This window comes from Epinephelus lanceolatus, chromosome 7, assembly GCF_041903045.1.
Source record: "Epinephelus lanceolatus isolate andai-2023 chromosome 7, ASM4190304v1, whole genome shotgun sequence".
NCBI lineage: Eukaryota > Metazoa > Chordata > Actinopteri > Perciformes > Serranidae > Epinephelus > Epinephelus lanceolatus.
The window spans coordinates 24,242,978-24,387,156 of record NC_135740.1 but is presented as its reverse complement, the minus strand read 5'-3'; the positions used below and the strand labels follow the sequence as shown (position 1 = coordinate 24,387,156).

Below are 144,179 nucleotides of genomic sequence, written 5' to 3'. Positions count from 1 at the left end.
TGAAATAACCCAGAACCAAGCAGTATCAAAACTTTTCCAGTCAAACAATACCTGCATTCAATCTTTTTTTAAATCCCTGATCTAGAAACAGACGACAACTTGTATGGTTTTGCTCGCAGCCAATCACCACAAGCGCTCTTTGATTTAATGTGACGTATGACTGGCCCACTGCTGCAGCAGCTACAACCCATACAGTCGGTGGTGTGGTGAAGTCGAGCGCAGTGTATTTTACGGAGATGGTAGCTCTGCGTCCTGAAATGACACCAAAACATTCGACATGACTGTGACGTCTGGTGGCATTTTATGCAACTGACTGCTTCCATTGACACGATGGTTATTAAATTAAGAAGGGAAGAAAAGGTATCAAATGAAGTACTCTATCGGTATTGGTATTACCTAAGGGATATTGACCCAGCCCAAGTTGAAATTAGACTTTAAGCAGTAATTTCATAGGCCATTCATTCTCAACCGCAAAAGCTGCTGTCTTTCAAAGGAGTGTTCACTTAATTTGTGAGTTTTTGCCAACATTAACAGGATAAATGTAGGAATGTTAACCACAAACTGGTTTTAACATCCATATGCAGATTCTTACATTTGTTTTCTTCCCTTTCACCTCTGGGCACAGTTGTTTGTAGCCTGCTTCACGTCGTCCTTCTTCACTCAACATCTCTCCACACAAAGAGGAACTTCTGTCAGCAGACAAACATGAACCTTTTGATCTTATGTCCACTGTGAAGGGAGGAAATGTCTTGATGAGAAAGAGAGGAGGAGGTTTTTAAAAGCAGGGGGGCGGGGGGCGACTTTTAACACATGATTTACACAGTAAATGGAAACTATCATAAAGAGGTCTCCTTAATCCTGAATAAGAGAGCTTGAGTGACTACTATAGTAGGGAGGGAGAGGGTGAGGGTTGCAATTAAACCCAGTGGGAAGGTTTGAGAATGAATGGAATGATCATTTACTGTAGTGGAGCAGATGAAAGAGGCTGAGGGACTGAAACAAGAGAGAGTAGATGGGAGAGAAGGCTGGCTGTGATGACGTGATTAACTGACAAACAAAAGTGGAGGTGTCTGGATTAAAAACTTGAGGACTTTGTTCACGCCATCAGCGCCTGAGAACAAACTATGTTTCTATATGTGTCTGTGTTTTTGTTGTCTCTGTTGAGTTTGTTTGCACATTTGCATCCCTGAGTAGATGTCTAGATGCCTGCAGGTGTGTAATGTGGGTGTGTCTGAACGTGTTTGTTAAACTCTGTTACACTTGCTGTTGTGGCCGGGAGCTGTAAGAAGGCAGAAAGCAGTCTGACGTTAGTTTAACGTATTTTGGGTAGAAGAGTGTACCAGAGTTCATGTTTGTGTCTGTAAGCAAGACAGAGGCATGTCTTCTTGGTCACTGACTGTTCCTCTATATCTGTCTATTGAAGGTCCTTCACTCCCACACACTTATTATGGCTGATTAGACCCCCTTAGTTTACTTATTCATGTTGCTTGGTAAACTTTGTTGTGTCATCCTGCTAGCAGTGTTTCAACAGGGTGAAATTGTTAAAAAAGTCAAAGATGGTAAAGGTCAGGCACATGGACTACAGACGTCATCTTGCACACTATAACGAACCAAGCCCATTTCAACCACAACAGGTTTTGTGACTTTTGTCCAAAACACTATATTTGTTTCCAACATTTTCTGTTATCTTTCCTTCCAAATACTTTTTTTTTTGGACGTACTTATCAGTACGCTCTGCAGATAACCTTATAAAGTATGCCAGAAGTGGATTGCCCCCTCCAGGTTGGGAGAGAGTTACTGCCCAAAGCAAAGGAGTTCAAGTATCTCAGGGTCTTGTTCACGAGCGATGGTAGAATGGAGCTTGAGATGGATTGGCAGTTTGGTGCGGCATCTGCAGTGATGCGGGCGTTGTGGTGAAGAGAGCTGAGCCAGAAGGCAAAGCTTTCAATGTACTGGTCCATCTACGTCCCAACCCTCACCTATGGTCATGAGCTCTGGGTAGTGACCGAAAGAATGAGGTCCCGGATGCAAGCTGCTAAAATGCGTTTCCTCTGTGGGGTGGCTAGGCTCAGTCTTAGAGATAGGGTGAGGAGCACAGGCATCCAGAGGGAGCTCAGAGTCGAGCTGCTGCTCCCTCGTGTCGAAAGGAGTCAGTTGAAGTGGTCTGGGCATCTGATCAGGATGCCTCCTGGGCGCCTCCCATTAGATGTGTTCTGGGCACGTCCAACTGGTAGAAGGCCCTGGGGTAGTTCCAGAACATGCTGGAGGGATTACATATCTGGTCTGGCCTGGGAATGCTTTAGGACCCCCCAGGAGGAGCTGGAAAGCTTTGCTGGGGAGAGGGGCGCCTGGAATACTTGTTCAGCCTGTTGCCACCGCAAACCGGCTTTGAATAAGCAGTTGAAAGTGGATGGATAAAACCTCTTGATTAAAGTCAAAAACAGATTTGGATTAAATAATAAAAACGTCTGACAACTAATATGAAGCAGGACGCAAGCAACAGGTGCTGAAGGAAAACTGTGTCAGACTCTATACCTTACATTTCACTTCTTGCTAAATGTTGCAGCGCCACAGAAGTATGCTATGATCATAATTTGTAGGCTGTAGGTTGCATAATTGCCACCTGGGATTAAGGTTTGTAAGTTAATTTATTGAACAGTTTAAAATGCTTCTATCTATTTTTCAGGGTGGTTGAGGTTAAGGTCAGGTCAAAGATAGGGTGGATTTATTTATAATGATGTCTCATTACTATGAGTTTCAGGTCTTCCTGATTCCCAGACTCCCTCAGTCTCTTGTTGTGACATTCTGGGGAGCCAGAGGAGATTTGTATGCATGTGTGTCTGCATGTGTGTGTGTGTGTGTGTGTGTGTGTGTGTGTGTCTGTGCCCTTATATGCGTGAAGGGGGTCTGCTGGAGAAAAGAGGTCTGAACAAAGAAAGGGGGCAGTATAATTGGCTTCAGCACTGCCAGACGACACAATGACACAGCCATTGATAGTGGAATGAGTTCCCGGGAGCAGCGGACCAATGGCGGAGCAGGAGTCTGTTTTTCACAGCCTCTGATTGGCTGGCAGAGGGAGGCTGTCGGTCTCCAGGTAGCAAAGTGAACCTCGGAGCGTATCTGCCACCCCTCTGCCTCCTGGAGGAGGGAGGGAGTGGTAGATACTGAAGAGGAGATGTGACCTCTGTGGAGAGAGGGAAAACAGTTGATTTACATGCACGACATATTATCTTTTATATTTTTGTATATGTTTCCTTTCCCCTGCTCTCTTCTACATCGAGCTCTCTCTTTTCTCTTTTCCTCAGACCCAGAAGTCTTTTTGTGTGAGTGTGCATTTTTTCTGGCTGCTATTAGCATCCACATTGCCAGGGCTCTGAAATAAATGTGTTTCATTTGTCTTTAACTTGGCTGTACACTCCACAGCTTCTCTCAGTCTCCATTTCTGAGAACTGTGGATTAAAGCCTCACTTCATTTGTTTAGATTGGCCATTTCTCAACTTCCCCGCTGCTTCAGGGGAGAAATACACACTACTGTGGCATTTAAACTCCAGAGAAACAGGGTTTGAGTGACTCCTGAAGAATCCAAAAGAACAGCTTTAACTGTTTGTGAATGTTAGTGTGTGTGTGTGACTGCATCTTTATTTGAATATGTGCCGAATGTGTGTCTGCGCTTATTTGCATCTTTTTGAATTTGCCTGCAAGTGAGTGCATGAATTCACACGCCTGCTTCTTGGTGTGTAAATGTGTCTCTGCCTGCATTGGTCATGATATCTTTAATAATATCCCCTTGATCAAATTACTCGGCTGCTTGTATAACACTCTTCATGTGACACACAATTAGTGGACAATTAACATGGGCCACTGAGTGTCAACCGATTGGCTGTGCCATCACACCGCTGAGTGACATCTCCATCATCACAGAGCTGACCGAATCACCCTGAAGCAGCAGGGTGCAGAGATAAAAACACTGTCAGCCTGTCTCGGCCAGAAATCTGTGTCAGTCTGTCTGGCTCTCTGTCTCCATATAGGCACATCCCTGTCTGTTGAGTTGCTTCAGTATATAAGATTCTGTTTCTCCTTATACACCCATAAATACTTGTTTTTATGTCTTGCTTCCTCTTCTTTCTGGCTTCCTCCATCCCTTTTGTTTCTGATTATCTCTCCATCCCACATCTGCCTGTCATCTGATTTTTCTGCCTATTTGTCCTCAGTTTGCGTCTCATTTGTGTGTCTGTTCATCTGGAAGTGAAGCATATTCTGCACTAAAACAATGTGATGTGTCTGCTGGGAACGCAGTCAGCACGTCCCGCATGTCAGCATGAACTTATGTGACTTGCTTTTCCAAAGTGCTTTGGTTTGTGTGTGTCGCTGTGTGTGTCAGATCTGAAGACATCCAACATAGAGAGACAACCTAAGCATTAAATCCCATTAAAGAGCAGATGGGGCTTTTGTTAAGAGAATTGTGCATCAGACGACTCAGACTTCTGTGTGACTTTTTGAGGCAATGTACAAAAGTTTGACAGCACTTCACGAGACTGAAAAATTTAGGCCTGTTCTCATTTCTTTGCCTTGACCTGCTCACCTTTTCTTGCTTCCCTTTCATTCACTTGTCTCTCCTCGTCATCATCCATCGCCTTGCAAACTAGCTTTTGTTTCTGCAGTCGAGTTGCATGATGAAACAGTGAGAAACGTCATATCCAACGTGTATTTACGCACCAACAGACTTGTCTATGTCACCATTTCTTTTATTTATCTATTTACTTTGCAAATGCCTTTACATTTTTAAGGCATGCTGATCTCCCTCTGCCCAAATTCCCCATGAACCCGACAATCCCTAAACCACTTCAACACACACAAATACACACGAATTCTGCCACCACCCGCAATTTTCATTTTTGAGCATTTTCTACCCCTAATCCACGATGTCATGGCTCATCCCGGCGGATCATCGTCTCTCTGGGGATGAATTTCTCCCCTAAATATGAGCGAGGTTTAGAGAGAGGAGGGTCTGTGTGCTCTGCAGGCTGTGCTGAAGGCTGATGCACACAGAATATCAATAAGCACCGAGGGGTTGCACAGCCACATGCATGACCATTTTTCTCTCTCTCCATACCACACTCCCTTTTTCCTTCTTTCATATGCACACAGAAACACCTCTACAGAGTCCTCACATGTATAGTAAACAAATACTAATGATGGAGCAACAAACTTGACACTCCAGTTTATGGTGACAAGTTGACAAGCCGTAGCCATGTTTAGTGTCATAATCTCACACTCGAGTGTCGACCTGTGTGAGCTGTGGTTCTGAAGCTGTTGATGGTTGTGACAGATTGTTTCTGTGACCACAGTGTGTGCATGTAAGTGCGCAGGGTTAAAACCTAAGACATGCAGCCATACTCTTTCAGCTGTTTGTCAGTACTGTCCAATTCTAAATCTTTTATTAGCCTCTTCTGCTCCTCGAGGACGCCAGCATCCTCAGCTGACATTATTAAAGAGGCTGTTGTGGGCTGAGTTTTATAGCTAGGGTGAAGGAATCCACTAGTACCAACAGTGCCAAGCCAGCATGTCAGGAAGGGTGTTAAATAACGCTTCGAAGTTAGACTTAATTTGGCAAGGGAAAAACCTTTTTTGCCTTTTTACCTTAATTTTTTTAGTCCCTTTACCTCTCAACTTTTATAGTCTTATGCAGTTTCAGGCAAAAACCATGCAGTTTTTCTCATGCAGTACAAATTTGTTAATATTTCTGCGCACTGGAGTCCCTAAACAGTCTTGGAGTTGCATAAATCTGGTATGACCGTAAAGCTGAGACTCTAGTGGATTCAATGAGCCCAGTTTTGTTCATGTGTGATGATGTCAGCCCCCATAGTTGTCATTTCATTGCAGTGAGACCATTGTTTTGAAACAGACATCCCTGTACAAAGTCACCTTTTGTGACCTCTAGAATAATCACAGCTTCATGAACAGCTTCACAACCACAAATTAGAGACCTGGGGCATTCCGAGGATGAATGGCTTTCATAGATAGACAGATATTAAAAACAGGGGATATTTTTGCAGTTTCCAAAACAGAAGTGTTAACAATCTAACTGCCAAAAAATCAGAAAAGCTTTTAATAACAAATCACAGCATACATTTTTTGTGGTGTTCCTTAAGGTCATTTTTGGATTGGACTTTTGACCATTTAATTCCTGAGTGGTCAAATATAGTTACATTTAGCACCAAATCTGTGTAACAAATGGTATCAACCCAAAATTTGCTGTAATGACATATGACATTAAACATGGTAATGGCCATCATGTACTTCCATCATAATGTTTTAAGCCCTGATGCACTCTAAACTTTTGGAAGTTTGTTTAGGCACCTAATCAAAACACAATGTTTGTGCAGTCACATACAGTTCTCATGAATTCTCTCTATGTAGCATATACTGTTGACCTGCTATTGCCTCCTAAAGATCCCCTGTCCGCCCTATAAAAGGCAACATGGGTCCAGGTAGGGAGGGGCAGAATAAAGGAGGTTACAGTATCATAGCTAAACTTTTATCAGGCTGTATTTAGCAACCAGTTACTGAAATGGAAGAGAAAAATACACTTACTGATCTAACAGAAGATAGATGATCCTGGTGTGGTTTGTGGTTCATAGAAAAGACAGTAGTGATTCTGTCCCTGTGTACACTCAGAGAAAAGAAGCAGATTTGTTCTTCAACATCCATGAAATCATAATGCTGCCCTGTTTGTGGACTTCATCACTGCTCCTGAAGGTGCTTCGTTGTGTTGTGATAAACCACATGTTCTCACAGGGCCTTTTTAGATGGACGGATATAACAGTCCATTGATGAGACAAAAACTGGTACAAACTGTGATGGTGCAGTAGACAGTGAATGATATCACCGATGTGAAGGCGTCTAAGTGATGCTGGTTTCCATGTGGAACCCCTGAGGCTGGTGGGTCTGTTTTGACTTATGTCAGGCTCTAATCACATGGGGTCTGAGCCCCTGACCCATTTGTGCATGTGTCTGTCACTGTTTGTGTGTGTGTCCATGTGCACACACATTCACACAAATGCGTTCTGGTTCATTTTGTTGTTATTGGTGACATTCTGATGTCATTGTGGACAGAGGGATAGAGATCAAGAGTTTCTTTTTCTGTCTTTAGGTGTGTGTGTATCTGTAAGTGTGTGTGTGTGTGCTCTTCCCTCCTGCCCCCTATCTGTCCATACAGATTGTTGAAGGTAGAGCAGTTGTCAGTCAGTTGACCTACATTAGCTGAGCCTGCAGCAGTCTGATTTCCTTTGGGAGCATTAAATATCTGGGTGTGGTCTTTACTGTATGTGTAAGTGTGTGTGTGCGTGTGATGTGCGTGCACGCATGTCTTGCAAGCATGGCTTCATTTGTGTCTGCGTGCATGTGTGTGTCCTATATAAGCTATAACCCTGTTTTATGAGGGTGAATGTGAGGTGAAGACACCAAGCCTACATCCACAGTGACATTTAGAGGTTAAACAGAGCAGATTCTAACAGAAACAGACATTTAAAGCTCACAAAAAGCTCTTTGTTGCAAGTTTTATTGCAGATGAATCTGAGTCGTGATTCTTTTCATGTGCCTTTTTTATTAACAATCTCTGTTTCTTGCCGAATATTATGTAGAAATTAGTGTAGGTGTCCACATTTTTCATGCTGACCTTTGTGATCTACATGAAAACCAACATGGACACACAAATACCCCTTCAATAAATCATCAGAACAGCCATTTAAATAACAGATTAATTATTAAAGGTATATTATGGATTGTCAGTAACTGTAAACACACTCGCCAGCTCAAGTGGAAGTAGACAACAACCTCAGATTCACTCTCATTTGTCCATAGACAATAATGGACATAGCTAGCATGATATCAACCACTGGTTTGTGGACTCACACTTTGAAGCCTTGATTTTAGCATTATGGCTGTTGCTATTTTGTTTTTTTGGAGCGGATGTGATGATATTTGGCCGAGAGGCTGGAGCTGTGGAGGTGAACTGCAGTTTTTGGCGCTTTTGTATTGGCTTAATTTTTCAGCCCCGGAGGTTGTTGCTTGGTTTTCTCTCGCTGTATTTGCGTTATTTTCTGTGCTGCTTCTTGTGGATGCCTGCTGTTCATGGTCTGGCACCTGGTCGCTACTGATATATAAAGCCCTGACCTCACCTGAGCACTGTAGAGATACATGTCAATGGATGTCCCAAAAACAGAAAATAAGAAGAAAGTAAGAAAATCCAGACACAGGGCAGAGTCTCTGCAGGAGGTGTCACTGCCAAACACGTCTAATAGATCATAAGTGATGATTGAGAGGTATTACTTTTGTATGAGTCTATACATCCCAATCTGTCTTTTGGGCTTCCACCTCTTGAATGTGAGGATTTGCTACAACACAACCCATTTAAATATCTTTCTCAGTACAACAACAGAAATTAAAAATGTGCCACTAATATCAGGGCAAATCTTCCAGCTTCTTCTATATGTGAGGGATAAGAAACAAACTTGAGAAAGGATTGAGAAAAGGAGTTTAGGGGAGAAAGTGCAAGGTAATGATGAAGCTGGCACACGCTGGGAGTGTCTGGTACCCAGCCAGAGCACATCTTTTATTATCTGTGAAAGCTAAATGAAACTCTAAATTTCCAAAAACACAAACTCAGTCACAGGATTATCACCTTTTTTTCTCCTGATGTGTGATAATAAACTGCTGAGGGTGGGGAACAGTCTCGCACTGCCAGCCCCCCACCCCCCAAAAAAAATAACCCCACCATGCCAAGCACCTATTAGAGGCAATGACATCATTCTTTTGCCTGGTAACCATGGTTACACTTACCTCCTGCTGGTAAAAATCAGCACCCATACCCGACTTCCCCTGATTTTTCTTTTATTCTCCTCCTCCCTGCCTGTCTGCTGCTTTCCTCACCTCTCTGTCTGCTCCAGCTCACTTTGTTTCCTCTTTCATGTCTCTTTCTCTCCTCTCATCTTTTCCCCTTCATATTTCTTTTCCTTTTCAACCCCCTCTTCTCTTTCATGTCCTTCCCGTCTGTTCCATACTGCTTGCTCTTCTCACAGCATGCTGGGCTTAATGTATCATGTCTTCAAGCTCCTATGGTTTCCTCCTCCTCTGTTTTACGGTAAAATGGAGGCTGAGGTGGCATTACCGCAGGAAAGATATAGGGAATTAAAACAGAGACGAATGCAGAGGTAGAGATGACCTACATAGACAAAGGGAACGCAGATGCGAACATGCTATAGCTGCAGCTGTAAAGGCAGTGCATCTTACACAGAGGGCAATAACACAATGAATGTTACTTAGTCAGGCATAAAATAGGAATTGCAGCCGAGGCGATGAGAAGAAAAGATCAGGCCTGTAAACAATGACTGAACTGAGATTGGTGGACAGTTACAGCTGGACCGTGCAGGCTGTGTGAGTCCGCTCTATACTGATAAGGTAAAGGACAGACGGGTCAAGTGCTGCATCAGAATCTACTCCAGAGATATAGCTATGCAGAAAGAAAGGGTAAAGTGCTGCGACTTCCCGTTCAGAAAAGCTACATCCCACTGTAAAGGAGTACATGAGGAAGGATAGGGGACAGTGCACTGCATTACAATCCATTTTGCAGACAGGCTGTGTGGGTGGGGGGTAAAAGAGGAGTATTAAGAGGCATTGTGAAGCTGTATTATAGTAAGCAGCTTACAGTCCCTGTGTCGGGCTGCTTCTTCATGTGGGGGGCAGGACCTGGCAGAGAGGGCAAGAGGACAGGGAGTCTTGTCTTGGTGTCCCCCTCTGTTGAGAGATGCTTGTTTTTTGTCTTTCGTGCAATGTATAGCCAGACCTTTCTCGTCTGCTTCTCTCCAATCAACATACATTACTGCAGTCTTTCCCTTTTCCTCCCCCTCCTCACCTCCGAGTGATGCCAACATGTCTCCCTCTCTTTGTTACATGTGACCAGGGAGGCAATCACCGCTGCCACCATCCCTCTCTACCACCCAACTGAGTCAGAGAGAGGAGAGGAGAGGAGAGGAGAGGAGAGGAGAGGAGGGGGGAATGGATGGTGGAGGTTGCCATGGAAACTGGGAGTCTGTTGCCAGCCGACATCATCTGTTGTTGCTTGGTGCGGAGCGGGCACATGAATATTTGAGCTTTATGGACACGGACAGACGAATGACACAAACTGCTCTCTGGACCTTCACCGCCACCTCTGATGGAGAGTACAGAGAGGTCACTGAAGGGGGGAGACGTGGGGAGTCAGGGAAGGGATGGTTGGAGGAAAGGCGGGGTCATAAAGGGAGACTGACAGACCTCCATTTTATCTAGGGCAGGGAGTGTTTGGCTATCTGGGTTAGCAAAAGAGAGATGAGGAAATGGATGTGGAGACGAGAATAGAAAAAAAATGTAAGAAATGAGAGGATTTTGACCGTGAGTTGTGTGTGCTGACAGAGATGCGGAGTAGGTGATGGGAGGGGGGAGAACAAAGAGAAGGATGGAGGGAGGGTGGGTGACGTGCCATGAGAGCAGTAAATTGGGGCACTGGAGCTTGTTTTTCCTCTCTCTTCCCTCCTCCTTTTTTCTCCTCGTTTCTCAGAACGTCCTGCAGTATTTTCTAATTAATCCTCTCAGAGGGTTGTTTCCTCTGCCTGCTGTTGATACACACACACACACACACACACACACACACACACACACACACACACAGACACACACACATATTCATGCAAACAAGTTAGTCATGATTCATGCAGATTTCCAAATGAGACTGTGAAGTGACTTGGGAAGTTTAATTGTGCACAGTCTGACTGCACTGCGTCAAAAAGCACAGAAACTAGAACAAATATGGCTCATGTGTTTGTATCCTCAGCAGCTCACAGCTCTGTGTCATGAGACTTCATATGGATTTTCATGCACTCTTAGAATACATGTAGTTTATATAATGGATGCAGGAGTGGGCCAAGAAATGTGTGTATCCTTCCCTCCACATCTTTGTGTTATAATGATCAGCTTAAACCTGTGGTATGTCTTGTATCTGAGTATTTCCCATGGTCCAAGAGTAACTTCCCAGCCTTGTGAGGGTCCTCCACTGCTGATGGGTTTAACACCTGTCCCAGAGGTCCTGGTGTGCAGCAGAGTCCCTTGTATCCCTCCAACCAACACTGCTGACCACTGTCAGAATGTAAGATATGGCTCTGAAAATATTCCCATGGTCCCCCTTGTTGAATTCAGATGTGTTTATGCCCAGTTTGTTATTCCCTGGAGTTCCACAAATATGCAGCTTTCTCATATAATCTCCAGTTGTTGTGCCTGGACCCATTACTGCATGATTCTGCTTTGTGGTCACTGTGGATTTTGATGTCAGTCTCAGTTCACCCCCCAAATGACCATTTATGTATCAGTTACTCATCTCGTGTCTTAAATTCATGAAGAAAACTGTTGCATGCCTCTGGTGAATCAAGAATCCAGACAATTTTTGATTAACTGAAGTCATAGAGGACTGCGTTCAACAACACCAAAACTATATTAAAACATCTTTTTCCAAACTCACACAACTCGTGCAGCATAATCAAAGTCTCATTTATCAAGTTGTGTGCTCAGTACTTCCCAAACAGACAACTCATTCAGACGGGGACCTGAACTAAAAGTGAAATTAATCTATGCAATTTTCAAGGCCAGACTCCATTGACAAAAACACTAATTTTACCTCACTTAACACAGGAGATGCTAGTGTACTGCTGCCTCGATCAGTTTGTTATTTTGTAACTATGTGTGACTTTGTGTTTTAAAGGGTTACGTCAGATTCACCAAAGTCACACAATAACACATACAAACCAACTGATCAAGGTGGTGGTAGACCAGCGGCTCCAGTATTTAGTGAGGTAAAATTACTGTTTTTTTTCAATGGAGTCTGGCTTTGAAGAGAGCATAGGTCAGTTTCACTTTGATTTTAGTTCCCTTTTGGTAAAGACTGTCTGTTTGGGATGTACTGAACATACACCTGGATAAATGACACTTAAATTATACTGCGTGTGTTATGTGAGAGTTGGTTAACAGATATTTGACATATTTTGCTGCTGATAAATGTGACTTCAATCTTTCAAGAATATTTTCCTTTTTGGGATTTTTGATTCACCATAGAGACATCATATTTCTGATCAGGTTATTGTTACTTAGCATCTGAGTTTCTGGGTGTGTACATGCTTTAACATTAAAAGGCCCTGAAAACACGTTTTCTCTCATTAATTTCTCACCAGGATCAGTGTGGTCTTACATGAACATATGTTCTGCCAAAAGTAGAACAATAGTGATTATTCCACATGAGATATTTATGTATTTGTCTTTTGTCTTGTGCTCTCCTCACTTGATTCAGGTGGGTGTGGATCTGCTGGAAAATACTCAAATGATTAGATCAACATTTTGGGAAATACAGTTATTTGCTTCTTTCCAAGCTTGATACCACTTTGATGTTTGTGCATGAGGTACGGAGTTGGATCTAGGCAAGGCTATTAAATGATGCTGTAACACTCTCTTTGATCCTGTGAGAGGTATGGGGTATGACACAGCCCCAATCTCACTGGAGCTGCAATGTTGGAGGGTTACACCAAACAATGCTAGAAATAAAGGGATGGTGTCCGTTCAGGTGCTCTTGGGGTACACTCTTTTTAGCCTCTTAGGGTGTGTTTGAATGGATGGTGGCTGATACATTATTCAAACTTTTTAAAAAGCATTTGTTTATTGTCTTTCATTAAGGACCTTTTCACTGACTGCAGAATTGTAATTCTCAGTCATATCTTTGTTTTTTTCATATAAATATTGTCACTATGAGGTTGCCAAGCAACTGTCCTCCAAGAAACTGTTATACCACAACTCCCTAAATCACAACTTGTAGTTTGTACATTTCTGTTTATGTACAGACTTAACAGATAGTATAAGAGGGCTTTAGAGGTGTTAGTAGGGGGATTTTTTTTTTTTTTTAACTTTGAACAGAACCTGGAGAGCTGTTTCCTCCTGCTTTTAGTCTTTAAGCTAAGCTAGGCTAATCTCCTCTTGGTTCCTGCTCCATGCTTGAGGGGAAACTTAGGTGTTTTTCAACCTCGACCCTTCCCCCCCATGTTTTTATATCTAAGTGACTAATGGGAACAACATTTTTTTAAACTGGTCCGGCACTGAGTGAGTGTTCTGCAGCTGGAAGCCATGAAACTCGCTGCAACATAATCCTTCAAGATCAATGTACATCCACTAAACGTGTGTGTTTTTGCCACTGACAGGCTCAGATTGTTGTAAGTATTTGACAAAGAAACAAAACGTTTTTCTTTACCTTTTGCCTTATCTGGTCAGTTTGTTATCATGTCTAACCAAGTTTCACTCAAGGAGAGGTCTCAGTCTGAAGTCTCATGAGATGAGTTGTTGCAGGAAGACAATAGTAAATGGACTGGATCAAACATAAGGCAAACTGTGTACAAAAATCCTGCGACAATGCTTTGAAACGGCTGAAAGGCACCAATGAGTGCAACTTTAAGTCCTTCTGCAGAAGATTCCACATATAAGGAGCTGCATACATAAATGCACACTTGCTAAACTCTGTGTGTTTCCTGGGTACAGACAATAAAAACGGTCTGAGAACGGACTTATGTCACAGGAAACACAATGCTGAGCACTTGATTCTATTACTTCGGGATAAAACTTGTTAGGGCTTTCAGGGCTTGGCTGCTCATACATATATTTCCGGAGAGTGAGCGTCTGGCTGCCAAGCAAAAGGTAAGGGATGTGGGCCTACTCTGAGTGACAGCCGTCAGATCAGGAAGGCAACAGTCAGCTCGTTCTTCCCGGTTCGACTCTGCATAGTGTCAGCACTACATTGACAGTTGACAGTCCATGTGTAAACATTGAACACACAGACAAAACATGCACTTTCAGTGGATGTACACTGACGGTGAGCTAATACTTGTAAGGATTACATTGCAGCTCATCTTCCTCTTTAGTGGACCAGTTTCAAAACTTGTTGTCTCCACTGGGCACATAGACACAAAAACATGAGAAAAGAGGGACAAGGATGAAAACTACAGAAGTTTCCCTTTAATCACATTATGGGGGTATAACTCATAATGTGATTAAAGGATTGAACTCATAAGTGTATTTGGAAATTAGTGTATTTCCAAAAATGTCATAGTTTCTTTATGATATTAAATCAAGTTTAAGGTGATTAAAAGTGCATTGATCTGATGGCTGCACAGTCTAAAATGTGTTTCTGGAATTACAAGTCTTACTTTGTGTTTGTCATTACCTTTTATTTAAAAAAAAATCTTCATTATCCCAATCTCTGCACCTGGTTCATAATATCAAACATCCAGCTGAATATGTAATACCACAGTGTAAACACACAGTTGTATGTTCAAGATGGACTCCCCTCAGAGTTTGCATTCCTGCCGTCAGTATCAGGCAGGGGTGTGTTGGTTCAGGGAACAGAGAGGGGAAGAGTGGTGGGGAGGGGAAGGGGAGACGAGAGGAGCTTGATGGTGCACGCTTATTAGCCTGAAATATCCATGCAGCAGCTGCACCATTTCCGCGGCAACACCTGTCGCCATGGCGCTGAGTTGTCGACATGCCTCTGTGTCAGAGTCTGCATGTCTGAGGCGCTGCACATTCACAGCGTGTCCGACCTCTGAGAGCGCACACACACACACACACACAAATAGAGCACACACTTACTTCCCCAACTAATGTCTTGGCATGTGCAAAATCTCATACATGCAGGAAAGCACCCTCATATACAGTGGTGCCAACATGTAGACACACACACACCTTTGTAATGGCAGCGCTGGAGGAACAGTTGTAAAGTAAGAAATCAGAAAAGGAATTTTTAGCTTAGTGGCTTCTTTGTTGCATCCTTAGATATCCAATTCTCTGCTTCCCACCACGCTCCCTCCTCGCTCCATTCCCTCTCTCGTCACTCAGATGGGGAATTTTGCGTTTCCATGACAACTACAGCGGTGGAGGAAACGGATTAGATACTCTGCACTGTCTATGCTGGGGGTGTGGTAGCTGCATGTGTGAGTGCTGGATTGGGGGGAGGGGGGTGCTTATGGGGTGTATGGCTTGTAAAGAGGGATTGGGTTATGGTTGAGTGTAGTTTGTGTATATGTGTACACACACATATACACAGTGTGTGTGTGTGTGTTACAGACAGTGTAGAGGCGATCGGGGTGGGGGCAGGAGATGCCCTCAAACCACATTGCACCAGATGGAAGCTTTTGATCTCCTCAAAACACACACATTGTTCTATCTTGGCAAGCGAATGGAAACCAAATCAAAGTCCATTAGATTTGCTCTTCATTTCGTGTTTTCTGCCCATCACCTGTGAGCACATCACATGCTCTGTTTTGCACACTTGACCCTTGACTTGTAACCTAGTGAAGTGACACCTGACGCAAGCATGAGGACACTTCTCCCTCTCATCTTTTCTCCCCCCAACCTTGCTGCAGCAAGATTATAAAGAGCCAATTAACCCTGCTTGTGTCACCCTAAATTCAGCTCTCACTATCCCTCAGTCTGTCTCTCCTCCCTTCATTCCTGTCTCCCAGTCTCCCCCCCTGTCTGATTTCCATCCTCCCAGCTGAGAAAACAGGCGCGAGAGCTCTTGGCAGAGACGAGGGGAGAGACGGAGAGAGAAAGAGGGGGCTTTTCAGATGAAGAGAAAAAGGGTTTGCTGCTTTGAAAGGGAGCATTGTGTTTTTCTTCCACATTGCTACAGCTCCATCTCTGTGATTCAGTCGAGCCAGCAGCCAGCACATTACTGTGTCTCTTTAAATCAGGGTACTGTTAGCCTTAGCAACGTTCAGGCTCCAGTGCTCCAATGCTCCTGCTCAATGGCCTCCCCCTCTTCTTTCAGCCAAAGACCACTGAACTCCCTGTTAAGTCTGCCTGATGGGCACATTCCTCTCAGCTGAAATAATAAATTAGGCTTTTTGGAAATCGTCTAAGAAATGTGTTAAATATAGTGTGTTTGGCAGAGCGTGGAGTAGATAATTAAAAGTGTAAGACAGTGCATTTTATACTCCACCAATCAGTGGATATTACTCGATAGTTGTTGTCGTGCAGGACAGTCGGGGTGTATTTTTGGAGCTGGCAAAGTGTGCCGACAGAAAAAAAAGATCCCATTCCTTTCTCTCCCTGTTAATTTTTTATAAGGAACATCAATCCAGTCTCTCTGCCTCTGCCTCTGCACTGCATGAAAAGAAATCACATTAACCCACTGCTGCCTTTTTCTAGGTCTATGAAACTTTCAGATGTAATATCCACTAAGTGTGTCATTGGGATTTAGACCGTACTTGACTGTGGCACTGTGAATAATATTCCGAGTTATTCCGCGGCAAAGTCCAGATTAATCTGGTCTTTATCCCTGCTGTGCTTCCAGTGTGCGTATCCACAGAGCAGCGCTCTGTCCTCCAACCCAACACGCTGCAGAGACAGCTGCAGGAAGGGAGGAAGGAGGGGGGCAGGGGAGGAAGAAGAGAGGAAGTCAGAAGCGGGAGGATGAGGGGGAGGGTTCTTTCCTTTAGCTGGACTACTCAGAGAGGGAAAAATTAATAAAAGAGGCGCGGAAACTCACGTCCTGCCCCGCCACAAGCAGCCGCCACGTCACATCCTGGTCTGGCCTTACATGGATCAGATGTGATCCTCCACAGCCTGGAATGAGATCCTTGCTTCCTCTTGCTGGTCCTGCCTGGCAGCGAACACACTGTGGGAGAGGAAATGCTCTACTTTCTGCTCCAATATTAGAATTAGAAACAAGACTAAATAGAATAAATTCAATTACGAGACGATTCAAGAAATTTGCTTTACAAGAACTTTTGTTTGTGTGTTTGAAAGTCTGTCTTTTTCATCGACTCACTGACTGACCACAGTGTATAAGTGTGCCTGATCGCATGTACATGTGTCACATTCAGGATGTGACGATGCCTGTTATTCTCTCTAATACCCAGGCCGTCTGACTAATGTTATTATCGCTCACAGGCAGTCCATTGTCAAGTTCCAGTCTGCTACTGCTTCCCCTCTTTTGACAACTCTGCTATACATCACTGGTTTGAAGTTTTTTGCCTGTGTGTCTGTGTGTGTGTCACTCTATTGTGTATATCTCTGTGTGTGTATAATCAGCAGGAATGTGCTTAATTAAGCGAGATAGGGTGGGGGGCATAAAGGGGGCAGTAAAAGAACAATCTCGCCATTCTGCTGGGTCTCCCCTCCAGGAAATGGATGACACATGGGGACAGTGAGGACAGCAGGAGTCTCTGTGAGTCACAGGATCACAAACATCAGCTGACAAAGTAACTCTAAAGCTATTGTAAAGCCTAATAATATATGCATATTGTCCTCGTGTGTACAATTTCCTTTGATTGTTGCCCTGTCAAATGGAGGCTCATACTGTGCAGATCTCCAGTGATTCAAACCGGCACCAACCCACAGTACCTTATTACCTCTGACTCATCCGCTTGTGTCTGTGTGTGGGATATTCTCCGCCCGGCTCTGCCATGTTTCCCGCATATGTCTGTCTTGGAGTTGCCAGGTTTGACTAATGGCTGCATATGTTTGTCTTCCTGCAGGTCATTCAGCTCAGCCAGGCCCCGAGCGGAGCCAATAATGGTCACTACATAGATCTGTAATGAAGATGTGGGGAACAGAGAAAAGCATCCAGCGGCTGGGGTTGACAGTTGCCGTGGCAACCATATAACACAATGAGAGAAGGGTGAGAGGAGTCGGCCATTTTGGGGATGTGAGTTTGCAAGGTTTGATGGTGGAATGCTGCTGTGTGAATGAAATGGATTGTTGAGTTAAAATGATTTTATGTAATGTAAAAGAAAGAATGTTTATTCAGAAAAATTTATTTGTATTTGAAAACTATCAGATGTGGAACCTTTAATGAATGAAAATAATTTTTTTTCATAGCTATTGGTCTTGGTGTAATCTTCAGGCAGTGACCATAACTCAGACAATTGGCATTAGCTGCAGTAGAATAGATGTCACTGCTGATTCATGAACAACAGTCACATCATCTGCATCCCTCCAGCTCCTCAGTCCCTCCTTCCAACCCCCAACATCTGCAGCAGTGAGTTAAGCCTGCTCCTTTTGTTTTGCTTAGTGACGTCCCATGGGCTATTTATAGGGACTATGTTATTGTGTAAGACCTTGTGAAAGGCGCAAAGAGCTGGAGCAGGCTGCCATGTTCCCTGAAGTGGCCCCAGGAACTGTGAGAGGAAAGCTAAAGAACATGTGGCTATTATATTATCAGCTAAGTGCTGTGAGCTGTATGGGTATAGACATACATGTACTCTTACAGTCTTGTCACCATTCATTTATTTTCTGCATTTGTCCAATCTCTAAACTGCCTTTCATCTCTAAGATTCTAGAAAAAATTGTAACAACAGCATATTTGAAAAGTTTCAATCTGGTTTCTGTCAGTATCACAGCACTGAGACAGCACTCACAAAAGTCACTAATGACCTCTTATTGAATGCTGATGCTGACATGTGCTAAATCCTTGTGCTGTTGGACGTAGTGCGGCCGTTGACACAATTGATCATGGTGTTCTTTTAGAAAGACTGAGGCACTGGATGGGGGTATTTATGGGGGTATTTATAAAATATCATAAAGATGTCATAGTATAGTATGACGTCCAAAATGTCATAAAAAAGTCATAGTATAGTATGTCGTCCAAAATATCATAAAAAGTCATAGTATAGTATGACGTCCAAAATATATTAAAAAAGTCATAGTACAGTATAACGTCCAAAATATCATGAAAAAGTCATAGTATAGTATGACCTCCAAAATATCATAAAAAAGTCATAGTATAGTATGACGTCCAAAATATATTAAAAAAGTCATAGTACAGTATAACGTCCAAAATATCATAAAAAAGTCATAGTATAGTATGACCTCCAAAATATCATAAAAAAGTCATAGTATAGTATGTCGTCCAAAATATATTAAAAAAGTCATAGTATAGTTTGACGTCCAAAATATCATGAAAAAGTCATAGTATAGCATGTCGTCCAAAATATCATAAAAAAGTCATGGTATAGTTTGATGTCCAAAATATCATAAAAAAACCATAGTATAGTATGACCTCCAAAATATCATGAAAAAGTCATAGTATAGTATGACGTCCAAAATGTATTAAAAAAGTCATAGTATAGTATGATGTCCAAAATATCATGAAAAAGTCATAGTATAGTATGACGTCCAAAATATCATGAAAAAGTCATAGTATAGCATGTCGTCCAAAATATCATGAAAAAGTCATAGTATAGCATGTCGTCCAAAATATCATAAAAAAGTCATAGTATAGTTTGATGTCCAAAATATCATAAAAAAACCATAGTATAGTATGACGTCCAAAATATCATGAAAAAGTTATAGTATAGTATGTCGTCCAAAATATCATAAAAAAGTCATAGTAGAGTATGACGTCCAAAATATCATAGAAAGCCATAGTATAGTATGATGTCCAAAATATCATGAAAAAGTTATAGTATAGTATGTCGTCCAAAATATCATAAAAAAGTCATAGTAGAGTATGACGTCCAAAATATCATAGAAAGCCATAGTATAGTATGATGTCCAAAATATCATGAAAAAGTCATAGTATAGTATGTCGTCCAAAATATTAAAAAAAGTCATAGTATAGTATGACGTCCAAAATATCATGAAAAGTCATAGTATAGTATGATGTCCAAAATATCATGAAAAAGTCATTGTATAGTATGTTGTCCAAAATATTAAAAAAAGTCATAGTATAGTATGCCCTCCAAAATATCATAAAATAGTCATAGTATAGTATGACGTCCAAAATATCATGAAAAGTCATAGTATAGTATGATGTCCAAAATATCATGAAAAAGTCATAGTATAGTATGACGTCCAAAATATCATGAAAAAGTCATAGTATAGTATGTCGTCCAAAATATCATGAAAAAGTCATAGTATAGCATGTCGTCCAAAATATCATAAAAAAGTCATGGTATAGTTTGATGTCCAAAATATCATAAAAAAACCATAGTATAGTATGACGTCCAAAATATCATGAAAAAGTTATAGTATAGTATGTCGTCCAAAATATCATAAAAAAGTCATAGTAGAGTATGACGTCCAAAATATCATAGAAAGCCATAGTATAGTATGATGTCCAAAATATCATGAAAAAGTCATAGTATAGTATGTCGTCCAAAATATTAAAAAAAGTCATAGTATAGTATGACGTCCAAAATATCATGAAAAGTCATAGTATAGTATGATGTCCAAAATATCATGAAAAAGTCATTGTATAGTATGTTGTCCAAAATATTAAAAAAGTCATAGTATAGTATGCCCTCCAAAATATCATAAAATAGTCATAGTATAGTATGACGTCCAAAATATCATGAAAAGTCATAGTATAGTATGATGTCCAAAATATCATGAAAAAGTCATAGTATAGTATGCCCTCCAAAATATCATAAAATAGTCATAGTAGAGTATGTCGCCCAAAATATCATAAAAACGTCATAGTATAGTATGACGTCCAAAATATCATGAAAAAGTCATAGTACAGTATGATGTCCAAAATATCATGAAAACGTCATAGTATAGTATGTCGTCCAAAATATTATGAAAAAGTCATAGTAAAGTATGACCTCCAAAATATCATAAAAAAGTCATAGTATAGTATGACGTCCAAAATATCAAAATAGTCATAGTATAGTATGTCGTCCAAAATATTAAAAGAGGTCATAGTACAGTATGTCGTCCAAAATATTAAAAGAAGTCATACTATAGTATGACGTCCAAAATATCATAAAATAGGCATAGCATAGTATGTCGTCCAAAATATCATGAAAACGTCATAGTATAGTATGACGTCCAAAATATCATGAAAATGTCATAGTACAGTATGACCTCCAAAATGTCATAAAAAAGTCATAGTGTAGTATGATGTCCAAAATATCATAAAAAAGTCATGGTATAGTATGACGTCCAGAATATCATAAAATAGTCATATTATAGTATAATGTCCAAAATATCATAAAAATGTCATAGTACAGGATGACGTCCAAAATATCATAAAAACGTCATAGTATAGTATGCCGTCAAAAATATTGAAAAAATTCATAGTATAGTATGACGTCCAAAATATTAAACAAAAGTCATAGTATAGTATGTTGTCCAAAATATCATGAAAAGTCATAGTATAGTATGACGTCCATAATATTAAACAAAAGTCATAGTATAGTATGTCGTCCAAAATATCATGAAAAGTCATAGTATAGTATGACGTCCAAAATATTAAACAAAAGTCATAGTATAGTATGACGTCCAAAATATCATAAAAATGTCATAGTATAGTATGTCGCCCAAAATATTAAAAAAAGTCATGGTATTGTATGACGTCCAAAATATCATAAAAAGTCATAGTATAGTAAGACGTCCCAAATATCATAAAAAAGTCAGAATATAGTATGTCGTCGAAAATATCATGAAAACGTCATAGTATAGTATGACGTCCAAAATATCATAAAAACGTCATAGTATAGTATGGCGTCTAAAACATTAAAAAAAAGTCATAGTATAGTATGTTGTCCGAAATATCATAAAAAAGTCATAGTATAGTATGTTGTGCAAAATATCATAAAAAAGTCATTGAATAGTATGTCGTCCGAAATATCACAAAAAAGTCATAGTATAGTATAACATCCAAAATATCATAAAAAAGTCATAGTATAGTATGACGTCCAAAGTATTTTATGTCATCAAAATGTGATTCGAAAATGTCATGGTGTAGGATGTCATAAAGATGTGATAAAACAAAGTCACAGTGTAGTATGGCGTCCAAAATATCATAAAATAGTCATAGTACAGTATGACGTCCAAAATATCATCAAAACGTCATAGTACAGTATGGCATCCAAAATATTAAAAAAAAGTCATAGTATAGTATGTCGTCCAAAATATCATAAAAAAGTCATAGTATAGTATGACGTCCGAAATATCATAAAAAAAGTCATAGAATAGCATGTTGTCCAAAATATCCTGAAAACGTCATAGTATAGTATGTTGTCCAAAATATCATGAAAAAGTCATAGTATAGTAAGACGTCCAAAATATCATAAAAAAGTCACAGTATAGTATGTCGTCCAAAATATCATGAAAAAGTCATAGTATAGTATGATGTCCAAAATATCATAAAAAAAGTCATAGAATAGCATGTCATCCAAAATATCATAAAAACGTCATAGAATAGCATGTCATCCAAAATATCATAAAAAAGTCATAGTAGAGTATGTCGTCCAAATATCATAAAAAGTCATAGTATAGTATGTCGTCCAAAATATCATAGAAAAGTCATAGTATAGTAAGACGTCCGAAATATCATAAAAAAGTCATAGTATAGTATGTCATCAAAATGTGATTTGAAAATGTCATGGTTTAGTATGCCACAGAAATGTGACAAAATGTATTCATGTCACACTGAAGTGATAAAAAAGTAGTGTTTCAAAAAAATGTGATTAAAAAAGTCATAGTATAGTAAGACGTCCAAAATATCAAAAAAGTCATAGTATAGTAAGACGTCCGAAATATCATAAGTGTCATACAACAAAATCAAAAGACATAGGATGTGATGAATTGTAAATGGTTTCTAAAAGTCAAAATATAGTACGTCACATAAAAAGAAATCCTAGTATCTCATTAACAAAAAAAGTGTAGTATAAGAGTAAGAGTGCTGCAGTCCGGCTGAATGTGGGTCACACAGACAAAAAGCCCAAGGAAGAGTTTTAATGCACAGCACACTGCATCATACAGCACTGGTGAGTATTCCTGTGGTGAATTTCATGAATTAATAGTATTAGCAATGTAAATCATGCTTTAAGTTAACTCACACTATAGCCTGTGGGGAGAATTAGACATATTAGCATAAAACAAGCCACACAGACAAATATATTTTTTTAATGATTTCAGAATCTTTTTATTTGAAATGTCAGTGTTCAAGAGAAAATAAAACAGCAATATAAATATTAGCATAAAAATAAGAGTAACACAGGGGTATAGCGTGGGGGCTAAGCATTTGATAAGAAAGATAATACAGCAGGATAGAGTAGTATTAATTCAGCAGCGGACGGACTTACACATATATAATATTTATAATCATTTGTTCATATGGACAGAAAGAGAATGAGAGGCATTCTTTCACAAATGCACAAGATAAAATCACCGCAAAAGAACATTAAGAGGTTACAGAGGGATAGAAACATTTCCATATTTTTTTTTTCGTTTTGTTTCTTTACAGGGTGATAAAAGATAGTAGAGAGAAAATGAACACAAAAATATGCGCAACACATATCACAAGTTAACTAGTCTACGTGTGTCACTTTGTTTACTTATCTAAAGTTGTCTTTAATTCGTTTATTTACACTGAAGAGTTAGTTGGCTTCCATGGTGCTTAGTTACTACATTGCAACACAAACTGTTGAAGAACATCTCAGATTTTTATTCATTATTGATTCTTTTTTTTTTTTTCAAACTGTGGTTTTCTTATTTTTCTTGAAAAACAAAATGCAACACATTCCAGTAGTAAGCCACGCCTTGTGGAGAGGGACTTTTATTTTGAAAATGTTGGACGTGGTCTCTACTATACAAACAACTGGCTCATACCATCGACAGGACTTGTGTGTATTTACAGTGGGGAAGAGCCTCACAGGACCAGGGAGTGGAGGGGAGAGGTGAGCGGTAGAGAGGCTAAGGTTTCCCATTGATGTCAATGGAGGAGGGATATTTGACAGGGCTGTCGAGTGGTATCTCCTCACCAACAGGGACAGCTGTGCTTGGCTCTGTTGACCTCAACCTGGGTCAGTGCATTAGATTAAGTTTAAGGGGTGAGCAGGTCAACAGTGGTTCCTCTGTACATTCAGTGGGTAGAGCCAAGGCTGTTCACCACCCCCTGGTCAATGTAAAGGTGCCACCTCAGTCTTTGCACCCCTCACCACATTCCCTCCGCTCCCCCTGACCCAGCCTGCAAGCTGCCTTTTCTCATGCAGTTGTATCTGGCCAGAGGCCGGACAGACAGATGGATGGCAAAGTAAAGACTTCCTATCTTATACAAACAATTCCTCTATGCTATCGAATCATTATCTCCCAAAAGAAAAAAACATGTTATGTGTCACATCAAGTTTCTCCAACACTTCAGGATAGTGAGGGGTAATACTCTACCGAGACCCTAGAGGCCTGCAGAGTGTCTCCTAAGCACTTAAGTTTACCACATGTATGCGTTTCCCTAAAGACCGAAGTGATTACTACCCCTACATCATCTCATCTTCAGAATACGAACAGTGCATTTCTCTTAGTTTGGCTCTCAACGTGGGGTAGTGAGTGAGGGGAGGACACGAGCAGGGTGTGAGGAGGGGAGGGTAGAGGGTGCAGGGCAGCAGGATGTGTCTGAGCCCATCTGGAGGTGTTATACAAGAAGCCAGTCCCTGCTGCTATACCACCTGCATGGACAGCATGGCTCGTGACTCCATGACACACGACGCCGTGCCACCCCCACCCTCTGCCAGCCCTTTCTCTGGGTGCATGCTCAGGTCATAAAAAATATCAGGAGATTAAAATCTTTATTTCTTTTTTTTTTAAACTATGATTACAAAAGTAATTTTCATTTTTGTGTCAAGTAAATGCTACATGTGCATTATATTGACCTGCGATTGGAGGGAGGATAACAGATTCAGGATGTCCTCCTCTTTGCTTTTGCAATGCATAGTTTGCAACTCTAAACTAGTATATGTGGTTTGAACCTTAAAGAGCATGCAGAAGAGTTTGTAATACCTGTCAAACAGCAGCCTTATATCCACAGGACTTTTGCTTTAAGACCCTGCAAGGCTGGCCCTATAGGAATCTAATGGATGGCAGCTAGCTTACTTTACAACAGCTGACTTTCCATCTCAGGGAAAGAGCACAATAAATCCAACATGAAAGACATTAACATTTCATCTCTGAATATATCACTGCGTATAGCCTTGTCGTCCCAGCAAGGTTCCTTACACTGAATCTCTTTGTCCAAGTTCTTTGATTTTGCCAAAATAAAAAAAAAATCAAAAAAAATCACAATAACCCCCCATACCCTGCCAAAATTATCTACCGACAAAGATTATGTGAGCAATACTAGACCTTGAGCACAGCACGGGTTATCAACACCAACAACGGCCTTCAGCACATTCAAGACACTTCCAAAGAACCATCAACATCCATCCAACGTCCATGTGGTCAAAAGTGATTGGCTGTCATTGTTTAGACCGTGGCTAACATGAGTGACAGCAGAGCAGTAAGATACCTAATGGAGGGGGTGTGGGGGGTTGAATTTCTCATCAGATCAGGCCGGGTTCATCATGCCTCCACCTCTCTCCGTCCAGCTCTACTTCTTCTCCTTCTTGGTGGACTTCTTCTTGGAGGCAGGGGTCTGAGCGGCCTTGGGAGGCTCAGGCTGGGCTGAGGCCTGAGGTGGGGGCAGTGCCTGCTGGGAGGCCTGCTGGGCCGTGGCCTGCTGCTGCTGGGGGTTGGAAGTGAGGGTGGCCGTGCTGCCAGGGATGTAGACATTCTGGCGATAGTCGGGCACGTGCTGCAGGGTGAACTGAGGGCTGTAGCGGGTGCTCAGGCCCATGGTGCCTGGTCCCAGGGTGGCCGTAGCCTCGCTCACTTCTGGGGGGAAGAGAGACAGAGTGGGGGAATAAGGGGTGAGGAGGGAGAGGGGGAGAGAGGACAGAGGGATGAAACTTGTTAGAAAACAAGAATTTGGAAGTTTTAGTGTGACAGTGTTACATTAAAGGAGTGAATTTAATGAGATTCCCTGCCCAGGGAAAACACAAGGCTGAAGTGAGCTTGACTAAAAAGTGTCGTGGGGAGAAAAAATATGAACAAAAGAGGCAGCAGAGGTGTTATTATTACACAGTGGTTGATTGTGTGCAGATGTCTTTTTTTTCCTTAACAGAGATGATGAAACCATCTCCCCTGCACACTCCTCTGTGTTTCTGGTTTTCTATCACGCATGCCCTGAGTGTGCACGCGTGCATGACGTAGCTGCTCAGCTCATAATTCTCCCACAGCCCCTGCATTGCAGAGCCAGAGACACGCTCCCTCCCCCATCCTGTAGTTCCTCTCAGCCTATGTAAACACATATATGCACACACAAACCGTCATGATAACTAGCCTCCAAACAGTCAAAGCAGTAACTAAAAAACATAATCTAATAATCTTTCTGTTCTTCCACAGTGCTTTGTTAATTGACTGCAGAACTGCTGCTGTGTTGTGCTTCACCAACACGTTGACAGTAAGTAGAGGAGAGATGACCTTCAGTATTTATCACATGCACTGATGGTCCTTCCTTCCTGATGGCACTAACTGTTCATTCTGTCTAACTTTGTGCTGACATGCAGGTTGCCGCTATGCCCAAGACAGAGCTTTTTCTCTCTCCTCTCTGTTCACGTCAATGGAAAAATTCCACACCACGTCCAGTGCAGTGTCCAAGAAGGGGGAGGGTGTGATTGTGTGTGTAGAGGGAGGAAGATGTGATGGTTTAAATAACAGTGGAAACAATGACTTGAGTCTATCTGGCAATAAATCATGTCAAGTTTGTCCCTTCATCATTTCTAGGTATTTTATATTTGACTGTCACTATATTCGGTGTTGCTCAGCCTGTTTTCAAGGCCAATTTTCTGTGTGTTTTTCCATCTTATTAGCGAGGCTTCCACGGTAAAAGCCCAAAGATGAATCACTGTGTGTGTGTGTCCTCAGTTATGCAGGCACTGCAGGAGCAGAGAAATAGGGCAGTGGAAGGAGGACATGTTGTGCAATATTGGAATCTTTAATTCTGTATGAGCCTAAAGGTTGTATATTTCATAACTTTTCACGTAGCTCCATAGCCTTCTGCTTATGATAAAACACTGCGCATGATTAGTGTGTACAGTGGAAACATTTATCTCCGTCATGTTGTTGAATTCAACACGTCAGCCACACTGTTCATCTGAGGGACTGCAGGTAGTTATGTCCACTGTCTAAATGTCATCTGGGTAACTATTGGGACACAACTACAACTTGGAAACATCAGTGTGGACACAGAGAGTTATCAATGAGCAAATCTGGCTACTTGCCCTCCAATTAAACAGGAAGCTAAATAAACCACCTCCACCCACACACCCTCGCTGAGCTTATGAATAGAAAAAAATGGTTTGGAAAAGAGAAGATGAACTGATAGAAAAGAGGAACAAGACAGTGAGGAGGTATAGGACTCACCGTTAGCTGCAGCCATCAGGGCTTGGAGCTGCTCAGCCTCAGTTGGGGGCTGTGGCCAGGGGCCAGTTCCCATGGCAACCTCAGGTCCTCCAGTTGCCCTGTGGTGAAAACGAATAAAGAACAACTGTAAATAACTGTTGGTTCGTCCTCTCCAATGTGTGTGTGTGTATGTGTAGCTCGCTGGTTTGACAGTTGGTGGTTTATGATGTAGAGGCAAAGCAGCTGATGGCGAAGTAGACAGCCTGAGGGGAACTCAGTGAGGATAACAAGGAGGATGTATACTTTACAAAACAGGGTGTGTCTCAAACAAACACGCACTCTTAAACACACTCCTGCCTGTCTGCACACAGTAGCAAGCGTGTTCGCGCAGTCACACACAGTAAACATTTTGCAACGTTCACTCTCACTCCGGTATGACCATGAACACTGCGCCGTCTAGTAAATCTGATTAAATATTTAATGATACCCCCTTTAAAGGAAATAGCTGTCTGCAGAGTCACACATGCGGCTCTCGGTGAGCACTGAACATTTCCATCTGGGCAAACTTCACCTTCAAAGGCTTGTTTATTTAAAGGCTGCAATTTGCATGAGGGGGCAACAAAGGAGAAAGCAGACCTGCGATCTTTTATGCTCACCTACTTATTTCCATTCCCACACTTGTGACACACCAACACAAGCTCTACAGCTGACAACTGGGTCACAAAGCTTTAATCCTGGCTCTGCTGCTGTTCCCGAAGTGCTAATAAACCTCCATCTTTGGATTTTTAGTTGGCGGTTTTGATTGGCCACGTCACTGCAGTATGTTATCTTCATAATACTGGTACACTGTGTCAGAAAAAAGAGCTGATAATGTCACTTCACTTAATTAGAAGACCAGCAGAAATTACACAAAATCCTATATAACCACCATGGATGCTGCTTTTAAAGCTGTTACAGAGCAAAAACAATACATATGGCTTTAACTAATCTCTCAACCTCCTCAATTCTGTGTCTCTGTGTTGACTACACTGGTTATTGACTGTTTTGGGTAATAACGAACCACCTGAGGGCATTTACTGAAGGATCATTACCCCACAGGGACATGGGTAAAAGCTTCTGGTGGAGCATACAGCCCCAAAGAGGACAGTAAACGACACTTTGATTCCCGGGTCCTACTTTCTGACAAATATAGGCTGCAGTAATGAGGAAAACAGGACTGCATGTAAATAGATAGTGTGTTAAATACATGGGGTATATGGAGGAACACTCTTTTCTATTTAAAACCAATGACAAAAAACTCTGAGACAAATTGGTCTGCTCCAGGGAATTAGGAGGAAGTATAGGACACAGGGGAAAAAGTGAAAGAGGAATTCTAACATAAAAACAGGGATTTGTTTAAGAGCAGGTTGCCAGATCTCACTGCCAAAACTGTGAAGTGGTTTTCAGTTCGGCGCCAGAGAGAGACCGAGGGAGAGAAACACGAATGGTCTGTGCCAGGCATCCAATGAGAAACAGGCTGGGTAAGAGCACGGTCAGTAAAGCCAGGGCAGCCATTTTGTGCCTCTTCACATCACTTAAGATAAAAGGGAATGCTTCATTTGTGCTAAATTAGCATCTCCCCGTACTTATCACATCCTGTGGTTGTGTTAAGCGCTTCCTGTGGTCAGGATTATCACTTCCTGTGGGCAAGATTGTGAACTGTGGTCCAGAGGGATGTCCTTGGTTGGCCAGACAGGGCTATCGTTTTTCCTCTGCAACCTCACACGACACGTTTTATCTCTGAACATGGCTCTCCTTGTGGTTTTGCAGTGAACTTTCAAGACTTCAGCACCAAATTTAATTTAAGCCAATTCAGCCAGTCACATGGTGTACATGATGACATCTGACCTCAAGAGTTTTATGTGCTGTTTACTTCACTGAGGAACTTTTTAACCTCTAACCGGTATTTTGCAGGAATCAATCATGAGACAGCTGTCTGCATTGTCTCTTTGTTGTTGTCGTCGTCAAGTTGGTAAATCACATGAAAAAGCCACATGTGGTGATGTTGAGCTACAACCATCACAGACATACATCAAAGGCAACATTGTATGGTAAGCCAGTCTTCGAGAAGGAGAGAGAACAAGAGCTCTCAGAGTATAATGACTATATGTATGGCACACATACAAGGCATAAACAAATCTACAAAACACTGCACGCAAACTCAAAAGTGTCACAGTCCTTTCTACGCCACAGCAGGCATTGTGGCCTATGCACATCGATCAACAAACCCCATCAAACTTTTAGGGAGACTAACAGAAGCTATGGGTTAGGTACATCTACACACAGCACAGCACTCAACTGCAGTGCACTACCTAAAATATTTTAGCCATTCTCTGCCCTTACCAACTGATCAGGTCCCTCTTTTTCACCGACCAGTGACGCGACAAAACTGAGCACTGATCAGCTCCTAAGGACAGAGAGTCACCATGTAGTTTCTACGTCTAAATTAGTACCTTGTCCCACTCTTCGGCGTCCATCGTATGTGTGTACCGTATGGCATGTGGGGACTAGAAACACAACAAATTATACAGTCTTAGAGAATCATCGTGTATTTGACTGAAGGCTGGATTTTGTGTAAGGAACAAGGAAAATGCTGAGATATTGTGCTCTAGATTTCAGTGGAAAATATGTTGAGTCTGTCATATCCATTTAAAATACCAGAGATTGGAAGTTAGTTTTCTTTTTCTCTACCACTAACATGAACTACGTCCAATGTACCCATAACCCCAGTGGTATTCTATAACGACAGTGGTCTGTGTGTGCATGTGTGTGTCTCACATTTTCCTGACTTGGCTCAACAGAGCGTTTTGCCCCAGCTGGTATGTTTCAGGGAAAAAGCCTTGACTCACTGAATGTGTTGTGCAATCATTGTTGTGAAAACTGTTGCTGCACACACTCCATTTTAGCACTCACAATATGTGCGAATAGCAATCAAGCATCGACACACACACTCACAAAAACACACAACTGATATAGAGAGTCACAAGTCATCTACTGTGATTTAACAGTGATGGTGTCAAAAATGTAATGTCAAGTCAGTACGACCTCTAAGACAGCAGATTCTGAAGAGAGCGCAAGAAGGATACATACACTATCCCATCCCCCCACTAGCTCTGGTCACCGTCCCTCATCAGTAGTACTGAGTGATGGTGCACAGGCTCAGAGAGCGCAGAGAGGAGAGGAATGGGAAGGGGGGGGGGAGGGGGAGTGAAAGCTGCGGCAGCCATTTTATAAAGCAGCCTGAAACCAGGCAGAGATGCTCAGTCAGGAGTTTAAATTAACAATCTGAATTCACTGAGCAGGATCATGCAATAAAATCATCACTGCAGTGTAATTCAAAGCCAGATTCAGATGGTTACATCGTGACTTTGATGTCATCAGTGCTTTATAATCAGCATCTCAGCATTCACTACCATCCCCCTATTCTTTTATTCCTCATCCTTCACCACTCCCTCTGTCTTTAAGATAAGCCTGCCTTGTGCAGCACAACAACATGTCCTTGACATTACTGGGTATTTTAGCACTGTGTGTGTGTATGAGTGTGTGCATGTCAGTGTACTCACCCGCTAGGTCCAGGTCTCTGTCCCTGTGTGAAGCGCCAGTCATTGTTGGGGGGCTTTTGCTGTGAAGAGAACAGAAGACGCAACATGAACTGCATGTTTCATGTCAACAACAGCAAGGTGTATCTTTTGTTTAAAGAGATGTTTCCTTGTGGCGTACAGATCTGTGTGTGACAGTGTGTGTCTATCTGTGATTTAGAAAACCTTTTCAGTTTTTCAGTGAGGTTCAACAAAGGGTTACAGATGGAAACAAATATCTGTATGCTCAGGCATCCATGTTGTTCCAAAAGCCGTGGAGCATAAAATGCTGCAGGGGAACACACGCACACACAAGCAAACAAACACACAAACTGGGGCGCTGCTTATAAAACGGGACTCACAAAACAAAAGGCAGATTATATCAAAAAGAGAACAACAGGATTGCTAACTGAGAAATCAGCTATATAATAGTGTTATGAGCCAAAATATGTCCAGAGGACCTTTAAAAGGGACTGTGACACTCCCACAACACTTTCTGAGGGATAGATGGATGAGCTTCCCTGCCAACTAAGTAACTACAGGGCTCTTATGAGAATCTTTTAATAGATGCAGAGAGCAGAGAGAGTCCTTGGAAGACAAAGCTGTTTGTTATTTTGATACCAAGACATCATGGAGATAAAGTTACGATGGCATCTCAGCAGCCATAAAAGCCTCTCTCATGTCTATGTGTCCTTGCTACTCTCTATTAATGTCTTCAAGACCACCGCACTCTTGTCCATCTCTACCTCCCTGATCATGCCACCGTGCCTTTTCCATCTCTCTAGCTCTTTCCCTCTCTCTCAGGCTCTCTTGTTGTGCAGTGATGCAGTGAATAGACCCTTGGCTCGGCTCCAGATTCTGCCGCCTAATCGACACAAGAGCTCCCCGGAGAGAGAGGCCAGCAGGATGATGTGCTGCATTATTAAAGGAGCTGTTCTACCCGAGGGAATGATGGAGAGAAGTGAGAGAGCAGGAGAGAAAACAGAAAGAGAAAATACCTGCACAAAAGGAACAGTCATGACTGGAGCATCTATTAGAATGCAGGTAAATGAGGAGCAAATGCGCCAGTGAATGGTGACTTACTGAATGAACAGCCAGGGAAATAAGTGAAATGAGGAACAGTGTTCAGTATCAATGCAGACAAACAGTGACAGCCACCTCACGAAAGAGAATAACAGAACTCAACAGCAACTTAAATAGGGGAGTGAAAGAGGGACTGTGGAACATTGTCTCATCTACTAAGGACCTATCAAGGACACTACAAAGGGTGAGAGGGAGTGTGAATGATACAAAATGGAGTACTGTGTAACAAACAGCGTTCGTTCAATAATACAATCATTAATCAACCCTATAATCCATGTAATGTTGAGTGAAAATAGCTGATAGTGGATTGAACTTCAGTACCTCTTGGTCAGATGCAGAGAAGTCTGATTTGTTATGTCCTCATAAGAAACTGCAACACCAGAACCCACTTATCATTATTACAAAATAAAACCATAGTGGACGAGGATGAGAAGAAGAGTGCATATCTGAACTCTCATCCTTCCATCAGAGCACAGCCTGGTCGATGTTGCGAGTCTAAAAATGGACTCAGACATGTGTATATGTGCGTGGGCACGAAAGTCTGTCTGAGCTTTGGTCGAGAGCGAAAAAGATCAGCGCTGAGTGGAGGCAAACATCCACAGAGAGGCCCAGCATTCCAGCTGTGTGAGTCGCTCTCACCACACAAACACTCACAGACACACGCTTGTCATTTCCAAGGTCTAATCCCACTGCAGGCAAGTGGAATGAAGGGTAACAGTCACTGTGCTGGAATACAGCCCCCACTGCTATCTCAAGGTAAACACTGTAATCCTGCATGCTTCATTATGGACAACTTGGCTGAACTTAAACCATCACAAGCAGACAGGTAATAGCCACACAAATGCAAATCTCTTCTGCTCAAGACAAAAGTTAAACCGAGGGACTTCATCCTTTCACTCAACCAAACCGCAAACTGTTAAGAGTTGTTGTGTTCAGACAACAGTTGCCAGGGAAAACAAATCTCAAGCCAGGTTTAATGGCATGCAGGGCTCAAAATCTAATTGACTTAAGCTCCAATTATATGAGCATATTTAGATGTGCTTGTTATTTGTTGTTACATAGTCTCTGAAGTGAGTGAATCATTTAAAATGAAGAGATGAGGATATCTAAAACGCTCAAGACATTTTTTTTCCACAGTGCAAGTTAAATTTAAAAGGCAGGGAGTAGAGAGAGAAGGTCAGATAGACTGCTCAGGGAGACGAGGCCAATGGAGAGAGATGAAGGGATTACAGTTCTGCGGGCCTGAAGTCTCAGCCAACACAAAGACTTTCCTACAAGCTTGGAAGCTTTATATACTGTCAGTCTGCTTCCCTTACATTTTTGAGTTGAACCAAAGAGTTTTCAGGGCTCCTAAGCTACAGCAACACAAAGTCTGTCTGTCAGAGTACTATCATACTAAGAATTGAGATGAACAATCATCACGCAAGATCATGTGAGCATCAGGGGGTATAAACTGGACTGATGAGCACATGGGCACACCTGAACCATGCTTAAAATCTGTGTTACTGCTTAACTACTTCTCTGCCATGATGATACACAAAGGTTTATCAAGGTGTACAAAACAAAAAAATCACTGTAACCTCATCCCTTTCTCTCCCTCTGACAAGGATGAAAAAATACTGTGCATGCAAACATTTCCTTCACACACACAGGTCCATCTGGTACTCTTTTTGGAGGATTCAGTTTCCTAACACGCACACAAATTGTATTGGTGTTAAAAAAAACTGTGGCTGGACTGCACCTGCTGCTCTGTCTGAATAGAGGAAGTTGTGTTTGTTCTGTTGCTCTAATAACCTTCAGTGTACACACACATACACGCCACACCATATAACCTCCAGCACAAAGGCAATGATTACATCAGTAGGAATCTACAAATCTGTAGAAAACAGCATGTGTGACCACTAAAATGCTGGATCCATTACACTGTTGATTATTGATTTCAAGGGAAAAGCAGAGCACTGGGACAAGAGAAAAGCACCTGTGTTGCTCGATTTTAATATTCCTCTCCCTTAAACAAACACTATGACTCCACTTACAAACCCCTTGAGGACAGTTTTTTGAGCTGGTTGGTCACATGTGCAGCTTCATCATCCATAAAAATAAGTTTATTTACAAAACACTCGGCCTAACTCAGTGCACGTGCCAACCCTTATAAACTCCCACAGACTCAACGACTGAAAAATAACACATGGTCATGGAAACACTGAGATTCTACTTTAAATCTAGGATTTTGCTAGTACAGAGAGGGGAATAACTGCAGCAATGGAAGAGACGAGGCAACTTAGTGGGTGAGTCAAACTCATGACATCAGGATTACATGGCATGCTCCTGTGTCCACTGAGCTGGAAAGCTCAATCAATCACGGGAATTTTTCTCTTTCAATGCAATAATTTGTATGTTGTAGGCCACATGGAAGCAAATAAACACCAATATTTTCTTGTAGGAATCTTCAATATAAGTTTCCCCCAAACCTTCTGTGTTAGCACATGGTTAAAAATAGTACCAAAACAGCATACTGCAAATGAATAGAGGATACAAAGAGGGGTAGTGGGAACTGACTGACAATTGGTCACTAAGGCCCCAGGGTCCTGCTAAAATTACACATGACTGGAGGCTCCTCGTGCCTGACGCTGTGTACACACAGCCTCACACGCAAGCATATAAACACCCAGTGATGACTGCAGCTCTAAAGCCATTATAGCCTGCGCCGTCTGTCGCTATGGCACACGTGCATAAAAAGCCATCCTTCCTTTCTCTTTGTCTACCCCTCTGTCTCTTTTCCTCTGTTGTCCTAGTTGCACACGTGTCACTAGAGCAGGGAGACAGATGGTACCCTGCTGACCTCAGGACAACCTAATTCAGCACAGAGAGTGTCTCTGTAAGACTCATGAGAAACAGGAGAATCTTTCGAATATTAAACAGATACAAGGACAGACATCATGTTGTGCGGAGAAGAAATAGTCATCACCAAAAATACCACATCAAGAATACTGACCTTCAGTCAAACTCTACATTACACATGACATGGCTGAGGATGAACCCTGAGCATGAATGGGTTAACTTTTTCTCATTACATCCCCAAAAGTGACTCACTCTGCTGAGAACACTGTCGGCCATCTTCTATCTCTGACAGTGCTTCCTTTGCATCCAAACACTAAATGGGTTGTCTGTGCTTTATACATGTGGTTATTATCTGGTTAACTTTGCTTCACACCCCACTCTGAACACATGGAAAAAAGTGGCATTTCTGACCAAGGATCTAAGAATGGAAAATAGAAACGTCTGTGCTGAACCCATGCAGTAAAAACAGCCTCCCTCATGTGATGCTGTGTCCTGGAACCAATCACCAAAAGTTCAGAGGACAACAGGAAGTCAGGGGTCAGGCCACTGACCCCATGAATTCCTGTTTTTCAGCTACTGCTTTATTCTTTGACTCCCTCCCACCCCACCCCTCTTAACATTTTCTTTCCTTGGCCCTTTTCCTCTCCTTCACCCCCCATCTCTCCCTCTGTCATCCTGTTCCCCTCTATCTCCCAGCCATTGCACTGAGCCAACACTGCAGGATATTTTCATCTGTCTGTCTCCTCCTCTCCATCTGTTGGTAGTGCTTATGTTTCCCTCTTTTCCTTCCTTTGACATTTCTCCTTCAACTACCTTCTCTCTGCCTGACTTTCTCCTTATCTGTACCTTTCTTATCCATAAAGAACCGATCCTCTGACTGAAGGTCAGAGATACTGTATAGCCTCAGGTCAGATTAAATATTTAGATGTTTTTCACTCTACCCAAACCTGTCTAGTAGGACAACAAAGCTGTAAGAGTGGTTTCACCATGTAGAGAGAGGGATCCTCCTGCTAAAACAAGTCAGGTTTCAGATAAAAATACTGCAGAGCTACGTGACAGAGGAAATCTAAGTTAGCACTCTGCTGTTAAGAGTTTAAGAGAGTTAAAGCATCACAACTATGGTTTTAACCCATTACTTGTATGGACAGACCTTTACAAAATCAAAACTGCATGTGAAATCATTTCTTGAGATACTTAATGCATTTCTCAGACCCAACTATAGACAATGAAACACCTGTGCTGGTTTTATCCACAATGGCATATCCCACCAATGCCTTGCTTGCACTCCCACATAATCCCTCACCTCACTGGCTGAGTTCATAAGGTGCTTCCTGCTGAGTGTCGTGCTGAGCGTGTTGTTGCTACTCAGCATGGGTGTCTTCATAAATACAAAGTCACTCCTGCTGGATATGGTGGAGTAGCAGGGCCTGTAGGTGCGTGTGTGCAGTTCCTGGGGGCCTCCAACAACCTCCATATAGCGTATGGGTCCATCAGTATTGAGCTGCAGGTGCAGGTCCTTGCTTGGCCTCTGATGGTAACGGCTGGACCTGTGGCGACCGTAGCAGCAGCAGTCGGAGTCTCCCACCCCTAGGCCACGGCGCCTTAGGCAGCACACCATAAGGACGACAAAGGTGATAAAGGAGACAGCTGACACACTGGCTAAAGAGATGATGAGGTAAAGAGTGATGTTCGGCATCCCAGTACGGTGGTTGATGGGTGTGTGGCGAGGGCTTGCTGGAGCACCTACGTCAGCTCCCTTCTCATCCACAGTTACTGAAATGTTAACGGTACTGGACTTAGGAGGGTCACCATTGTCCTGAATGATAACCACAATGTCATAATTTGAGCCACTTTCCTCCTCTGCCCACTTGCGGGCTGTGCGGAGTTCACCAGTGTGTGCCCCGATACGGAACATGCCAGCATTTGGTCCAGGGGCGATGGAGTAAAACAACCATGCATTGTGCCCACTATCTGCATCCACCCCTACAAGTTTGTTTATGAGGTACCCTGGGCCAGCAGATGGGGGCACAGTGAACTGTAATCCTTTGTCTTTTGAGTAGGCGGGGTGTACAACTGCTGGCACATTGTCATTCACATCCATCACAAACACATGAACCGTGACATTGGCCGTCCGTGAGGGCACCCCAGCATCCCGGGCCTGCACCTCAATACGGAAGGCTTTAAGCTGTTCATGATCCAGAGAGCGCATGCTGTAGATTTGGCCACTCTCTGGGTTAATGTAGACATAAGATGAAATGGGTGAGTCCTGGACCATGCTGGGAAGGATGGAGTAGGAGATGCGAGCATTGTCACCAAGGTCTGGGTCAGTGGCTGAAACAGAAGCGATGGGTGCACTGGGAGCGTTGTTCTCTGGGATGTCCACAGAGTATGAAGGCTGAGAGAAGGTGGGGGGATTGTCATTTACATCAGAGAGCTTCACCACAAAGGTGGTTTGTGATGAAAGGGGTGGGGAACCAGCATCAGTGGCCTTGATGACCACTGTGTACTCTGGGACAGTCTCACGGTCCAGGTTTCCAGCAGTGGTGAGGCTGTAATGCATGCCAAAAGCTGAATGAAGTTTGAATGGCAAACCTGGTTGCACAGTTAATGTAACCTCCCCATTCACACCAGAGTCCAGGTCCCGAGCACTTATTAGTGCTATCACAGTCTCTGGTGCCGAGTCCTCTCTGATAGGACTGGTCAGTGATGTCAGTGTCACCTCTGGTGCGTTGTCATTCACGTCAATGATGTCCACTATGACGTTACAGGAGCCCTCCATGGCGGGGGAGCCACCATCTCTGGCCTGCACTGTGATGTGGTATGCAGTGGCTTTCTCATAGTCAACATCACCTTTCACACGGATCTCCCCGCTTTTAGAATCCACACTGAAAAGGCTGAGAACGCGTTCCGGTGTGTATTTACTAAACAGGAAAGATATTTCTCCGTTGTTACCCGAATCCGCGTCGGTCGCGTTCAATTTCGTAACTAAAGTGCCCCGTGCCACATTTTCTAATAGCCTAACCTTATTTACCGGCTCGTCAAAGACGGGCGCATTGTCATTTACATCCAGAATTTTAATGAGCATAAGTGTCGAGCCAGATTTCTCAGGCTGACCCCCATCTACAGCAGTGAGCAACAGGCGGAATGAGGCCTGCTTCTCCCTGTCCAGAGCTTTATCCACCACTAGCTCTGGAAACTTGCTGCCATCACTTTTAGTTTCCACATTCAAAGTAAAAAAGTCATTTGCTGCGAGATGGTAAGTGCGTAAAGAGTTTGTACCCACGTCTGGGTCGTGTGCGCTCTCCAAGCGGAACCTTGTGCCAGGAGCAGCCGCCTCTGATATCTCCAGGGAAATGTTGCGGGTTGAAAACTGCGGTGCGTTGTCATTCACATCCAGAATGTCCACCACGGCTCGTTGCATGTCTAAAGGAGCCTCCAGAAGTACTTGAAGGTGTAGGGAACATGTTGAACTTAATTCGCACAGTTGCTCCCTGTCAATTTTTTGTTTGATAACCAATTCGCCGGTCGCCTGCTTTACCTCAAAATACTGCGTTGATGATTCCGTGACCACCCGCAATCTTCTCTGAACAATCCCCTGAGCAGAAAGACTCAAATCTCTAGCGATATTCCCAACGACAGAGCCCGGGCTTAGTTCCTCCGATACGGAATAGCTGAGCTGAGCGGACGCACAGGAGAGGCCAGCTAGATAAAGGCAAAGCCTCCACAGCCTCCCTCCTCCGGAGCGCTTCCTCTGTCTGGAGTCCATTGTGCTGCGCTCCGAGGAGCGGAGAATGGGAAAGTTTTCAACTTCTTCTTTCACCGTAATGTATCCATAGTAGTTTTAAAACGAGGCTGCCAGTTGTGATGGTAAAGGTTTCCGTTTCAAAAGTAGAGCGACGGGAAGTTTTGATGTGATCATGACGGCAGGCTTTTAAGAAAAAAAAACGAGAGCGAAAATCAAAGTATTTTCTGCCTCCACTGAAACTCTCTGCTCTGTCTCCTCCGCCTCGCTCTCGGCATGGGCGGGGAGAGGGAACAGAGGCCTTCCCCCTCACTGGGAGATAGGGCTGGACCAGCTCTGTCACACAGCTCTCTCACACACACAGTGAAAACTTTCCAGTGACTCCACTTCCACTGACAGGCAAGTATCAGCTCAGCTCTCATTGTAAAAGTTTGAGAGGACAATAAAAAGCGGTATAACTCAGGGAAAAACATATTTTGACTGTTGAAAATATATAGAGAAAAAACATATACATATATAGAGAGAGTAGATGTTATTTTGTTGAATCACGTGCTATCACTGAGAGCTCCTCATTATCAAAACACAGCAGCCTATCAAGCAGCTGTTATTTATAGCAATGCTATTTGTATCCGCAGGGGGGCATGGTTTCCAAACTGGTCTTTCCCTTCCCGAATTTCAAAGTAAAGTTGAAATGGGGCTTCCTCATAAAGTTAAGTCGGTCTACTAAATATGTTCACATGTATGGAAGACATAAAATGCCACGCAGCAATTTGAAGATACAGGACATTTAGCTTAAAGAAAAGGGCAAATTTTCGTTTTAGAAGAAAAGGCAACAATTAAGGATTAATTGTTGCAATCAATAAAAAAAAGTTTACTAAAATTGGTCAATGAAAGAAAGTTTCGCAGAAAAGGAGTGAAGCCATATTCTCATTTTACCATAACATTTAAACCTAAGATTGTTAAGATGAATTTTAAGATAAAGAAATTGAACATAAAATACGTAATCTTTCATCTTAGGTAAATAGTATTTTACTGAGAAAAACAACAATATTATCTTATCATGGCAAATTGCAAACAAAAACTATTATATTACTGAAGTTTCAATATATAACAAATCATGTGTTTAAATCACATCAAAATTCATTTGCTGAATTTGTTTAAGGGATTAAAATATCCCATGGATTATGAGCAGGGAGCATAACTCTGTTGCTGACCATAGTCAAGCCACAAAACTCACTGCAATTTAGATTCCACTACAGGAAACAGAATACACTTTTTCTTAGTGTACTCTAGCAAATAAATCGCGCTTTACTGCTGAACGTTAAAAATACCTGAAAAATAGAATAAGGGGAGGTCTGTTCAGCCCATATGTATAGATACAATATCACACAGTGACTTCTGGTTCTCAGCTCACCTGCTGGCTCTCAAAGGTCCAGGTGCTGTCGGGCAAAGACGCATCCAGGACACTGATGACCTCCTTAAAGTCAGTGGTGCTGCTGGGCTTTATCAAAGTGAAATCACTGTACTCTGACATTGGAGACATACAGGACCTGAAGGACTGACTCTGAGACAACATGTCTCCTCCCAGGACCTCCACGTACTTTATAGGTCCATCAGTGTTGAGCTGAATCTGCAGGTTTCTGTTGGGGTTCTTGTAATCATCACAGTCGCTCCGTCTCATGCAGCAAGTACCGCTGCTTCTGCTGTTCCTCATGCATTTGACCGCTAAGATGAGAAAAGTCACCAGAGACAGCACGGACACCGAGGCCAGAGAGAGAATCAAATAAAGGGTGATTCTGCCCGTTTTCTTGCTGGGCTCGGCCGCTTTCTGTCGGAGGTCTAAGATGGGCTCATGGAGGCCGTCCTCCAGCTGGATGGAGACCGTGACGGTGGCGGACTGGACCGGTTCTCCGTCGTCCTTGATCTCTATGAGCAGCCTCTGAGAGGAGTCGTCCTGCTCGGACACAGCGCGTTTAGTCCTCACCTCCCCTGTGTACAGATTGACAGTGAAGAGAGAGGCGTCTGTGGCCTCCGCCACTTTGTAGGAGATCCAGGCGTTATGGCCCGAGTCAGCGTCCACGGCCGTCACCTTGGTAACCAGGTGACCCGCTTTGGCGGAGCGGGGCATCCTCTGATGAGAGAGGGAGCCCATGGCGGAGGAGGGGTAAATAACAGCGGGGGCATTGTCGTTCTGGTCCAGGATAAAAACATGGACAGTGGCGTTGCTGCTGAGAGACGGAGAGCCCTGATCCTTTGCCTGAACCTGAATCTGAAACACCTTGAGTTTCTCATAGTCAAACGAGTGCATGCTGTAGATGCTGCCGTTATCTGAGTTAATGTAAACATAAGATGAGACAGACACGTCCTGCACTTTAGAGTCCAGTATAGAGTAAGAGATCTTGGCGTTTTCACCAAAATCCAGGTCAGATGCTGATACTGAGTACAGTATAGAGCCTGGCACCCCGTTCTCTTTTAAATACACATTATAGGAGGGCTGAGTGAATATAGGAGGGTTATCATTCACATCAGTGATGCTGACAGGTATAATTTTCTTACTGGACAGAGGAGGAGAGCCTGAATCAGTGGCTGTTATCTCAATACTGTAGTCCGAGCGGCTCTCTCTGTCTAAAGCACCACTGGTCACCAGTGCATAATTATTAGAAAAAGAAGGTTTCAGATTAAAAGGAGAGTCTTTTGTGAGCTGCAACGTCACTTTACCGTTATCACCGGAGTCATAGTCTCGCGCACTGATTAAAGCAACTACGGTGCCACTTGGCGCATCTTCGCGTACTGGCTTTGGCTGAGAGGTAAGAACAATTTCTGGCGCATTATCATTGAAGTCAATAATGTCTACCTGCACGCGACAGTGGCCCTCCATTTCAGGACTACCTTTATCTTTTGCAATTACGTCAATGTCATATGATTTGGTAGTTTCATAGTCCAATTCACCTTTCAGAGTGATTTCACCTGTTAAGGGGTTAATATTAAACATGGACAATACCACATCTGGTGTCCGAGAGCCAAATGAGAATTCAATTTCACCATTTAAACCTTCATCAGCATCTGTTGCTTTGGGCTGTATAACAATAATCCCCTTTAAACTTTTTTCACCCAAGGTTACTTTGTATAAATTCTTCTCAAACACAGGAAAGTTATCATTTGTATCAAGCACAGTTATGGTTATTTGTGAGGTTCCGGATCTGACTGGATTCCCACCGTCTAATGCTGTAAGTAATATTTTGTGAACAGCTTTTTTCTCTCGATCTAGAGGCTTTTCTAAAACAAGTTCCGGGACGGTTTTACCCCCCTCCATTTCCTTTATTTTAAGGGAACAACACTCATTTTTACTCAGAGTATATGATTTAAGTGAATTGCTTCCGACGTCGGGGTCCGTTGCGCTCTCCAAAAGAAAGCGAGTGCCCACTAATGCTACTTCGGCTATTTTTAAAGATAATTCATTTGAAATGAAACTGGGAGAATTATCATTAATATCTCGTATTTCAACCTCAATTCGGTGTAACTGTAACGGGTCCTCTACAACCACTTGCAGAGGTAGAACACAGCTGGCGCTTTGTCCACATAAAGCCTCTCTGTCTATTCTGTCATTCACCACCAGCTCGCCCTTCCCCGCATCCACACTGAAATACTGCTCACCAGCCTCAGAGGCGACACGCAGTTTACGGTCAAAAATCTCAGATAATCCCAAACTTAGATCTTTGGCTAGATTTCCTACCACAGAGCCCTGTTTCAGTTCCTCCGGGATGCTGTAACGAGTCTGTCCATTTATTGTACTCCACAAGAGAAAGAAATGATGCCACCAAAGCGCCTGCCATCTCCAGTCTCGGTATCCTATTGTCTTTGTCATCCTTGATTCAGTAAAATACATCATTTACAATCCCAAAGAAGAGAAAACATGAAGTTAAAATCCATAATCCACGAGCGTGACATATTCCGTTAAAAAGACGCCTGTTCATGACCAAAAATAAAATTAAGATATAACCGTATACTCCAGATATACGAAGCATTTACCTACTCTCCTCACACCCCGAGCATTGTGGTTTTGGTGCTGAAGCTGCATGGGGGAGGGAGTAGATCTCTTTGTACAGTTCTGAATGCTATTGGTGCACAGCATCCATCCCTCACATCCAATGAGAGGGAAACTGTGCAGCATCGTTAAAGACACACTCACCCTTTTGCACTGTCATGAAAGAGTATGTGGAATACAATCACGAGATGCCATTAAATTTCCATTACTTATATAAATGGATATATAATGGAATAAATGGACATATAAATAAAAGCAGGCCTTTTAAAATGTACGTCTGTTAATCCACAATGCATTTACTGGTTGCAACAATCGATTTTACTGAGATAAATTTATTTCCATTGCTTTCATTTCTTCCGGGTAAAGACCATCATCAGAGTCTATTTACGTTATTAACTCTGGTACTGAGAGGAAATAGTTAAGTGTGCTCGTAAAAAGTTCACGTATTTTCATTGTTACCTCTTGAGTAAAAGCCATCAATATCAATATTATGGTGCCCTCTGAGTGCGTCATGGGTCAGAGAGTCGCTGTCCATCCCTGTGGTGCTGAAACGTTCAGCTTTACACGCCATCCAACATCCACCACACTCTTAATGTCACATGATATCAGCTGCTGCGCCACATAAGTTGTAAAAGTCAACAAGAAGGTTACAAGTTTAATATGGAAATTAATGAGATGTTTTTATTTCAAATGAATTGACTAACAGGGTAACACATTTCCGATTTTTTTTAACCGTGAAAGCAAAAGTCGTTGTTTATTCTACACACTGCTCACCTGCTGGCTCTCAAAGGTCCAGGTGCTGTCGGGCAAAGACGCATCCAGGACACTGATGACCTCCTTAAAGTCAGTGGTGCTGCTGGGCTTTATCAAAGTGAAATCACTGTACTCTGACATTGGAGACATACAGGACCTGAAGGACTGACTCTGAGACAACATGTCTCCTCCCAGGACCTCCACGTACTTTATAGGTCCATCAGTGTTGAGCTGAATCTGCAGGTTTCTGTTGGGGTTCTTGTAATCATCACAGTCGCTCCGTCTCATGCAGCAAGTACCGCTGCTTCTGCTGTTCCTCATGCATTTGACCGCTAAGATGAGAAAAGTCACCAGAGACAGCACGGACACCGAGGCCAGAGAGAGAATCAAATAAAGGGTGATTCTGCCCGTTTTCTTGCTGGGCTCGGCCGCTTTCTGTCGGAGGTCTAAGATGGGCTCATGGAGGCCGTCCTCCAGCTGGATGGACACCGTGACGGTGGCGGACTGGACCGGTTCTCCGTCGTCCTTGATCTCTATGAGCAGCCTCTGAGAGGAGTCGTCCTGCTCGGACACAGCGCGTTTAGTCCTCACCTCCCCTGTGTACAGATTGACAGTGAAGAGAGAGGCGTCTGTGGCCTCCGCCATTTTGTAGGAGATCCAGGCGTTATGGCCCGAGTCAGCGTCCACGGCCGTCACCTTGGTAACCAGGTGACCCGCTTTGGCGGAGCGGGGCATCCTCTGATGAGAGAGGGAGCCCATGGCGGAGGAGGGGTAAATAACAGCGGGGGCATTGTCGTTCTGGTCCAGGATAAAAACATGGACAGTGGCGTTGCTGCTGAGAGACGGAGAGCCCTGATCCTTTGCCTGAACCTGAATCTGAAACACCTTGAGTTTCTCATAGTCAAACGAGTGCATGCTGTAGATGCTGCCGTTATCTGAGTTAATGTAAACATAAGATGAGACAGACACGTCCTGCACTTTAGAGTCCAGTATAGAGTAAGAGATTTTGGCGTTTTCACCAAAATCCAGGTCAGATGCTGATACTGAGTACAGTATAGAGCCTGGCACCCCGTTCTCTTTTAAATACACATTATAGGAGGGCTGAGTGAATATAGGAGGGTTATCATTCACATCAGTGATGCTGACAGGTATAATTTTCTTACTGGACAGAGGAGGAGAGCCTGAATCAGTGGCTGTTATCTCAACATTATACTCCGAGAAGCGTTCTCGGTCTAATAAACCAATAGTAACCAGTGCGTAATTATTAGAAAATGATGGTTTCAAATTGAAAGGAGAACCCTTTTGGAGTTTTAACGTCACATTACCGTTATTACCAGAGTCATGGTCTTGTGCACTGATTAAAGCTACAACTGTGCCTCTGGGTGCATCTTCGCGTACTGGGTTTGGATTTGAAGTGAGCACTATTTCTGGAGCATTGTCATTGATGTCTATCACCACTACTTGCACACGACAGTGGCCCTCCATCTCAGGAACTCCTTTATCTTTTGCAGTAATATCTATTTCATGTATTGCACTGCTTTCATAATCCAGCTGCCCTACCAAGGAAATCTCACCTGTGATCGAATTTAAATTAAAAATTGACAACAATGCCTGCGATGTGTGCTCAGCAAATGCGTATTCAATCTCTCCATTAACACCCTCGTCTGCGTCTGTTGCTTCAACTTTGACAAGTACAGAACCAGCGGCAGTATTTTCATGCACAGTTACATTATACAGCGATCTTTTGAAAACAGGGACATTGTCGTTGTTGTCAAGAACAGTAACTATGATTTTTGTAGTTCCAGTTTTGACAGGATTTCCTCCGTCCAAAGCTGTCAGTAATAACTGATGGACACTTTGTTTCTCTCTATCGAGTGATTTCTCTAATATTAGTTCTGGTACTTTTCGATTACCAGTTAACTCTTTAATCCTTAAACTAAAACACTCATCTTTACTGAGGATATAAGATTTTACTGAATTACTACCGACGTCTAGATCCTGTGCGGTTTCTAAAGGAAAGCGTATTCCTGTGGCAGTAGATTCTGCTATCTTTAAAGATCGCTCCTCTGTTGAAAATATCGGAGAATTATCATTTATGTCTCTTATTTCCACTTCTATCCGGTGTAGTTGTAGCGGATTCTCTGTTACAACCTTTAAAGGCAACACACAGCTGGCGCTTTGTCCGCATAAAGCCTCTCTGTCTATTCTGTCATTCACCACCAGCTCGCCCTTTCCTGCATCCACAGTAAAATACTGCTTACCAGCCTCAGAGGAGACACGCAGCTTACGATCAAAAATGTCTGATAATCCCAAACCCAGATCTTTGGCCAGATTTCCTACCACAGAGCCCTGTTTCAGTTCCTCCGGGATGCTGTAACGAGTCTGTCCGTTTATTGTACTCCACAAGAGAAAGAAATGATGCCACCAAAGCGCCTGCCATCTCCAGTCTCGGTATCCCATTGTCTTTGTCATCCCCGGTCCGTTAGAATATGTTATTTCCCATCGAGGTGTTGGTCAACACAGCCCAACATTCAAAGCCATCGCCAGAGTGGACTCCCCAAAATAAATAAATCCTTAAATAACTGGTGATAAAATATATATTCCGGACGCCTTTGAATAAGCACATCTCCTCTGCAGCTCTGAGCACAGTGAGGGTTACCGTGGTGAGACTGAATGGGGGATGGAGTAGATCTCTTTGTACAGTCCTGCATGCTATTGGTTCACAGCATCCATCTGTGCTATCCAATCACAGAGACCTTACTCTGCTCATACAGCGACTGAACCCCCTCAAGGTAGCACTGCACTTTGACAAATGTAACATCAGGGGATGGCATATTTGTGTGATAACGGTCTAAAGAAAATAAAAAAAATCAACTGATGAAATAATAATAATAATAATAATAATAATAATGATTTTCATTCCAAAACCCCAGATGCACTGTACAGTTTATTTTCAGAAGACTGCTGCCAACTAATCATGAATATCATGCATGTATCAAGCAGTGCATGCTTGAAAAATGATGGTAATAAAAAAACTCAGAGTTTCTACTTAAATTAAACATATAATTTCCTGAGAAATGTATAAATGAAAAAAATAATCGTTTTGCTTATTTACGGGAATGTTACTTGGTCAAGATAAAAAACAGTCAGCCTTCACAACATCTAAAACTAGTATGAAACTGATTCTTATAGCGCCCAAAACAGACCTCGTCATACACACTACGATGATATGAAGCCAGTTTGGGCATAGGGAACGTTGTTTATATGCAGAAACATATTTGAAAATTAAAACTATTTTGTAATCACAGTGAAATTGAAATGCAAAAATCGCAAATATTTGGGCTGCTTCTAAAATAATGAACTATCATTTAAGTTCTTTCAAATATGTTTTAATGCATGTTACTTCTATTTTTAATGTATATATACATATATTTCAGGGTATACACCAAATTTACAGGCCAATAATCACTGAACAGGTCGATATGTTCTCAGCTCACCTGCTGGCTCTCAAAGGTCCAGGTGCTGTCGGGTAAAGACGCATCCAGGACACTGATGACCTCCTTAAAGTCAGTGGTGCTGCTGGGCTTTATCAAAGTGAAATCACTGTACTCTGACATTGGAGACATACAGGACCTGAAGGACTGACTCTGAGACAACATGTCTCCTCCCAGGACCTCCACGTACTTTATAGGTCCATCAGTGTTGAGCTGAATCTGCAGGTTTCTGTTGGGGTTCTTGTAATCATCACAGTCGCTCCGTCTCATGCAGCAAGTGCCGCTGCTTCTGCTGTTCCTCATGCATTTGACCGCTAAGATGAGAAAAGTCACCAGAGACAGCACGGACACCGAGGCCAGAGAGAGAATCAAATAAAGGGTGATTCTGCCAGTTTTCTTGCTGGGCTCGGCCGCTTTCTGTCGGAGGTCTAAGATGGGCTCATGGAGGCCGTCCTCCAGCTGGATGGACACCGTGACGGTGGCGGACTGGACCGGTTCCCCGTCATCCTTGATCTCTATGAGCAGCCTCTGAGAGGAGTCGTCCTGCTCGGACACAGCGCGTTTAGTCCTCACCTCCCCTGTGTACAGATTGACAGTGAAGAGAGAGGCGTCTGTGGCCTCCACCACTTTGTAGGAGATCCAGGCGTTATGGCCCGAGTCAGCGTCCACGGCCGTCACCTTGGTAACCAGGTGACCCGCTTTGGCGGAGCGGGGCATCCTCTGATGAGAGAGGGAGCCCATGGCGGAGGAGGGGTAAATAACAGCGGGGGCATTGTCGTTCTGGTCCAGGATAAAAACATGGACAGTGGCGTTGCTGCTGAGAGACGGAGAGCCCTGATCCTTTGCCTGAACCTGAATCTGAAACACCTTGAGTTTCTCATAGTCAAACGAGTGCATGCTGTAGATGCTGCCGTTATCTGAGTTAATGTAAACATAAGATGAGACAGACACGTCCTGCACTTTAGAGTCCAGTATAGAGTAAGAGATTTTGGCGTTTTCACCAAAATCCAGGTCAGATGCTGATACTGAGTACAGTATAGAGCCTGGCACCCCGTTCTCTTTTAAATATACATTATAGGAGGGCTGAGTGAATATAGGAGGGTTATCATTCACATCAGTGATGCTGACAGGTATAATTTTCTTACTGGACAGAGGAGGAGAGCCTGAATCAGTGGCTGTTATCTCAATATCATATTCCGAGAAGCGTTCTCGGTCTAATAAACCACTAGTAACCAGTGCGTAATTATTAGAAAATGATGGTTTCAAACTGAAAGGAGAACCCTTTGGGAGTTTTAACGCCACTTTGGCGTTATCACCGGCGTCAAGGTCTCTTGCTCTAATTAAAGCTACAACTGTGCCTCTGGGTGCATCTTCACGTACTGGGTTTGGATTTGAAGTGAGCACTATTTCTGGAGCATTGTCATTAATGTCTATTACCACCACTTGCACACGACAGTGGCCCTCCATCTCAGGAACTCCTTTATCTTTCGCAGTAATACGTATTTCGTGTATTACATTTCTTTCATAATCCAACTGCCCTATCAAAGAAATTTCACCTGTACCTGAATCCAACTGAAAAACAGATAATAGCGACTGGGGTGTGTGCTCAGCAAATGCGTATTCAATCTCTCCATTAACACCCTCGTCTGCGTCTGTTGCTTCAACTTTAACAAGTACAGAACCAGCGGCAGTATTTTCATGCACAGTTACATTATACAACGGCCTTTTGAAAACAGGGACATTGTCGTTGATGTCGAGTACAGTGACTATGATTTTTGTAGTTCCAGTTTTGACAGGATTTCCTCCGTCCAAAGCTGTCAGTAATAACTGATGGACACTTTGTTTCTCTCTATCGAGTGATTTCTCTAATATTAGTTCTGGTACTTGTCGGTCATCAGACAAATCTTTCATTTTCAAACTAAAACACTCGTTTTTACTTAGGGTATAGGATTTTACTGAATTACTACCGACGTCAAGATCCTGTGCGGTATCTAAAGGAAAGCGTATTCCTGTGGCAGTAGATTCTGCTATCTTTAAAGATCGCTCATCTGTTATAAAAATCGGAGAGTTGTCATTTATGTCTCTTATTTCTACTTCTATCCGGTGTAGTTGTAGCGGATTCTCTGTAACAACCTGTAAAGGCAACACACAGCTGGCGCTTTGTCCGCATAAAGCCTCTCTGTCTATTCTGTCATTCACCACCAGCTCGCCCTTTCTTGCATCCACAGTAAAATACTGCTCACCAGCCTCCGAGGTGACACGCAGCTTACGATCAAAAATGTCTGATAATCCCAAACCCAGATCTTTGGCCAGATTTCCTACCACAGAGCCCTGTTTCAGTTCCTCCGGGATGCTGTAACGAGTCTGTCCATGTATTGTACTCCACAAGAGAAAGAAATGATGCCACCAAAGCGCCTGCCATCTCCAGTCTCGGTATCCCATTGTCTTTGTCATCCCCGGTCCGTTAGAATACGTTATTTCCCATCGAGGTGTTGGTCAACACAGCCCAACATTCAAAGCCATCGCCAGAGTGGACTCCCCAAAATAAATAAATCCTTAAATAACTGGTGATAAAATATATATTCCGGACGCCTTTGAATAAGCACATCTCCTCTGCAGCTCTGAGCACAGTGAGGGTTACCGTGGTGAGACTGAATGGGGGATGGAGTAGATCTCTTTGTACAGTCCTGCATGCTATTGGTTCACAGCATCCATCTGTGCTATCCAATCACAGAGACCTTACTCTGCTCATACAGCTACTGCACCCCCTCAAGATAGCACTGCATTTTGACAAATGTAACATCAGGGGATGGCATATTTGTGTGATAACGATCTAAAGGAAATAAATTAAAATTCATCCGATCAAATAATAATAATAATAACAATAATAATAATTTTCATTCTTAAACCCCAGATGCACTGTACAGTTTATTTTCAGAAGACTGCTGCCAATTAATCATGAATATGATGCATATATCAAGCAGTGCATGCTTGACAAATAATGGTAGGCCTAATGAAAAACTCAATCAAACATATAATTTCCAGAGAAATGTATTAACTAAAAAAAATAATCTTTTTGCTTATTTACGGGAATGTTACTTGGTCAAGATAAAAAACAGTCAGCCTTCACAACACCTAAAACTAGTATGAAACTGATTCTTATACCACTCAAAACAAATCTCGTCATACACACTGCGATGCTATGAAGCAGTGTGTATGACGAGATTTGTTTACACACACACACTGCGATGCTATGAAGCCAGTTTGGGCATAGGGAACGTTGTTTATATGCAGAAACATATTTGAAAATTAAAACTATTTTGTAATCACAGTGAAATTGAAATGCAAAATTCGCAAATATTTGGGCTGCTTCTAAAATAATGAACTATCATTTAAGTTCTTTCAAATATGTTTTAATGTATGTTACTTCTATTTTTAATGTATATATACATATATTTCAGGGTATACACCAAATTTACAGGCCAATAATCACTGAACAGGTCGATATGTTCTCAGCTCACCTGCTGGCTCTCAAAGGTCCAGGTGCTGTCGGGTAAAGACGCATCCAGGACACTGATGACCTCCTTAAAGTCAGTGGTGCTGCTGGGCTTTATCAAAGTGAAATCACTGTACTCTGACATTGGAGACATACAGGACCTGAAGGACTGACTCTGAGACAACATGTCTCCTCCCAGGACCTCCACGTACTTTATAGGTCCATCAGTGTTGAGCTGAATCTGCAGGTTTCTGTTGGGGTTCTTGTAATCATCACAGTCGCTCCGTCTCATGCAGCAAGTACCGCTGCTTCTGCTGTTCCTCATGCATTTGACCGCTAAGATGAGAAAAGTCACCAGAGACAGCACGGACACCGAGGCCAGAGAGAGAATCAAATAAAGGGTGATTCTGCCAGTTTTCTTGCTGGGCTCGGCCGCTTTCTGTCGGAGGTCTAAGATGGGCTCATGGAGGCCGTCCTCCAACTGGATGGACACCGTGACGGTGGCGGACTGGACCGGTTCCCCGTCGTCCCTGATCTCTATGAGCAGCCTCTGAGAGGAGTCGTCCTGCTCGGACACAGCGCGTTTAGTCCTCACCTCCCCTGTGTACAGATTGACAGTGAAGAGAGAGGCGTCTGTGGCCTCCGCCACTTTGTAGGAGATCCAGGCGTTATGGCCCGAGTCAGCGTCCACGGCCGTCACCTTGGTAACCAGGTGACCCGCTTTGGCGGAGCGGGGCATCCTCTGATGAGAGAGGGAGCCCATGGCGGAGGAGGGGTAAATAACAGCGGGGGCATTGTCGTTCTGGTCCAGGATAAAAACATGGACAGTGGCGTTGCTGCTGAGAGACGGAGAGCCCTGATCCTTTGCCTGAACCTGAATCTGAAACACCTTGAGTTTCTCATAGTCAAACGAGTGCATGCTGTAGATGCTGCCGTTATCTGAGTTAATGTAAACATAAGATGAGACAGACACGTCCTGCACTTTAGAGTCCAGTATAGAGTAAGAGATTTTGGCGTTTTCTCCAAAATCCAGGTCCGATGCTGATACTGAGTACAGTATAGAGCCTGGCACCCCGTTCTCTTTTAAATATACAACATAGCTGGGCTGAGTGAACACAGGGGGGTTGTCATTCACATCAGTAACATTGACATGTATTGTCTTCTTAGTCGACAGAGGAGTAGAGCCTAAATCAGTGGCTGTTATCTCAATATTATACTCTGAGAAACTCTCTCGGTCTAACTTAGCACCAGTAACCAGTGCGTAATTATCAGAAAATGAGGGTTTCAGGTTAAAGGGAGAGCCCTTCGGGAGCTGTAACGTCACTTTACCGTTATCACCGGAGTCAAGGTCTCGGGCACTAATTAAAGCTATTACAGTACCACTTGGTGCGTCCTCTGGCACAGAGTTTGGTTGCGAGGTCAGATATATATTTGGAGCATTGTCGTTAACATCTAACACTTCGACATGGACAGTGCAATGGCCCTCCATTCTCGGAGTTCCTTTGTCTCTTGCGCTGATGTCTATTTCATAATTTGCATTTGTTTCATAATCTAATTTCCCTATAAGACGTATTTCTCCTGTTAATGAATCAATATCAAACGCAGATAGGACGATATCTGGTATGTGCGTTCCAAATGAATACTCTACTTCTCCATTAGGACCCTCATCGATATCTCTTGCTGTCAGTTTAATGATGGATGCACCCTGTACACTATTTTCCCCTACAGAGACTTTGTAAACATTCTTCTCAAATACAGGAAAATTGTCGTTGTTATCAAGTACATTTATGGTAATCTGGGAGGTCCCGGATTTTACTGGGTTTCCCCCGTCTATAGCTGTTAGCTGAAGCTGATGAAGAGGCTTTTTTTCTCTGTCGAGAGATTTAGACAAGACAAGCTCCGGGACTTTTCTACCACCAGACACATCTTTGATCTTTAAACTAAAAAAGTCGTCTTTACTCAGAGTGTAGGACCTCACTGAATTAACTCCAACATCAAGATCTTGTGCAGTCTCCAAAGGAAAACGTGCCCCTGCCGCTGTCGACTCTGCTATTTGTAATGTTATATCTTGCGAGGGGAATTTTGGAGAATTATCGTTAATATCTTGTATTTCCACTTCAACTCGATGCAGCTGTAATGGTTTATCAATTACAACTTGCAGAGTCAACACACAGCTGGCGCTTTGTCCACACAAAGCCTCTCTGTCTATTCTGTCATTCACCACCAGCTCGCCCTTCCCCGCATCCACACTGAAATACTGCTCACCAGCCTCAGAGGCGACACGCAGTTTACGGTCAAAAATCTCAGGCAGTCCCAAACCCAGATCTTTGGCTAGATTTCCTACCACAGAGCCCTGTTTCAGTTCCTCCGGGATGCTGTAACGAGTCTGTCCGTCTATTGCACTCCACAAGAGAAAGAAATGATGCCACCAAAGCGCCTGCCATCTCCAGTCTCGGTATCCTATTGTCTTTGTCATCCCCGGGCCGTTATTTCCCATTGAGGTAATCGAAAATCAGATAGTTACCATCCATTGCAATGAAGTATTAATCCATAACAAAGATCCAAAATCGGTTCATAACAAAAACTAAATGAAGATTTTTCTATTGTTAATTCAGATGAAAGCATCACTCCCTCTCATCCAGCTCGGTGCAATGTAAGTGTGTACGGTGCTAAGGCTGCGTGGGGGGAGGGAGTTGATCTCTTTGTACAGTTCTGAATCCTATTGGAGCACAATATTCATCCCTACCAACCAATAAGAAGCTGGGGGAGCGCTGCTTTTAAAGATACAGCTGCCCTTGAAAGAATCTGCCTCGATGCATTGAGAGTGTGTGCAAGAAATAAGATGCAGGTGTTAAATATCGCCCATAATGTTAATGCAAATAGAAAAATCTGATTAAAAAATAAACAAATTCTATCAGTATTCTGGTTATTGCAGCTTTTGATAAAACAAACAATTTTTTGTGACTTGAATCATAAAAAAGGACATATGATGCAGCGTTTTAACTGAGAGCAAAAGCAAGCCTTTTCAAGGTGTCGCTGTCCACCTCCGTGGTGCTGAAAACAAAGTGCCATTCATACAACGACAAAGGGAGCATGCTAACATCCTAAAATGCAGTACCATACAGTGCTCACGACAAAATCCAAACTTTGACACGTGTAGGTCTTTCAGGCAGAAACAAATGTTACACAAGGAGAAAGTACAGGAGAAACACAGGTCCAACGTGTGTGGTTTTGAAGTATCAACAAAGAAGACAAGGTTGAAGTGAGGGTGTAGTGAACAACATGTCTTATCTTGTCTGCATGATCAAACTGAAAATAACGATTAAAAGAAATAATGATAACACGACAGGATGTCATATTATAAGTGTAAACTCCTCGTAGGAAAGCACCAAAACACCAAACGCTGGCTTAGGAACGCAGCTAAGTAGGCTGGGAAGAAAACAATAACTTGTGACTGATTAATTGTAGCCTATTTTTCCAGAAACACAAAACACCACGTTATCAGAGGACAGTAAAATATTACAGTCTGCAAAGTGTACACAACGATATTAAATTACACAGTAGGTCGATATGTTCTCAGCTCACCTGCTGGCTCTCAAAGGTCCAGGTGCTGTCGGGCAGAGACGCATCCAGGACACTGATGACCTCCTTAAAGTCAGTGGTGCTGCTGGGCTTTATCAAAGTGAAATCACTGTACTCTGACATTGGAGACATACAGGACCTGAAGGACTGACTCTGAGACAACATGTCTCCTCCCAGGACCTCCACGTACTTTATAGGTCCATCAGTGTTGAGCTGAATCTGCAGGTTTCTGTTGGGGTTCTTGTAATCATCACAGTCGCTCCGTCTCATGCAGCAAGTGCCGCTGCTTCTGCTGTTCCTCATGCATTTGACCGCTAAGATGAGAAAAGTCACCAGAGACAGCACGGACACCGAGGCCAGAGAGAGAATCAAATAAAGGGTGATTCTGCCCGTTTTCTTGCTGGGCTCGGCCGCTTTCTGTCGCAGGTCTAAGATGGGCTCGTGGAGGCCGTCCTCCAGCTGGATGGACACCGTGACGGTGGCGGACTGGACCGGTTCTCCGTCGTCCTTGATCTCTATGAGCAGCCTCTGAGAGGAGTCGTCCTGCTCGGACACAGCGCGTTTAGTCCTCACCTCCCCTGTGTACAGATTGACAGTGAAGAGAGAGGCGTCTGTGGCCTCCGCCACTTTGTAGGAGATCCAGGCGTTATGGCCCGAGTCAGCGTCCACGGCCGTCACCTTGGTAACCAGGTGACCCGCTTTGGCGGAGCGGGGCATCCTCTGATGAGAGAGGGAGCCCATGGCGGAGGAGGGGTAAATAACAGCGGGGGCATTGTCGTTCTGGTCCAGGATAAAAACATGGACAGTGGCGTTGCTGCTGAGAGACGGAGAGCCCTGATCCTTTGCCTGAACCTGAATCTGAAACACCTTGAGTTTCTCATAGTCAAACGAGTGCATGCTGTAGATGCTGCCGTTATCTGAGTTAATGTAAACATAAGATGAGACAGACACGTCCTGCACTTTAGAGTCCAGTATAGAGTAAGAGATCTTCGCGTTTTCACCAAAATCCAGGTCAGATGCTGATACTGAGTACAGTATAGAGCCTGGCACCCCGTTCTCTTTTAAATATACATTATAGGAGGGCTGAGTGAATATAGGAGGGTTATCATTCACATCAGTGATGCTGACAGGTATAATTTTCTTACTGGACAGAGGAGGAGAGCCTGAATCAGTGGCTGTTATCTCAATGTTATACTCTGAGAAACGCTCTCTGTCCAAAGCACCACTTGTAACCAGTGCGTAATTATTAGAAAATGACGGTTTTAAAGTGAATGGAGAACCTCTAGGTAGTTGCAATGTGACTTTACTGTTATTACCGGAGTCAGCGTCACGTGCGTTGAGCAAAGCCACCACTGTGCCACTTGGTGAATCTTCGCGTACCGGCTTCGGTTCAGAGGTGAGAACAATTTCTGGAGTGTTATCATTAACATCAATAACGTCTACCTGTAGACGACAGTGACTCTCGTTTTCAGGAACTCCTTTATCTTTTGCAGTTATTTCAATTTTGTAGGACGCGACTCTTTCATAATCTAAATCTCCTTTCAAACGTATTTCCCCTGTTAATGAATTTATTTCAAATACAGATAGGACGGAATCAGGTGTCCGCGAGCCAAAAGAGAATTCAACTTCTCCGTTTGGACCCTCGTCGGCATCTGTGGCTGCAATTTTGAGAACAAAAGTATCTTTTGCAGTATTTTCCCCTAACGAAACTTTATAAATATTTTTATCAAAAACTGGAAAGTTGTCATTTACATCGAGCACTGTGATCGTAATCTGTGAGGTTCCAGACATGGCTGGGTTTCCTCCGTCTAATGCAGTCAGCAGCAGCTGGTGAACTGCTTTCTTCTCTCGATCAAGGGGCTTCTCTACCACTATCTCGGGGACTGTTTTGCCATCCTCAACGTCCTTCATTTTTAATGTAAAACAGTCGTTTTTAGTCAACATGTAGGATCTGACTGAATTAGAGCCAACGTCAAAATCGTCTGCACTCTCTAAGGGAAAACGAGTTCCCACTACTGCCGATTCAGAAATTTTTAAAGACAGTTCTTTTGTATGAAAACTTGGTGAATTGTCATTTATATCTTTTATTTCTACCTCAATCCGATGTAAACTAAGAGGATTCTCTAGGACGACCTGCAGAGGCAACACACAGCTGGCGCTTTGTCCACATAAAGCCTCTCTGTCTATTCTGTCATTCACCACCAGCTCGCCCTTCCCCGCATCCACACTGAAATACTGCTTACCAGCCTCAGAGGAGACACGCAGTTTACGATCAAAAATGTCTGATAATCCCAAACCCAGATCTTTGGCTAGATTTCCTACCACAGAGCCCTGTTTCAGTTCCTCTGGGATGCTGTAACGAGTCTGTCCGTGTATTGTACTCCACAAGAGAAAGAAATGATGCCACCAAAGCGCCTGCCATCTCCAGTCTCGGTATCCCATTCTCTTTGTCATCCCTTATCCGTTACAATATGTTATTTCCCATCCAGAAAATCGAAGTTAACATCCAGTTCCAACGAGCATTAGCTATTTCCAGGAAAATATATGAAGCATTTTTGTTCATTTCTAAAGCTTAAATTAACTATTTCTTTCTCGGCTTCGGGATACGAGCGCATCACCCACCGTCCTCCAGCTCTATGCATTGTTAACGTTTACAGTGCTGAGGCTGCAAGGGGGAGGGGGTAGATCTCTTTGTACAATTCTGCATGTGATTGGTGCACAGCATCCATCACTGGCATCCAATAGGAACAGGGCTGAACAGTGTTTTCAAAGGCACAGCTGCGCTTATGAGAATCACTCGAGATGTACCGCTGTGTATATCTGGTGTGAAATCTGTTTTATTCCCCTGATTTTGTAATTGTGTTGATGAAACGATATGCAATTCATACAAACAAAAAAAGCGCATTCTCGCAAATGAATATGCATCAAACGGAGTAATCTAAGTCAAGTCAAATCCCCATCCTCTTCAGAAAGGCATGCGTAAAAAGGTGTTGTTCTTGAAGTCAGAAATTCCTATTATATTACAAAATCAATTCAAACACTGCCACCATCTTAATACCATAGCCCACCGCTCATGTATTGTTTGTTTGTTTTTAAGTTTAGCCAAAATCTGAGAACTGCGAGTTGCTGAAGCTTTGAAATTGAGAGCTGCTTAATAAATTAAATTCCCGAATGCACACTTAATTGACTAGGTGTAAACACACAGTGGTAAGTGTGTATTTTCCATCATATCAGGCTGATAAAACAAGGCCAGCTGTCGATTTTTACCATGCAAACACGATTATCAGACGACAACACATCAGCATGATGTTATTTAATAAATATGCAGATTTAACAAAGTATGATGGTGACATCAATATAAGTTGTTCTCAGCTCACCTGCTGGCTCTCAAAGGTCCAGGTGCTGTCGGGTAAAGACGCATCCAGGACACTGATGACCTCCTTAAAGTCAGTGGTGCTGCTGGGCTTTATCAAAGTGAAATCACTGTACTCTGACATTGGAGACATACAGGACCTGAAGGACTGACTCTGAGACAACATGTCTCCTCCCAGGACCTCCACGTACTTTATAGGTCCATCAGTGTTGAGCTGAATCTGCAGGTTTCTGTTGGGGTTCTTGTAATCATCACAGTCGCTCCGTCTCATGCAGCAAGTACCGCTGCTTCTGCTGTTCCTCATGCATTTGACCGCTAAGATGAGAAAAGTCACCAGAGACAGCACGGACACCGAGGCCAGAGAGAGAATCAAATAAAGGGTGATTCTGCCCGTTTTCTTGCTGGGCTCGGCCGCTTTCTGTCGGAGGTCTAAGATGGGCTCATGGAGGCCGTCCTCCAGCTGGATGGACACCGTGACGGTGGCGGACTGGACCGGTTCTCCGTCGTCCTTGATCTCTATGAGCAGCCTCTGAGAGGAGTCGTCCTGCTCGGACACAGCGCGTTTAGTCCTCACCTCCCCTGTGTACAGATTGACAGTGAAGAGAGAGGCGTCTGTGGCCTCCGCCACTTTGTAGGAGATCCAGGCGTTATGGCCCGAGTCAGCGTCCACGGCCGTCACCTTGGTAACCAGGTGACCCGCTTTGGCGGAGCGGGGCATCCTCTGATGAGAGAGGGAGCCCATGGCGGAGGAGGGGTAAATAACAGCGGGGGCATTGTCGTTCTGGTCCAGGATAAAAACATGGACAGTGGCGTTGCTGCTGAGAGACGGAGAGCCCTGATCCTTTGCCTGAACCTGAATCTGAAACACCTTGAGTTTCTCATAGTCAAACGAGTGCATGCTGTAGATGCTGCCGTTATCTGAGTTAATGTAAACATAAGATGAGACAGACACGCCCTGCACTTTAGAGTCCAGTATAGAGTAAGAGATTTTAGCGTTTTCACCAAAATCCAGGTCAGATGCTGATACTGAGTACAGTATAGAGCCTGGCACCCCGTTCTCTTTTAAATATACATTATAGGAGGGCTGAGTGAATATAGGAGGGTTATCATTCACATCAGTGATGCTGACAGGTATAATTTTCTTACTGGACAGAGGAGGAGAGCCTGAATCAGTGGCTGTTATCTCAATGTTATACTCTGAGAAGCGTTCCCGGTCCAAAGCACCACTGGTCACCAGTGCGTAATTATTAGAGAAGGAGGGTTTGAGAGTAAAAGGAGACTGTTTGGGAAGTTGTAACGTCACTTTACCGTTATTACCAGAATCAAGGTCACGGACGCCGAGTAAAGCTACTACTGTCCCACTGCGAGAGTCTTCGGGCACAGAAGTGGGTTTTGAAGTCAGAACAATTTCTGGAGCGTTATCATTAACGTCTAAGACATCCACCTGCACACTGCAGTGGCTTTCCATTTTAGGTAGTCCTTTGTCTTTTGCACTAATGTCTATTCGATATGAGGCTTGAGTTTCATGGTCAAGCTGGTTTTTCAAAAATATTTCTCCCGTTACAGCGTCTATATGAAATAATGACAGCACTGATGGAGGTGTGTGTATACCAAGCGAGTACTCAATTTCTCCATTTGGACCCTCATCTATGTCGGTTGCTTTTGTTGCAATGACAAATGAGCCATTTGCACTGTTTTCTTTAACAGCAACTTTATACAAAGTATTTTCGAATACTGGAGCATTGTCGTTAATATCAAGCACATTTACTGTTATTTTTGAAGTTCCAGACTTGACTGGATTGCCTCCATCCATAGCTGTAAGAAATAAATTGTGAACAGATTTTTTCTCGAAATCTAATGATTTATTTAACACCAATTCTGGTATTTTTCGTCCATTTTCAATTTCTTTAACTTTTAAAGTGAAACACTCATCTTTGCTTAGTGTGTACGTCTTTAATCCGTTACTCCCAACATCGGGATCCTTTGCACTCTCTAAGGGAAAACGCACACCTACAACGGTAGATTCAGCAATCTCTAATATATGATCATTTTTGAGAAAACTAGGAGCATTGTCATTTACGTCTCTTATTTCCACTTCTATCCGATGCAACTGTAGCGGGTTCTCTATTACAACCTGCAGAGGTAGAACACAGCTGGCGCTTTGTCCACATAAAGCCTCTCTGTCTATTCTGTCATTCACCACCAGCTCGCCCTTCCCCGCATCCACACTGAAATACTGCTCACCAGCCTCAGAGGCGACACGCAGTTTACGATCAAAAATGTCTGATAATCCCAATCCCAGATCCTTGGCTAGATTTCCTACCACAGAACCCCGCTCCAGCTCCTCCGGGATGCTGTAACGAGTCTGTCCGTGTATTGTACTCCACAAGAGAAAGAAATGATGCCACCAAAGCGCCTGCCATCTCCAGTCTCGGTATCCTGTTCTCTTTGTCATCCCTTGTCCGTTACAATACGGCGTTATTTCCCATCGAAATAATGTTCAGAATAAAGAGGTCAATATGAAAAGCCATCTACGATGAACTTGCTGTAATCCATAAATCCCCATAGTTATGCACCATGAGGTGCAAAATAAAGAAATGTTATTTAATCTGAGTGTTTAAACGCATCCTCCTCTCATCTCGGGCTGAAGCAATGTACTGACTACAGTGGGGAGGATGGATGGGGGAGGGAGTAGATCTCTTTGTACAGCTCCTAATGCTATTGGTGCCCAGCATCTACCCTACGTCCAATAAGATCAGTGTGTTCCAGACCCAGCACTACAATTCAAAACGGTATGAAATGGCACAATGGGGTTTATGCCAGTAAGCAATTACATAAAAATGCAGACGTTAATAAAGTTGTGACACATTTTTGTCCTTATTTTGATTGTTATGATTATGACAATTCATGTAAATTCATTATATTGAAAATTCTATACATATATTCACATCAGTTTTACAAGGTGTCTAAAAAGGAAATCCACACTCATAAAAATGAAAATAAATGGAACACTGGACTCTGAGCAGATGCTTAGATTTTAATGAAAGAGGTCATAATAACAAAAATAATTTGCATATCCTCAGAAGCTTTGGAATCGTTTACTTTATGTCACTGATTGAATCAGACAATCATCCAGTGACAACACAGACGCTCTCTTGAAGCTCTACAGCCACTAACGGCAGTCTGAGTAAATGTGAAAACCTGAAACGTGCTGAAGCAGCATGTGACATTAATATTCTTTCATTATTATTTACATTAGGCTATTTAAATATGTAGAGAGCTGTTTCAGAAGATTGCGTTGAGTCACAAAGTCCAGATGCATGTGGTTAGGAAACACATTGCAAATAAAAAAACGGGAAAAAAATGTTGCTTAAAAATTATTATGAAAATATGTCCCTGAGCGAGCGGGATGATGCATCATATCAAACCAACTCCCTCGATGGCACGCAAGTAAAAACATGAGAAAATTAAGCAAAACTTGTGTCATGTACACACAGATGATTATTTTACTGTCTGCTCACCTGCTGGCTCTCAAAGGTCCAGGTGCTGTCGGGCAAAGACGCATCCAGGACACTGATGACCTCCTTAAAGTCAGTGGTGCTGCTGGGCTTTATCAAAGTGAAATCACTGTACTCTGACATTGGAGACATACAGGACCTGAAGGACTGACTCTGAGACAACATGTCTCCTCCCAGGACCTCCACGTACTTTATAGGTCCATCAGTGTTGAGCTGAATCTGCAGGTTTCTGTTGGGGTTCTTGTAATCATCACAGTCGCTCCGTCTCATGCAGCAAGTACCGCTGCTTCTGCTGTTCCTCATGCATTTGACCGCTAAGATGAGAAAAGTCACCAGAGACAGCACGGACACCGAGGCCAGAGAGAGAATCAAATAAAGGGTGATTCTGCCCGTTTTCTTGCTGGGCTCGGCCGCTTTCTGTCGGAGGTCTAAGATGGGCTCATGGAGGCCGTCCTCCAGCTGGATGGACACCGTGACGGTGGCGGACTGGACCGGTTCTCCGTCATCCTTGATCTCTATGAGCAGCCTCTGAGAGGAGTCGTCCTGCTCGGACACAGCGCGTTTAGTCCTCACCTCCCCTGTGTACAGATTGACAGTGAAGAGAGAGGCGTCTGTGGCCTCCGCCACTTTGTAGGAGATCCAGGCATTATGGCCCGAGTCAGCGTCCACGGCCGTCACCTTGGTAACCAGGTGACCCGCTTTAGCGGAGCGGGGCATCCTCTGATGAGAGAGGGAGCCCATGGCGGAGGAGGGGTAAATAACAGCGGGGGCATTGTCGTTCTGGTCCAGGATAAAAACATGGACAGTGGCGTTGCTGCTGAGAGACGGAGAGCCCTGATCCTTTGCCTGAACCTGAATCTGAAACACCTTGAGTTTCTCATAGTCAAACGAGTGCATGCTGTAAATGCTGCCGTTATCTGAGTTAATGTAAACATAAGATGAGACAGACACGTCCTGCACTTTAGAGTCCAGTATAGAGTAAGAGATTTTGGCGTTTTCACCGAAATCCAGGTCAGATGCTGATACTGAGTACAGTATAGAGCCTGGCACCCCATTCTCTTTTAAATATACATTATAGGAGGGCTGAGTGAATATAGGAGGGTTATCATTCACATCAGTGATGCTGACAGGTATAATTTTCTTACTGGACAGAGGAGGAGAGCCTGAATCAGTGGCTGTTATCTCAATGTTATACTCTGAGAAGCGCTCTCGGTCTAAAGCACCACTGGTCACCAGTTCGTAATTTTTAGAGAACGATGGTTTCAGTGTGAAAGGACACCGCTTGGGAAGCTGTAACGTCACTTTACCGTTATCACCGGAGTCTAGGTCTCGTGCACTGATTAAAGCCACTACTGTGCCACTCGGTGCGTCCTCGCGTACAGGACTTGGTTTCGAGGTGAGTACAATTTCTGGAGCATTATCATTTATGTCCTCTACGTCTAACTGTACACGACAGTGACCCTCCATTTCAGGAATGCCTTTGTCTTTAGCAGTTATATCGATAAGGTATAATTTAGAGCTCTCATAATCCAATGCTCCTCTTAATACAATTTCTCCTGTCATGTCATTGATTTCAAATATTGATAACACAGAGTCTGGAGTGCGGGACCCAAAAAAATATTTAACTTCACCATTAAGACCATCATCAGCATCCGTAGCTGTAAGTTTGATTACAAGTGTTCCTTTGGTGCTGTTCTCCTTTAGAGATACTTTGTACTCATTTTCATTGAATATTGGAAAATTGTCGTTATTATCAAGCACATTAATGATGATCTTACAGGTTCCCGATTTGACCGGATTTCCTCCATCTAAAGCTGTTAACAGCAGTTCATGGAGCGCGTTCTTTTCCCGGTCTAATGGCTTTTCCAGCACTAATTCTGGGACAGCTTTACCATTTTTTGTGTCTTTGAATTTTAGAGAAAAATAATCGTTTTTGCTCAGTGAGTACGTTTTCAAAGAATTGCTTCCAACATCAGGGTCCTCTGCGCTCTCTAAAGGAAAACGTTTGCCAAGTGCAACTGATTCTGGTATTTTAAGGTTAATTTCCTGTGTTAAAAACATAGGAGAATTATCATTTATGTCTCTTATTTCCACCTCAATTCGATGAGACTGCAAAGGATTTTCAACAACTACCTGCAGAGGCAACACACAGCTGGCGCTTTGTCCACATAAAGCCTCTCTGTCTATTCTGTCATTCACCACCAGCTCGCCCTTCCCCGCATCCACACTGAAATACTGCTCACCAGCCTCAGAGGCGACATGCATTTTACGGTCAAAAATGTCTGATAATCCCAATCCCAGATCTTTGGCTAGATTTCCTACCACAGAGCCCTGTTTCAGTTCCTCTGGGATGCTGTAACGAGTCTGTCCGTGTATTGTACTCCACAAGAGAAAGAAATGATGCCACCAAAGCGCCTGCCATCTCCAGTCTCGGTATCCTATTGTCTTTGTCATCCTTGGTCCGCTATGAAACATTATTTCCAAACGAAATCTTATTTATAACAATGCTGGAATCCATGACAGTAGTAAATACCCCCAAATAAAAAATGCCATAATATTCGATCATGGCTGTGAGCTAAAATCCACGTTTAAATCTTAGAAAATAAGGGCTCATCGCCCTCTCTCCTCTAGCTCTTTGCAGTCTAAGTGTTACAGCGCTGCATGGGGGTAGGGAATAGATTGCTTTGTACAGTTCTGAATCCTATTGGTGCACAGCATCCACCTCTAGCAGCCAATGAGAGAGAAACTGATCGACACTCTTAAAGTGGCAGCATCTATTCTCTCTGTGAGGTTGCATCTGGGATGATTGTGACAAATATCACTGAATAAAAACGAGACAACCTTGTCAAACATTGAAGATAAACACCACCTTACAGTCACTATCTCAAACATACTGACAACATGAAATTAAATTTCGCATCACAAAACATGTGACAGCACAAATATATAAAACAGTTATCCATAGTAAATAAATTAACACTGTTCAGACGTGACATGGCCGTGACTGCATTTAATGGTCGCTGTCCGCTCCCACGGTGCTGAAATGTTTCAGTTTAGAAACGTAACACTTAACTGATACATGTCTTCAACACAACTGTTTCAACCGTCTCTGATTACAATACTGCACCTTACTTATAATTCCCCACATTGAAACAAAATTCCACAATGGGCACTGCAAAAACGTATAATGAAAACATGTGCATTGGAATTAACAGGAAAAAAACGCACACAAAGCCTGCTGTAGACAAGCAAACCAGCCATCTAGGTAAATACATCTATGTTTTTGTTTCCATAGTTGATTGAATACCATAACAGACTATACTATGGATGAAATAAAACAAGACAATGTTAATTTGTCTTCATCACTATGAAAAACGGTTGTTCTCAGCTCACCTGCTGGCTCTCAAAGGTCCAGGTGCTGTCGGGTAAAGACGCATCCAGGACACTGATGACCTCCTTAAAGTCAGTGGTGCTGCTGGGCTTTATCAAAGTGAAATCACTGTACTCTGACATTGGAGACATACAGGACCTGAAGGACTGACTCTGAGACAACATGTCTCCTCCCAGGACCTCCACGTACTTTATAGGTCCATCAGTGTTGAGCTGAATCTGCAGGTTTCTGTTGGGGTTCTTGTAATCATCACAGTCGCTCCGTCTCATGCAGCAAGTACCGCTGCTTCTGCTGTTCCTCATGCATTTGACCGCTAAGATGAGAAAAGTCACCAGAGACAGCACGGACACCGAGGCCAGAGAGAGAATCAAATAAAGGGTGATTCTGCCCGTTTTCTTGCTGGGCTCGGCCGCTTTCTGTCGGAGGTCTAAGATGGGCTCATGGAGGCCGTCCTCCAGCTGGATGGACACCGTGACGGTGGCGGACTGGACCGGTTCCCCGTCGTCCTTGATCTCTATGAACAGCCTCTGAGAGGAGTCGTCCTGCTCGGACACAGCGCGTTTAGTCCTCACCTCCCCTGTGTACAGATTGACAGTGAAGAGAGAGGCGTCTGTGGCCTCCGCCACTTTGTAGGAGATCCAGGCGTTATGGCCCGAGTCAGCGTCCACGGCCGTCACCTTGGTAACCAGGTGACCCGCTTTGGCGGAGCGGGGCATCCTCTGATGAGAGAGGGAGCCCATGGCGGAGGAGGGGTAAATAACAGCGGGGGCATTGTCGTTCTGGTCCAGGATAAAAACATGGACAGTGGCGTTGCTGCTGAGAGACGGAGAGCCCTGATCCTTTGCCTGAACCTGAATCTGAAACACCTTGAGTTTCTCATAGTCAAACGAGTGCATGCTGTAGATGCTGCCGTTATCTGAGTTAATGTAAACATAAGATGAGACAGACACGTCCTGCACTTTAGAGTCCAGTATAGAGTAAGAGATTTTGGCGTTTTCACCAAAATCCAGGTCAGATGCTGATACTGAGTACAGTATAGAGCCTGGCACCCCATTCTCTTTTAAATATACATTATAGGAGGGCTGAGTGAATATAGGAGGGTTATCATTCACATCAGTGATGCTGACAGGTATAACTTTCTTACTGGACAGAGGAGGAGAGCCTGAATCAGTGGCTGTTATCTCAATACTATACTCTGAGAAGCGCTCTCGGTCTAACGCACCACTCGTAACCAGTGCGTAATTATGAGAAAACGATGGTTTTAGAGCAAATAGAGATTTCTTGGGGAGCTTTAGTGTTACTTTACCATTTACACCGGAGTCGAGGTCTCGTGCACTGAGCAAAGCAACTACGGTGCCATTAGGTGAGTCTTCGCGGACTGGTTTTGGGTGAGAGGTGAGTATTATTTCTGGAGCATTATCATTTACATCTAACACTTCAACATGCACAGTGCAATGCCCCTCCATCCTCGGACTGCCTTTATCTTTGGCACTGATGTCTAATTCATAATTTGCAGTTGTTTCGAAATCTAATTGTCCGTTAAGAAATATAGTTCCCGTTATTTGATCAATACTGAAAACAGAGAGAACAGTATCTGATGTGTGCGCACCAAATGAGTATTCTATCTCTCCGTTTTGACCATCGTCTAAGTCTGTCGCTTTTGTTTGTACTATTACTGCACCTTCTGCAGCATTTTCACTGATAGATACTTTATACAACGATTTCTCAAATGTTGGAACATTATCGTTGCTGTCAATGATACTAATAGATAGCTGAGCGGTGCCTGATCTCACTGGGTTGCCTCCATCTAGAGCTGTCAACAAAAGCTTATGAACAGCCTTTTTCTCTCGATCTAAATTTTTTGCTAAAACCAATTCAGGGACTTTCCGTCCACCGGCCACGTCTTTAATTCTAATACTGAAGCACTCATCTTTACTGAGAGTGTATGACTTTAGTGAATTACTGCCAACATCTGGGTCTATGGCGCTTTCTAATGGAAAACGAACCCCTAAACCCATTGATTCCGGAACCTCCAACGTTATATCATTTGATGGAAATTTAGGCGCATTATCATTAATGTCTTGTATTTCTACTTCAACACGAAAAAGTTGTAATGGGTCTTCAATTACGACCTGCAGAGGCAACACACAGCTGGCGCTTTGTCCACATAAAGCCTCTCTGTCTATCCTGTCATTCACCACCAGCTCGCCCTTCCCCGCATCCACACTGAAATACTGCTCACCAGCCTCGGAGGCGACACGCAGCTTGCGATCAAAAATCTCAGGCAGTCCCAAACCCAGATCTTTGGCCAGATTTCCTACCACAGAGCCCTGTTTCAGTTCCTCCGGAATGCTGTAACGAGTCTGTCCGTGTATTGTACTCCACAAGAGAAAGAAATGATGCCACCAAAGCGCCTGCCATCTCCAGTCTCGGTATCCTATTGTCTTTGTCATCCTTGGTCCGCTATAACAAATTATTTCCGATCGACATATTGTGCAGAACGATGCTGAAATCCACCATCACGGGTATGATTCCAAGAGAAGATTTTCCACAGTGACCGAGCATGACTATATCATAAATGATGCTATTTTCACATTACAAAACAGGAGCTCACTGCTGTCTCTGTCCTCTAACTCGTTGCATTGTAAGTGTTACAGCTCTGAGGCTGCATGGGGGCAGGGACTAGATTGCTTTGTACAGTTCTGAATCTTATTGGTGCACAGCATCCACCTCTAGCAGCCAATGAGAGAGAAACTGATCGACACTCTTAAAGCTGCAGCTTCTTTTCTCTCTGTGCCAGACCACTTTATCTCCAAGCAATTATTTTGAGACTTATGGGACCTTCAAGAATGCAAAGGTAACATGTAAGCATAAAATAATAATTAAAATATATTTATATTATTATATCAAAGAAAGAAACAAAGAAAAATCAGGAAATAAGCCTGGTAAATGCAACTTCAGATGTAAACAATCACATCCTCCACAGTAAGAGGTCTTGTTTAATCAATAGCCAGAAACAAGTTTAGGGACCGACAATTTCCTTTTTTCCAGAAAAGATAATCAGCAACAGAGGCGAAACACACCAGCTCCCACACACTTTGTGCCTACAGGCATCCCTACGTTACACTCTGAGTCGCTGTCCACCTTGGTGGTGCTGAACTACTCGGAAATGGCTGTGGAAATATGTGAGTGCAAGACCATGTTTTCGAATGTCTTCATCGCCATTATTTTATCATTTTCTGGAGACAGCCCTGTCTACTATGATTTATTCCAAGATGTTAACAACATATCTACAAACATCAGGTAGATAGATAATAGATAAATGTGTGTTTTTCATCACATCAGGCTGATAAAAGCAAAGATTTTACCATGATTATCACAATTATCAGACGACAACAAAACACCATGATGTTATTTAAATATGCAAATTTCACAAACTGTGATGGAGACATCAAAATAAATTGTCATCAGCTCACCTGCTGGCTCTCAAAGGTCCAGGTGCTGTCGGGCAAAGACGCATCCAGGACACTTATGACCTCCTTAAAGTCAGTGGTGCTGCTGGGCTTTATCAAAGTGAAATCACTGTACTCTGACATTGGAGACATACAGGACCTGAAGGACTGACTCTGAGACAACATGTCTCCTCCCAGGACCTCCACGTACTTTATAGGTCCATCAGTGTTGAGCTGAATCTGCAGGTTTCTGTTGGGATTCTTGTAATCATCACAGTCGCTCCGTCTCATGCAGCAAGTGCCGCTGCTTCTGCTGTTCCTCATGCATTTGACCGCTAAGATGAGAAAAGTCACCAGAGACAGCACGGACACCGAGGCCAGAGAGAGAATCAAATAAAGGGTGATTCTGCCCGTTTTCTTGCTGGGCTCGGCCGCTTTCTGTCGGAGGTCTAAGATGGGCTCATGGAGGCCGTCCTCCAGCTGGATGGACACCGTGACGGTGGCGGACTGGACCGGTTCCCCGTCGTCCTTGATCTCTATGAGCAGCCTCTGAGAGGAGTCGTCCTGCTCGGACACAGCGCGTTTAGTCCTCACCTCCCCTGTGTACAGATTGACAGTGAAGAGAGAGGCGTCTGTGGCCTCCGCCACTTTGTAGGAGATCCAGGCGTTATGGCCCGAGTCAGCGTCCACGGCCGTCACCTTGGTAACCAGGTGACCCGCTTTAGCGGAGCGGGGCATCCTCTGATGAGAGAGGGAGCCCATGGCGGAGGAGGGGTAAATAACAGCGGGGGCATTGTCGTTCTGGTCCAGGATAAAAACATGGACAGTGGCGTTGCTGCTGAGAGACGGAGAGCCCTGATCCTTTGCCTGAACCTGAATCTGAAACACCTTGAGTTTCTCATAGTCAAACGAGTGCATGCTGTAGATGCTGCCGTTATCTGAGTTAATGTAAACATAAGATGAGACAGACACGTCCTGCACTTTAGAGTCCAGTATAGAGTAAGAGATCTTGGCGTTGTCTCCTGAATCAGGATCAGCTGCTGATACTGAACACAATATTTTCCCAGGAGAATGGTTCTCTTTTACATAAACGACATAAGAAGGCTGGGAGAAAACTGGTGGGTTGTCATTTACATCTAGCAGTTCAACAAGTATTATTTTTTCACTCGATAATGGGGGTTTTCCAGAATCAGTAGCACTTATTTTGACACTATACCGGTCATTTTTTTCGCGGTCTAGTGGCCCATTCGTCACTAATGAGTAGTGGTTAGAGACTGAAGGATTTAACTTGAAGGGAGATTTAGAAGACACACTTAACGTGACCTTGCCATTGACGCCTGAATCTGGGTCTCTTGCACTTATTAATGCGATAACTGTTCCAACTGCAGAATCCTCTGGAACAGGGGTTGTTAAAGACGTCACAATAATTTCAGGAATGTTGTCGTTAATGTCAACTACTTTAATTTCAACGCCACAGTGCCCGTCCATCTCAGGATTACCCTTGTCTTTAGCAGTTACGTCAAATCTGTGTAAAGGGGTCGTTTCATGGTCTAAAGCTCCTTTGACAACAATAACTCCAGAAGAAGGGTCAATGTGAAATAATGATAAAATCAGATCCGTAGTTTGTTCTGCAAACAAATATTCAATTTTTCCATTTAGTCCTTCGTCTGCATCTGTAGCTTTAACTTGCAATATTTCTCTTCCAGGTGTTGCCTTTTCGCTGACATTAGCTTCGTATATATTTCTTTCAAACTGCGGCGCATTATCATTGTTGTCAAGCACTATAACTGTAATTTCAGATGTGCCTGAACGCACCGGATCTCCACCATCTACAGCAGTGAGAATAAGATTGTGCACAGGCAGCTTTTCTCGATCAAGAGGTTTTTCCAGGACCAGTTCAGGAATCTTTCTGCCGTCCTTGTGGTTTTTAACAGTCAATTTGAAATTATCATTTTTGCTTATGAGGTAAGAGCGAACAGAATTAGGGCCGACATCAGGATCCTGTGCACTTTCTAAAGGAAATCGCGCGCCTGGATTGACCAGCTCTGCAATTTTCACCACTTTCTCTTTAGTAAAGAAACTAGGAGAGTTATCGTTTGTGTCCTGTATTTCTATTTCGACCCTGTGCAGCTGCAGGGGGTTATCTATGACTAGTTCCAAAGGCAGCAAACACGACGGTCTTTGTCCACACAGTTCCTCCCTGTCTATCCTATCAATCACCACCAGTTCTCCCTTCCCCAAGTCCACATTAAAATACTGCTTACCAGCTTCAGAGGTTATCCGCAATTTACGCTGGTACAGTTCAGATACAACCAAACCCAAATCTTTGGCTAGATTTCCTACCACAGAGCCCTGTTTGAGTTCCTCCGGGATGCTGTAGCGCGTCTGTCCGTCTATTGTACTCCACAAGAGAAAGAAATGATGCCACCACAAAAACACCTGCCATGCAGGCAATTTGTTCCACATTATTCCTCGCTCCATAAATCCCATATCTTCTCACTCCAACCCCAACTTCTTAACCGATTAAATCTAGAAGATCTATGATCCAATATAGATGCGTCCTCAAAAATATCAGAGACAGTCATGCTTTGTGTCTGCATATGCATCCCTCTCCTCCTGTGCAGAACATTGCAATGGTTACGACGCTGAAGCTACTCGGTGAGAGGGAGTAGATCTCTTTGTACAGCTCTGGATTTCATTGGTGGATAGAGTGTTGCTATTTCCACCAATCGTGGCATCACTGAGCGTCTACAGAACAGTGACGTAAAAGTATCATCATAGAAAGATCACCCTGAATATTGCGACACTATTATATAAAATACCATCAGACTATTCATTAAACAGTCCCCATCACTACATTTAAAAAAAAATATATTTTTAAGTCTCTAAATATAGATATAAATACTATATAACACATGAGTTATTGATGAAACCTGTAGATGATAGATGAGTAAGTCTAGTGTCCTATAAATAACTGAATGCCTGATTATAATACGATCACTCTGCAGTGCCTGTGTTAATCCATCATCTATCCTCTTGTCTGTATGCACCTGCATGCATGCACATGCCATCCTGGCTGACAAGGATCTTCGTTGCCTTCCTGTGGCCAGAGAAAGAAAATGCAGCCTGCATACGTCATTACGTCTTCACAGCTCCCCACACGCCTCAGAGAAATAGTAGCAGCCAACATAAAATACCCGTATGGAGGTCTGTAGAGCAAATGAAATGGGAGGGGGGGCGCAGATGGTGCAGGGAGGCATTTACTCCTGTTCTCTCTCTCTCACACACACAGAGGGAGAGAAGGGAAGAGAGAGATACCAACCAAATTGTAGCTAGAGAAAAAGAACACTACATCAACTATTGGACATCTAACACAAAAACTCAAAACAAACGTCAATGCTATTTGGCCCTACAGAGACGATACACGATGGGAAACTATCTGACCGCTGACAGATCAGAAACTGAGAAAGATACTGACTATGTACAGACTCAGCTTGGACACAGAGACTGGCAGACACAGGCAGACCTGGCTGCCTAGAGAAGACAGGTTGTGTCAGCTCCGTCCACAGAGACAGGTGGAGACAGAGAAACATTTCAAAACAAGCAAGTTCTTTACAGAAATTAAATGTGAACTCCAAGATTTCGATTCACTCTCTGACAAGACTGAAATGCAACATCTGCTTGGAGACAATAGTGTCAGCGCCATAGATGCAGCAAGACATGTCAGTGCATGTCACAGCCTAAGAGACAACCAACACGATAGCATACACTTCATCTAATTACAGATCAGATAGTTATATATAGAGTGGTTAATTGTTTTTTGAATTTTCACTGTCTTAAATTGTAATTGTGCTTTGGCAACGCATACGAAATGTCATGCCAATAAAGCGTTTTGAATTGAGAAGGAGAGAATCCTGTTTACCAAATTTATACACTTTATGTAAAGATTAGCCTGTCTTCTTTATAGATGTTTGTTCACTACTAACAATCAAATAATTCTAAATACCGTGCACCAAAATTATGCAATATCCCTCCACTGCCAGAAGGCATTATATGCTGAAAAAATGAAATAATAATAAAGCTCAAAATGCGCAAATTCAGTGGAAGTAAAAGTAAAATAATCAATTACCATATACGGTAATTAATATAAAAATACACTCAGTAAATAGGTTTATGTAATAGTCATCTGCTCTAAGTGGAGGTGGGCGGCAGAGGGAGATGTAGAGAGGTAGTGTGAGAAACAGAGAGGGGAGGGGGAGAGCGCCCGAGATGCTTTCAGCACCACAAGTGTGGACAGCGCCACACAGGCGGCCAACTGCTGCTGCTGCATGCTGCTGGAGAGGCAGCCAGGCTCACAGGCTCTGACTGAACACACAGCAGCCAGGAAGATACAATTTCAACCTCCTCACTGCTTTTCTCACAGAATACAAGAATAAATACAAAAGTAGATCGACCAGGAGCCCAAACCACCCCATTACATTTTACTGCTGCAGACACAGAACATGAAAATAAATAAATAAATAATCTCATGATAGTACTGTTACACGTAGAATAATCACGTTTGAATAAAATAAATTATTATGATAACTTGATATTTCTGGTATTTAGCAAGGAAAAGCACCATTCAGAGATAATTAAGCTATAAAGACAAATTATAAATACATTATACATAACTTTAGGTTAAATTTTGAAACCTGAGCTTCTCCAATAAAGACTTGGATATTTTGATGCTATTTTGCTTCTAGTTCAAGGATTTCCAGGTCAGATATTTGTACGCATCAAAAAACATAAAGTGTATGTGACATATAAACATCTAGAAGCACACATGTATTTCAGCAGGCAGCCAGGAAACAATATCTCAACCTCTTGACTATTTTTTTACACAGTCAGGAATAGATACAGAAGTAAATCAGCCAGGCACCCCCCAGAAAAACTAAATTTTATTGCTGCAAACACAAGGCATGAAAACAATAATGGTGAAAACAAAAGCAAATAAGCTCAAGAAGATACTGTCACATTTAAAATAATCATGTTTGACTGCAATAAGTAAAATATATTATTATGTCAACTTTATACTTCTAGTATTTTGTCAGCCAGGAAAAGCAACATTCAGAGATGATTAAATTATACATCATTTATAAATAATTTAGTTAAATTTTAGCCTAGTCCAAGGATGTTATTTCCAGGTCTGATATTTGATGCAATCAAGAAACACAAAGTGTAGCTGAGATGTAAACATCAAGGAGCATGTATGCATTTCATTCACACTAAATGTCATGTTAAGCCTCATAACATGACACCATCAACCTGCCAGGGACTTCAGATGAAAATAAACCCGTATGGCTGAATCTGGCACGTTTATTAAGGTGCACTGTCCCTTTCTAAATCAAATAAGCATAAACATAAGAACATATTGCATGCATTCACTGTCAAACACTGAGCTACAGTTCAGGGTACTGAAGATGCAAATACTATGGGTTTTTATTTTTTACCAAAGCTTACTGATATTTTATCTCCACTCATCTATTTTCTGTAAGCTACCTATCCTGTGCTGACTGGAGCCTATCCCACAACACACAGGACAGGAGGGTCGTGTACAACCTGGACAGGTCACAAGGCTATCACATTGCTAACACACATCAACTAATAAGCACATCTACATACACACTCCATAAAAAAGGACCCGACTAGCCAGTGTGTTTGAACTTGTTGTGGGGTTACAGTGCTAACCACAGTGCCACCCCCATCTTCATACAGTCACTGTTCAACATAAACAGTCCATGCATACTTTTAGTTAGTAAACCTGTATCAGAGGAACTGACACTGAATGCTGAGACAAACAGTAGCATATGTAGGGTGTAAAGCAATATTACCAAGCACACAGTACCTTTAGGTTTTATTAAGAACTGTTTCTCGTGTTGTACTTTCTTTGCCCACTGCATTGTAATATTTCATTTGATGACTGTAATGCCATGCTTTGTGATGGACTATTTAAAGTGGATGGTGGTCCACAGCACAAAACTGTGGAAAACAAGTGTCACACACTCTGGCTCCATATGCATTTATTTTATTTTGATATTGTTTTGGCCTTTAGGCATTCTTCACGATCAACAAACATACTGAGACACAAGTACACTGATGTGTTATGTGGTGCACACCTGTGTCAGCTGACAGCGGTAAGATAATCAATCAAGATAATCATTAAGTTGAGCAAAAAAACAATTTTGAGGCCCTAAACAAATCCCATCCTTTAAACCAATTATTGATATTATGATTTTAAATATTATGATTTAAAGTGTTTTCTGTGATGTATGTCTAATTATAATATATATATATAGTGAGAGTTGTTCATGATGTTTATTTAGAGCTGATGCCTTAACTTTTGCTATCTATCTATAAGTGATCTGTTAAATACTTTTGTATTTTTATGTAGTTGAATATGGTGTGAATTAAAAATGTATATTACACTGAAATGTGGTAGAAAATGTAGTGGCTGTTGTCATTTGTTTTGATGACATGTGACTGGATGTAGCTCCTGATAATGTTTTGGTTTAAATTCTTGATTTGATGAGGGCCTCAAAATCATTTGTTTGGCTCAACCTAATGCTGCGGCATGATTATTTAACCACTATCAGATGTGTGACTGTGTATGTGACTGTGATTTGCTCATCCTAATGGTGTAGCATGATCACTTTATCGTCATCAGCTGTGTGACAAAGGTGGGGTCCATATAATAGATCAGTGTACCTGTGTCTCAGTATGTTTGCTGATCTTGGAAAAGGCTAAAACGTCATCAAAATAAAGAATGTGCAACACTTGTTTCCTACATTCAAGTCTATTGCCAGTGATCAGCATCTCATTATAATTCTTGGTGTGTGTTTGTGCATGTACTTTTATATTTCAAATAAGGCCACAGCACAAAAGCACAAGCTAAAATGTAAAATGCAGTGTTAGGCAGTATAATCACTGCAACTTCATTCAGGCGCAGGTTACTTTAACAGCTGGGTTTCCCTACTAATACTTCCTTAAACCATATAAGCCTGTTAGCAGAGAGAGCTGTCCAACTTCTTGTTCAAATGTAAAGTACTTGGGCACCCTGAAAAAGAGGGTATGTACAAACTAGCTAAAGTTCTGATTAAAAAACAATCTCAGATTAAAGATTATAGTTAAACATGTATCACATACCCAGGGACTCACATTAAAATGTAACTGTCCACTTACCTACAGTATAGATTGTAAATTATGTCCATGTGATATTGGTGCAGCACCCCAGTCAGGTAAAACACATCACATCATACTTTGAGCATCACGCCACTCACACTGTCACACATGATCTGTTGTCCACAGACTGCATGTCCATCAATGTCTGATTGAAGGTACCATCAGTGATGATAGATGTTTGGCGAGGTATGTGAACAGATGTGTCGCTTGTGGAAAATCTGATTAACTGCTTGACTCCGTGCCAGTTTGGACACAGTAAAACATGTCACCGCCACAGTGTGTGTTTGAAATCTATTACAGCGTGGTGAGTGTGCTGTTCAGTTGTCAGTGTCATCTGTAATCTGTGCTATTTGTAGAATCATAAAAGTGTGTACCGCTGTATGTGTTTGATGGCTGTGAACAATAAAGATGAAAACTATTTCTTACCTTATTTGGTGAGTCAGGATTTAGCAGGAGGGAGGGAGGAAACAGGAACAGCAACAGGCAACAAGAGGGGACACATGAAAGAGAAGAGACAAGAGAAAAAGGACGTCAGTTAGACCGGTGGTCAGCATATGGAGTCTGGCTTCAGGAAGTACAGGCAACCAACATACTTACCATGTGGTTTACCACGAATGGGGTTGTGATTCATGTGGTGATTCATAGAGTCTGCAATTTGTTTATTTTGATTGATAATATATTGGCTCTCACTATTGGATCGTTCACAAAAGCAGCCTGTGTGTGTGCATATCAACGGTTAAACGTGGAAATGATTATGTGTTGTTTGATCTGCAGCCAGTAATAAATAATAAGATCCATCTGCACTGTGAGAAAATATAAAGCTAAGGAAAACTCTTCTGGCTTATTGTTCAACAGAAAACATACCAGCACAAAAGTATAAACATTCATGTTACATATTAATGATGTTACTGTGATAATCAGTGCTGTATGTTCAAACAATAGTGAACAGGAAATGGATGGAACAATTATTGATGAAAGAATGAACCAAACTGGGTGTCAAGTGTCAGACTAGCACAAAAAATTGCTAACACATTGCAATGTGAATGTGTTTGTGTGTGTATGAGATAGAGAGCAGGAAAAGAGAGGCAGGCAGAGAGGTTGGAGCTTCAGAGAAACTTTGTTTAAGCACTGCTGCCCTGAAAGATGTGTTATAATCATGATAAAACAAAAAAATATAATATTGTTGAAAAAAACAGAGGCAGTAGCTTCACCTCAGTGGACAGAGAATGGCACTACACAATCCAAAGTTACAGGTCACTGTGGTTGCTTCACCAAAGATATATCCAGTCACGGTTTGGGAATGATTTTCAACAGCATTCCTAAATAGTTTGTGATGTGTTAAATTATGCTGCACAGTAGAAACTGGGCACAACAAGCAACTTGCCCTTCAAACAGAAGCATAAACAAACCTTGGTACAGTACAGCCACTTCCGCCTAAACCAAAACACTAACACAATCATTGTTAAGGGAACTTGAGGCTTTGGAAACCTTGCTGATATCGCCAATGTATGAATCATAAGCAAAACACTGCACTGCTGCAGACAGCCACTACCCTCATAGCAACAGCAGGGGGCCTCGAGGCGATGCCCTGAGACAAATCCATGCCTTATTAATGAGATTCTCTGCTGTGTGACCCTGTGTTTGTCCCAGCTGATGTGTGTCTGAGTGTCTTTGTGAGAGCAGAATTAAGCTTCTTAGACAAAGCAAAGCAGTAACTGTTTTTAATAGTCTGGTGCACTGTAGTTTAAAAATACCCTGTATATAATAAAGCTGTTGTTTGTGCACATGAACACAATTTAAATAAAAACATTAGATCACAGTGTTGGTATAAAATAGACATACATCCAAAATAAGCAGGTCAACCAGGAAAACAAGCATCAAGGAAATAAAAAAGGGGACACCAAATGGCTGTTGTTGCTTTTATGTAACAGAAACACAGAATTTATTTATAAGAAATTGTTTTTCCTAAACCTAAATATTAGTTAAGACACTCATCATGGACGTGGGTTTACCAGGACAAGGGAGGGCAAAATAAATAGGGCAGCATCTATCAGAACACACATCAATAGCAGCCATGATCATCCTCTCCCCCTCCGCTTTCTCCATCATCAGTCACCCCAGGTTTGAGGATGCTGCACCTTTCTGCCCAAAACAGGGGTGTCTCCTGTCCTCCCAGTATCAACACATGCACGAAGCCATCACAGCTTCAAAGCTGCATCTGCTGCTGACCCCCTGTGGCTTAATCAAAAATGGTACAGTCCTGCCAGTGAGTCAGCTTGTTGCTATGGTAACACACCCCACTGCTCACATCCTACCCTGCTTCATGTGAGCTGGCAATGGTGGCAAATAAAAAGGGCTATAAAAACATCACAGAGGATGAAGAAGATAGAGGAGAGAGAAATGATGCTCTGACACACACATTAGTACTCTGATGATATGTTGTACAACACAGCACATGGTTAAGGGCTGCTGGGTGGTGTGGGATCTCGTGATAAATGGCTAAATAGTGATACTAAGGAAATATCTGTTCTCGTCACGAATGTTGTGACCTATAAAGGGATGAAATGACACTGCACTGTGCATTTCTTTTTATAGAATGAACAAAATGTCCTACACTGAGCAATCTCCCTCTCCCTTTCTCTCTGTGTCTTTCTCTCTGCAGCAGAGTGGTGCAGCTGGAGAGGGGGAGGGGAGGGATGCAGAAAATGAGATCAGGAGGAAAAGGGAAGACTGTTGGAAACCAAGGATGACTGCTGAACATAGCCATCCAGTTTTAGCAACAATTTGACACAATGTAAACTACAGTGACTGAGTAAATGGCATATAAGCAAAACAAACACATTTTCAGGTTATTCTATTTGCTTAATTAGGATGCAATATATTAAGAAAGTGAACATAATTCATGATAAATATGTGGAAGTCATATGATGTAACTACAATATCCAAAAAAACTGTAATGCACTGCATCTTTACTCCCCTAGAAGGCAAGAATCTTCCTCCAAATCACATCACATTTTAAGATTAGTGAGTTTCATAACAGCTTGTTCGATTAGAAGAGTCACACACACACAATCATGCCCTTCACTAATGTCAAAATCTGAATAATTTGACCTTTGACCTAGATATCCTTCAGTAAAGCCTACATGGATATGTTTCTGGGTCTTGGTGTGCTTGACACAACTTTGCCAATGCCCCACATTGCAGTGTTCTAGGTAATCCCCGGTGTAATCCTTCACAAAGAATCAGACAGAGCAGAACTCCAAACTTTCACCTCTGGGACACCAACACACATTCAAAGACAACAGTTTTGTATATTATTAAGGACCTGCATGTCTTGTATTCCTGACTTCATGCAAAGCAATGCGCAGATAATTGTAGCAGCATTTGCTTGCTTGTATTCTCTTCAGCTTCCCTATGAATAATCACACAAGTCAGTTATGATATCTGCAACATAGTGCTCAAGACATCAGCTATACTATATATGTACATGTTTTATCAAGCAGTGTATTAATGAAAAATATGTTTGTTACAAATAATAGCTGCACTGACTTATTTCACTGTCCTTCGAAGAGAAAACATACTTCATGACCTTGCTTTACACAGTGAACAACAAAAACGGGGTTGCCTACAAAGCAGTTCTGTGTTGCTGACACTTCAGCAGTGTGGATGTTTGCTGGAGAGAAGTCTGAAGTTCAAGTTCAAGGATGCTGTCTAACTGCTTGGCCCTATCCTGCACTACCGTGAATGTGCCCTTTTGTATAAAGCAACAGGCCCAGAGGGTTAGGCAGCAACAGTCATCACGTGGAGAGAGTGTAATGCACTGGAGCTATTTATATTTTATTGTTTCTGTTGATGCTCAGTGTAAAGTGTGGTCTGTCCTGTGGGAACACGGTCACACCCTAAGGTCCCTGATATTTCAGATATCTGGGATATCTTGTAAACAAAAATACAATGAGGGGGTTACAGTACAAACATTAACCACATCCTCAAACGTACACATGGTGCAGAGTGTGTGGATGAGCCCCACCGGCATACACATGGGCACACAGCTGCTCACCAGACAGCTTGGCGAGGAAGGCGGGATACTTAAGAAAAGAGCTTGGGCCTGTGGGAACCAGGAGCTTCTGCACATCATTATAATTCTGTGGTCAGTAACAGTAAGTTTACCAAACTGATGTTTGGGGCTGTGTGTAGGATCTAAAATGAATAATGACAACTCCAAGGTGGGTTTCTTAAACAACAGAAAGACAACAACACACTGAAGGGGTACAAAGCATGACAGGCGGAACCACTTAGCTGCTTAAAAAGCCGCTCCTGTGAGCTTTGACCCCTATGGAGACACCAGTCAAAAGAATTTATGGTACTCAGTAAAAACCTTCACCGTTAACAAACCTGAGAAAATGAGACATAATGGGTTCAAACGCAGTTGAAACAGGTAAAACAGACACAGATGTGGGTTGATAATGATGACAGACTGCTTCCAGCGGATATGAGGGTTGATACAATTAACCTACGTTTTTCCCTTGTAGTTTCTCAACTTTTATTTTCACAAGCACAGACTCTGAACATCCTGCAGACTTTACTGCTGAAACACACAAACCACCCAGAGAGACCAGTCCAGGCATGGCAGTTGATCTAATGCTTCCTGTGATACTGGACAAAACTGAGCATACATAACTGCAGAATGACTGACAATCCTCACCCACATCATGTCAGCAGTTAGTCATCACTCATGCATCAAGCTGGAGCTTTAAATGATGCTTTATGTGTCCTTTTATTTCAAGACAAGTATTATTTTCATGACGTTTAAAATACAACAGATACAACAGACAAACACACATGCCTTTAGTTTTCTCGCCACAGGCATCACTATAATGACACCATGCCGTCACTTTTAAAACACAGCACACAGCTTTCATATTCAGCATATAATGACCTCACTATAATGAACACTCACAGGTGGAGACTCATAGAAGGAAGTAAATCTAGTCTGTCACTGTGTAACTCTCAAAAGCAGTCTATAGGATGCTGATTGAAGTCATTACATCACAGACTTTGTGGATAGCTAGATTTTAATGCATTCTAGGTCCATTTTCCTTTGTCATTAAATGTTTCCGCATTCAGCCTCTGTCCTGATTTCTGATATTCCCTTGCCATTTGTTATATAACTAATGCAGATCTCTCTCTCTCTCTCTCTCTCTCTCTCTCTGTCTGTCTCTGTCTCTCATGTCTTCTATTCCTCTATATTTGACCAAGAAATGGCTCATGCTGTCCATCTCCTTCACAGGCAGTCAGTAAATGTACCTATTTCACACATGAGACCTCCCTGAGCCCTCTATTTCAGCAGACAAAGAGGGCTGCAGATCAAAATGGCTGCCGTGCATCACTAGCATGAATGCTGCACAGGGATGGTGGAGACTGGGCCGGTTACCACGTGCCTCTTCCCCTCCCCCGCTGCCTCTCTCTTCCTCTCCATCACACTGCTTTTCTCCCTTGCTCTCAATCTCCCTAGCACCAGAAGTGACTGTTTCCTCATCTGCTATACCACATTTAAACCTCTTAATCAACATTATTGTGTCACTCTTTGGATTTTTTTTGATTGATCTGAAATACATCCCCATTGTTATAGTTTGCCTGCATCCATCCCTACTCCTTTTTTTCTGTGTGTAGCCCTATGCCCATGGCTGCACCGTGTTATGAAGGGAACTAGGTCACTGAAAAAGTAGTGCATTGCGTGGTTGTGTGTATCTACGCAGGAGTGAGCTGTAGCAATCCTTTAGTGGGGATGGAAGCCCTGAATGTTTTTCTTTGATTGTTGCTTCTGTATTGTTCTCTCACACATGCACAGTATCTTCATAGTCAGTCTGATTAAGTGGAAAGGGATCTAAACATTGGTGGCTGAACATATTTTTACTTGTTTTTCTGCACACAACAACAGGTTTCAGGGCATATTATTGCCAGCACTATATGATAAATGTATCAATATGAGCATTAAATAATGGACATATGGTGAATAAATGCAGCAAAAAAATACATTGTGGAGGATGTAGTCATAAAGCAAAAATAACAAGCATCTGACACATACCTTACAAACATATAAAACCACACAGATATGAGTAGAGTCTCTGTATAAAGCATGGGAGTCAACAACAATATTGGAGTATGTGGAGTAAGCATATGGGACATTAATGTATGTGTTTAGGAGAATCAGACTGTAGCTATATTCGCTGTTTACCTTAAGTATTTTGTTTTTTGGGGCAAGTTTGGTCAATAGAAGGGTAAGGGGCATGAAAGGGAGCACATTCCAATGTTGATACTTGCCTAAACAGTGACAGAAAATCAGATGCTATATATAATATCAAATGTCAATCTCCCACTATCCTTGATGCATATTTTTAATTCTTAAGCCAAGTTATAACTGCTTATAATGTTAAACCCAGCAACAATTTAAATTGTGAGTTACAAAAGGACTAAATACCTGTTCACTACTTTTGGCACTGTAAAAAAAAAAAAAAGCAAACAAAAACAAACAGAAACAATGGTTTCAGGGAAACAAGAAAGAGGTTGATCTCACCTCTGTGAGCATATTCTCTGACTGTGTGTTATGTCTTGGCACTGTCCTGGTACCACTATGATCAACAGTCAGAGTGCTCTGACTGAAGGGTCGGGAGCACTTGACATCACTCTTCCGGGAGTCAGTAGTTCCGTACACCTCATAACTGAACCCCTGCTTCAGCGTACCGGTGCCTACGTCTGCGTAAAGGGGCGGGTAATATGGAATAACAGGAAGATTACCACTGGATTTGTAAAACGCGCGCTCGCGTCTCCATCTGTAGACTTTCACTGATATAATAACCACCAAACACGTGATGAAGAGGAAGGAAACTACAGCCAAAGCCAAGACTAAGTAAAAAGTCAGGTTGTCATTGTACTCCTTGTCGTGTGCAAAGTCAGTGAACTCAGACAGCACTTCAGGGAAGCTGTCCGCCACCGCCACGTTAACAATGACTGTAGCTGAACGAGAGGGCTGCCCGTTGTCCTCCACTATAACACTCAGTCTTTGTTTGACAGCATCTTTATCAGTCACTTGGCGGATAGTTCTTATTTCTCCATTCTGTAAGCCCACTTCAAACAGCGCCCTGTCTGTGGCTTTCTGCAGTTTATAGGACAGCCAGGCATTCTGTCCAGAGTCCACATCAACAGCCACCACTTTAGTCACCAGATAGCCCACATCTGCTGAACGAGGCACCATTTCAGCCACCACAGAGCCACCAGTCTGCACTGGGTACAGCACCTGAGGAGGGTTGTCGTTCTGGTCCTGGATCAGTATTTTCACAGTGAGGTTGCTGCTGAGTGGAGGGGAACCTCCATCCTGCGCTTTGACGCGAATATGAAACTCTTTTGTTTGCTCATAGTCAAAAGAACGCACAGCAAGTATCTCTCCACTCTCTGCATTCACTGAAAAATAAGCGGAGGCTGACATCCCATTCAGTTGGCTATCCTCAAGGAAGTATGAAATGCGCGCATTGTTCCCTGAGTCTTTGTCACTGGCTTTGACAGAGAGGATTGACATGCCAGGTGAATTATTTTCAGTGATGAAAGCGGTCCGATATGGTTGTGGGAACATTGGGGCGTGGTCGTTAACGTCCGATATTTTTAGATTAATAGTCTTATTTGTGTAATAAGGCGGGGATCCCTCGTCCATTGCTGTTATTGTTATATTATATTCAGGCACCGTTTCACGGTCCAGAACATCGTCAGACATCAGGCTATAAAAATTAGAGGATGATGACTTGATTTTAAAAGGTAAATCTCTGCTAATAAAACACTTCACTTGGCCATTTTTATCTGAGTCCAAGTCTTTGATATTGAGCATCGCTATAACAGTGTCTAGAGCTGAATCCTCTGGTATGGGGTTGGAGAGGGAAATAATGCTTATGACAGGGGCGTTATCATTTAGGTCGGTCACTTCAATCAGCACTTTACTTGTGTCTGTCAAGCCTCCTTTGTCTGTGGCTTCGATATCAATTTCATAATGTTTAGTTTTTTCATAATCTAACACACCAGTTACAGTCATTTCCCCGGTATGGGGATCCATATTAAAAAGGGATGATGCGCTATCGGTGTGCTGAGAGAAGGAATACATTACCTCCTCGTTTGCTCCTTTATCATTATCAGTGGCGCTGACTTTTACAAGAACAGTGCCCCGAGAAGCGTTTTCTGAAACTGTTACCCTGTAAACAGACTGACTGAATACTGGTGCATTGTCATTTGCATCCAAAACAATGACATTAATTTTGACAGAACCCGATTTCTGAGGACTTCCTCCGTCAAATGCTGTCAGAGTTAATTTATGCTCCTCTTGTTTTTCTCTGTCGAGCGACGTGTGAAGAACCATTTCAATATATTTTGTTCCGTCAGGTCGAGAAACTACATTTAATTTGAAATTATCTGTCGGGTTAAGTTTGTATGATTGAATAGTATTATGTGCGACATCGGGATCTTTGGCACTCTCAAGAGAATAGCGAGCCCCTGGTGAGGCAGATTCAGTAACCTGGAAATTGTATTCCTTTTTCGAAAAGAACGGAGCATTATCATTAATATCTGTAATCTCTACATCAATTCGATGCAACTCCATTGGATTCTCAAGGATAATTTGGAAATGAAGAGAGCAGGGAGACACTTGCTTGCACAGATCTTCTCTGTCGATCCTTTTAGCCACTACCAGCGTTCCCTTTTCTGCATTCAGACCAATGTACTCACTGCCGTCCTCGGTAAATATCCTAGCACGCCCAGATTTCAGTCGTTTAACATCCAAGCCTAAATCCTGAATGATATTCCCGACAACCGAGCCCGTCGCCATCTCTTCGGGTATAGAATAGCGGACCTGTCCGAGAGCCATTTCTGCGACGCAGATGCAGAGAAGCAGCGGCCACCATGATAAAGATTTTCTTTCGGGCACACAACAAAGAACGCCCATCATGGCGAGAGCCCTCGCAAAATCCGAATGGAAAAACAAAACCACCGTGTCAAGATCCGAACAAGAGTTTGGTCAGAGGCTCATTCCTGAATGCTGGGCGGGTGGCTTTGTCAGTCTATAGTTCCGATTAAAACAGAGGTCTAATAACGCACCAGACAGAAGACGGAGGACGTCACTCAGGAAAAAGAGCCTTATTTTCCTCACACTAACCAACAGCGGCACTTAGGGACGTAAGTAGATATTGCAGAAATAGCCATGTAAATAAGGATTGAGATGTCATTATTTCTTACAAGATAGACAGAAAGACAGACATATAGATAGATGGATAGATAGATAGATAGATAGATAGATAGATATTGTGACGTCGAGTCTCTGTCCATGGTACTGAACATTGGAAGTGGCTGGGATTTGCTTCTACAATATTAATTTCTAACCTCTAGAGGAGAGTCAGGTTCATCCAGGATGCTCTTGTCACTCTGTATCCGCTGCATCGTCCCTGTAGAACTGGGGTCCATTATCAGCACGTTCTGACTACCGGCTCTGCCGAACTTACAGTCACTCTTTCTGGAGTCTGTCGTCCTGCACACCTCGTAATTGTACACGTGTTGGAGAGTCCCTGTCCCCAAAGTGTCTGAGTAACGTGGTGGATAATATGGAATGACAGGGAGACTGGAGTGATACAGGATGCGAGACTGTCTCCATCTGTAGATTTTCACTGATATAATAACCACCAAACACGTGATGAAGAGGAAGGAAACTACAGCCAAAGCCAAGACTAAGTAAAAAGTCAGGTTGTCATTGTACTCCTTGTCGTGTGCAAAGTCAGTGAACTCAGACAGCACTTCAGGGAAGCTGTCCGCCACCGCCACGTTAACAATGACTGTAGCTGAACGAGAGGGCTGCCCGTTGTCCTCCACTATAACACTCAGTCTTTGTTTGACAGCATCTTTATCAGTCACTTGGCGGATAGTTCTTATTTCTCCATTCTGTAAGCCCACTTCAAACAGCGCCCTGTCTGTGGCTTTCTGCAGTTTATAGGACAGCCAGGCATTCTGTCCAGAGTCCACATCAACAGCCACCACTTTAGTCACCAGATAGCCCACATCTGCTGAACGAGGCACCATTTCAGCCACCACAGAGCCACCAGTCTGCACTGGGTACAGCACCTGAGGAGGGTTGTCGTTCTGGTCCTGGATCAGTATTTTCACACTCACGTTGCTACTGAGTGGAGGGGAGCCTCCATCCTGCGCTTTGACGCGGAAGTGGAAGTCTTTGATCTGCTCGTAGTCAAAAGAGCGCACTGCATGGATGACTCCACTATCAGCACTGACGGACACATATGAGGAGACTGGCACTCCGTTAACAGAGGAGTCCTCCAGTATGTAAGAAACACGGGCATTCTGGTTCCAGTCAGCGTCTCTGGCTTTCACTGTGAATATAGAGAGGCCTGGTGTGTTGTTTTCTACAATGTAGGCCTCATATGAGCTCCTCTCAAAGACAGGCGCGTTATCATTCACATCAGAGATCTGTAAGGTGAGAGTGACGCTGCTGGAGAGGGAGGGCACTCCCTCATCAGAACACGTCACTGTTATATTATACTCAGAGGCTGTCTCCCTGTCTAAACCACTTTCTGTAATTAAACTGTAGAAATCATTGTTCGTAGGCTTCATCACGAAAGGAATATCATTATTTATACTGCACTGGACCCTGCCATTTTCACCTGAGTCTGCGTCTTGAATATTTATCATTGTCACCACTGTACCAATTTTGGCATCCTCTGATATCACGTTTGATTTAGACATTATATGAATATCAGGTTTATTGTCATTCATGTCGATGACGTCAATCATCACTTTACAGGAGTCAACTAGTCCTCCATCATCACTTGCACGGATATTTATCTGAAACGTTCGAGCTTTTTCATAATCAACATTTCCTTTGAGCCGAATTTCACCACTTTCATCATTTACTTCAAACAACCCACGGGCATTATCTAAAATACTGGAAATTGAATACGTTATTCTTCCATTAGATCCATGATCTGCATCTGTCGCAGTAACTGTCGCTACTACTGTTCCTGCTGGTGCATTTTCTTTTAAAGAGGCTTTATAAATAGGCTTCGTAAAAACAGGAGCATTGTCATTAGCGTCTAAAACAGTGATCAGAATCTGCATTGTTCCTGTCATCTGCGGCTCTCCTCCATCCACCGCCGTCAGAACCAAAGAAAGGTGTTCATGTTTTTCTCTATCTAAAGGCTTCTCTAAGACCATTTCAACGTTTTTCGTCCCATCTGCTTGATCGTGTAATTTAACAACAAAATTGTCCGTCGGTTCAAGTTTATATGTTTGCAATCCATTTGTGCCCACATCAGGATCAACTGCCCGATCTAATATGAATCTAGCCCCACTAACAGCGGATTCACCAATTTTAAATTTGACGTCACTCTTGTCGAAGGATGGAGGGTTATCATTAACATCTGTGATCTCTATAGTTACACTGTAAAATTCCATCGGATTCTCTAATATGATCTGAAAATGCAAAGCACAAGGCGTCGTCTGTCCACAAAGCGCCTCCCTGTCTATCCTATCTTTGGTGAGGAGGACTCCTCTGTCGTTATTCAGCTCAATATATTCGCCACTGTCTCGAGTAAAAATACGAGCTTTACCCGATTTTAGTCTTTTAACATCTAAGCCAAAATCTTTTGCCATGTTTCCTACCAGAGAACCTTTTGGCATTTCCTCGGGAATGGAGTAGCTGACTTGTCCGAGGACCGAGCTGACAGAGAGGAACGATAAAAACAACAGTACTCGCCCTCTCATTGTTCTGTCCGACGTTATTCCAGTGTACACAAGAATGGCTTTTAGGTTTCCACCCTCCGATTTTTGCCAGTCAACGCCGATTTGAAAAGCATATTCCCAACGAGAAATATATTTCCTGCTCTGTGTCTCCGTTAAAATCCAGACGATGTGCTCTGCTTCTGTCTCTTTCTCTCTCTAAAATAAAGACACGGTGGGAGGTACAACGAGTCTGCGGTAAATCTGATAGAGACTGGCCAACAGCGGCACTCTGAGTTCATAAAGTAAAACTGCATGTGAAATGTACAAAACAAATAGATATGGCGAGGTTAAGAATCAAAATCAGCGAAGAATAAACACCTCGTCGGTGAGTGGACAGGTACTACAGCTGCTTGATGAAAATTGTGCCTATATGAGGAACATGAAATGTAAACGTTTGATAAATACATTGTGTTATTTAAATAGACACTGTAAATGTAACTTAATAAAAAATACATGATGTTGAATGGATTATCATGTCGCTCTCCAAGGTGCTGAAAATAGAAGGAGAGTGATTTAGAGCGTGACTTCACGAAGAAACCGAGAGCTAGCAATTTCTAACCTCTAGAGGAGAGTCAGGTTCATCCAGGATGCTCTTGTCACTCTGTATCCGCTGCATCGTCCCTGTAGAACTGGGGTCCATTATCAGCACGTTCTGACTACCGGCTCTGCCGAACTTACAGTCACTCTTTCTGGAGTCTGTCGTCCTGCACACCTCGTAATTGTACACGTGTTGGAGAGTCCCTGTCCCCAAAGTGTCTGAGTAACGTGGTGGATAATATGGAATGACAGGGAGACTGGAGTGATACAGGATGCGAGACTGTCTCCATCTGTAGATTTTCACTGATATAATAACCACCAAACACGTGATGAAGAGGAAGGAAACTACAGCCAAAGCCAAGACTAAGTAAAAAGTCAGGTTGTCATTGTACTCCTTGTCGTGTGCAAAGTCAGTGAACTCAGACAGCACTTCAGGGAAGCTGTCCGCCACCGCCACGTTAACAATGACTGTAGCTGAACGAGAGGGCTGCCCGTTGTCCTCCACTATAACACTCAGTCTTTGTTTGACAGCATCTTTATCAGTCACTTGGCGGATAGTTCTTATTTCTCCATTCTGTAAGCCCACTTCAAACAGCGCCCTGTCTGTGGCTTTCTGTAGTTTATAGGACAGCCAGGCATTCTGTCCAGAGTCCACATCAACAGCCACCACTTTAGTCACCAGATAGCCCACATCTGCTGAACGAGGCACCATTTCAGCCACCACAGAGCCACCAGTCTGCACTGGGTACAGCACCTGAGGAGGGTTGTCGTTCTGGTCCTGGATCAGTATTTTCACACTCACGTTGCTACTGAGTGGAGGGGAGCCTCCATCCTGCGCTTTGACGCGGAAGTGGAAGTCTTTGATCTGCTCGTAGTCAAAAGAGCGCACTGCATGGATGACTCCACTATCAGCACTGACGGACACATATGAGGAGACTGGCACTCCGTTAACAGAGGAGTCCTCCAGTATGTAAGAAACACGGGCATTCTGGTTCCAGTCAGCGTCTCTGGTTTTCACTGTGAATATAGAGAGGCCTGGTGTGTTGTTTTCTACAATGTAGGCCTCATATGAGCTCCTCTCAAAGACAGGCGCGTTATCATTCACATCAGAGATCTGTAAGGTGAGAGTGACGCTGCTGGAGAGGGAGGGCACTCCCTCATCAGAACACGTCACTGTTATATTATACTCAGAGGACCTCTCTCTGTCCAACTCTCCATCTGTTATGAGACTATAGAAATTATTTGATGTGGACTTTAATATAAAATATATATTATCAATTATTGAGCAATGCACTTTACCGTTTTCACCGGAGTCTGCATCCTCAACATTTATCATTGTCACTACAGTGTTAGTTTTAGCATCTTCAGATATGACATTTGATTTAGACATAATATGAATGTCAGGTTTGTTATCATTTATGTCTAATACATCTACTATCACCTTACAAGAGCCAGTGAGTCCACCACCATCAATTGCGCGGATATTTATTTGGACGTTTCCCGACTTTTCATAGTCAAGTTTTCCAATTAAAGTAATAGCGCCACTTTCCTTATTTACGTCAAACATCCTTCGGGCATGATCTAGAGTACTTGTAATTGAGTAAGTTATTTTACCATTAGAGCCACGATCTGCATCTGTCGCAGTAACTGACACTACCACTGTTCCTACTGGTGCATCTTCTTTAATAGAGGCTTTATAAATAGGCTGTGTAAAAACAGGAGCATTGTCATTAGCGTCTAAAACAGTGATGTGAATTTGCATTGTTCCCGACATCTGCGGCTCTCCTCCATCCAGCGCCGTCAGAACTAGAGACAGATGATCGCTTTTCTCTCTATCCAGCGGTGTATGCAAAACCATCTCCACATTTTTATTGGTATCGATTTGACTGTTCATATTAAGCGAGAATGCATCGGTTGGCTTCAGGACATAGCTTTTTAAGCCATTTTCGCCTACATCAAGATCAACAGCCCTGTCTAAAATAAATATTGTACCGCTAAGCGTAGACTCGCTGATATTGAAGTGAACATTGCTTGTTTCAAATGTTGGAGGGTTATCATTTACATCTGTGATCTCGATATTAATACTGTAGAATTCCATTGGATTCTCTAATATGATCTGACAATGCAAAGCGCAAGGCGTTATTTCTCCGCAAAGCGCCTCTCTGTCTATGCTGTCTTTTATGACGAGGACTCCTCTTTCTCTGTTTAGTTCAATGTATTCGGCGCTATCTCGTGTGAAAACGCGTGCCTTGCCGGATTTCAATCGTTTGACATCTAAACCTAAATCCTGAGCAATGTTACCAACCAAAGAGCCTTTCATCATTTCCTCAGGAATAGAGTAGCTGATCTGCCCGAGCACCGTGCTGAGGGAGAGGACTGAGATAAACAACAGTACTTGCCGTTCCATTGTCACGCCCGACATCGTCTTTACAGCGAATTCTTCGGTTAAGCTTTTAGTCCCCCCTTTACAGTTGTTTATTATAAATCCGTCGTCAACACTTGATTGTGGGTATCCTCCAACCGAAGAAAGAAATAGCCGTGCAATGTCTCGCTTTTTCAGTTCTCTTGGATCAGATCCCCGCGCGAGCCTTGCTGCATCTGCCCCTTTTTCTCTTCTCGCTCAAATACACTGAAATGATGGGAGGTACTCTAACACATCTGCTGTACCACGGATACATACTGGTCAACAGCGTCCCTCCGAGTTCAAAGTCAAAACTGCACAAGAAGCTCTCAACCAACATCAAGACTTATGTTTAGATAGTGTTAAAATGTTTGAAAAAACAAAACAAAACAAAACAAAACAAAACAAAACAAAACAAAACAGATGATTGGAGTTTGAGAAACCTAGCCTACCGAGAGTGAAGTAGTTCACATCACAGAAAATACAGTGATGGGTGAGCGTATTTTTGAAAGGTGAGTAAATAGGTTTTCAAAACACGTAACTGGTTTAGCTACTGAAACTTTGAAACCATGAAAAATATCAAAATAAAAGGCTGAATGACAACAAATATCTTGCAAGATTTGACCTCTATGGACAAGAGCCTGGCTGAGGTCGCAAACTATGTCTCTGTCCATGGTGCTGATTTCAGTCTGATTGTGATCGGAGGCTAATAACAGCTTCATCAGAAACATAGGAAATACATTTGCAAATAAATCAAGGCTGAAATGAACCCCAAACAACCAACCTCTAGAGGAGAGTCAGGCTCATCCAGGATGCTCTTGTCACTCTGTATCCGCTGCATCGTCCCTGTAGAACTGGGGTCCATTATCAGCACGTTCTGACTACCGGCTCTGCCGAACTTACAGTCACTCTTTCTGGAGTCTGTCGTCCTGCACACCTCGTAATTGTACACGTGTTGGAGAGTCCCTGTCCCCAAAGTGTCTGAGTAACGTGGTGGATAATATGGAATGACAGGGAGACTGGAGTGATACAGGATGCGAGACTGTCTCCATCTGTAGATTTTCACTGATATAATAACCACCAAACACGTGATGAAGAGGAAGGAAACTACAGCCAAAGCCAAGACTAAGTAAAAAGTCAGGTTGTCATTGTACTCCTTGTCGTGTGCAAAGTCAGTGAACTCAGACAGCACTTCAGGGAAGCTGTCCGCCACCGCCACGTTAACAATGACTGTAGCTGAACGAGAGGGCTGCCCGTTGTCCTCCACTATAACACTCAGTCTTTGTTTGACAGCATCTTTATCAGTCACTTGGCGGATAGTTCTTATTTCTCCATTCTGTAAGCCCACTTCAAACAGCGCCCTGTCTGTGGCTTTCTGCAGTTTATAGGACAGCCAGGCATTCTGTCCAGAGTCCACATCAACAGCCACCACTTTAGTCACCAGATAGCCCACATCTGCTGAACGAGGCACCATTTCAGCCACCACAGAGCCACCAGTCTGCACTGGGTACAGCACCTGAGGAGGGTTGTCGTTCTGGTCCTGGATCAGTATTTTCACACTCACGTTGCTACTGAGTGGAGGGGAGCCTCCATCCTGCGCTTTGACGCGGAAGTGGAAGTCTTTGATCTGCTCGTAGTCAAAAGAGCGCACTGCATGGATGACTCCACTATCAGCATTGACGGACACATATGAGGAGACTGGCACTCCGTTAACAGAGGAGTCCTCCAGTATGTAAGAAACACGGGCATTCTGGTTCCAGTCAGCGTCTCTGGCTTTCACTGTGAATATAGAGAGGCCTGGTGTGTTGTTTTCTACAATGTAGGCCTCATATGAGCTCCTCTCAAAGACAGGCGCGTTATCATTCACATCAGAGATCTGTAAGGTGAGAGTGACGCTGCTGGAGAGGGAGGGCACTCCCTCATCAGAACACGTCACTGTTATATTATACTCAGAGGATCTCTCTCTGTCTAAATCACTGTCTGTCACTAAACTATAGAAATTATTTGATGTAGATTTCAATACAAAGGGAATATTATCATTTATAAAACACTGAACTTTACCATTCTCACCTGAGTCTGGGTCTTGAATATTTATCATCGTAACCACTGTGTTGGGGTTTGCGCTCTCTGATATAGTCGTTGATTTAGACATGATTTTAATTGTTGGTTTATTGTCATTAATATCAACGACATCTACAATCACTTTACATGAATCTGTGAGTCCTCCGTTGTCCCTTGCGCGCACATTGATCTGAAAATTTCGTTTCTTCTCATAATCTAAATGTCCAATCAGTTTAACCTCACCACGGTCCTCATTTATTACAAACATGTGTCTGACGTCATCCAGAGTATTTGTAATTGAGTATGTCATTTTACCATTTAACCCATGATCAGCATCTGACGCACTGACAGTGGTCACGATCGTTCCCTTTGCAGCATTTTCAGCTACAGTGCCTTTGTATATCTGCTGTGTAAAAACAGGTGCATTGTCATTGGCATCTAAGACTGTGATGAGAATCTGCATTGTTCCTGACATCTGCGGCTCTCCTCCATCTAAAGCCGTCAGCGCCAAAGACATGAACTCATTTTTCTCTCTGTCCAGAGGTTTTTGTAAAACCATCTCAACATTCTTTGTACCATCAGCTTGGTTGTGCAGTTTAAGTAAAAAATTATCACTTGGCTTGAGTATGTAGCTTTGGAGAGTGTTAGTACCGACATCTAAATCTACAGCTCTTTCTAAATCAAATTTAGCACCAACAACCGCAGACTCGCTAATTATGAATTTAATTTCGTTTTTTTCAAAGGTAGGCGCATTGTCGTTGATATCTGTAATTTCCACCGTTACGCTGTAAAATTCCATAGGATTCTCTAACACGATCTGAAAATGCACAGCACATGGTGTCGTATCTCCGCACAAAGCCTCTCTGTCTATTCTCTCTTTAATAAGGAGGACTCCTCTGTCGCTGTTCAGCTCGATGTACTCTCCGCTGTCACCAGAATAAACCCGAGCGTTTCCCAACCTCAGTCGTTTAACATCTAACCCTAAATCCTGAGCTATATTACCGACCAAAGAGCCTGTCGCCATTTCCTCCGGAATAGAATAACTGACATGCCCGAGGACTGATCTGAGAGAGAGGATCGAAACAAACAACAGTACTTGCCGTCTCATTGTTCGGTATTATCTCGGCAAAAACAAACAGCAACCTCGTAGAATCCGTCAGAAAGATGGACAAGTGTTCAAATAAAAGTTGAAGCAAAAATAATCCTCATATTTGAAGCCAGAGAAAGAGAGTTGTGCCTCGTCGTGTTTTTCGGCTCCTCTCCCGTAGACAATGCGATCTGTGCCTGCCCTTTCTCTCTAATACACCGAAATGAAGAGGCGGTGCTGCTGTAAATATACTACAACTGCAACAGACTAGGCAACAGCGGCCCATGGAGTTCAGAAAGCAATACTGCAGAAAATATGACAGAGGGGAAGAGGGGGAAAATATCGTGCAAAGACTGAAATTAAATTGTAATACTACTATGTATTACAAGATAACGTTTTTCTTCTCAACTAAAATACAATCTAAGTATGTAAAAAAAAAAACATTTCAAAGATCTCGATATTCAAAATATGGAGGGTGAAAAGTGACCACTTTGTTTCGGTCACGTTGAGTATTACGCACACTGAAATGCTTCGTGTTGCTCTCCAAGGTGCTGACAACACAATACCAATCGAACATACAAAATACTGGTGCATTTGATTTAAGCCATTAGTAATGGCATGTTAATGAGGGGTAGCGTGTGTGATGTAACACCTTCTAACCTCTAGAGGAGAGTCAGGTTCATCCAGGATGCTCTTGTCACTCTGTATCCGCTGCGTCGTCCCTGTAGAACTGGGGTCCATTATCAGCACGTTCTGACTACCGGCTCTGCCGAACTTACAGTCACTCTTTCTGGAGTCTGTCGTCCTGCACACCTCGTAATTGTACACGTGTTGGAGAGTCCCTGTCCCCAAAGTGTCTGAGTAACGTGGTGGATAATATGGAATGACAGGGAGACTGGAGTGATACAGGATGCGAGACTGTCTCCATCTGTAGATCTTCACTGATATAATAACCACCAAACACGTGATGAAGAGGAAGGAAACTACAGCCAAAGCCAAGACTAAGTAAAAAGTCAGGTTGTCATTGTACTCCTTGTCGTGTGGAAAGTCAGTGAACTCAGACAGCACTTCAGGGAAGCTGTCCGCCACCGCCACGTTAACAATGACTGTAGCTGAACGAGAGGGCTGCCCGTTGTCCTCCACTATAACACTCAGTCTTTGTTTGACAGCATCTTTATCAGTCACTTGGCGGATAGTTCTTATTTCTCCATTCTGTAAGCCCACTTCAAACAGCGCCCTGTCTGTGGCTTTCTGCAGTTTATAGGACAGCCAGGCATTCTGTCCAGAGTCCACATCAACAGCCACCACTTTCGTCACCAGATAGCCCACATCTGCTGAACGAGGCACCATTTCAGCCACCACAGAGCCACCAGTCTGCACTGGGTACAGCACCTGAGGAGGGTTGTCGTTCTGGTCCTGGATCAGTATTTTCACACTCACGTTGCTACTGAGTGGAGGGGAGCCTCCATCCTGCGCTTTGACGCGGAAGTGGAAGTCTTTGATCTGCTCGTAGTCAAAAGAGCGCACTGCATGGATGACTCCACTATCAGCATTGACGGACACATATGAGGAGACTGGCACTCCGTTAACAGAGGAGTCCTCCAGTATGTAAGAAACACGGGCATTCTGGTTCCAGTCAGCGTCTCTGGCTTTCACTGTGAATATAGAGAGGCCTGGTGTGTTGTTTTCTACAATGTAGGCCTCATATGAGCTCCTCTCAAAGACAGGCGCGTTATCATTCACATCAGAGATCTGTAAGGTGAGAGTGACGCTGCTGGAGAGGGAGGGCACTCCCTCATCAGAACACGTCACTGTTATATTATACTCAGAGGATCTCTCTCTGTCCAAATCACTGTCTGTCACGATGCTATAGAAATTATTTGACGTAAATTTAATTTCAAATGGGATGTTTTCATTTATCACACAGTTGACTTTCCCATTGGTTTCTGAATCAGGATCATTTACACTCATTAAAGCTATCACTGTTTTGTGTGCTGAATCCTCTGGTACTGAGCCTGATGTTGATATCATATTTATAACAGGGCTATTGTCATTCACGTCAATTACATCAATTACTATCTTACTTGAATCCGAGAGTCCACCTAGATCAATTGCCTCTATATCGATGTGATAAGTTTTTTGTTTTTCATAGTCTATCGACCCATCTAGTATCACATCTCCTTCACCATTAATGTGAAATAACGGCGAAACAGTATCCATGCTATTCTCGATGACGTAGGTCACCTCTCCATTTGAGCCTTTGTCTGCGTCAGAAGCACTGACCTTAGTAACAAGTGTTCCTATGACGGAGTTTTCTGTAATGCTTGCTTTGTAAACGGGTTTACTAAAAACAGGGGCATTGTCGTTTACATCCAGTACAGTAACATGAATCTGCATTGTCCCAGTCATCTGTGGTTCTCCTCCATCCTCCGCTGTCAAGACTAAAGATATGTGTTCTTGTTTCTCTCGGTCTAGCGGCTTCTGTAAAATCATTTCCACCTTTTTGCTTCCATCAGATTGAGCATGCAGTTTAAGCACAAAATTATCACTCGGCTTCAGAGTGTATCTCTGAAGACCATTCAGTCCGATATCAGGGTCAATCGCTTTCTCTAACATGAACTTAGAGCCGACGACCGCTGACTCGCTTATTTCAAACCTCCTCTCCTCCTTTTGAAAAACGGGAGCATTGTCATTAATATCGGTAATTTCTACAGTAACTGGAAATAATTCGAGTGGATTCTCTAATGTAATCTGAAAATGTAAAGCGCAAGGCGTTGTCTGTCTGCAGAGCGCCTCGCGGTCTATTTTTTCTCTTATAAGGAGGACTCCCCTTTCTCTATTCAGCTCGATGTACTGAACACTGTCTCCCGTATAAATACGAGCTTTTCCTGACTTAAGCCGTTTGACATCTAAACCTAAATCTTGTGCTATGTTACCGACCAACGAACCTTTCGCCATTTCCTCAGGAATTGAGTAGCTGACCTGCCCGTTCACAGAGCCCAGGCACAGGATGGAGATTAACAACAGTACTTGCCGTTTCATTGTTCTGTCTGGTGTCTCCGTCGCACCACAGCGACCGTGTTCTATTCCTTTTCACGAATAAGATCCTTCAGGTGTAATTTAGAAATAGAAGATGTTTTTAATCCACAGATTCAGAGTACAGAATTCCAGTTTAAGATGTCCGTGGAAAACAGTGTCTGATCTCCGAAGTGCGCTTTCTACGTATGTGACTGTGCCTCAGTGATATGCCAGCACGATGACTGAGAGAATCTGTTTCAAAAGCAATTCACGGCTGCAACATATTGGGCAACAGCGGCCCGAAGAGTTCAAATTGTGAAAGTACATAAGAACAACAACAAGAATGCCATGCAAACACAAAATACAACATAATTAATACACAGTGTGCCCGAGTTGCCAGAATAAAAAAGACACATAAAATGAATTTCTCCCATAGGAATTAAATTACATTAAATTAAATTAAGATGAAAATACCGGATAAAACAGTATATGGGCGGGGAAAAATGTTGAGGGAGCAAATAACAGGGCAGCAATGCGGAACAGTGTTTTCATTGTTACTTTCCAAGGTGCTGAAATTTTGCCTGACTGACTCATTCAAACAAATTTAGCAGCATTAAACTGAGTGCCAAAACTTAAAACAGGCATCCGCCTCACATGACTAACCTCCAGAGGAGAGTCAGGTTCATCCAGGATGCTCTTGTCACTCTGTATCCGCTGCATCGTCCCTGTAGAACTGGGATCCATTATCAGCACGTTCTGACTACCAGCTCTGCCGAACTTACAGTCACTCTTTCTGGAGTCTGTCGTCCTGCACACCTCGTAATTGTACACGTGTTGGAGAGTCCCTGTCCCCAAAGTGTCTGAGTAACGTGGTGGATAATATGGAATGACAGGGAGACTGGAGTGATACAGGATGCGAGACTGTCTCCATCTGTAGATTTTCACTGATATAATAACCACCAAACACGTGATGAAGAGGAAGGAAACTACAGCCAAAGCCAAGACTAAGTAAAAAGTCAGGTTGTCATTGTACTCCTTGTCGTGTGCAAAGTCAGTGAACTCAGACAGCACTTCAGGGAAGCTGTCCGCCACCGCCACGTTAACAATGACTGTAGCTGAACGAGAGGGCTGCCCGTTGTCCTCCACTATAACACTCAGTCTTTGTTTGACAGCATCTTTATCAGTCACTTGGCGGATAGTTCTTATTTCTCCATTCTGTAAGCCCACTTCAAACAGCGCCCTGTCTGTGGCTTTCTGCAGTTTATAGGACAGCCAGGCATTCTGTCCAGAGTCCACATCAACAGCCACCACTTTAGTCACCAGATAGCCCACATCTGCTGAACGAGGCACCATTTCAGCCACCACAGAGCCACCAGTCTGCACTGGGTACAGCACCTGAGGAGGGTTGTCGTTCTGGTCCTGGATCAGTATTTTCACACTCACGTTGCTACTGAGTGGAGGGGAGCCTCCATCCTGCGCTTTGACGCGGAAGTGGAAGTCTTTGATCTGCTCGTAGTGAAAAGAGCGCACTGCATGGATGACTCCACTATCAGCACTAACCGACACATATGAGGAGACTGGCACTCCGTTAACAGAGGAGTCCTCCAGTATGTAAGAAACACGGGCATTCTGGTTCCAGTCAGCGTCTCTGGCTTTCACTGTGAATATAGAGAGGCCTGGTGTGTTGTTTTCTACAATGTAGGCCTCATATGAGCTCCTCTCAAAGACAGGCGCGTTATCATTCACATCAGAGATCTGTAAGGTGAGAGTGACGCTGCTGGAGAGGGAGGGCACTCCCTCATCAGAACACGTCACTGTTATATTATACTGGGAGGAGACCTCTCTGTCTAAAGCGACCTCTGTGAGTAAACTATAAAATCCATTCATTGTGTTTTGTATTTTAAAAGGAATGTCATCATTAATATTACACTTCACCTCTCCGTTCCTCTCAGAGTCAGGGTCATTTACGCTCAGCATTGCAATTACAGTATTCTCAGCAGAGTCTTCCAAAATGCTCTCTGATTTAGAGAGTATTTTTAACTGAGGGCTGTTGTCATTGACATCAGTGATATCAATGAGTATCTTACTAGAATCAGAGAGTCCTCCATTATCTGTAGCCTCGATATCAATTTGGAAAAGCTTTGTTTTTTCATAATCTATTTCACCACTCAAGATAACCTCTCCCGTTTTTCTGTCGATCTGAAACAGGTCGGATAAACGACGCTTGCTATTTGAAATTGCATATGATATTTCTCCATTAGAGCCTCCATCTTTGTCAGATGCACTAACAGTTATAACACTGGTTCCCCTCGGGGAATTCTCGGTAATTGTTGCCTTGTATACTGGCTTAGTGAAAACCGGTGCATTGTCGTTTGCATCTAACACGGTAACAGTTATCTGCATTGTGCCTGACATCCGCGGCTGTCCGCCATCTAAAGCAGTTAGTAATAATGATATCTGTTCTTGGTGCTCTCGATCCAAAGGCTTCTGAAGAACCATTTCTACCTTTTTACTTCCGTCTGCTTGATTCTCTAGTTTTAATGCAAAGTTGTTTGTTGGATTAAGCGAATAGCTTTGGAGACCATTTGTACCGATGTCAGCATCGATGGCTTTCTCCAGCACAAATTTAGACCCAATAACGGCTGACTCGCTGATTTCAAAGCGTTTCTCACTCGACGCAAAGCTGGGAGCATTATCGTTTATGTCGGTGATTTCTATCGTTATGCGAAACAATTCCATCGGGTTTTCCAAAATCATCTGTAAATGTAAAGCACACGGCGTCGTTTCTCCACACAGCGTCTCTCTGTCTATTCTCTCCTTGATGAGGAGGACGCCCCTGTCTCTGTTCAACTCGATATATTCTGCACTGTCTCCCGAATGAATACGAGCTCTGCCCGATTTGAGCCTTTTGAAATCTAAACCGAGATCCTGAGCTAAATTACAGACTAATGAGCCTTTCTCCATTTCCTCGGGAATGGAGTAGCTGACTTGCCCGAACACAGAGGCGAGAGAAAGGACCAAGATGAACAACAGTACTTGCCGTCTCATTGTTTAGTCGCTGTATTCCAGATCGTTTTTCAAAAACTGTAATCCATACGAATGGTGTTAAAATATCCGACCGTATCCAAACGAAATGATCAACAAAAACTAACAGCCTTCCATATCCCAGAGTAGATTTCCCTTTAAACGAGGACAGGCGGTTTGTGGCTGCTTTATTGTCTACCGTGTCATAATATAAAGGGGGAGGTACAGATGCTACCGCTATCGAAGACTGCCACACTCTGGCCAATAGCGGCCCTTTCTGTTCAACACAGCAAACAGCAAGAGTTGGTAATGATGATGAGAGATACAGTTATTTAAATACAGACAAAATTATCATTATTATTACTATTATTATTGTTAGTATTATTATTATGACAAGCAGTAGTAGAGGAGTATTATCTGGCTAGTCTCAGTACGATGTTGGTTTAAGTCTGAGATTTGAGTGTTTAATTATTGATTTACCCAAAGAAAGCATCCTTATTTTTCTCTACACATCCATGCATCATGTAACAACTTAAGAAAAATACTGGCCCGCCCCCCATCCCCTGCAGAAACAACTACAGACACATATACAGGCTTGCAAACACAAACATACTCGCCACTGGCAACAGCGTTAAGTTAAGTAATTCTAACAAAGACAGGAAAAAAGACCAGGGCCACAACAGTGACTCTGTCCATGGTGCTGATTGCACATTGATAATAGGTAGCGCCTTGTTGCGAATTTATCAGTTACAGAGAACATGCAAAAGGGTTACAACTGAAATTATCCCAAATGACCAACCTCTAGAGGAGAGTCAGGTTCATCCAGGATGCTCTTGTCACTCTGTATCCGCTGCATCGTCCCTGTAGAACTGGGGTCCATTATCAGCACGTTCTGACTACCGGCTCTGCCGAACTTACAGTCACTCTTTCTGGAGTCTGTCGTCCTGCACACCTCGTAATTGTACACGTGTTGGAGAGTCCCTGTCCCCAAAGTGTCTGAGTAACGTGGTGGATAATATGGGATGACAGGGAGACTGGAGTGATACAGGATGCGAGACTGTCTCCATCTGTAGATTTTCACTGATATAATAACCACCAAACACGTGATGAAGAGGAAGGAAACTACAGCCAAAGCCAAGACTAAGTAAAAAGTCAGGTTGTCATTGTACTCCTTGTCGTGTGCAAAGTCAGTGAACTCAGACAGCACTTCAGGGAAGCTGTCCGCCACCGCCACGTTAACAATGACTGTAGCTGAACGAGAGGGCTGCCCGTTGTCCTCCACTATAACACTCAGTCTTTGTTTGACAGCATCTTTATCAGTCACTTGGCGGATAGTTCTTATTTCTCCATTCTGTAAGCCCACTTCAAACAGCGCCCTGTCTGTGGCTTTCTGCAGTTTATAGGACAGCCAGGCATTCTGTCCAGAGTCCACATCAACAGCCACCACTTTAGTCACCAGATAGCCCACGTCTGCTGAACGAGGCACCATTTCAGCCACCACAGAGCCACCAGTCTGCACTGGGTACAGCACCTGAGGAGGGTTGTCGTTCTGGTCCTGGATCAGTATTTTCACACTCACGTTGCTACTGAGTGGAGGGGAGCCTCCATCCTGCGCTTTGACGCGGAAGTGGAAGTCTTTGATCTGCTCGTAGTCAAAAGAGCGCACTGCATGGATGACTCCACTATCAGCACTGACGGACACATATGAGGAGACTGGCACTCCGTTAACAGAGGAGTCCTCCAGTATGTAAGAAACACGGGCATTCTGGTTCCAGTCAGCGTCTCTGGCTTTCACTATGAATATAGAGAGGCCTGGTGTGTTGTTTTCTACAATGTAGGCCTCATATGAGCTCCTCTCAAAGACAGGCGCGTTATCATTCACATCAGAGATCTGTAAGGTGAGAGTGACGCTGCTGGAGAGGGAGGGCACTCCCTCATCAGAGCACGTCACTGTTATATTATACTCAGAGGATCTCTCTCTGTCCAGATCACTGTCTGTCACTAAACTATAGAAATTATTTGATGCTGACATTATAGTCAAAGGAGTGTTATCGTTGATAAAACAGTTAACTTTACCGTTTTCATTTGAATCCGGGTCTTGAACGTTCATCATTGCTACAACGGTGTTTGGTTTAGAGTGTTCAGCTATCATGCTCACTTTTGACATAATATTAATCGTTGGTTTGTTATCGTTCATATCTACCACTTCAACTATGACTTTACAAGAATCTGTTAGTCCACCATCATCACTTGCACGTATGTTAATATGATAATTCCGTGCACTTTCATAATCAATATTTCCAATCAGTCGAATTTCACCACTGTCTTCGTTTATCTGAAACAGTGCATGGGCTTGATCTAAACTGTTTGTAATTGAATATTTTATTCTACCATTTGTTCCATAATCTGCGTCTGACGCAGTAACGCTGGTGACAACTGTCCCTTCTGGGGCATTTTCAAAGACGGTTGCTGTGTAGGTGGACTGTGTAAAAACTGGAGCATTATCATTGGCATCTAACACTGTGATGAAAATCCGAATAGTTCCTGACATCTGCGGCTCTCCTCCATCAAAAGCAGTTAAAACTAAAGATATCAGTTCCTCCTTTTCTCTGTCTAAATGCTTCTGTAAAATCATTTCGACCTTTTCTGTTCCATCACCCTGACTATCTCGCTTCAATACAAAATTACCGGTAGGCTTAAGATCATATTTTTGGAGACCATTTTTACCGACGTCAAGATCTATAGCTCTGTCTAACACAAATTTTGCTCCGATTACGGCAGATTCGCTGATTTTAAAACTGACTTCGTTTTTTTCAAAGGTGGGAGGATTGTCATTTATATCTGTAATCTCGACTGTAACACTGTAGAACTCCATGGGATTCTCTAAAATTATTTGGAAATGTAAAGCACAAGGCGTCGTCTGTCTGCAAATCGCTTCTCTGTCTACCCTGTCTTTGATGAGGAGGACTCCTCGGTCTTTATTCAGCTCGATGTACCCAGCGCTGTCTCCCGTATACACACGAGCTTTACCTGATTTCAGTCGTTTTACATCTAAACCCAAATCCTGAGCAATATTACCGACTAAAGAGCCACTCTGCATTTCCTCAGGGATGGAGTAGCTGACCTGGCCGAGCACTGAGCTGAGGAGAAGGACCAAGGAAAACAACAGTACTTGCCGTCTCATTGTTCTGCCCGACATTTTCCTCACGAAATGTAACGAGACAAATTATGTTCCACGATGCCCGGATATTTACGGTCCATTACAGATGATGAAACAAGAAAAACCAGTACAAGGTTTCACTCCATAAGAGTCCAAATCGATGAAAATAATCCTGCACGGTCCTCGTTTTAGTGTACGCTGACGTTGTGAGCCCGTGTGTGTCCTTCTCTCACTGATATCGTCATTATGGGGGAGGTTTCTCTTTAAATCCACCGTGAAACATTAACACACTGGCCAACAGCGGCCCTAAGAGTACATAGCAATGAACTACAGGAAACTCTCAGAGAGAGAAAAAAACAACACTGTACTTGAAAGCACAGAATTTGTATTTGTACCACGAGTAAGAGCCACTCAGATAGATGACAAAAGAAATGCAAAATTGAATAAAGGGGGGTTTACTTGATAATCTCGTTAAAAACGTCATTCGTACATGCCGTTGTGATACAGTGGAATGACAATAAGGTATTTTGATATAAGGAGGAGGAGTTCAAATAAAATAAAAGCGTGTGTTATCGTCATGTTACGGTCACATCATTGTAAATACATATTGTGCAAATGTTTGCATGTAAAAGATAGATAGATAGATAGATAGATAGATAGATGATCTGGCACAAATATAGGCTCGAATATAACATCACATTCGCGACTGGCAACAGCATTGATTAAAGAAAACGGAGAAATTACCAGGGGGTAAAGTGCCTCTGTCCATGGTGCTGATTGTAGACTAGTGTTAATGACGTCTGGCTGGGAATTTATGAGTCACACAAAACATGCAATAATGTTTCAACTGAAATCATCCCAAGTGACCAACCTGGAGAGGAGAGTCTGGTTCATCCAGGATGCTCTTGTCACTCTGTATCCGCTGCATCGTCCCTGTAGAACTGGGGTCCATTATCAGCACGTTCTGACTACCAGCTCTGCCGAACTTACAGTCACTCTTTCTGGAGTCTGTCGTCCTGCACACCTCGTAATTGTACACGTGTTGGAGAGTCCCTGTCCCCAAAGTGTCTGAGTAACGTGGTGGATAATATGGAATGACAGGGAGACTGGAGTGATACAGGATGCGAGACTGTCTCCATCTGTAGATTTTCACTGATATAATAACCACCAAACACGTGATGAAGAGGAAGGAAACTACAGCCAAAGCCAAGACTAAGTAAAAAGTCAGGTTGTCATTGTACTCCTTGTCGTGTGGAAAGTCAGTGAACTCAGACAACACTTCAGGGAAGCTGTCCGCCACCGCCACGTTAACAATGACTGTAGCTGAACGAGAGGGCTGCCCGTTGTCCTCCACTATAACACTCAGTCTTTGTTTGACAGCATCTTTATCAGTCACTTGGCGGATAGTTCTGATTTCTCCATTCTGTAAGCCCACTTCAAACAGCGCCCTGTCTGTGGCTTTCTGCAGTTTATAGGACAGCCAGGCATTCTGTCCAGAGTCCACATCAACAGCCACCACTTTAGTCACCAGATAGCCCACATCTGCTGAACGAGGCACCATTTCAGCCACCACAGAGCCACCAGTCTGCACTGGGTACAGCACCTGAGGAGGGTTGTCGTTCTGGTCCTGGATCAGTATTTTCACACTCAGGTTGCTACTGAGTGGAGGGGAGCCTCCATCCTGCGCTCTGACGCGGAAGTGGAAGTCTTTGATCTGCTCGTAGTCAAAAGAGCGCACTGCATGGATGACTCCACTATCAGCACTGACGGACACATATGAGGAGACTGGCACTCCGTTAACAGAGGAGTCCTCCAGTATGTAAGAAACACGGGCATTCTGGTTCCAGTCAGCGTCTCTGGCTTTCACTGTGAATATAGAGAGGCCTGGTGTGTTGTTTTCTACAATGTAGGCCTCATATGAGCTCCTCTCAAAGACAGGCGCGTTATCATTCACATCAGAGATCTGTAAGGTGAGAGTGACGCTGCTGGAGAGGGAGGGCACTCCCTCATCAGAACACGTCACTGTTATATTATACTGAGAAGCGATCTCTCTGTCTAAAGCGACCTCTGTAACCAAAGTATAAAATCCATTTAATGTAGTTTGTATTTTAAAGGGAATGTTACCGTCTATATTACACTCTACCTCTCCATTATTCTCGGAATCTGGATCATTAACACTTAACATAGCTATAACAGTGTTTGGAGGAGAGTCCTCTAATATGGACTCTGATTTAGAGACAATGTTTATATGAGGATTATTGTCATTTATATCGATGACATCAACTATTACTTTAGTGGAATCAGAGAGTCCTCCGCTGTCTACAACTTCTATATCTACTTGATACATTTTTGCCTTTTCATAATCTATTTCACCTACAAGGATAATTTCACCACTTTTCGAGTTAATCTTAAAAAGTTCAGATAAGAGACGTTTGCTGCTCGATATTAAATATGATACTTCTCCGTTCACCCCAATATCTTTATCAGATGCACTTACAGTCGTTACGCTGGTGCCTTTTGGAGAATTTTCCAGTATTTTTGCTTTGTAAAGCGGTTTAGCAAATGTCGGTGCGTTGTCATTCGCATCTAATACATTGACAAATATCTGCATTGTTCCCGACATCTGCGGCTCCCCTCCGTCTATAGCAGTCAACAGCAGTGAAATGTAGTCCTGCTTTTCTCTGTCGAGAGGCTTCTGTAAAACCATCTCCACCTTTTTACTTCCGTCTGCTTGATCTTCAAGCTTTAATACAAAGTTATCAGTAGGAGTAAGCGAGTATCGTTGTAAGCCATTCATCCCGATGTCAGAATCAAACGCTTTCTCTAACACAAATTTCGATCCAATCACAGCGGTCTCGCTGATTTCAAAGCGTTTCTCTGCGTTAGTAAAACTGGGCGTATTATCGTTTATGTCGGTGATCTCCACTGTTACACGAAACAGCTCCATTGGGTTTTCCAGAATGAGCTGGAAATGTAAAGCACACGGCGTCGTCTCTCCACATAAAGCTTCTCTGTCTATCCTCTCTTGGATAAGGAGGACTCCCCTTTCTTTATTCAGCCCGATGTACTCTACGCTGCCTCCCGTATAGACACGAGCTTTACCTGATCTCAGCCTTTTCAGATCTAAACCTAAATCATGCGCTATGTTACCAACAACAGAGCCTTTCGACATTTCTTCAGGAATGGAATAGCTGACCTGGCCGAGCACATCGCTGAGACATAGCATCGAGAGAAACAACAGTACTTGCCGTCTCATTGTTCTGTCTGATGTCGTTTCCTGCACCGTTAAAACAAAAGATTTCCCGATGCAGTCAGTGCCACAGTTGATAACAAAAAAATCGTCATCCACTCCAAAGTTAGAAAGGAAAACAACATATCCAGTTATACAATTCCTCGCAGGGCTCCGTATGAGCGCGGACTGTGTGTTCTGTCTTTCTCCGATTGTGTCCACCGTATGTACACGAAGGGGCAGGACACAGACATAAAATAACATCGAGTTAAATCGCGACACGCTTGCCAACAGCGACCCTTTGAGTTGAAAATACATATTACAAGTGATATCAGACAGTCAGCTCAGTGCAAAGTTACACTGGTGATCATATGGAAGTGAAAATAAAGAAGATGAGGCCATGAACTTGGCAAACTGATATTTCAAAAATGTCACAATTTGATAATATTTTACTCAAGTGAAATAGTTACACATTTAATGGTGTATATACATAAGGAGTGTTTTTGAAATATAACCTATATGAATAGAATGTATACAGCCAATACGAAAAATGAAAACAGAACATGTATGTACATCTACTGCTGATAACAGCGTGAGGTGTCGCTATCCAGGGTGCTGAATGAAAACTTTGTGGCTTTACCAAACGTGTCAGGCATTTATAAATGGCCATTTCTAACTGCTACTGAGAGCAACTGCCTTATGAAATTAATGCACATTACTTTGATTTGTACAACAATTAAACATTAGGATTGTTATACTTTTCTAACCTCTAGAGGAGAGTCAGGTTCATCCAGGATGCTCTTGTCACTCTGTATCCGCTGCATCGTCCCTGTAGAACTGGGGTCCATTATCAGCACGTTCTGACTACCGGCTCTGCCGAACTTACAGTCACTCTTTCTGGAGTCTGTCGTCCTGCACACCTCGTAATTGTACACGTGTTGGAGAGTCCCTGTCCCCAAAGTGTCTGAGTAACGTGGTGGATAATATGGAATGACAGGGAGACTGGAGTGATACAGGATGCGAGACTGTCTCCATCTGTAGATTTTCACTGATATAATAACCACCAAACACGTGATGAAGAGGAAGGAAACTACAGCCAAAGCCAAGACTAAGTAAAAAGTCAGGTTGTCATTGTACTCCTTGTCGTGTGGAAAGTCAGTGAACTCAGACAGCACTTCAGGGAAGCTGTCCGCCACCGCCACGTTAACAATGACTGTAGCTGAACGAGACGGCTGCCCGTTGTCCTCCACTATAACACTCAGTCTTTGTTTGACAGCATCTTTATCAGTCACTTGGCGGATAGTTCTTATTTCTCCATTCTGTAAGCCCACTTCAAACAGCGCCCTGTCTGTGGCTTTCTGCAGTTTATAGGACAGCCAGGCATTCTGTCCAGAGTCCACATCAACAGCCACCACTTTAGTCACCAGATAGCCCACATCTGCTGAACGAGGCACCATTTCAGCCACCACAGAACCACCAGTCTGCACTGGGTACAGCACCTGAGGAGGGTTGTCGTTCTGGTCCTGGATCAGTATTTTCACACTCACGTTGCTACTGAGTGGAGGGGAGCCTCCATCCTGCGCTTTGACGCGGAAGTGGAAGTCTTTGATCTGCTCGTAGTCAAAAGAGCGCACTGCATGGATGACTCCACTATCAGCACTAACCGACACATATGAGGAGACTGGCACTCCGTTAACAGAGGAGTCCTCCAGTATGTAAGAAACACGGGCATTCTGGTTCCAGTCAGCGTCTCTGGCTTTCACTGTGAATATAGAGAGGCCTGGCGTGTTATTTTCTACAATGTAGGCCTCATATGAGCTCCTCTCAAAGACAGGCGCGTTATCATTCACATCAGAGATCTGTAAGGTGAGAGTGACGCTGCTGGAGAGGGAGGGCACTCCCTCATCAGAACACGTCACTGTTATATTATACTGAGAAGCGATCTCTCTGTCTAAAGCGACCTCTGTAACCAAAGTATAAAATCCATTTAATGTAGTTTGTATTTTAAAGGGAATGTTACCGTCTATATTACACTCTACCTCTCCATTATTCTCGGAATCTGGATCATTTACACTCAACATAGCTATAACAGTGTTTGGAGGAGAGTCCTCTAATATGGACTCTGATTTAGAGACAATGTTTATATGAGGATTATTGTCATTTATATCAATAACATCAACTATTACTTTAGTGGAATCAGAGAGTCCTCCGCTGTCTACAACTTCAATGTCCATTTGATAAGTTTTCGACTTTTCATAATCTATTTCACCGACAAGGATGATTTCACCAGTTTTAGAATCTATCTTAAACAGATCAGAAAATAGACGTTTGCTCCTAGATATCTGATATGAGATTTCTCCGTTAACCCCAATATCTTTATCAGATGCACTTACAGTCGTTACGCTGGTGCCTTTTGGAGAATTTTCCAGTATTTTTGCTTTGTAAAGCGGTTTAGCAAATGTCGGTGCGTTGTCATTCACATCTAATACGTTGACAAATATCTGCATTGTTCCCGACATCTGCGGCTCCCCTCCGTCTATAGCAGTCAACAGCAGTGAAATGTAGTCCTGCTTTTCTCTGTCGAGAGGCTTCTGTAAAACCATCTCCACCTTTTTACTTCCGTCTGCCTGATTTTCAAGTTTTAATACAAAATGTTCTGTTGGATTCAGAGAGTATCGCTGCAAGCCATTCATCCCAATGTCAGAGTCAAATGCATTTTCTAAGATGAATTTCGATCCAATCACAGCGGACTCGCTGATTTCAAAGCGTTTCTCTGCATCAGTGAAACTGGGCGTATTATCGTTTATGTCGGTGATCTCCACTGTTACACGAAACAGCTCCATTGGGTTTTCCAGAATGAGCTGGAAATGTAAAGCACACGGCGTCGTCTCTCCACATAAAGCCTCTCTGTCTATCCTCTCTTGGATAAGGAGGACTCCCCTTTCTTTATTCAGCCCGATGTACTCTACGCTGCCTCCCGTATAGACACGAGCTTTACCTGATCTCAGCCTTTTCAGATCTAAACCTAAATCATGCGCTATGTTACCAACGACAGAGCCTTTCGACATTTCTTCAGGAATGGAATAGCTGACCTGGCCGAGCACATCGCTGAGACACAGCATCGAGAGAAACAACAGTACTTGCCGTCTCATTGTTCTGTCTGATGTCGTTTCCTGCACCGTTAAAACAAAAGATTTCCCGATGCAGTCAGTGCCACAGTTGAAAACACAAAAATCGTCATCCAGTCCAAGGTTAGAAAGGAAAACAACATATCCAGCAATAATATTCCTCACAGGCCTCCGTATGAGTGCGGACTGTGTGTTCTGTCTTTCTCCGATTGTGTCCACCGTATGTACACGAAGGGGCAGGACACAGACAAAAAATAACATCGAGTTAAATCGCGACACGCTTGCCAACAGCGACCCTTTGAGTTGAAAATACATATTACAAGTGATATCAGACAGCCAGCTCAGTGCAAAGTTACACTGGTAATCATATGGAACTAAAAATAGAGAAAATGTGGCCATTTATTTGGCATATTGATGTTCCTAAATATAGTTTGATACTTATATGCTCAAGTGATTTAGTTTCTGCTGTGATCACAAAACCGTATTTTTCTAAATTACAGTATATGAAAAGAAGGTATGGACAAAAGGACGATCAATAAAAACACAACACATGGGTGCATTCACTGTTATCAGGAGGGTTAAGTGTAACTGTCCATGGTGCTGAATGAAAACTTTGTGGGTTTTCCAAAACTACTCAGGCATTTATCAATGGTGTTTTCTAACTGCTACTGAGAGCAACTGCCTTATGAAATTAATGCACAAGTGCCATCACTTTCATTTGCATAGCAATTAAACATTGTGATTGTTATCATTTTCTAACCTCGAGAGGAGAGTCTGGTTCATCCAGGATGCTCTTGTCACTCTGTATCCGCTGCATCGTCCCTGTAGAACTGGGGTCCATTATCAGCACGTTCTGACTACCAGCTCTGCCGAACTTACAGTCACTCTTTCTGGAGTCTGTCGTCCTGCACACCTCGTAATTGTACACGTGTTGGAGAGTCCCTGTCCCCAAAGTGTCTGAGTAACGTGGTGGATAATATGGAATGACAGGGAGACTGGAGTGATACAGGATGCGAGACTGTCTCCATCTGTAGATTTTCACTGATATAATAACCACCAAACACGTGATGAAGAGGAAGGAAACTACAGCCAAAGCCAAGACTAAGTAAAAAGTCAGGTTGTCATTGTACTCCTTGTCGTGTGGAAAGTCAGTGAACTCAGACAGCACTTCAGGGAAGCTGTCCGCCACCGCCACGTTAACAATGACTGTAGCTGAACGAGAGGGCTGCCCGTTGTCCTCCACTATAACACTCAGTCTTTGTTTGACAGCATCTTTATCAGTCACTTGGCGGATAGTTCTTATTTCTCCATTCTGTAAGCCCACTTCAAACAGCGCTCTGTCTGTGGCTTTCTGCAGTTTATAGGACAGCCAGGCATTCTGTCCAGAGTCCACATCAACAGCCACCACTTTAGTCACCAGATAGCCCACATCTGTTGAACGAGGCACCATTTCAGCCACAACAGAGCCACCAGTCTGCACTGGGTACAGCACCTGAGGAGGGTTGTCGTTCTGGTCCTGGATCAGTATTTTCACACTCACGTTGCTACTGAGTGGAGGGGAGCCTCCATCCTGCGCTTTGACGCGGAAGTGGAAGTCTTTGATCTGCTCGTAGTCAAAAGAGCGCACTGCATGGATGACTCCACTATCAGCACTGACGGACACATATGAGGAGACTGGCACTCCGTTAACAGAGGAGTCCTCCAGTATGTAAGAAACACGGGCATTCTGGTTCCAGTCAGCGTCTCTGGCTTTCACTGTGAATATAGAGAGGCCTGGTGTGTTGTTTTCTACAATGTAGGCCTCATATGAGCTCCTCTCAAAGACAGGCGCGTTATCATTCACATCAGAGATCTGTAAGGTGAGAGTGACGCTGCTGGAGAGGGAGGGCACTCCCTCATCAGAACACGTCACTGTTATATTATACTGAGAAGCGATCTCTCTGTCTAAAGCGACCTCTGTAACCAAAGTATAAAATCCATTTAATGTAGTTTGTATTTTAAAGGGAATGTTACCGTCTATATTACACTCTACCTCTCCATTATTCTCGGAATCTGGATCATTAACACTTAACATAGCTATAACAGTGTTTGGAGGAGAGTCCTCTAATATGGACTCTGATTTAGAGACAATGTTTATATGAGGATTATTGTCATTTATATCAATAACATCAACTATTACTTTAGTGGAATCAGAGAGTCCTCCGCTGTCTAAAACTTCAATGTCCATTTCATATGTTTTCGCCTTTTCATAATCTATTTCACCGACAAGGATAATTTCACCAGTTTTAGAATACATCTTAAACAATTCAGATAAAAGGCGTTCAGTATTGGATATCAGATATGATATTTCTCCGTTCACCCCAATATCTTTATCAGATGCACTTACAGTCGTTACGCTGGTGCCTTTTGGAGAATTTTCCAGTATTTTTGCTTTGTAAAGCGGTTTAGCGAATGTCGGTGCGTTGTCATTCGCATCTAATACACTGACAAATATCTGCATTGTTCCTGACATCTGCGGCTCCCCTCCGTCTATAGCAGTCAACAGCAGTGAAATGTAGTCCTGCTTCTCTCTGTCGAGAGGCTTCTGTAAAACCATCTCCACCTTTTTACTTACACCTGCCTGATTTCCAGGTTTTAATACAAAGTTATCAGTAGGAGTAAGCGAATATCGCTGCAAGCCATTCATCCCAATGTCAGAATCAAACGCTTTCTCTAACACAAATTTCGATCCAATCACAGCGGACTCACTAATTTCAAAGCGTTTCTCTGCATTTGTAAAACTGGGCGTGTTATCGTTTATGTCGGTGATCTCCACTGTAACACGAAACAGCTCCATTGGGTTTTCCAGAATGAGCTGGAAATGTAAAGCACACGGCGTCGTCTCTCCACATAAAGCCTCTCTGTCTATCCTCTCTTGGATAAGGAGGACTCCCCTTTCTTTATTCAGCCCGATGTACTCTACGCTGCCTCCCGTATAGACACGAGCTTTACCTGATCTCAGCCTTTTCAGATCTAAACCTAAATCATGCGCTATGTTACCAACAACAGATCCTTTCGACATTTCTTCAGGAATGGAATAGCTGACCTGGCCGAGCACATCGCTGAGACATAGCATCGAGAGAAACAACAGTACTTGCCGTCTCATTGTTCTGTCTGATGTCGTTTCCTGCACCGTTAAAACAAAGACTTTCCCGATGCAGTCAGTGCCACAGTTGATAACAAAAAAATCGTCATCCACACCAAGGTTACAAAGGAAAACAACATATCCAGTTATACAATTCCTCGCAGGGCTCCGTATGAGCGCGGACTGTGTGTTCTGTCTTTCTCCGATTGTGTCCACCGTATGTACACGAAGGGGCAGGACACAGACATAAAATAACATCGAGTTAAATCGCGACACGCTTGCCAACAGCGACCCTTTGAGTTGAAAATACATATTACAAGTGATATCAGACAGTCAGCTCAGTGCAAAGTTACACTGGTGATCATATGGAAGTGAAAATAAAGAAGATGAGGCCATGAACTTGGCAAACTGATATTTCAAAAATGTCACAATTTGATAATATTTTACTCAAGTGAAATAGTTACACATTTAATGGTGTATATACATAAGGAGTGTTTTTGAAATATAACCTATATGAATAGAATGTATACAGCTAATACGAAAAATGAAAACAGAACATGTATGTACATCTACTGCTGATAACAGCGTGAGGTGTCGCTATCCAGGGTGCTGAATGAAAACTTTGTGGCTTTACCAAACGTGTCAGGCATTTATAAATGGCCATTTCTAACTGCTACTGAGAGCAACTGCCTTATGAAATTAATGCACATTACTTTGATTTGTACAACAATTAAACATTAGGATTGTTAAAGTTTTCTAACCTCGAGAGGAGAGTCAGGCTCATCCAGGATGCTCTTGTCACTCTGTATCCGCTGCATCGTCCCTGTAGAACTGGGGTCCATTATCAGCACGTTCTGACTACCAGCTCTGCCGAACTTACAGTCACTCTTTCTGGAGTCTGTCGTCCTGCACACCTCGTAATTGTACACGTGTTGGAGAGTCCCTGTCCCCAAAGTGTCTGAGTAACGTGGTGGATAATATGGAATGACAGGGAGACTGGAGTGATACAGGATGCGAGACTGTCTCCATCTGTAGATCTTCACTGATATAATAACCACCAAACACGTGATGAAGAGGAAGGAAACTACAGCCAAAGCCAAGACTAAGTAAAAAGTCAGGTTGTCATTGTACTCCTTGTCGTGTGGAAAGTCAGTGAACTCAGACAGCACTTCAGGGAAGCTGTCCGCCACCGCCACGTTAACAATGACTGTAGCTGAACGAGAGGGCTGCCCGTTGTCCTCCACTATAACACTCAGTCTTTGTTTGACAGCATCTTTATCACTCACTTGGCGGATAGTTCTTATTTCTCCATTCTGTAAGCCCACTTCAAACAGCGCCCTGTCTGTGGCTTTCTGCAGTTTATAGGACAGCCAGGCATTCTGTCCAGAGTCCACATCAACAGCCACCACTTTAGTCACCAGATAGCCCACATCTGCTGAACGAGGCACCATTTCAGCCACCACAGAGCCACCAGTCTGCACTGGGTACAGCACCTGAGGAGGGTTGTCGTTCTGGTCCTGGATCAGTATTTTCACACTCACGTTGCTACTGAGTGGAGGGGAGCCTCCATCCTGCGCTCTGACGCGGAAGTGGAAGTCTTTGATCTGCTCGTAGTCAAAAGAGCGCACTGCATGGATGACTCCACTATCAGCACTGACGGACACATATGAGGAGACTGGCACTCCGTTAACAGAGGAGTCCTCCGGTATGTAAGAAACACGGGCATTCTGGTTCCAGTCAGCGTCTCTGGCTTTCACTGTGAATATAGAGAGGCCTGGTGTGTTGTTTTCTACAATGTAGGCCTCATATGAGCTCCTCTCAAAGACAGGCGCGTTATCATTCACATCAGAGATCTGTAAGGTGAGAGTGACGCTGCTGGACAGGGAGGGCACTCCCTCATCAGAACACGTCACTGTTATATTATACTGAGAAGCGATCTCTCTGTCTAAAGCGACCTCTGTAACCAAGGTATAAAATCCATTTAATGTGGTTTGTATTTTAAAGGGAATTTTACCGTCTATATTACACTCTACCTCTCCATTATTTTCTGAATCTGGATCATTAACACTTAACATAGCTATAACAGTGTTTGGAGGAGAGTCCTCTAATATGGACTCTGATTTAGAGACAATGTTTATATGAGGATTATTGTCATTTATATCAATAACATCAACTATTACTTTAGTGGAATCCGAGAGTCCTCCGCTGTCTACAGCTTCAATATCCATTTGGTAACTTTTTGCCTTTTCATAATCTATTTCACCGACAAGGATGATTTCACCAGATTTCGAGTTAATCTTAAATAGTTCATTTAAAACACGTTTAGTGGTAGATATCAAATATGAAACTTCTCCGTTAAGCCCAATATCTTTATCAGATGCACTTACAGTCGTTACGCTGGTGCCTTTTGGAGAATTTTCCAGTATTTTTGCTTTGTAAAGCGGTTTAGCGAATGTCGGTGCGTTGTCATTCACATCTAATACACTGACAAATATCTGCATTGTTCCTGACATCTGCGGCTCCCCTCCGTCTATAGCAGTCAACAGCAGTGAAATGTAGTCCTGCTTCTCTCTGTCGAGAGGCTTCTGTAAAACCATCTCCACCTTTTTACTTCCGTCTGCCTGATTTTCAAGCTTTAAAACAAAATTGTCAGTTGGATTCAGGGAGTATTGTTGTAAGCCATTCATCCCAATGTCAGAGTCAACTGCTCTCTCTAAAATGAATTTCGATCCAATCACAGCGGATTCACTGATTTCAAAGCGTTTCTCTGCGTTAGTAAAACTGGGCGTATTATCGTTTATGTCGGTGATCTCCACTGTTACACGAAACAGCTCCATTGGGTTTTCCAGAATGAGCTGGAAATGTAAAGCACACGGCGTCGTCTCTCCACATAAAGCCTCTCTGTCTATCCTCTCTTGGATAAGGAGGACTCCCCTTTCTTTATTCAGCCCGATGTACTCTACACTGCCTCCCGTATAGACACGAGCTTTACCTGATCTCAGCCTTTTCAGATCTAAACCTAAATCATGCGCGATGTTACCAACGACAGAGCCTTTCGACATTTCTTCAGGAATGGAATAGCTGACCTGGCCGAGCACATCGCTGAGACACAGCATCGAGAGAAACAACAGTACTTGCCGTCTCATTGTTCTGTCTGATGTCGTTTCCTGCACCGTTAAAACAAAAGATTTCCCGATGCAGTCAGTGCCACAGTTGAAAACACAAAAATCGTCATCCAGTCCAAGGTTAGAAAGGAAAACAACATATCCAGCAATAATATTCCTCACAGGGCTCCGTATGAGTGCGGACTGTGTGTTCTGTCTTTCTCCGATTGTGTCCACCGTATGTACACGAAGGGGCAGGACACAGACAAAAAATAACATCGAGTTAAATCGCGACACGCTTGCCAACAGCGACCCTTTGAGTTGAAAATACATATTACAAGTGATATCAGACAGTCAGCTCAGTGCAAAGTTACACTGGTAATCATATGGAACTAAAAATAGAGAAAATGTGGCCATTTATTTGGCATACTGATGTTCCTAAATATAGTTTGATACTTCTGTGCTCAAGTGATTTAGTTTCTGCTGTGATCACAAAACTGTTTTTTAAATTATATGAAAAAAAGGTATGAAGACAGGATGAAAAATAAACACACAACACATGGATACAGTCACTGTTATCAGATCCATTAAGTGTCACTGTCCATGGTGCTGAATGCAAACTTTGTGGCTTCACCAAAACTACTCAGGCATTTATCAATGGTGTTTTCTAACTGCTACTGAGAGCAACTGCCTTATGAAATTAATGCACAAGTGCCATCACTTTCATTTGCATAGCAATTAAACATTGTGATTGTTATCATTTTCTAACCTCTAGAGGAGAGTCTGGTTCATCCAGGATGCTCTTGTCACTCTGTAGCCGCTGCATCGTCCCTGTAGAACTGGGGTCCATTATCAGCACGTTCTGACTACCAGCTCTGCCGAACTTACAGTCACTCTTTCTGGAGTCTGTCGTCCTGCACACCTCGTAATTGTACACGTGTTGGAGAGTCCCTGTCCCCAAAGTGTCTGAGTAACGTGGCGGATAATATGGAATGACAGGGAGACTGGAGTGATACAGGATGCGAGACTGTCTCCATCTGTAGATCTTCACTGATATAATAACCACCAAACACGTGATGAAGAGGAAGGAAACTACAGCCAAAGCCAAGACTAAGTAAAAAGTCAGGTTGTCATTGTACTCCTTGTCGTGTGGAAAGTCAGTGAACTCAGACAGCACTTCAGGGAAGCTGTCCGCCACCGCCACGTTAACAATGACTGTAGCTGAACGAGAGGGCTGCCCGTTGTCCTCCACTATAACACTCAGTCTTTGTTTGACAGCATCTTTATCAGTCACTTGGCGGATAGTTCTTATTTCTCCATTCTGTAAGCCCACTTCAAACAGCGCCCTGTCTGTGGCTTTCTGTAGTTTATAGGACAGCCAGGCATTCTGTCCAGAGTCCACATCAACAGCCACCACTTTAGTCACCAGATAGCCCACATCTGCTGAACGAGGCACCATTTCAGCCACCACAGAGCCACCAGTCTGCACTGGGTACAGCACCTGAGGAGGGTTGTCGTTCTGGTCCTGGATCAGTATTTTCACACTCACGTTGCTACTGAGTGGAGGGGAGCCTCCATCCTGCGCTCTGACGCGGAAGTGGAAGTCTTTGATCTGCTCGTAGTCAAAAGAGCGCACTGCATGGATGACTCCACTATCAGCACTAACCGACACATATGAGGAGACTGGCACTCCGTTAACAGAGGAGTCCTCCAGTATGTAAGAAACACGGGCATTCTGGTTCCAGTCAGCGTCTCTGGCTTTCACTGTGAATATAGAGAGGCCTGGTGTGTTGTTTTCTACAATGTAGGCCTCATATGAGCTCCTCTCAAAGACAGGCGCGTTATCATTCACATCAGAGATCTGTAAGGTGAGAGTGACGCTGCTGGAGAGGGAGGGCACTCCCTCATCAGAACACGTCACTGTTATATTATACTCAGAGTCTCTCTCTCTGTCCAGGTCACTGTCAGTTACTAAGCTAAAGAATTTTTTCGACGTTGCTTTCATCAGAAATGGCATGTGCTCTTCGATATTACAGGCGACTTTGCCATTTTCTCCGGAATCAGGATCTTGAACATTAAATATAGTAACTACAGTCCCCGGTTTAGCATTTTCTGATATTGAATTAGTTTTAGACATTATATTAATAGACGGATAATTATCATTCGTGTCAGTCACCTCAACAATAACCTTACAGGAATCTGTTAGTCCTCCATCATCACTAGCTTGTACGTGTATTTCATAGTGCTGTGCCTTTTCATAATCCAGGCTTCCAGATAAAGCGACCACCCCAGTTTGTTCGTCGATTTGAAACATAACAGGCACATCATCCAACGTGTTCGTTATTGAATATGACACTTTTCCATTTGAACCTTGATCTGCATCTGATGCACTAACAGTACACAAAATTGTGCCTTTTGGAGCAGTCTCTAATATGGTGATTTTATATACTTCCTGCGTAAATACAGGAGCATTGTCATTAGCGTCGAGCACTGAAATCTCTACTCGCATTGTTCCCGACAGCTGAGGATCCCCGCCATCAGTAGCTGTGAGAATTAAAGAGAGGTGCTCTTGCGCCTCTCTGTCCAGATGTTTTTGTAAAACCATCTCCACCTTTTTACTCCCATCTTGTTGATTTTGGAGTTTTAGATGAAAGTTGTCTGTAGGTTTCAGCGAATAACCCTGCAATCCGTTCACACCGACATCTAGATCCATAGCTCTCTCTAGCACAAATTTTGCTCCAATCACAGCCGACTCACTGATCCTAAATTTCATCTCCTCCTTTTTGAAGCTGGGTGCGTTATCGTTAATGTCATTAATTTCGACTGTAACTGTGAAGAATTCAATCGGGTCTTCCAGTGTAATCTGAAGATGTAAAGCGCAAGGCGTCGTCTGTCCACAGAGCGCCTCCCTGTCGATTCTCTCTTTCACAAGCAGGACTCCTCTGTCTTTATTCAGCTCGATATACTCTGCATTGTCCTCTGTATATATGCGAGCTTTACCTGACTTCAGTCTTTTCACATCTAACCCTAAATCCTGCGCTATGTTTCCAACAAGAGAGCCTTTCGACATTTCTTCAGGAATGGAGTATGTGACCTGCCCGAACACTGAGCTGAGGGACAAAAGCGACATAAACAACAGTACTTGCCGTCTCATTGTTCTGCCCGACATTTTGAATTGGACAAATACTGTAGATGTGAAGAAATATTCCAAAGCGTTAAGATCCCTCTGTTACAAAATGTTCCAGAAGATTGTGTCCGTGTTTATAAAATCCGAAACACACGAAGCCCAGCGCGGATATCTGCCCGTGTCTGCGACGAAGCTGTTGTGCAGTATGTGTGTCTCTTTCTCTGTTAAATATAAGAAATGACGGGGGTAGGCTCTACACTGGCCAACAGCGGCCCTGAGAGTCTAAACACTTGCACTGCAACACTTCATCATGCAGTGTGAGGTTCAAGATAAAGAAATAAATACGACTTTGAGATATTACAAAATAAATTCAGGTATTATAAAATGTATCAAGCAACACCTTAGCTTTGAAAAAAAAAAGTTATTGCTCAATTTCAAGGTATTATATAGATAACAAATACATAAGGGGTTCATTTGTTGCAGTAGTTAGGTCTGCAGTTTCTTCAGTTAGGAGTGTACTAATCTCAGAAGAAATAATACTTGGTTCTTGTGGAGTTGATTAGAAACAGTTATATCCTAAAATATTATGTACTTTAAGTGTAATTTGACATATAGTCGACATTTAATGACTTTTTTCTTTTAATATTTTGCTGACTCCCCACAGCTCAACCTTGACTAAAGGGTGCTTATTTGGATAAAGATGAAGCAAGAACAAAAGCGGAGTGACTTCTTCCTGCTTCACTGAGGCATTAGATACAGCAGGAAAACAGCAAGGTAACAACAGTATAAATCTAATGCTGTGGGTGTGTCTTTGCTGATGATGAATAGGTGATGAACAAAAAGTGGATGATGCAGACAACATCCACAGCAAGGGTGATGGTAGTGGCAACTTGTTGTTGGGTATTCTATTTACCAAACAAGTACAGCCAATTCACTCTCATGCTAGTAGGTGTTTCTGGTCCTAATAACAAGTACACTGTAGAGCTCATCACAGACACATTCAATAACCAATACATGATCAGTGGAACTCCCACTGTCTGTGCTGGGTAACTTTAACGCTGCAGTGTCTTCCCACTCTTTTTAACAGTTTGCTATTTTGGTGATTTAACTAGTAAAATACTGAGAAGCGGTCAAAGAAAAGAAATCAGGTATATGGACAACTGAAATATGGAAATATGGAAAGGTAAAGTAGGGAACAACCACACTGACTGCTTTGACATCACTGACTGGGAAGTAGTTTGGACTTTTGGGTAATGCCACATCAGTAAGCAGAGTGCATGTCTTCCAGTCTTTAGCAACAAACAGAGTGTTGTATTATGCCACAGGATTGTAAGGACATAAAAATGTACAATAATGGATAAATATACTAACGTGTGCATTCACAGAATTGATGGAACAGTCTTCTGGAAAGGACCGGTGTAAATATGTGTTTTAGAGAGATTGAGCATTATGTTTCTCCCGTTACACTGGTGTGTCTTTTGCAGTGTCCCTCTCTGAATAGTGCTGTCCATGACATGGGTGCTGAATTCACAGTGATAGTAACCAAGAGGCAGGACCCATGGTTTAAATGATAAATGGTGTGAGGATGTTGCAGTTATAAAGAGGGATAAAGTTAGATTGCCTTTCTGCCAATAAGTATGATACTCGCTCAATAGTGAGGAAATTTTCAGATGAACAAACATATTGCGTATGCCCTTATCAAATATCATATGAAATCAATAAGGTTGGAAATCAGTTTGATAAGGTGGACACAACAAAAACAGCTCATAAGTCACTTTAGTCAGTCTTTTAAGTTCATCATAAGTCCAGTCCTTAAAAATCCACAAAATGAATTAGCTCTATAAACGTGCACAGTAGAAACCTCAGTGTATTAGGCACCTGTTTAAGAGTCACAGCATTTGAAAACTTCAGTTGAAAACCAGCAGCTGCATCACATTTAGTCATTCTGTATAGTTTCAAACTGAGTTCTTCCTGTAAATATCATGTCAAATGTTGACCAGAGTCAGCACACGACCTAGAAAGGCGGATACTGGTGATTTCTATAAAATGCTTGATAACATCCTGCCATACTTTTTCAAGTTTTTTAAGTATTTTGCTGTTCTATAGTAACTACTTCGAAGAATTCCTGCAGTTCTAATTCACAAAAAATATGACTAAGAGTGCTGCATAGTAAAGGTTAAAAAAGACCAAAACCTGTACGCAGCAACATTTTGCAGAGAAGACAACTATGTACAGGTATTACAAAACAACTCAAATAATATATTGGCTGCTCAAAAAACAATGAAAGGTTGTAAAGATGGAGCTCTGGCTGAAGACGGAGCGAATTATATTATGTATCTGAGCTACGCAAGAGCCCAGAGTTAAGTGAGCATGATGAAAGACACAAAAACTGCTGTAAATAAAGGTGTAATGCAACACCATATGTCATTCCATGAGACTAACCTCTAGAGGAGAGTCAGGTTCATCCAGGATGCTCTTGTCACTCTGTATCCGCTGCATCGTCCCTGTAGAACTGGGGTCCATTATCGGCACATTCTGACTACTGGCTCTGCCGAACTTACAGTCACTCTTTCTGGAGTCTGTCGTCCTGCACACCTCGTAATTGTACACGTGTTGGAGAGTCCCTGTCCCCAAAGTGTCTGAGTAACGTGGAGGATAATATGGAATGACAGGGAGACTGGAGTGATACAAGATGCGAGACTGTCTCCATCTGTAGATCTTCACTGATATAATAACCACCACACACGTGATGAAGAGGAAGGAAACTACAGCCAAAGCCAAGACTAAGTAAAAAGTCAGGTTGTCATTGTACTCCTTGTCGTGTGGAAAGTCAGTGAACTCAGACAGCACTTCAGGGAAGCTGTCCGCCACCGCCACGTTAACAATGACTGTAGCTGAACGAGAGGGCTGCCCGTTGTCCTCCACTATAACACTCAGTCTTTGTTTGACAGCATCTTTATCAGTCACTTGGCGGATAGTTCTTATTTCTCCATTCTGTAAGCCCACTTCAAACAGCGCCCTGTCTGTGGCTTTCTGCAGTTTATAGGACAGCCAGGCATTCTGTCCAGAGTCCACATCAACAGCCACCACTTTAGTCACCAGATAGCCCACATCTGCTGAACGAGGCACCATTTCCGCCACCACAGAGCCACCAGTCTGCACTGGGTACAGCACCTGAGGAGGGTTGTCGTTCTGGTCCTGGATCAGTATTTTCACACTCACGTTGCTACTGAGTGGAGGGGAGCCTCCATCCTGCGCTTTGACGCGGAAGTGGAAGTCTTTGATCTGCTCGTAGTCAAAAGAGCGCACTGCATGGATGACTCCACTATCAGCACTGACGGACACATATGAGGAGACTGGCACTCCGTTAACAGAGGAGTCCTCCAGTATGTAAGAAACACGGGCATTCTGGTTCCAGTCAGCGTCTCTGGCTTTCACTGTGAATATAGAGAGGCCTGGTGTGTTGTTTTCTACAATGTAGGCCTCATATGAGCTCCTCTCAAAGACAGGCGCGTTATCATTCACATCAGAGATCTGTAAGGTGAGAGTGACGCTGCTGGAGAGGGAGGGCACTCCCTCATCAGAACACGTCACTGTTATATTATACTCAGAGGATCTCTCTCTGTCCAGATCACTGTCTGTCACTAAGCTATAGAAATCGTTTGAAGACGTCATAATAGTAAATGGTATGTTGCCATTTATTCTGCAATTGACTTGACCATTGTTACTTGAATCTGGGTCAAGCACACTGAACATAACTATAATTGTATTTTGAGGAGAGTCTTCAGGGATTAAATCAGATTTTGAAAGTATACTGATAACAGGCTTATTATCATTAATGTCAATAACATCAACAATAACCTTACTGGAATCAGACAGACCACCACTGTCTTTAGCCTCGATATCAATCTGGTAATACTTTGCTTTTTCATAGTCAACTTCACCCACTAATATTACCTCACCGTGTTCATTTATTGTGAATATATCAGACACGCTGTCCACAGCTGTCGACACTGAATAAGAGACTTCCCCGTTTGTTCCTTTATCTACATCAGAAGCACTCACTTTTGTCAACGTGCTTCCTTTCTGAGAATTTTCGGCTATGGCTGCCTTGTAAACCGACTGCAGAAATACAGGGGCATTGTCGTTTGCATCGAGCACAGTCACATAAATCTGTACTGTACCAGACATCTGTGGTTCTCCTCCATCTACAGCTGTTAACAGCAGCGATATTTGTTCCTCTTTCTCTCGATCTAACGGCCTGTGCAAGACCATTTCGACCTTTTGAATTCCATCTGCATGACTCTGTATTTTCAGTACAAAATTATCTGTGGGTTTCAGGCTGTAGTTTTTCAATCCATTTAAGCCAATGTCTGCATCGACCGCTCTGTCTAACACAAATTTAGATCCCGTGACTGCGGACTCGCTTATTTCAAAGCGTTTCTCGTCATTTTTAAAACTGGGGCTGTTGTCGTTGATGTCGGTAATCTCTACTGTTATTCGAAAAAGCTCCATTGGGTTTTCTAGAATCATTTGCAAATGCAAAGCGCAAGGCGTCGTCTGTCTGCAGAGCGACTCTCTGTCGATTCTTTCTTTCACGAGGAGGAGTCCTCTTTCTCTGCTCAGCTCGATGTATTCTGCACTGTCGCCCGTAAATATTCGAGCTTTACCCGACTTTAATCTTTTCACATCCAAACTTAAATCTCGTGCTATGTTGCCCACTACAGAACCCTTTGCCATTTCCTCCGGAATAGAGTAGCTGACTTGGCCGAGAGCTGAACCGAGAGAAAGGACCGAGAGGAATAACAGTACTTGCCGTCTCATTGTTCTATCCACAGTTCCCGTTGCGCCACAAAAGAAGGTGTTAAAATCGGTTTTCCAAGACAAATATATCCATGTGAAAATAGAGAATATCAATATAATCCACAGAATGCCGAAGGAGAGTGCATCAGCTCGGTGTGTCCATCTAAAGGGTATCTGTCCGTGAAAACTGCTGTCTCCTTTATTCTTTCTCTGAAATAACGACATAACATGGGAGGATGTGCTTCAAATCCTGTCCACATTTGCAACACGTTGACCAACAGCGGCCCATGGAGTTCATATAGAGACATTGCAAGAAGAGCAAACCCAATATCAAATTAAATTGTTGAAGAATGAGCATTGTCTGCATTAATGAAAACACTGTCAAATTAATTATATTCATAAAAAATGTCACCCAAAAATCACATAAGTGGTTTGTATTAAAAAAAAAGTCAGAATAACCACACAAGTGAAAGCAATGTACTACAACTGCATTACACGAAAGTAGAATAAGGAGAAAGTGGGAGCAGGTTACATAGTACGGTCTCTGTCCAAGGTGCTTAAACTCTATTGTCAGCGGTCAGACATATATTCAAACATGCAGCTTGGAGGTAATAAAAAGGGGACAGTTTCTAACCTCTAGAGGAGAGTCAGGTTCATCCAGGATGCTCTTGTCACTCTGTAGCCGCTGCATCGTCCCTGTAGAACTGGGGTCCATTATCAGCACGTTCTGACTACTGGCTCTGCCGAACTTACAGTCACTCTTTCTGGAGTCTGTCGTCCTGCACACCTCGTAATTGTACACGTGTTGGAGAGTCCCTGTCCCCAAAGTGTCTGAGTAACGTGGTGGATAATATGGAATGACAGGGAGACTGGAGTGATACAGGATGCGAGACTGTCTCCATCTGTAGATTTTCACTGATATAATAACCACCAAAGACGTGATGAAGAGGAAGGAAACTACAGCCAAAGCCAAGACTAAGTAAAAAGTCAGGTTGTCATTGTACTCCTTGTCGTGTGGAAAGTCAGTGAACTCAGACAGCACTTCAGGGAAGCTGTCCGCCACCGCCACGTTAACAATGACTGTAGCTGAACGAGACGGCTGCCCGTTGTCCTCCACTATAACACTCAGTCTTTGTTTGACAGCATCTTTATCAGTCACTTGGCGGATAGTTCTTATTTCTCCATTCTGTAAGCCCACTTCAAACAGCGCCCTGTCTGTGGCTTTCTGCAGTTTATAGGACAGCCAGGCATTCTGTCCAGAGTCCACATCAACAGCCACCACTTTAGTCACCAGATAGCCCACATCTGCTGAACGAGGCACCATTTCAGCCACCACAGAGCCACCAGTCTGCACTGGGTACAGCACCTGAGGAGGGTTGTCGTTCTGGTCCTGGATCAGTATTTTCACACTCACGTTGCTACTGAGTGGAGGGGAGCCTCCATCCTGCGCTCTGACGCGGAAGTGGAAGTCTTTGATCTGCTCGTAGTCAAAAGAGCGCACTGCATGGATGACTCCACTATCAGCACTAACCGACACATATGAGGAGACTGGCACTCCGTTAACAGAGGAGTCCTCCAGTATGTAAGAAACACGGGCATTCTGGTTCCAGTCAGCGTCTCTGGCTTTCACTGTGAATATAGAGAGGCCTGGTGTGTTGTTTTCTACAATGTAGGCCTCATATGAGCTCCTCTCAAAGACAGGCGCGTTATCATTCACATCAGAGATCTGTAAGGTGAGAGTGACGCTGCTGGAGAGAGAGGGCACTCCCTCATCAGAACACGTCACTGTTATATTATACTCAGAGGATCTCTCTCTGTCCAGATCACTGTCTGTCACTAAACTATAGAAATTATTTGTTGATGTTTTTAAAATGAATGGTACATTGTCGCTAATAAAACATTGCACTTTACCGTTTTCTCCAGTGTCCTTGTCCTCTATATTTATCATTGTAACCACTGTATTGAGTTTGGCATCCTCTGATATCACATTTGACTTTGACATTATCTTAATTTCAGGCGTGTTGTCATTTACATCTTGAACATCGACAATTAACTTACAAGAATCTGTGAGTCCTCCGTCGTCACTAGCACGTACATTTATTCGAAAATTTCGCGACTCCTCAAAGTCAATATTGCCAATCAAAGTAACTTCACCACTGTCCTTGTTTATCTTAAACACTTTCCTGACGTCATCGAATGTATTTGTGATTGAATATATGATTTTACCGTGCGAACCTTCATCCGCATCTGAGGCTGTAACAGTGGCAACAACTGTTCCTTTAGGTGAGTTCTCAGTAACTGTAGCTTTGTATGTTGGCTGTGTAAAAACGGGGGCATTATCATTGACGTCTAAAACTGTAATAACAATCAGCATTGTTCCTGACATCTGCGGCTCTCCTCCATCTACAGCCGTCAACACGAGAGAGATCTGCTCCTGTTTCTCTCTGTCTAAAGGCTTCTGTAACACCATCTCAACATTTTTATGACCATCAGCGTTACTGTGGACTTTAAGAGCAAAATTATCTGTTGGTTTTAATTCGTATGTTTGAAGATCATTATTTCCAACATCATGATCCTCAGCTCTTTCCAGCTCAAATTTTGCACCGATCACTGCTGACTCACTGATTTTGAATTCAATTTCTCCTTCCTCAAACGTTGGTGCGTTATCATTAATATCTGTGATCTGGACTGTCACACTGTAAAACTCCATAGGATTCTCCAAAATAATCTGAAAATGTAAAGCACAAGGCGTCGTCTGTCTGCAGAGCGCCTCTCTGTCGATCCTCTCTTTAACAAGGAGGACTCCTCTTTCTCTGTTCAGCTCGATGTACTCGTCGCTGTCTCCGGTAAAAATTCGAGCTTTACCAGCAGTTAATCGTTTGGTTTCTAAACCTAAATCTTGTGCTATATTACCGACCAAAGAGCCTTTCGACATTTCCTCCGGTATTGTGTAACTGACCTGCCCAAGTACGGAGCCGAGCGAAAGGAGAGAGATGAACAACAGCGCCTGTCCTTTCATTGTTCTACCCGAGTGTGTTGTCAGCAAAGCTTCCACAGTCCGGTTATATATCCCATAAACTGAAATCCATTCCAGTTTCAAACATCAATCTCCCAGCTGTATAATCCACACAGTGAAAAGATCAGTTTCGGAGATCGTCGTGTCGGTTATCAGATATTTTATATCTGCAGAAAGTGCGTCCTTTCCCGTCGTGTTCTCTCTTCATTATGGTGATGTTACAGGGGAGGTGCTGCTACAAACCTATCCTCAGCCGTGCACACTCTGGTCAACAGCGGCCCTAAGAGTTCATAATACAAAACTGCAGACAACCAGGATGAACTAATCTCTCCAGAAGCTTACTGTTAGAGAAGTGTATCTTGAAATGAGGCAATAAAAGTTATAAAAATCACACTATCATGTTGGAAAATGTAAATCGACAAGTCAATATAGATTGTGTTCTCTTACTTTTGCTTTTATCTTCAGCCATAATACTGTGTTTATAAAACATGAACCACATGTGACGAGTAATATGAAGAGAAAAAAAAATCGAATGAATTAAAAAAAGACAAGAATTCCTGAAAGATTTAAGTGAAACAAGAAAGAAAATGGAGAGGTAAAAAGCTGAGTCTAGAAAAGTCACTGTCCGAGGTGCTGACCTAATAACGAGGCTGAAACCAGCCTATACGACGGATTATCACAAGTCCTGACATGTAGATAAAACATTGCTAAGTTTAACCTAAGAAAATAAAGCATTAACTAATGTTTATACAGAAAAAAAAATCATGTTCTTTATGAAATCATGTGTTTAACAGTAACTCAGTAAATGATTGGATTGTAAGCTCATTCTGCAGTAAAATAAGATTATCTAAATAGCGAAATAGCTATTAATTTATATAACCCTCACCCCAAAGCCAGATTACTGACTCAAAGCAAGAATACCGACAAAAAGGACCAGTAAAATATTCAAAGTAGAAATGTTGTTGAATACAACTGTAAAGTAAAACAGGCAAAGACTTTGATGTGAGGTGTCCAAACTTGCCGTACCCCGTAATTTGTTACTGCGAGCCATGAAGAGTGTGCTATTAAAACGGTCTGTACCAAATAAGGTTAAGCAGTTTAACCCTTAAAAACAAACAGCAGTCTTCTTGACCACACAATGCAACCAAGCCAAAGTATGCATGCGAAATGATGCAACAACCTATCACTGACAGAGATTGTACGTAATGGGACGCTGTCCATGGTTCTGAAACTGCGGAAATAGCGTGCAACGGTTTTCTATCAATGCAACTAAACACTGAAAGTGTATGAAGTCACAAACACGAGGCTACATTATTAAACTAACCTCTAGAGGAGAGTCAGGTTCATCCAGGATGCTCTTGTCACTCTGAATCCGCTGCATCGTCCCTGTAGAACTGGGGTCCATTATCAGCACGTTCTGACTACCGGCTCTGCCGAACTTACAGTCACTCTTTCTGGAGTCTGTCGTCCTGCACACCTCGTAATTGTACACGTGTTGGAGAGTCCCTGTCCCCAAAGTGTCTGAGTAACGTGGTGGATAATATGGAATGACAGGGAGACTGGAGTGATACAGGATGCGAGACTGTCTCCATCTGTAGATTTTCACTGATATAATAACCACCAAACACGTGATGAAGAGGAAGGAAACTACAGCCAAAGCCAAGACTAAGTAAAAAGTCAGGTTGTCATTGTACTCCTTGTCGTGTGCAAAGTCAGTGAACTCAGACAGCACTTCAGGGAAGCTGTCCGCCACCGCCACGTTAACAATGACTGTAGCTGAACGAGAGGGCTGCCCGTTGTCCTCCACTATAACACTCAGTCTTTGTTTGACAGCATCTTTATCAGTCACTTGGCGGATAGTTCTTATTTCTCCATTCTGTAAGCCCACTTCAAACAGCGCCCTGTCTGTGGCTTTCTGCAGTTTATAGGACAGCCAGGCATTCTGTCCAGAGTCCACATCAACAGCCACCACTTTAGTCACCAGATAGCCCACATCTGCTGAACGAGGCACCATTTCAGCCACCACAGAGCCACCAGTCTGCACTGGGTACAGCACCTGAGGAGGGTTGTCGTTCTGGTCCTGGATCAGTATTTTCACACTCACGTTGCTACTGAGTGGAGGGGAGCCTCCATCCTGCGCCTTGACGCGGAAGTGGAAGTCTTTGATCTGCTCGTAGTCAAAAGAGCGCACTGCATGGATGACTCCACTATCAGCACTGACGGACACATATGACGAGACTGGCACTCCGTTAACAGAGGAGTCCTCCAGTATGTAAGAAACACGGGCATTCTGGTTCCAGTCAGCGTCTCTGGCTTTCACTGTGAATATAGAGAGGCCTGGTGTGTTGTTTTCTACAATGTAAGCCTCATATGAGCTCCTCTCAAAGACAGGCGCGTTATCATTCACATCAGAGATCTGTAAGGTGAGAGTGACGCTGCTGGAGAGGGAGGGCACTCCCTCATCAGAGCACGTCACTGTTATATTATACTCAGAGGATCTCTCTCTGTCCAGATCACTGTCTGTCACTAAACTATAGAAATTATCTGTTGAGGTCTTTAAAATGAAAGGTACATTTTCACTAATAAAACATTGCACTTTACCGTTTTCTCCAGTGTCCTTGTCCTCTATATTTATCATTGTCACCACTGTATTGAGTTTGGCATCCTCTGATATCACATTTGACTTTGACATAATGTTGATTTCAGGTGTGTTATCATTTACGTCGTGAACATCGACAATCAATTTACACGCATCTGTGAGTCCTCCATCATCACTCGCACGTATATGTATTTGAAAACTCCGCGATTCTTCAAAATCAATATTGCCAATCAAAGTAACGTCACCATTTTCTCTGTTTATCTTAAACACTCTCCTGACGTCATCTAATGTATTTGTGATTGAATATGTGATTTTACCATACGACCCGTCATCTGCATCTGAGGCTGTAACAGTGGCAACAACTGTTCCTTTAGGTGAGTTCTCAGTAACTGTAGCTTTGTATGTTGGCTGTGTAAAAACGGGGGCATTATCATTAGCGTCTAAAACTGTAATAACAATCAGCATTGTTCCTGACATCTGCGGCTCTCCTCCATCTACAGCCGTCAACACGAGAGAGATCTGCTCCTGTTTCTCTCTGTCTAAAGGCTTCTGTAACACCATCTCAACATTTTTGTTTCCATCCGCGTTATTATGGACTTTGAGAGCAAAATTATCTGTTGGTTTTAAGTCATAGTTTTGAAGATCATTATTTCCAACATCCAGATCCACAGCCCTTTCCAGTACAAATTTTGCCCCTGTGTTCGCTGACTCACTGATTTTAAATTTGATTTCTCCTTCCTCAAAGGTTGGTGCGTTATCATTAATATCTGTGATCTGGACTGTCACACTATAAAACTCCATAGGATTCTCCAAAATAATCTGAAAATGTAAAGCACAAGGCGTCGTCTGTCTGCAGAGCGCCTCTCTGTCGATCCTCTCTTTAACAAGGAGGACTCCTCTTTCTCTGTTCAGCTCGATGTACTCGTCGCTGTCTCGAGTATAAATTCGAGCTTTACCAGCAGTTAATCGTTTGGTTTCTAAACCTAAATCTTGTGCTATATTACCGACTAAAGAGCCTTTCGACATTTCCTCCGGTATTGTGTAACTGACCTGCCCAAGTACGGAGCCGAGCGAAAGGAGAGAGATGAACAACAGCGCCTGTCCTTTCATTGTTCTACCCGAGTGTGTTCTCAGCAAGCTTCCACAGTCCGGTTTTATATCCCATAAACTGAAATCCATTCCAGTTTCAAACATCAATCTCCCATCTGTATAATCCACACAGTGAAAAGATCTGTCTCGGATATCGTCGTGTCGATTATTAGATATTTCATATATCCCGAAAGTGCGTCCTTTCCCGTCGTGTTCTCTCTTCATTATGGTGATGTTACAGGGGAGGTGCTGCTACAAACCTACCCTCAGCCGTGCACACTCTGGTCAACAGCGGCCCTAAGAGTTCATAATACAAAACTGCAGACAACCAACATGAGCTTATCTGTCCAGAAGCTTACTGTTAGAGAAGTGTAACTTGAAATGAGGCAATAAAAGCCATGTCGCATTATCCTCTTGGCAAATTTAAGTCGACACTTCAACATAGATTGTGTTTTCTTACTTTTGTTTTTATCTTCAGCCATAATAATGTGTTTATAAAACATGAACCACATAGGACTACAAGCACAAAGAGAAAAATAGAATCAAATAGAAAACAATTAGAAAAAGACTACGAAAAGATTGAAGTAATACACAAGAGAGAATGGAGAAGAAAAAGAGCTGAATCTAGAAAAGTTGCTGTCCGAGGTTCTGAACTAATAAAGAGTCTAAAACTGGCCAACACGACGAAACATCACAAATTATTTCATGTAGATGAAAAACATTGCGAATTTCAACTTGAGAAAACAAAGTTTTAACTGATGTCTGTCCAGAAAATACATTCGTGTTCATTATGAAATCCTGTGTTTAACAACAATTCACTAAAAAGTTGGATTGTATGCTCAGTCAGCACCAAAATATAACTATCTAAGTACCTATATATCCACCTCAATATTCATGTAAATACCTCACCAAAGACACAAAAAAATATAACGGACTCAAAGCAAGGCCACTAACAGTAAAGGACTGATGAAACATTTAAATTAGTAATGTTGTACAATACAAATATAAAGTGAAAGAGGCAGAGACCTTGATACAAATGCCTACTGCTTAAACTTGCCAACCCCCCTTATTTGTTACAGAAAGCCAATATAGGTGTGCTCTCAAAACGGTCTGTGCAAAATAAGGCTAAAGCTGTCTAACCCTTAAAAACAAAAAGCAGTCTGCTATACGCACATTGCAACCAAGGCAAAGTAACGTGTGTGTAATATAATGTGACAATCTACAACTGATTGAGAGTGTAGGTAATGAGAAGCTGTCCATGGTTCTGAAACAGCCGAAAGAGCGTGCCACAGTTTTCAAAGAATGCAACTCAACACTGAAAGAACATGAAGTTACAAACACGAGGCTACATTATTAAACTAACCTCTAGAGGAGAGTCTGGTTCATCCAGGATGCTCTTGTCACTCTGTAGCCGCTGCATCGTCCCTGTAGAACTGGGGTCCATTATCAGCACGTTCTGACTACCGGCTCTGCCGAACTTACAGTCACTCTTTCTGGAGTCTGTCGTCCTGCACACCTCGTAATTGTACACGTGTTGGAGAGTCCCTGTCCCCAAAGTGTCTGAGTAACGTGGTGGATAATATGGAATGACAGGGAGACTGGAGTGATACAGGATGCGAGACTGTCTCCATCTGTAGATTTTCACTGATATAATAACCACCACACACGTGATGAAGAGGAAGGAAACTACAGCCAAAGCCAAGACTAAGTAAAAAGTCAGGTTGTCATTGTACTCCTTGTCGTGTGGAAAGTCAGTGAACTCAGACAACACTTCAGGGAAGCTGTCCGCCACCGCCACGTTAACAATGACTGTAGCTGAACGAGAGGGCTGCCCGTTGTCCTCCACTATAACACTCAGTCTTTGTTTGACAGCATCTTTATCAGTCACTTGGCGGATAGTTCTTATTTCTCCATTCTGTAAGCCCACTTCAAACAGCGCCCTGTCTGTGGCTTTCTGCAGTTTATAGGACAGCCAGGCATTCTGTCCAGAGTCCACATCAACAGCCACCACTTTAGTCACCAGATAGCCCACATCTGCTGAACGAGGCACCATTTCAGCCACCACAGAGCCACCAGTCTGCACTGGGTACAACACCTGAGGAGGGTTGTCGTTCTGGTCCTGGATCAGTATTTTCACACTCACGTTGCTACTGAGTGGAGGGGAGCCTCCATCCTGCGCTCTGACGCGGAAGTGGAAGTCTTTGATCTGCTCGTAGTCAAAAGAGCGCACTGCATGGATGACTCCACTATCAGCACTGACGGACACATATGAGGAGACTGGCACTCCGTTAACAGAGGAGTCCTCCAGTATGTAAGAAACACGGGCATTCTGGTTCCAGTCAGCGTCTCTGGCTTTCACTGTGAATATAGAGAGGCCTGGTGTGTTGTTTTCTACAATGTAGGCCTCATATGAGCTCCTCTCAAAGACAGGCGCGTTATCATTCACATCAGAGATCTGTAAGGTGAGGGTGACGCTGCTGGAGAGAGAGGGCACTCCCTCATCAGAACACGTCACTGTTATATTATACTCAGAGGATCTCTCTCTGTCCAGATCACTGTCTGTCACTAAACTATAGAAATTATTTGTTGAGGTTTTTAAAATGAACGGTACACTGTCGCTAATATAACATTGCACTTTACCGTTTTCTCCAGTGTCCTTGTCCTCAATATTTATCATTGTAACCACTGTATGGACTTTGGCATCTTCTGATATCACAGTTGACTTCGACATTATCTTTATTTCAGGTTTGTTGTCATTTACATCGAGAACATCGACAATTAATTTACAAGAATCTGTGAGGCCTCCGTCGTCACTAGCAAGAACATTTATTTGAAAATTTAGTGAATCCTCAAAATCAATAGTTCCAATCAATGTAACTTCGCCATTGTCCTCGTTTATCTTAAACACTCTCCTTACATCATCGAATGTATTTGTGATTGAATAAGTTATTTTACCGTTTGAACCCTGATCCGCATCTGAAGCTGTAACAGTGGCAACAACTGTTCCTTTAGGTGAGTTCTCAGTAACTGTAGCTTTGTATGTTGGCTGTGTAAAAACGGGGGCATTATCATTAGCGTCTAAAACTGTAATAACAATCAGCATTGTTCCTGACATCTGCGGCTCTCCTCCATCTACAGCCGTCAACACGAGAGAGATCTGCTCCTGTTTCTCTCTGTCTAAAGGCTTCTGTAACACCATCTCAACATTTTTATGGCCATTAGCGTTACTGTGGAGTTTCAGAGCAAAATTATCTGTTGGTTTTAATTCGTAACTTTGAAGATCATTATTTCCAACATCAAGATCATTGGCTCTTTCAAGTACAAATTTTGCCCCGATCACTGCTGACTCACTAATTTTGAATTTCATTTCGCTTTTTTCAAAGGTTGGTGCGTTATCATTAATATCTGTGATCTGGACTGTCACACTGTAAAACTCCATAGGATTCTCCAAAATAATCTGAAAATGTAAAGCACAAGGCGTCGTCTGTCTGCAGAGCGCCTCTCTGTCGATCCTCTCTTTAACAAGGAGGACTCCTCTTTCTCTGTTCAGCTCGATGTACTCGTCGCTGTCTCCGGTAAAAATTCGAGCTTTACCAGCAGTTAATCGTTTGGTTTCTAAACCTAAATCTTGTGCTATATTACCGACCAAAGAGCCTTTCGACATTTCCTCCGGTATTGTGTAACTGACCTGCCCAAGTACGGAGCCGAGCGAAAGGAGAGAGATGAACAACAGCGCCTGTCCTTTCATTGTTCTACCCGAGTGTGTTCTCAGCAAGCTTCCACAGTCCGGTTATATATCCCATAAACTGAAATCCATTCCAGTTTCAAACATCAATCTCCCATCTGTATAATCCACACAGTGAAAAGATCTGTCTCGGATATCTTCGTGTCGATTATCAGATATTTCATATATCCCGAAAGTGCGTCCTTTCCCGTCGTGTTCTCTCATCATTATGGTGATGTTACAGGGGAGGTGCTGCTACAAACCTACCCTCAGCCGTGCACACTCTGGTCAACAGCGGCCCTAAGAGTTCATAATACAAAACTGCAGACAACCAGCATGAGCTTATCTGTCCAGAAGCTTACTGTTATACAAGTATATCTTGAAATGAGGTAACAAAAGCCGTATAAATACTACTATAATCTGCGCAAAAGTAAGTCGACACTTCAACAAAGATTGTGTTCTCTTACTATTGCTTTTATCTTCAGCCATAATAATGTGTTTATAAAACATGACCCACATGTGACTACAAGCACAAAGAGAAAAAACTCAAATAATTTAGAAAATAATAAGGAAAGTACAACTAAAAGATTGAAGTGATACAAAAGGAAAATGGAGAAGAAAAAGAGCTGAGTCTACAAAAGTCACTGTCCGAGGTCCTGAACTGATAACGAGGCTAAAACCGGCCAACAGGACGGATTGTCACAAGTCCTTAAACGCAGATAAAAATATTGCTAAATTCAACCTAAGAAAATAAAGCGTGAACTGATGTTAAAATACATTCGTTGTCTTTATGAATCCATGTGTTTAACAATAAGTCAGTAAATACTTGGGTTGTATGCTCAGAATGCATTAACATAAAATTATCTAAATACATAAATAGTTTATAAGATATTGATTTAAAAACCCTAACCAAAACTCATCCAAAAGCCAGATGACTGACTCAACGCAAGATTACCGACAAAAAGGACCAATAAAACATATAAAGTAGAAATTAAGATCGATAGAACTATTAAGTGAAACAGGTAGGTAATGGATAGAAATGGGAGTTCAAACATGCCGTACCCCATTATTTGTTACATAAAGCCAAACAAGGTGTGCTATTAAAACGGTCTGTACGTATATGGTTAAACAGTTTAACCCTTAAAAACAAATAGCAGTCTGCTTTAACATACAATGCAACTAAGTCACAGTAAAGTGCATGTGGAATACTGTAACAATCTATCACTGAATGATATTGTAGGTAATGAGAAGCTGTCCATGGTTCTGAAACTGCGGAAATAGCGTTCAACAATTTTCTAACAATGCAACTAAACACTGAAAGAACATGACGGCACAAACACGAGGCTACAATATTAAACTAACCTCTAGAGGAGAGTCAGGTTCATCCAGGATGCTCTTGTCACTCTGAATCCGCTGCATCGTCCCTGTAGAACTGGGGTCCATTATCAGCACGTTCTGACTACCGGCTCTGCCGAACTTACAGTCACTCTTTCTGGAGTCTGTCGTCCTGCACACCTCGTAATTGTACACGTGTTGGAGAGTCCCTGTCCCCAAAGTGTCTGAGTAACGTGGTGGATAATATGGAATGACAGGGAGACTGGAGTGATACAGGATGCGAGACTGTCTCCATCTGTAGATTTTCACTGATATAATAACCACCAAACACGTGATGAAGAGGAAGGAAACTACAGCCAAAGCCAAGACTAAGTAAAAAGTCAGGTTGTCATTGTACTCCTTGTCGTGTGCAAAGTCAGTGAACTCAGACAGCACTTCAGGGAAGCTGTCCGCCACCGCCACGTTAACAATGACTGTAGCTGAACGAGAGGGCTGCCCGTTGTCCTCCACTATAACACTCAGTCTTTGTTTGACAGCATCTTTATCACTCACTTGGCGGATAGTTCTTATTTCTCCATTCTGTAAGCCCACTTCAAACAGCGCCCTGTCTGTGGCTTTCTGCAGTTTATAGGACAGCCAGGCATTCTGTCCAGAGTCCACATCAACAGCCACCACTTTAGTCACCAGATAGCCCACATCTGCTGAACGAGGCACCATTTCAGCCACCACAGACCCACCAGTCTGCACTGGGTACAGCACCTGAGGAGGGTTGTCGTTCTGGTCCTGGATCAGTATTTTCACACTCACGTTGCTACTGAGTGGAGGGGAGCCTCCATCCTGCGCTTTGACGCGGAAGTGGAAGTCTTTGATCTGCTCGTGGTCAAAAGAGCGCACTGCATGGATGACTCCACTATCAGCACTGACGGACACATATGACGAGACTGGCACTCCGTTAACAGAGGAGTCCTCCAGTATGTAAGAAACACGGGCATTCTGGTTCCAGTCAGCGTCTCTGGCTTTCACTGTGAATATAGAGAGGCCTGGTGTGTTGTTTTCTACAATGTAGGCCTCATATGAGCTCCTCTCAAAGACAGGCGCGTTATCATTCACATCAGAGATCTGTAAGGTGAGAGTGACGCTGCTGGAGAGGGAGGGCACTCCCTCATCAGAACACGTCACTGTTATATTATACTCAGAGGATCTCTCTCTGTCCAGATCACTGTCTGTCACTAAGCTATAGAAATTATTTGTTGATGCCTTTAAATTGAAAGGTATGTCTTCGTTGATAAAACATTTCACGTTTCCGTTTTCTCCTGAGTCCTTGTCGTCAATGTTTATCATTGTAACCACTGTATTTACGCTGGAATCCTCTGATATCACATTTGATTTTGACATTATGTTGATTTCAGGCTTGTTATCATTTACATCTTGCACATCCACAAACAATTTACAAGAATCTGTGAGTCCTCCCTCATCACTAGCGAGTAAATTTATTTCATAGTTTCGCGACTCTTCAAAGTCAATATTTCCAATTACTGTTACTTCACCGTTTTCCTCATTTACCTCAAACACTTTACTGACGTCATCTAATGCATTCGTGATTGAATATGTGATTTTACCGTGCGAACCTTCATCCGCATCTGAGGCTGTAACAGTGGCAACAACTGTTCCTTTAGGTGAGTTCTCAGTAACTGTAGCTTTGTATGTTGGCTGTGTAAAAACGGGGGCATTATCATTGACGTCTAAAACTGTAATAACAATCAGCATTGTTCCTGACATCTGCGGCTCTCCTCCATCTACAGCCGTCAACACGAGAGAGATCTGCTCCTGTTTCTCTCTGTCTAAAGGCTTCTGTAACACCATCTCAACATTTTTATGACCATTAGCGTTACTGTGAAGCTTCAGAGCAAAATTATCTGTTGGTTTTAGTTCGTAGCTATGTACACCGTTAATGCCAACATCAAGATCCACAGCCCTTTCTAGGACAAATTTTGCTCCGGTGATTGCTGACTCACTGATTTTAAATTTCTTTTCATTTTTCTCAAAGGTTGGTGCGTTATCATTAATATCTGTGATCTGGACTGTCACACTGTAAAACTCCATAGGATTCTCCAAAATAATCTGAAAATGTAAAGCACAAGGCGTCGTCTGTCTGCAGAGCGCCTCTCTGTCGATTCTGTCTTTAACAAGGAGGACTCCTCTTTCTCTGTTCAGCTCGATGTACTCGTCGCTGTCTCGGGTATAAATTCGGGCTTTACCAGCAGTCAGTCGTTTGGTTTCTAAACCTAAATCTTGTGCTATATTACCGACTAAAGAGCCTTTCGACATTTCCTCCGGTATTGTGTAACTGACCTGCCCAAGTACGGAGCCGAGCGAAAGGAGAGAGATGAACAACAGCGCCTGTCCTTTCATTGTTCTACCCGAGTGTGTTCTCAGCAAGCTTCCACAGTCCGGTTATATATCCCATAAACTGAAATCCATTCCAGTTTCAAACATCAATCTCCCATCTGTATAATCCACACAGTGAAAAGATCTGTCTCGGATATCGTCGAGTTGATAATCAAGTATTTTACATATCCCGAAAGTGCGTCCTTTCCCGTCGTGTTCTCTCTTCATTATGGTGATGTTACAGGGGAGGTGCTGCTACAAACCTACCCTCAGCCGTGCACACTCTGGTCAACAGCGGCCCTAAGAGTTCATAATACAAAACTGCAGACAACCAACATGAACTAATCTGTCCAGAAGCTTACTGTTAGAGAAGTGTAACTTGAAATGAGGCAATAAAAGCCATGTCGCATTATCCTCTTGGCAAATTTAAGTCGACACTTCAACATAGATTGTGTTTTCTTACTTTTGTTTTTATCTTCAGCCTTAATAATGTGTTTATAAAACATGAACCAAATAGTACTACAAGCACAAAGAGAAAAGTAGAATCAAATAGAAAACAATTAGAAAAAGACGACTAAAAGACTGAAGTAATACACAAGAGAGAATGGAGAAGAAAAAGAGCTGAGTCTAGAAAAGTTGCTGTCCGAGGTTCTGAACTCATAAAGAGGCTAAAACTGGCCAACACGACGAAACATCACAAATTATATCATGCAGATGAAAAAACTGCTAATTTCAACTTGAGAAAATAAAGTTTTAACGGATGTCTGTCCAGAAAATACATTCGTGTTCATTATGAAAGCATGTGCTTAACAACAATTCAGTAAATAGTTGGATTGTATGCTCAGTGAGCACCAAAATAAAAATATCTAAATACCTATATAGCCACTTCAATATTCATATAAATACCTCACCAAAGACACAAAAAACATAACTGACACAAAGCAAGGCCACTAACAGTAAAGGACTGATAAAACATTAAAGTAGTTATGTTGTACAATACAAATATAAAGTGAAAGAGGTAGAGACCTTGATACAAACGCCTACTGCTTAAACTTGCCATCCCCCCTTATTTGTAACAGAAAGCCAATATAGGTGTGCTCTCAAAACGGTCTGTGCGAAATAAGGCTAAAGCTGTCTAACCCTTAAAAAAATAGTCTGCTATACGCACATTGCAACCAAGTCGAAGTAAAGTGAGTGTGATATAATGTGACAATCTATGACTGATTAAGAGTGTAGGTAATGAGAAGCTGTCCATGGTTCTGAAACAGCCGAAAGACCGTGCCACAATTTTCAAACAATGCAACTCAACACTGAAAGAACATGAAGTCACAAACACGAGGCTACATTATTAAACTAACCTCTAGAGGAGAGTCAGGTTCATCCAGGATGCTCTTGTCACTCTGAATCCGCTGCATCGTCCCTGTAGAACTGGGGTCCATTATCAGCACGTTCTGACTACCGGCTCTGCCGAACTTACAGTCACTCTTTCTGGAGTCTGTCGTCCTGCACACCTCGTAATTGTACACGTGTTGGAGAGTCCCTGTCCCCAAAGTGTCTGAGTAACGTGGTGGATAATATGGAATGACAGGGAGACTGGAGTGATACAGGATGCGAGACTGTCTCCATCTGTAGATTTTCACTGATATAATAACCACCAAACACGTGATGAAGAGGAAGGAAACTACAGCCAAAGCCAAGACTAAGTAAAAAGTCAGGTTGTCATTGTACTCCTTGTCGTGTGCAAAGTCAGTGAACTCAGACAGCACTTCAGGGAAGCTGTCCGCCACCGCCACGTTAACAATGACTGTAGCTGAACGAGAGGGCTGCCCGTTGTCCTCCACTATAACACTCAGTCTTTGTTTGACAGCATCTTTATCAGTCACTTGGCGGATAGTTCTTATTTCTCCATTCTGTAAGCCCACTTCAAACAGCGCCCTGTCTGTGGCTTTCTGCAGTTTATAGGACAGCCAGGCATTCTGTCCAGAGTCCACATCAACAGCCACCACTTTAGTCACCAGATAGCCCACATCTGCTGAACGAGGCACCATTTCAGCCACCACAGAGCCACCAGTCTGCACTGGGTACAGCACCTGAGGAGGGTTGTCGTTCTGGTCCTGGATCAGTATTTTCACACTCACGTTGCTACTGAGTGGAGGGGAGCCTCCATCCTGCGCTTTGACGCGGAAGTGGAAGTCTTTGATCTGCTCGTGGTCAAAAGAGCGCACTGCATGGATGACTCCACTATCAGCACTGACGGACACATATGACGAGACTGGCACTCCGTTAACAGAGGAGTCCTCCAGTATGTAAGAAACACGGGCATTCTGGTTCCAGTCAGCGTCTCTGGCTTTCACTGTGAATATAGAGAGGCCTGGTGTGTTGTTTTCTACAATGTAGGCCTCATATGAGCTCCTCTCAAAGACAGGCGCGTTATCATTCACATCAGAGATCTGTAAGGTGAGAGTGACGCTGCTGGAGAGGGAGGGCACTCCCTCATCAGAACACGTCACTGTTATATTATACTCAGAGGATCTCTCTCTGTCCAGATCACTGTCTGTCACCAAACTATAGAAATTATTTGTTGATGTTTTTAAAATGAATGGCACATTGTCGCTGATAAAACATTGCACTTTACCGTTTTCTCCAGTGTCCTTGTCCTCTATATTTATCATTGTAACCACTGTATTGAGTTTGGCGTCCTCTAATATCACATTTGACTTCGACATTATCTTAATTTCAGGGGTGTTGTCATTTACATCTTGAACATCGATATTTAACTTACACGAATCTGTGAGTCCTCCATCATCACTGGCACGTATATGTATTTGAAAATTTCGCGATTCTTCAAAATCAACATTGCCAATCAAAGTAACGTCACCATTTTCCCTGTTTATGTTAAACACTTTCCTGACGTCATCTAAAGTATTTGTGATTGAATACGTTATTTTACCATTAGAACCTTCATCTGCATCTGAGGCTGTAACAGTGGCAACAACTGTTCCTTTAGGTGAGTTCTCAGTAACTGTAGCTTTGTATGTTGGTTGTGTAAAAACGGGGGCATTATCATTGACGTCTAAAACTGTAATAACAATCAGCATTGTTCCTGACATCTGCGGCTCTCCTCCATCTACAGCCGTCAACACGAGAGAGATCTGCTCCTGTTTCTCTCTGTCTAAAGGCTTCTGTAACACCATCTCAACATTTTTATTTCCATCAGCGTTGTTGTGGACTTTAAGAGCAAAATTATCTGTTGGTTTTAATTCATACATTTGAAGATCATTATTTCCAACATCAAGATCCACAGCCCTTTCCAGTACGAATTTTGCCCCTGTGTTCGCTGATTCACTGATTTTAAATTTGATTTCTCCTTCCTCAAAGGTTGGTGCGTTATCATTAATATCTGTGATCTGGACTGTCACACTGTAAAACTCCATAGGATTCTCCAAAATAATCTGAAAATGTAAAGCACAAGGCGTCGTCTGTCTGCAGAGCGCCTCCCTGTCGATCCTCTCTTTAACAAGGAGGACTCCTCTTTCTCTGTTCAGCTCGATGTACTCGTCGCTGTCTCGGGTAAAAATTCGAGCTTTACCAGCAGTTAATCGTTTGGTTTCTAAACCTAAATCTTGTGCTATGTTACCGACCAAAGAGCCTTTCGACATTTCCTCCGGTATTGTGTAACTGACCTGCCCAAGTACGGAGCCGAGCGAAAGGAGAGAGATGAACAACAGCGCCTGTCCTTTCATTGTTCTACCCGAGTGTGTTCTCAGCAAAGCTTCCACAGTCCGGTTATATATCCCATAAACTGAAATCCATTCCAGTTTCAAACATCAATCTCCCATCTGTATAATCCACACAGTGAAAAGATCTGTCTCGGATATCTTCGTGTCGATTATCAGATATTTCATATATCCCGAAAGTGCGTCCTTTCCCGTCGTGTTCTCTCTTCATTATGGTGATGTTACAGGGGAGGTGCTGCTTCAAACCTACCCTCAGCCGTGCACACTCTGGTCAACAGCGGCCCTAAGAGTTCATAATACAAAACTGCAGACAACCATCATGCGATTATCTGTCCAGAAGCTTACTGTTATACAAGTGTATCTTGAAATGAGGTAATAAAAGCCGTATAAATACTACTATAATCTGCGCAAAAGTAGGTCGACACTTCAACAAAGATTGTGTTCTCTTACTATTGCTTTTATCTTCAGCCATAATAATGTGTTTATAAAACATGATCCACATGTGACTACAAGTACAAAGAGAAAAAATTCAAATAATTTAGAAAATAATAAGGAAAGTACTACTAAAAGATTGAAGTGATACAAAAGGAAAATGGAGAAGAAAAAGAGCTGAGTCTACAAAAGTCACTGTCCGAGGTCCTGAACTGATAACGAGGCTAAAACCGGCCAACAGGACGGATTGTCACAAGTCCTTAAACGCAGATAAAAATATTGCTAAATTCAACCTAAGAAAATAAAGCGTGAACTGATGTTAAAATACATTCGTTGTCTTTATGAATCAATGTGTTTAACAATAAGTCAGTAAATACTTGGGTTGTATGCTCAGAATGCATTAACATAAAATTATCTAAATACCTAAATAGTTCATAAGATATTGATTTAAAAACCCTAACCAAAACTCATCCAAAAGCCAGATGACTGACTCAACGCAAGATTACCGACAAAAAGGATCAATAAAACATTTAAAGTAGAAATTAAGTTCGATAGAACTATTAAGTGAAACAGGTAGGTAATGGATAGAAATGGGAGTTCAAACATGCCGTACCCCATTATTTGTTACATAAAGCCAAACAAGGTGTGCTATTAAAGCGGTCTGTACGTATATGGTTAAACAGTTTAACCCTTAAAAACAAATAGCAGTCTGCTTTAACATACAATGCAACTAAGTCACAGTAAAGTGCATGTGGAATACTGTAACAATCTATCACTGAATGATATTGTAGGTAATGAGAAGCTGTCCATGGTTCTGAAACTGCGGAAATAGCGTTCAACAATTTTCTAACAATGCAACTAAACACTGAAAGAACATGACGGCACAAACACGAGGCTACAATATTAAACTAACCTCTAGAGGAGAGTCAGGTTCATCCAGGATGCTCTTGTCACTCTGTAGCCGCTGCATCGTCCCTGTAGAACTGGGGTCCATTATCAGCACGTTCTGACTACCGGCTCTGCCGAACTTACAGTCACTCTTTCTGGAGTCTGTCGTCCTGCACACCTCGTAATTGTACACGTGTTGGAGAGTCCCTGTCCCCAAAGTGTCTGAGTAACGTGGTGGATAATATGGAATGACAGGGAGACTGGAGTGATACAGGATGCGAGACTGTCTCCATCTGTAGATTTTCACTGATATAATAACCACCACACACGTGATGAAGAGGAAGGAAACTACAGCCAAAGCCAAGACTAAGTAAAAAGTCAGGTTGTCATTGTACTCCTTGTCGTGTGCAAAGTCAGTGAACTCAGACAGCACTTCAGGGAAGCTGTCCGCCACCGCCACGTTAACAATGACTGTAGCTGAACGAGAGGGCTGCCCGTTGTCCTCCACTATAACACTCAGTCTTTGTTTGACAGCATCTTTATCAGTCACTTGGCGGATAGTTCTTATTTCTCCATTCTGTAAGCCCACTTCAAACAGCGCCCTGTCTGTGGCTTTCTGCAGTTTATAGGACAGCCAGGCATTCTGTCCAGAGTCCACATCAACAGCCACCACTTTAGTCACCAGATAGCCCACATCTGCTGAACGAGGCACCATTTCAGCCACCACAGAGCCACCAGTCTGCACTGGGTACAGCACCTGAGGAGGGTTGTCGTTCTGGTCCTGGATCAGTATTTTCACACTCACGTTGCTACTGAGTGGAGGGGAGCCTCCATCCTGCGCTTTGACGCGGAAGTGGAAGTCTTTGATCTGCTCGTAGTCAAAAGAGCGCACTGCATGGATGACTCCACTATCAGCATTGACGGACACATATGACGAGACTGGCACTCCGTTAACAGAGGAGTCCTCCAGTATGTAAGAAACACGGGCATTCTGGTTCCAGTCAGCGTCTCTGGCTTTCACTGTGAATATAGAGAGGCCTGGTGTGTTGTTTTCTACAATGTAGGCCTCATATGAGCTCCTCTCAAAGACAGGCGCGTTATCATTCACATCAGAGATCTGTAAGGTGAGAGTGACGCTGCTGGAGAGGGAGGGCACTCCCTCATCAGAACACGTCACTGTTATATTATACTCAGAGGATCTCTCTCTGTCCAGATCACTGTCTGTCACTAAACTATAGAAATTATTTGTTGAGGTTTTTAAAATAAATGGCACGCTGTCGCTGATAAAGCATTTCACCTGACCGTTCTCTCCTGAGTCTAAGTCCTCAATATTTATCATTGTAACCACTGTATTGAGTTTGGCGTCCTCTGATATCACATTTGACTTCGACATGATGTTAATTTCAGGTTTATTGTCATTTACATCTTGAACGTCGACAATCAATTTACAAGAATCTGTGAGTCCTCCGTCGTCACTAGCACGCAAATTTATTTGAAAGTATCTCGACTTTTCGAAGTCAAGATTTCCAATTAAAAAAACTTCGCCGTTGTCTCTATTTACCTCGAACATTTTCCTTACATTTCCTAAGGTATTTGTGATTGAATAAGTGATTTTACCATTAGAACCTTCATCTGCATCTGAGGCTGTAACAGTGGCAACAACTGTTCCTTTAGGTGAGTTCTCAGTAACTGTAGCTTTGTATGTTGGTTGTGTAAAAACGGGGGCATTATCATTGACGTCTAAAACTGTAATAACAATCAGCATTGTTCCTGACATCTGCGGCTCTCCTCCATCTACAGCCGTCAACACGAGAGAGATCTGCTCCTGTTTCTCTCTGTCTAAAGGCTTCTGTAACACCATCTCAACATTTTTATGACCGTCTGCGGCATTGTCCAGTTTCAGAGCAAAATTATCTGTTGGTTTTAGTTCGTAGTTTTGAACACCATTATTTCCAACATCAAGATCCTCAGCCCTTTCGAGGACGAATTTTCCCCCCATAACCGCTGACTCGCTGATCTTGAAGTTAATTTCATTTTTTTCAAAGGTTGGTGCATTATCATTAATATCTGTGATCTGAACAGTAACCGTGTAAAACTCCATAGGATTCTCTAAAATAATCTGAAAATGTAAAGCACACAGCGCCGTCTCTGTACACAGCACCTCTCTGTCGATTCTGTCTTTGACGAGGAGGACTCCTCTTTCTCTGTTCAGCTCGATGTACTCGTCGCTGTTCCTCGTATAGATCTTCGCTTTACCTGATATCAGTCGTTTTATTTCTAACCCTAAATCTTGGGCTATATTGCCCACTAAAGAGCCTTTCGCCATTTCCTCAGGAATAGAGTAGCTGACCTGCCCGATCACTGAGTGGAGGGAGAGGAGAGAGAAAAACAACAGTACTTGCCGATTCATTGTTCTACCCGATTTTTTTCCCCACAGTGAGGCTCCACAGTCCGCTTA

The 144,179-nt window shown here is 42.9% G+C and overlaps 10 protein-coding genes and 1 pseudogene across 11 annotated transcripts in view; all 11 read right to left on the bottom strand.

The window, feature by feature from the left end:
* Positions 1-22,971: 22,971 nt before the first annotated feature.
* LOC117261135 (uncharacterized) lies at positions 22,972-56,582 on the bottom strand. Its single transcript, XM_078169637.1, has 7 exons — positions 53,942-56,582; positions 50,376-52,868; positions 46,864-49,353; positions 30,888-30,946; positions 29,778-29,831; positions 27,307-27,404; positions 22,972-25,716 (listed from the first exon to the last, which is right to left on the bottom strand). Exons 1-7 carry the CDS (start codon positions 56,390-56,392, stop codon positions 25,433-25,435), a joined length of 7,929 nt encoding a protein of 2,642 aa, XP_078025763.1. The 5' UTR covers positions 56,393-56,582; the 3' UTR covers positions 22,972-25,432.
* A 699-nt stretch (positions 56,583-57,281) lies between these two features.
* On the bottom strand, positions 57,282-60,172 carry LOC117261149 (protocadherin gamma-C5 pseudogene; annotated as a pseudogene). The gene has a single exon (XR_013491807.1). The product of XR_013491807.1 is annotated as a protocadherin gamma-C5 pseudogene (transcript).
* Positions 60,173-60,575: 403 nt separating this feature from the next.
* On the bottom strand, positions 60,576-64,069 carry LOC144463810 (protocadherin gamma-C5-like). Its single transcript, XM_078169355.1, has one exon. It carries the CDS (start codon positions 63,302-63,304, stop codon positions 60,818-60,820), a length of 2,487 nt encoding a protein of 828 aa, XP_078025481.1. The 5' UTR covers positions 63,305-64,069; the 3' UTR covers positions 60,576-60,817.
* A 143-nt stretch (positions 64,070-64,212) lies between these two features.
* Positions 64,213-70,321, bottom strand: LOC117261142 (uncharacterized). The gene is made up of 2 exons (XM_033633421.2): positions 67,697-70,321; positions 64,213-66,736 (listed from the first exon to the last, which is right to left on the bottom strand). The coding sequence occupies exons 1-2, from the start codon at positions 70,160-70,162 to the stop codon at positions 64,214-64,216; spliced, it is 4,989 nt and encodes a 1,662-aa protein (XP_033489312.2). The 5' UTR covers positions 70,163-70,321; the 3' UTR covers position 64,213.
* Positions 70,322-86,326: 16,005 nt separating this feature from the next.
* On the bottom strand, positions 86,327-89,870 carry LOC144463818 (protocadherin gamma-A2-like). The gene has a single exon (XM_078169361.1). The coding sequence runs from the start codon at positions 89,667-89,669 to the stop codon at positions 87,255-87,257; it is 2,415 nt and encodes an 804-aa protein (XP_078025487.1). The 5' UTR covers positions 89,670-89,870; the 3' UTR covers positions 86,327-87,254.
* Positions 89,871-89,956: 86 nt separating this feature from the next.
* On the bottom strand, positions 89,957-96,033 carry LOC117261169 (protocadherin beta-16-like). The gene is made up of 3 exons (XM_078169636.1): positions 93,457-96,033; positions 90,433-91,524; positions 89,957-89,962 (listed from the first exon to the last, which is right to left on the bottom strand). Exons 1-3 carry the CDS (start codon positions 95,836-95,838, stop codon positions 89,957-89,959), a joined length of 3,480 nt encoding a protein of 1,159 aa, XP_078025762.1. The 5' UTR covers positions 95,839-96,033.
* A 3,586-nt stretch (positions 96,034-99,619) lies between these two features.
* LOC117261154 (protocadherin gamma-A2-like) lies at positions 99,620-102,532 on the bottom strand. The gene has a single exon (XM_033633432.2). The coding sequence runs from the start codon at positions 102,035-102,037 to the stop codon at positions 99,620-99,622; it is 2,418 nt and encodes an 805-aa protein (XP_033489323.2). The 5' UTR covers positions 102,038-102,532.
* A 2,857-nt stretch (positions 102,533-105,389) lies between these two features.
* Positions 105,390-108,707, bottom strand: LOC144463809 (protocadherin beta-16-like). The gene has a single exon (XM_078169353.1). It carries the CDS (start codon positions 108,668-108,670, stop codon positions 105,980-105,982), a length of 2,691 nt encoding a protein of 896 aa, XP_078025479.1. The 5' UTR covers positions 108,671-108,707; the 3' UTR covers positions 105,390-105,979.
* Positions 108,708-126,866: 18,159 nt separating this feature from the next.
* LOC117261407 (protocadherin gamma-A2-like) lies at positions 126,867-133,206 on the bottom strand. Its single transcript, XM_078169362.1, has one exon. The coding sequence runs from the start codon at positions 132,963-132,965 to the stop codon at positions 130,563-130,565; it is 2,403 nt and encodes an 800-aa protein (XP_078025488.1). The 5' UTR covers positions 132,966-133,206; the 3' UTR covers positions 126,867-130,562.
* A 1,079-nt stretch (positions 133,207-134,285) lies between these two features.
* On the bottom strand, positions 134,286-140,784 carry LOC117261164 (uncharacterized). Its single transcript, XM_078169635.1, has 2 exons — positions 138,023-140,784; positions 134,286-136,724 (listed from the first exon to the last, which is right to left on the bottom strand). Exons 1-2 carry the CDS (start codon positions 140,405-140,407, stop codon positions 134,286-134,288), a joined length of 4,824 nt encoding a protein of 1,607 aa, XP_078025761.1. The 5' UTR covers positions 140,408-140,784.
* A 944-nt stretch (positions 140,785-141,728) lies between these two features.
* Positions 141,729-144,179, bottom strand: part of LOC117261163 (uncharacterized) — a 10,398-nt gene continuing 7,947 nt past the window's right edge. The window contains exon 4 of the mRNA XM_078169634.1: positions 141,729-144,175. Within this exon, the coding sequence (XP_078025760.1) occupies positions 141,729-144,175 (2,447 nt within the window). The remainder of the gene's footprint in view (positions 144,176-144,179) is intronic.

Bases quoted from the DNA above. Each gene is read 5' to 3' on its own strand.
- LOC117261135 (XM_078169637.1), bottom strand. From the start codon at position 56,392: ATGACAAAGAGAATGGGATACCGAGACTGGAGATGGCAGGCGCTTTGG. The intron at 49,354-50,375 runs TGAGAACATATC...CTGTGTTGACCA, and splicing joins TTGAGAGCCAGCAGGTGAGC to ACACCTCGATGGGAAATAAC. The intron at 30,947-46,863 runs GTGAGCTGAGAA...TTCTCTTCACAG, and splicing joins GGACCTTTGAGAGCCAGCAG to CAAAAGCCCCCCAACAATGA.
- LOC144463810 (XM_078169355.1), bottom strand. From the start codon at position 63,304: ATGTTTCATAGCGGACCAAGGATGACAAAGACAATAGGATACCGAGAC.
- LOC117261142 (XM_033633421.2), bottom strand. From the start codon at position 70,162: ATGGGATTTATGGAGCGAGGAATAATGTGGAACAAATTGCCTGCATGG. The intron at 66,737-67,696 runs GTGAGCTGATGA...TACCCGTGATGG, and splicing joins GGACCTTTGAGAGCCAGCAG to TGGATTTCAGCATCGTTCTG.
- LOC144463818 (XM_078169361.1), bottom strand. From the start codon at position 89,669: ATGTCGGGCGTGACAATGGAACGGCAAGTACTGTTGTTTATCTCAGTC.
- LOC117261169 (XM_078169636.1), bottom strand. From the start codon at position 95,838: ATGAAACGGCAAGTACTGTTGTTAATCTCCATCCTGTGCCTGGGCTCT. The intron at 91,525-93,456 runs GTTAGAAGGTGT...CTCACCTTACAG, and splicing joins AACCTGACTCTCCTCTAGAG to ATCTCTGATGTGAATGATAA.
- LOC117261154 (XM_033633432.2), bottom strand. From the start codon at position 102,037: ATGTCGGGCAGAACAATGAGACGGCAAGTACTGTTGTTTTCCTTGGTC.
- LOC144463809 (XM_078169353.1), bottom strand. From the start codon at position 108,670: ATGTATTTTCAACTCAAAGGGTCGCTGTTGGCAAGCGTGTCGCGATTT.
- LOC117261407 (XM_078169362.1), bottom strand. From the start codon at position 132,965: ATGAAAGGACAGGCGCTGTTGTTCATCTCTCTCCTTTCGCTCGGCTCC.
- LOC117261164 (XM_078169635.1), bottom strand. From the start codon at position 140,407: ATGAAAGGACAGGCGCTGTTGTTCATCTCTCTCCTTTCGCTCGGCTCC. The intron at 136,725-138,022 runs GTTAGTTTAATA...ATATAACCGGAC, and splicing joins AACCTGACTCTCCTCTAGAG to TGTGGAAGCTTGCTGAGAAC.